This window comes from Vigna unguiculata, chromosome 6 (assembly GCF_037176805.1).
Source record: "Vigna unguiculata cultivar grain cowpea cultivar isolate G323 ecotype 2 chromosome 6, ASM3717680v1, whole genome shotgun sequence".
NCBI lineage: Eukaryota > Viridiplantae > Streptophyta > Magnoliopsida > Fabales > Fabaceae > Vigna > Vigna unguiculata.
In genome coordinates, this window is record NC_140797.1 from 7,104,300 (window position 1) to 7,248,478 (window position 144,179).

Sequence of the window (144,179 nt, forward strand, 5' to 3'; positions counted from 1 at the left end):
AAGCTCCCCTTTGCTTCTACACGAGTTGTCACTCAAATGAGAATTCTCGCGGAAGTGAGAGCAGTCTCGCCTAAGTGAGAACTCGTAGATGTGCACTGTGCCTTCTGTTTGAGTTCTTGCTCAGGCGAGAAGATTTTAGCTTAAGCGAGAGGGTCATGTTGCTTGAGCGAGACCTTCTAGCTTAAGCGAGAATGTGGCAAATTGGTTTTAATCCTCTGATTTGCATCTGTGATTGGTTGAATTACTTTTAAAAGCATGAAGCATGTGACCATGCATGTATTGTGGGATATTATGAACTATATTTAATGTGTTTAACATGAGATGATGACTATTATGAGATAACATGTGAAGTATGTAAGGGTTTCATGGAGAAACCCCTTTTGATGATAAAGTAGTGTGTGTAATGACTTAAGGGTTCAAGTAAGGTTGCATCTTGACACTCTAACGAATAAGTAAAACTCACATAAAGTAGACCAGTTCATGTGGTGAGAGTAGTAGGAGGTTCTTGCAGTGGCGGATCTTCAGCCAAAATTTTGGGGGTGTCAAAATTTTGGTTGAAATACTCTTTTGGTCTATCTTTTCGTTCAATTTGTTTGAGATTTTTTAAAAATTGATGTACTTTGATTTTTTTCGTTAAATCTTTTAAAGCGGAAGGAAAATCTTTCATAAAAAATTGATACTAGGATCATCTCAATTACACCAACAAATCAAATAATCATTCATATTTACAACTTCAATTTTGATGAAAAATCTGATTCAAAAAATTTAACGAAAATGACAAAATTACATCATTTTTTCAAAAATCGGAACTAGATTGAGAAAAAAAAACTGGAGGTCCAACTTGATATTTTTGAACGAAAATAGAAACCAAAAAAATAATCTCAAAAATTTTATATAAATTAGTAAAAACATTGTATTCACTTTTTTCATGATAATAAATAAAAATTATAATTATTGTTATTACTATAATTATAAAATTAAATATAAATCATTTTTATAATTTTATTATCATTAATTTTCATTTATAATGATTAAATTTAAAAAAATAATCAAATAAAAAAAAGTTAAATTACACAAATAACCATTTAAATGATAATATTAATAAAATAATTATTTTTATTTAAAAATATTTAAAATATAAAATTAAAAAATAAATGTGGACAACCCAAAAAAAAACTTTTTCATATATATATATATATATATATATAAATATAGATGTATACAAATTTATTAAAATATCAAATATATAAAATATATTACAAATATTAATTTTTTGAAAAATATATTTATATATATATATATATATATATATATATATATATATATATAAATTGAGGGGGGCCATGGCCCCTCTTAGTACCTACGTAGGTCTGCTACTGGGTTCTAGTCTCTGGTAGGGGGTTCTTATGTGTCATAGGGTGAAACTCATTGACAATGGTTCTGTAGAGCAATAAAAGTTACCATAAGTGTAAGCAACCAATGAATCCGATTTCATTACATGTATCTAAATAATCAAGTTAGAGGATCTTTTATTGTTTGCTATCACATGTTGGTTGTGCTCAGAATCTGTTTATTCATCAAAAATAAAATAAAACTTATCATAATTATCAAATTTATTATTCAATATTGTCATGTATCTAATAAATTTGTAAATTCGCATATTATCCATTTCATACATAATTTATTAGTTAATTTGAAAAATAATTAATATGTTAAAATGTAATTAAATTATATCAAAATATATTATATATTATATAAGGCAGTGATAGTATTTTAAATTCTAACATGTTTATAATCATGAATTTTATATATATATATATATATATATATATATATATATATATATATATAAAATTTGAGGTTAATTATTATATCTAGAAACAAATTATAAGTTTTAACCAAAAATATATATATATAAATATTTTTCTCGCTACTGCCAGCGACGTGGTGGATGTCACGGTGGAGGAGAAGCGGGTATGGCCAGCGACGACGTGGTGGCCAACGTGTTTCGTGGTGCGCGACGTGGGTGGAGGAGAAGCGAGTATGTGTATGGCGCAGAGAAGAGAGTCGAGAAGAAGAGTCGCAGTCTTAGTCGTACAGTGTGTGAGGTGTCTGGGTGTAGAGTGTGTGAGGGAGGGATATGAAAAAAATTGTGCACGTGCTGTTTGTTTTAGTAAATGATACGGGCCACGGGCTGACCCGTTTTGGCCAGCGGGCTTGACGGGTCGGGCTGTCTCGTGTTGGCGGGCTGAATTTCTTGACTTGGCCCAAGCTTTTTCTGTCGGGCTGGCGAGCCGGCCCATCGGGCCCGACCCATTTTGCCATCCCTACATGTGACATTGTCACTACTACATCATATTATCATTGTCACGTGACACGATGTTAGCTTGACACCTGACAAATTTTTTATTTTTCTTAAAAAATTAAAAAAAAAATCAAAAAATTCACGAATTGACACGTGATATCTCTTTAACGTTGTTAGTACAGTACTAACAGAAAGGACCTGGTTGCAAATTTTCCATGCGCAAGGAAAGTAATCAAAAAAGAAAGAAGAACTCATCCTTTTATTTTATCACTTATGAGCCGTGCGAGATGAAAGTCTCATGCACAATTTTGAATGAGATAAAGAAGTGAAGAATCCTCTTTTCGACTCTGACTCTCCCACTTCAGTCGTTGTTTTCCTTTTGTTACTTCGAAAGTAACTGCTTCAACTTCAGCTACTCGAATTTTCGATATCCCTTTTTATTTCTCATCAAACGAATGACATCTTCTTTTGGAAATCCTAGCTATTTTGATGAGTGGAAGCTTGCGGATCTTCATCGGAACTGCGTTTTGAATGGCAGAAGAACACTTGCGCAACCTCTAAAGTTCGACCCAACGAAGAAGATTGAAGAAAAACAACGAAAAGACTTGCAATCTCTCGATAAGAGATAAATTCTCTCTCGTTCCAGTGGGGAACCTCTCAAATTCTCACCTAATCGAGAACCTAGGAGGTAAAAACCTCAACTAGAAGGTGAGCTATGAAAATGGGAAAAAAACCTCTCAATATCATCAAAGTTGTTCATTACAATAATCGACCTGCCTTTTATAAGGAAGAAGACAACCGTGAAATGGAAAATGGAAAGTTATAACCCTAATGGACTAAGCAGCATATACAAGGAAAAACGTGAACAATGTCTTAGACGGGGTTGTCTGATTCCAATGGGAAGATTTAAAGGAGAGCAACCCTCTAAAGAGATCCTAACAACTAAGGGTTAAAACACGTGAAGAACCCTAGCTACGCCGTTGAGAAGGAAGAAAGGCAACTTTTTAAATGACCCACAAAAAGCAAAACACAAAAAATTAACTCAAAATAGCATTATGTAACACTCTCTTTGATTGACAAGTGGCACAGCCTCGCGATGACACGTGTCACTCATCTTCTAAACCCTAATTCCTTCACACTCCACTCTTCTCTCACTCTCTGCCGTCAACACTCTTCTCTCACTGTCTCTCTCTGCCCTAACCCTAACAACTCTTCTCTCACTCTCTGCTGTCAACACTCTTCTCTCACTATCTCTCTGTCGTCACGCTACTTTCCTACTTTCTTTCACTCTCTTCACACTTAACTATTCTCAACCACACCATATTCATCCGCGATCATGTTTTTACATTCTGATTTCCCATTTTTTAGGTTTTTTCCGATCATTTTGTGGTTTTGCCTTCACCTTTTCCTCTTCATGTTTTTTTCTCTCATTTTTGATCATTTTTTCGTTTTGTATTTATGGGTTTTTTTTAGGTTTTATCCGATGAGTTTTTGTTTTTGCCTTCACCGTTTACTCTTTATGTTTTTTCTAACATCTCCGATCATGTTTTCGTTTTGTTTTTATGGTTTTTTTAGGTTTTTCCTGATTAGTTTTTGGTTTTGCCTTCACCGTTTACTATTTATGTTTTTTCTATCATTTACTATTCTCTTCGATCATGTTTTCGTTTTGTTTTTATGGTTTTTTTTATGTTTCTTCTGATTATTTTTTGTTTTTCCTTCACCGTTTACTCTTTTTGTTTTTTCTATTATCGCTGATCCTCTCCGATCATTTTTTTCATTTTTTTAATGGTTTTTTTAGGTTTTTTCGTATCAGTTCTTGGTTTTTCATCATTTTCGACCATTAGGCTGATTTCACATATTTTATGGTTTCTCCGATCATGTTTTGCTTATTTTTTTTAGGGTTTAGTTGTATCTTTTTCTTTTTTTGTTGTTTTATTTTTCGATGATAATTTTTTTGTTTTTACAGGCTGATTTCAGATTTTTTAGGTTTTCTGCGACTAGGTTTTGGTTTTGCCTTCACTGTCTATTCATTTTTACCGGATTATTTAACATTTTTATTGATTACCTATTTTGTAGGTTTTGAAGATTGATATATAGGATGTCTTCAAATGACAGTCATGAGTTTAGTCTGAAGTTGGAAGTCATTGGAACTCACTGAGTTCTGTTAAAGTTGGAACAGTGATTATTATTTTAATTTTGATATGCATTGATATTATTTTCATCTCCATTTATTTTGTTCATGTTTTATTGTCAGTGGTTGTTGATTTCTTGGTTTTTGATTTCTTGGTTGTTGATGTTGTTGTATTGTATCAGATGTAACAGTATTAATACATAATTAGTTTTTAAGTGTATGTTTGATTTTTGTTTTTTGATTTTTTAAAAGGAATTGCTCAGTTTTCTTCATTCAACCCAAGGTGGATCTGTTTTCTCAGTCAGTGTTTGAATTCAATGCAGAGGAAGTAATGTTTCGTATGCAAAAGATATCATTTTAGTTTTGATTTGTAATCTTATCATTTATTTGTAAGCTTATGATGAATTTTTTTATGTAGGTTTAGCCATATTTTATGTTGGAGTCCTCAGTTAATTAACATCAGGTCTTTTCTTTCCTTTATCTTCGATGCAGCTACATGACTGCATCATGTTACTTCTTTCCTTTTTCAGCTTTGTCATCTCTTCATAGTTTTGTTTTTCTTCTTTCCTTTTTCTTCTTTGTTGTCTTCATATTTCCTTTTCTTGAAACCTTCAAACAATATCTTTATTTCCTTTTAAATGTCCTGCAGCTTTTATTTTTCTTTTGCTGTCTGCCATATTTTCCTTTTATTCCACAACATTGAGCCGTGTGAAAAAGAGCTTTTGTTTTTTTCTCTGTTCTTCATATAATTGACCATTTGCTTTTCCCACATTTTACTCTTTTTAGGAAACCAAAACCAGAGTATGCGTATGGTTTTGATTTGAATGAACCATAGTATGCATTTCATAAAAGTTGTTTTTCTTTCTTCTGTCGCCTTCATATGTTTGACAGTTGCTTATCCCGATTTTTACTGAATTTGTGTAACCAAGACCACAACATGCGTACAATTTTACTTTTGATTTATTATCTCTACAAATACATCAGGCTATTCTTATGTTTTTATGTTCTATACAAATACATATATCCACAACATCCTTTCTTCACTATTGTCTAATTTTCCGTTTTCTTGACTGATGAAGGATTATCTTGTTCCTTTTTAAGTTTATTGAATATGGTGTGAGTTGATTAAGAAAGCTAAGTGAAATTCCCACTGGACATTAAGATAGCAAGCTATCTAGATGTGAAGGTTCCTTTCACAAAGCTCAAGAGAAGAAGATGATGGATTGATTCAAAAGAAAAAGGAAATGGAAAGCACATAAACCATAGAAAACCAAGAACAATTAAATGAAGAAGAAAACATAAAATGGAAAGGAAAGAAATGGTAAAAATGTGAGAAGCACGCCACTACAAGGCTAGGCTAGAAGCCATGGCAACCTTAAAGATGAGTGAATGTGTGTCGCCAGTTGCTATGCAAGATAAGGCTTAAAAGTATTCACTCCCAAGTGAGGAAACTCTCACAAATGGTTAAGACATAAGAGTGTTTTTACTTCAAAATGTTCAACCCTTTTACATGTCTAGGAGCACCCCTTATATAGAAGAGTTTAAGGGCCTCTAAGCAAATAAAAGATACCTAAGAATGTCTCTACAAAAACCTAACCCTAGCTTCTAGAAACTAGGTCAAATAAGGTTACAAAAAATGAGAGACAAAAGAGCTAACTATGGTGTGTGCAAGGCTAATTTCGTTCTAGCACAAAAGGAGACAAAGAATGTGTCTCATATGTCTCCAAAAAGTGGCCAAAGTGTGCTAAAAACAAAGGAGACCAAAGGTACATAGGTACATTTGCTTCATGCCTTTTACTTTATGCTTTATGCCTTTGCTTTACTCTCTCCTCCACATCATTTGTGCTCCCCAATCACCATGCGCCACCTAGCATTGCTTTCTTACTCATAATTAACCTACAAAGCAAATAAACATAGATTAGCATGTTGGCTTAAGTCAAGTCAACTATAGTCAACAAGTCAAACCTAGTCAAAGGTCAACAAGTCAACTAAAGTTGATTCAACTAAGTCAACTTTGGGAATCAAAAATAACAAACACAAATGAAAGAGATGAAGGATTAGTGAACTTCCTTTCTAAACATGCTTAGTCTTCTTAAGCATGTGCCTCCATCCTTGGTTGGGGTCAATCCTTCATCATTTGCACCATGTCTGCTTTGCAAAAACAAACTCAGTCATTACAAGAACTGAACCCGGAGAAGGAAAGCTGGAATATTGTTACAAGAGTGGTAAGGTTATGGTTTGTAGAAGATTACACAAAAGGAAAGTCTCCATTTTCCATGGAGATTGTTCTTCAAGACAAAGAGGTACTATACCATACTATAAACGTCCGTCATTTTTTTAGTTTTCTTAATTTTTTTAGTTTCCATGTTATATTATAATGTGATATATGAAACTTTTTTTTGCAGGGTGTCCTAATCCATGCGTCTGTTAGACGCACACTGATATACAAATTTCAATATGAAATCAAAGAGGATAAGGTTTACTCCATTCAGTCTTTTAGTGTTTTATGTAATGGTGGTTCTTATAGAACTACAAATCATGCCTATAAGATCAACTTCCAATTTGGAACCAAGGTCAATTTGGTAGAATCTACCTTAGTTCCCAATATTAGTACTGCATACACCCCTTTTTCAACCATCAAAGCACCTGGTTTTGACATAGATTACTTAGTTAGTAAGTATATTAATTTTTTTTCTTCTTTGCGTTTAAATTTTTATTCATGTTATATTTTTTTATTGTTTTATTTTTTTTAGATGTCATTAGAATTTTTACTGGTGTTGGAATAGAGAGAGAGTTAGAGAAAGGTGGTAAGAAGACCAAGATGAATGTCATCCTTATTGAATCTGATGGGTAAGAGTATTGTTCTTCTTTTATTTTATGTTTAACATTATTCTTATCTAACGAATTTTTACATCATGCAATAGTTATCGACTGGAGTGTACTTTATTTGGTCAATATGTTGATATGTTAAATGCATTTCTTGCCTCTGGAGAGGATCAATATGTTATCATTGCTTTACATTATTGCAAAGTCAAGATCTTCCAAGGTAACTAACTTTTTGACATTTTTTACAAATTTAGTAATTTTTTAAAAATTGTTTGACATCTATATATATTTTATAGATAAAGTTTCTATTCAAAATTGTATGAACTGTACAAGGATAATTTTTAACTGTGATGGTGAAGATGCTACCAAGTTGAAAAAATGTAAGTACATTTTGCATTTTTTTTATTTTCGTTTAATTTGCCTGTTCTTTTTTTTTTTGTAGGATGTGAGATAGTATTGAATCTCCTTCTCAACCTCTTACCCAACTTGGTCAGTCTTCAAAAGTTAGCTTAGAAGAATATTTCATTAAGCTGCATCCTAGATGCTCAATTGAAGGTCTCAAAGATTTTAAACAGGTTAAATTCTTTTCCTCTCTCTTTCATTTAAATTGTTTAGTTTGAATACTATGCTTTATATTGTTGCACTATTTATGTTCCAGGAAAGTACTTTTGTAGTGAAGGCTACTATTAAACATGTTCTAGATCATGATGATTGGTGGTACACAACATGTATCTGCAACAAAGTTGTTTATCCTAACTCCAAAATGTTTTTTTGTGATAAATGTAACAAACATGTCATTAAGGTTACACCTAGGTAATATTATTAATCTTCATAATTCTTATTTCTCTAATTTTACTAATTTTACTAATAGACAAATTTGAATAAATCACTAATGTTCTATTTTTCTTTGCTTAGGTTTAAACTTAGACTTCGTGTAATTGATGCTACTGATTCTACAACTTTTGTTGTATTTGATCGTGATGCAAGTGCAATGTTGAAGAAATCATGCTCTGATATTCTTGACTTACAAGACAAGGCTAAATATCCTATATAGTGAAATAAATCATGATCAAATTATTTTTCATTAAGTTCAATCATTTGCATTTCTACTTCTTTTTATAGAACACTGTTGCTGGTAACTTGCCTAAAGAGTTTGAAGTCCTCATTGATAAGACACATTTGTTCAAAGTTGAGTGCAAGAATGATTATAATAGCAAATTTGAGCAATCATTCAGAGTTAAAAAAGTCTGCACGGATGAAAAAATCATTGAAAGCTTTAGTGATGTTGAAGTTAAGTCTTTGGTAAGATCTGATTTATTTTTGTTTATGTCTTTTCATATATGTATTTTTAATTTTACTATTTTTTGACTTTAATATATTTGTTAGGATGTATACTCTAGAAATGAAGAAGAAAGTAAACTTAAGCAGATTACAAATGAGATGGCACCTGATACCATTGCAGAGGTATGTTAATATTACAACTATACTTCTTTTTCTAAATATTTTTATATGCTAACTTTTTCAAGTTTATTTTTAGGATTTGCTGATCAAATTCACTGAAGAATCAAATGATGTTGAGGCTCTAAGTGATCATTTGAACACTATAGGATCAAGCTCTGTTTCTATAGAGGAAGCTTTGGTCAATCAACCAGTAATTGATGTTGAAAATGATGAGTTAACTGATGAAGGATTATCTTGTTTCCTTTTAGAGTTATGAATATGGTGAAGTTGTTTAAGAAAGCTTTTTGAAAATTCCCACTGGACATTAAAAAAGCATGTTATCTAGATGTGAAGGTTCATTTCTCAAGCTCATGAAAGGAAAAAGAGAGTTGGATTCAAGCTTAAACACACACGGCAATAACAACACTTAAAGAGCAAAATGAAAGAAGAAACAATAAAAATGGAAAGCATAGAAGATGACGAATGGAAGAAGCACGCCACTCATAGGGGGGATCTAAGCCAACCAAGCCCTAGAGATGAGTGATGGTGCCGCCACTTGCAAGCAAGATAAGGCAAAGGTGAGTTCACTTCTAGGAAGGAGAGCTCACGAAAAATGGTGGTTGAATGCACAAAGTTTATAACAAAATGATCAACCCTTTTACAAGACAAGGAGCACCCTTTAAATAGGAGTTCATAGGGGTCCTTTAGAAATACAAAAACATGAAAAAGGATTAACTAGCAAACCCTAAACATAATGTGAGAGTGAGTCTTGGCCAAGTGAAGGGAGATGATTGGCGGAGGCATTCCCATGAGGATTCTAGGCCAAAAGAGGAAGGAGACCAAGTGACCTTCTAAGGCATAAACCACAAAGGCAAAAGGAGACAAGGTATATGTCTACTTTTGCTTTTGCTTTATGCTTTTTGCTTTCCTCTCTCTTCCACTTCATCCAAGTGCTCCAATCACCAAGTGCCACCTAGCCATGCTTTACTTTCTCGTAATTACCTACAAAACAAGACAAACATGGATTAGCATGTTGGTTTAAGTTAATCTAATCTTGGTCAAAGGTCAACTTTGGATCAAAGTCAACAAGTTAACCAAAATAAGTCAACTAGAAACCAACTTAGGGAATTCAAACTAAAGTAATGCAAAACAAAGATAAAGGTGATGAAATAGAAGACTCCCCCTCTAGACATGCTTCTAGTGATCCTTCTTGAGGGAGCTTCTAAGGAGGTGGTCACGCCTTCATCATTAACCTAGAAAGAATAATCTCATCTGGAGAATCTTAGCTTTGATTTGGCTACCAAAGCTCGTGTCCCGGCAATTAAAAGGCATAATCGATTTGTGGTTCAAGAAAACAAGAAGATCCTAGTGAAGATGTTGAAGAAGAACATCAAGATTGAAAAGTGAATGAAAATTGTACTAGACTTATTTGTGTTTTTATCTTGGTTATGTTATTTTTTTGGAAAACATTTGCTGATACTCATGACCAATATGTTTTGTTGTTCTTAAGTTATCATCTTCAAAACATTGACTTGAAGTTTCTGTTTATTTATTTATGAACTATATTACTTATTGCTAAACAGGAATGACTTTTTATTTGTGCATTCACAATTTGCTAGCAGAGTCAAACTGTATTGATATTATTTTCTATTATCAACACCATAATCATGCTAGCTACATCAAAGGAAGTGTATTGTATTTGTATTTTGTTTTAAAATATTTTAGTCTTTCAGCATTTGTTTACATTTCAATGTTATCAATCAATTATTCGTAAACATAATTTTCAGGTTATATACATATAGTATTTATCTTTTGTTTTTTGTTGATTTGTAAACATCGTTATATGTTGCTAGCTGAATCTGAATGCGTTGATATTATTTATTTTGTGAACTACACTATCATGCTAGCTACAATATGTTTTCTTCTTTAATTGTTTTAATTTTTAAAAAATTCATTTCAAATTTCTTTTTATTTATTTCTGAAGTATTTTACTTATTGCTCAAGTTCAATCCATAATTATTTTTTTAGTGAGACTTATTGTATATTGTCAACACTATAATCCGGGTATCTATATGAAAGCAAGTTTACTGTATGTGTACTTTTTTTTAAAAGATTTTTGTCTTTCAGCATTTGTTTACATTTCAATCTTAGCAATCAAAAATTCGTAAAAAATTATTTCATGTTACAGACATGTACTATTATGTTTTATTGTGTGTGTTGATATGTTGCTGGCTGAAATTCAATGTGTTGATATTATTTTTTTGTGTCAACTACACTATCATGCTAGCTACATCAAAGAGATTAAGTTTTGCTCTATAGTGCATGTTTTGACTGCATTTTTTGTTGCACAACATATATAACTTATTTCATGTTTTCAAATGATAATAAAATGATCATTTTTTTATTAACATTGTAATAAAATGATCATTTTTTTAATTTATAAGTTATTCTTTTTATTAACATTGTAATAAAATGATAATTTTTTTAATTTATCTTTTATTATTTAAAAATAATTTCTGAACACAAAATTTTTTTGAATTCTAATTAACCAAAACAAAATCCGACATTCATTGAAAACTTACACCATCAATTAATTTATTTCATTTTTTTGGAAGGAATTTATATGTAATATTTTTTTTTTGTAATCAATAAAGACAAAAACTAGCATTTATCAATTATTTTCATTTATTGATTATTTTCTATTTCTATTGCTATTTGAAATTCTAATTTTTACTTTTGTTTCGAAATTTGAATTTGAATTTTGATTCTTTAATGACTAATTAACCAAGACAAAAGATGAAATTCATTTAGACTTTTTATGCCTTTTATTTGTATAAATATTTTTTATATTTTGTATTAGTCGTTGAATTTCTAATTTTTATTTTAATGATTTGTAATATTTATATTTTTTTAAAAATAGATTTATTTTTACTAATGTGCAATATTTGAAATTTTTAATAAGTATTATTTTTTTATTATTTTATGTGTTTCAATTTTTTGTATTATTCTTTCAATTATTAATTTGAATTTTTATTTCTATAAATTTCTAATATTTTTAATCTTTTCATTTTCTAAAAAATTTACATTATATTCTTTTTAATATTTTATTTTACTCAATTTTTGATATTACTCTTTAAACTTCCAAATTGTATTTTTTTTTAATTTGTAATCTCTTTATTTTTTAAAAAATTTACATTATATTATTTTTAATATTTTATTTTTCTCAATTTTTGATATTACTCTTTAAACTTCCAATTTGTATTTTTTTTATTTTCTAACTTTTAATAAACATTTAATGTTCTATATTTATTCTTAATTTTTAATTCTTAATTTATAATTTTTTTATATATTTAATTTGTAATAAATATATACGAAAGCATTAAAGAAATATATTTTATTGGTAAAGTAATTAGAATTTGAAACAATGTTTTGCTATGTATAAAACTGTTGAGTATCCATCAAGTTTTGTTTATTATCCATCAACAAAACAGAACGGTCACTTCCCTTCACCCTCCATGGATACCTTTGTCCTTGTGCCTGCCAGAATAACCTTAGGAAGGTTCACTACAATGCATTTTGTTCATAATCAGGTATGTTTTCTTTACAAAAGCTTGAAATATATGTTCGTTCTTCATTAATCTATGTCTATTAACTCAAAATTAGCCTTTCAAATGTACTGTAAATGTTTTTTCTTCCTTCAGCCATTCATTTTTGAAAACAGTGTTCGAACCCTTATTTTTTTTTTGACATAAAAATCAAAACTTTATTTTATAATGGTTTAAATCTATGGTTTTTCTTTTTCTTCTTCACATTTCATCTCTGTCTAACTGTTTCTTCTTTCATCAGACATGCATCTCTTTGTCACTTTGTTTTTTAATGTTTAAAATCTTATATTTCTTCAACAATCGTTTAAATATACGACATTTGGATGATTTCAATTTTTTATTCTTCATTTGTTCTTCATTACAAATCCTTTTTGTCTTAAAAAGAATGTTAACTTTCCAATAATTGTTTAAATTTACAAAATTCTGCTTCCGTAAGCAAATTTTTTTTTACTTTGTTGTATATCTGACGTATTAATTGATTTCGCTTCCAATGTCAACTTTCTTCAATAATCCATAAAATCTTATTGTTTACATGACTTATGTTGTATATCTTATTACATTGGATTAAATCTTATTTATTCTTTGTCTTTCTTTCATTATCAGTTTAATATTTACTTACATTCAGTTTATTACAGTCATTTTTTCAAATTTTATTGACCCTGTTTTTTCTTTGTTGACCATTGGAATTTTAGGAGTTCGGTCATGTTGATTGTATGTTTGTTGCTATGTTTGCTAAAGAATTAGGACCTATTTGGCAGTTGGAAGATATTAAAGGAAATCACCATCATTTAACTTATAATATGGATGTCAATAATCCATTGCTGACTGATGGTGGGTCTAACCTAAGAGTTTTTTATAAATTGCAGCATATCCATCAAATCTTATTCAGATATGTTGGAAACTCAACATTCCAAATTATTGTATTCTCTAGCATGACTGCAATATCAACTACCGACAAATTTCTCTCAAACATACATCGATTGCGAACAAAACAGCTTTTTAGAGTGAAATTGACAAAATCTCAAAGCCAAGCTAGCCATTTGGTGAACAATGTGCTTTTATATTATTTTTTATATGCTATCCTCTTCATATAAGTTTTTATTTATTTAACTGTTAATTTTTTTCAGGACCTACCAACTGACTTTGCAACTTATGTTCGCAAACGTGGATTCAAGAGGTTGGAATTGCAGGGATCGACCAACACATGCATTGTTCAGTGTAAGCTTTTGGTGCGTAATTCACCTAAGAAGTCCACTAAGATTGGAAAGGGACGGAAGGACTTTTGCATATTCAATCGGTTGAAAGAAGGGGATGTTATTGTGTTTGCAGCTCACAACCAAATGAGAAAGAAGAAGATAAAAGTTTATGTCAAAAAAGAGTTTAGTTTTTAATATTTTACTTTTCTTTTATTTACTTTAGTTGGTATTTATGTTTTTTGTTTTCACTTTCAAGCAAGTTTGCTTTGTTTTGGTTTGTAAGACTCTATCCATCGTCATTTTGTTGCTTCTGATAAGTAGAAGCTATATCTAAAAGTATTATCTGTGTGTTAATTTTGGTGAACTTTAATATTTTACTTACTTTGATTTTACTTATTTTCATGTTTCAAATTATTTATTATAGTTATGTATTACTTTTGTATATATTTCTTAAAGAAACATCATTAAAACTAAGATTTATTTTAATATTAATGTTATACAAAGAATATTCATTTGTGATAATAAAAATTATTAACAAATTTAATTTTTTTTCAAAAATTTTAACACAAGATTGAAGTTGTAAATATTTCTAACATTATAATTCTGTTATCTTTGTATTGTAATACTATCTCAGAACATTATTTGTTTTATAAAAACAATGCAATAAAATAAATTTAATTTGTTACTCTCAAACACACATGTATTCAAAGTTGTAGTGTATTTATGTTTTAAAAAGTTAAACAACACGAGTATTCATTTTTTATCAAAGGACAATTGAAATTACATTAAGCTGACATTCTTTTTCTTTCATGAATGATTCAAAAATTATTTCCATTATTTTCATTGTAAAGTAAATGTAGAAACAAATTTCTACTTTTATGGTTGACTATTATCAAGCATAATACTTATGTGTTGGTCCAAAAAGGTATTATAGCACAAATGCAAAGTCTGGATAGAAGCATATCAGTGTCTACAAATCATGAATTTGGACATTGCATATCAAAAGGTACGTTGTTCCAGATATTGATCAAAAATTACAGTTTCCATATTAGTGACTTGGTTGTTCTTTTTTATAAAAAGATTGTACTTACATTATCTACCTTAGGAATATTCAGCATGGAAAACTGACTATGTCCCTTTATATTCAACACATCCTCCAACAAAATGTTTATTTTATTGAACTTCTCTTCAATGTGTAAACAAACAAAACAACAAGTGTATGTATAAACTTTTGGAAACATAACACCAAGTGTATGCATAACAACAATTGTATGCATAAACAAACATAAACAAATGGCTGCAAATCTATCAACAAATGCAAGAAGAAAAAGGAAGAGCATTGTGTCAACAAAGATTTCAAATATGATGATGAACTCCTCAGGTAAAATAAACTTTTTGAGGTATTCATTTGTTCTTAAAACTTCTTGCCAATAAATACATTTACTTATCTCCAATAGAATAACATAAACATTCAGATGTACATTTACCAGCACAGTTTCTTATTTTGTTTTCTTCACTGCAGATACCAATCATGACAAATCCATTCATAGTGAAGCATTTTGTTCCGGAAATACTACACCTTTTTCTCATTATACAGATTTTGGTAATGATTTTTTTCATTCAATACAAACTGTTGTAATCACTGTCTATTCATTGACACTGTAGAATTTTGACATTATTACTTAATACATCTCTTATAGATAAGTTGTGTTCTTAATATTTTTTTTAGGTATTCATCAAAAAAAATGCAACAGATGCAATTATTTTTTTACTTGGATTGCATACTTAGACTGCTTTTAGTGTTAAAGTTTAACAGTTTGGATTACATTGTTTAACAATTTTATTTCAAATGAACTTTATCTATTATGCTTTCTTCTTATTTTTGAACCATTTTCGCAATATGGAATGAAAATATTACCCCAAATTCAACTATCAACAACTCATTTACTGTTAATGAAGATAGAAACCTCCATGCTCAAGCAATTCAATCTTCAAATAGAAAGCCATTGTTGGAGTTGACATTTTAAAGTGGATACATTTTTTAATGTAATCTTTGTATTTTAAAGTGGATACATATTTTTTTAATTTTGCAGACATTGACCAACTTAATTATAAGAATGCAAGAGCCAGAAGGAAAGTTATTAGGAATCAAAAGATTGTAGAAAAAAGTAATATCAGGCCTGATAAATCTAATATTATTTTATCTTTATTTCAATTCCTTTAATAGTTTTTGTATTACTAATATTTACTAACATTTCATGTAAAGAAATTCATGGTTCTACCTCCATTGGATCTGGAATTGTTTATAATTCAATTGAAATCACCAATGGTCCAATTTTGCACAAGACCAACATTAACAACAAAGGTAATAATCCAAGTTGTATTCCAAGTTTCTGTTAATTGAATCCAAGTTTCAAACTAATATATCATCATTTTATATTTCATGTCTATACTTGCAGATATGGTTCAAAGTGACTGTCATAATACACAACCCCTGTTGGATAAAATTACTAACAGGTTAGATCAAGAATTTGTTGGTAGCAGCTTCATTCCTGCTTTTGTGGATTCTTCTTCTTATTCTGAAGTTGTTAATCTTTTTGATGTTGAAGAGAACCAAAGTCATGGTAATTTGTACTATTAACAAAATTATTTTGAATACTTTAATTACTTTTATTGTTACAAATTCATGCTGCTAATGTTTAAATCAATATTTAGACATATGTAAGCTGCAATCCTCTACCAGTGCAAGATCAAGTCAATCATTTCAATATTTAGAAGCTGTAAAATTGGGGCAGCCTTCTCTTCAGGATGCTATTACACCTATTTCAAAGATATTGAATTTTGACAATAATTCTGATGAAGATAAGAATCATGCTAATCAATAATGCTTGATTATAAAAAATAAATTAATATTTTTTTATTTACCTTTATTATTAATTATTTATTTATTTTATTTCAGATTATCTTATTGGGCATTTCTCCTCTGATTTGTATTCAAGAGCTGAAGTTCAAGGTTGAACACAACTTTTTAGCCAATTTATATTATTATACTGTACATATAAATATAAAAATCTTTTAATTAATAACATATTGTTTTTTATGTACTTAGCACATGTTGATGTAGGGGACTGTTCCATTGAATGTCCCTATTGTCAAGCTCAATTGTGGTACGAAGAAAGATCTGATAAATGCAAAAGATTAAACCAAGTTGATTTTTCTCTTTGTTGTCAAAAGGGAAAAGTCCAACTTCCATTGTTGAAGAAACCTCCTCAATTGCTTCAAAAGTTGTTGAAAGGTGAAGACACTACAAGGCAACATTTCTTACAGTACATATGAAGCTACAACAACATGTTCTCATTTACATCAATTGGTGTGAAGATTCATTCCTCAATCAATGATGGATGTGGTCCTCCTCAGTTTATTCTTAGTGTTCAAAATTACCATCGCATTTGAAGTTTATTTCCCTATAAAGGATCAAGTCCAAAATTTGCACAACTATATATTATGACACAAAAAATGAAACAACAAACAGAGTTAGTCACTTTGGGTATGCCTACATACTTTATTATTTTTTTTTATGAATCATTCTGTATATTATTTATCCTTTTGTAATTTTATAGGTCTGATATACAACAATCCATATTTGATAAATCATTGATAGAAGAGTTGAAAAGCATGATTGACAAACACAATGTTCTTGCTCAATCATTCAGAAGAGTAAGAAATTTGATACATGATGATGATCAATCAGATTTTGGATTGAGGTTATTTAGACATTGTTGTAAGGATCCTAGAGTATACAATACCCCAATAGCAGATGAAGTCGCAGCATTGATAGTTGGTGATTTGAGCACTTTAGATGTAGGAAGAGACAACATTGTCAAGAAAGTTTTTGGTCAATTGACGAGACTACATGAAACTCATACATGTTTCATTCCTCTGCAATATCCTTTGATTTTTCCATATGGAGAGGATGGTTATTAAGAGGATATTCCTATTAGAGATTGTCAAAGATATGGTCAAAGTAGAAAGAGAGATCGAATTTCTTTACGAGAATTCATTGCTTTCAAAATACAAGATAGAAAGGTTGAATTTGGTAACGTTGTACACTCACGTAGATTGTTTCAACAATTTTTAGTGGATACCTACACGATGATTGAAGCTCAAAGGTTGTCTTTTATAAGAAATAATCAAAAACTCATTCGTTCCGATATTCTAAATGGGTTACAAGAAGTTGTTAACAAAGGTGAAAATGATCCTTCTTCCATTGGAAAGCGTATAGTTTTGCCAGCTTCATTTACAGGTGGCATGAGATACATGTTCAATAATTGCCAAGATGCTATGGCCATTTGTAAGAGGTATGGCTATCCAGATTTGTTTATAACAATCACATGTAATGTCAATTGGCCTGAAATTCTTGATTTTGTAAAATCAAGAGGTTTAACTGCTTTAGATAGGCAAAACATTGTTTGCAGAGTTTTTAAAATGAAATTAGACCAAATGATGACAAATTTCAAGAAGAATAATTTCTTTGGCAAAGTCAATGCAGGTACACAAACTACATTTCCATCATTCTAATTTTTTACTGCCAATTGTTTTGTATAATTATTATCTTCAAATTATAGGTATGTATACAGTTGAATTTCATAAGAGAGGTCTGCCACATGCTCATATATTATTATGGTTGAGTGACTCAAAAAAGTTAGAAAATGCAAAGCACGTAGAGGAAGTAATCTCTGCTGAACTTCCTCATCCAGATCTGTATCCAAAACTTTCAAAGGCTATTAAAACATATAAGATACATGGTCCGTGCGGAGCTGCTAGATTCAACTCACCATGCATGAAAGAAGGTCGGTGTTCTAAATTTTTTCCTAAAAAGTTTAGACATAAAACTACAATTGATGAGGATGGATATCTTGTATATAGGAGCAAAGATGATGGTTTATTTGTGTTGAAAAATGGACATAAATTAGGTAATGGAAATGTTGTGCCTTATAGTCCTCTTCTCTTAATGCGATATCAAGCTCATGTTAATACAGAATATTGCAACAAATCAAACTCAATCAAGTATTTGTTCAAATATGTCAACAAAGGTCCTGATAAAGCCACAATGAAAATTACAGACAAAGAGAATGATTCTACAGAAGTCCGTATTGTTGATGAGATTAAAAGATATTATGATTGTAGATATTTATCTCCATGTGAAGCAATTTGGAGAATTTATGGATTTGATATCCATCACAGATGGCCTGTTGTTCAGCGTTTAACTTTTCACCTACAAGATCAGCAAACAGTTTTAGTTAAAGATGATGATAGAATTGATGATGTATTGGAGAGGAATGGCAACATCAATACCATGTTTCTAGCTTGGTTTGAAGCTAACAAAAAATATGAGGAAGGAAGGAACTTGACCTATGCTGAATTTCCAACAAAGTTTGTTTGGATGTCTCAACAAAGACAATGGATGTAACATCCCATCAGGATATTACTAGTTTAAATAAATAAAACGATTAAATATATAAAGACATCGCATTTATGAATAACCTCATTTCCCAAAAACGCGGGAAATTTAAAATTTATTAAATGTTCGCATAATGATTATAAACATCTAATCCATAAACCGAAATAACATGGTTATAGTTTCACCCATCAGGGTTTACAACAGTTTCCAAAGGTAAATAAAGTAAACATAATAAGTTTCTCCCAGTAGAACCCCCACTCTCGTCTAAGCATCACCGGCTCCACCTGCATCAACATCATCTGCTCCCGTGTACCGCGTACACGATCATCGTCAAACACAAGCAGATAGGGTGAGCTTATGAAAACAACATACATCATCATAGATATCATATAATCAATTTAACATATATAAGCTTCCACAATTAACAAAGTACCATCTCCTAACCAATTTCTCTAACGTCTGGCCACAACCAGACCATTCAGGTTCTACCTCTTCTAGCGATTACCTGAAGGTAATTTACTGCCAAACCTATCGGCCACAACCGACAGAGCACGTGCGGGAACCAATGCCACGGATCACACACCGTAACGCTAGGCGGAGTTCCCATTTACGAACATAGTCCGTAATGTCCCAAGACTACCAAACTCGTCAGTCATCAACTGAGGAGGGCAATCTAACTGGACCCATCCGTACTGGCCACAACCAGCACACTCACACCGGCAACAGTCGCCATCCCGAGCTCAATTCAAGGGTTCCTCGTGTTCATCCGCCATCCCGAGCTCAACTCGAGGGATGCCATTTCGAGCTTAACTCGAGGAATGTACGTGCCTAACCCCTATCCCGAACTCAACTTAAAGGATACGTTCCGAGCTCAACTCAAGGAACCCAACAATCTTACCCTTAAAGCACCACCAAAAGCCATGTAAAACACCCTACAAAGTCCAACAACTAGGACTTACAGCAACCAAATCGCCTAGCGGGGGACACGTACCGCTAGGCGCCACAGCTTCCAGACCGCCTGGTGGGGGACACGTACCGCCAGGCGCTAAGCGCCTTAAGAACCATCGAATTTTTGCCACTACCGCCCGACGGGACTCCTTTTGCCGCCAGGCGGACGCTGGTTCAAATGTCACGTATTTTCTCGCTGTCGCCTGGCGGAAACTCCCTGCCGCCAGGCGCCTCCTGCACCATGATCCCACTGTTTCCTCACTATCGCCTGGCGGGTGAAATCCCACCGCCAGGCGTCGCACCAGTAATATACCTTTACTGGTTTTTCGTGATTTTAGTTCAAGTTCACCAAAAAGGTTTTGCGCAATTACGTTCCCAGACAGATGAAGCCCCCTCACATCATGTACAAGTGTAAACTGGTTTATCGAATTAGACATACGCAAGTCCCACTAATCCAATACTCAATGTGCCCTTGCAACTATTATCTCTATGAACTCTATCATTTACTTCCCTTCAAGTCACGGTTTCCCCTCACCTACAACATTACTTCACAACCTCCTTACTTAGGATTCACACACTTCCTACTATTTGGCAATTCCTGAAATTCATAAAATATAACTTGTCCCTCGTTATCGTACACGTCCACTAACTCTGTACTGGTCTAGAACACAGGTTCCACACTCACGTTAGAATCCTCCCTCAACTACACCCAAAATTCTCTTTCTCTTCTCAACGCTTAATTATCAACACTAACTCTGATTTATTATCGTTCTTTCTTACATCCTATTACCCCTTTCCACTGCTTCAATAGTATGAAGATGACTCCCTTCACCCAGTATAGTCAGCAACAACCTCGACCTGTAAAAAAAACACCAACTTCTTCTGTATTCCAGAATTACATTCACCCTCGAGTACTTAATCGGGACACCCCCCTCTAACTTTAACCCTAATAGTTCACAATGTGGGTACACCAATTCGCTATCAACCCTGATTCATCTAAAAATTCTCAACCATAACCCTAAAATCATATTCACACTGTTTCATCAATCCCATCTACTAATATATTGATTCTCAATAAAATACGATGTTACATCATCCCTAACTCACCAACCCATGATTTCCCTCCGATCAGAATCACGTTATAACACCCAGAACGCCAAAAACCAAAACTCAGCCCTGCGTCGCCTGGCGGAATTTCATCATCGCCAGGTAGTTTATTAGTAAAAACCTAGAAAGCTCACGAACCTTGAGCCGCCTGGCGGTACAGGGATTCACCGCCAGGCGTTGCACCCAGAAACCCCACAATACATGTTCAAATGGATGAGCCGCCTGGCGGCTAAGTATAGCCCGCCAGGCGGATTCTGGAAAAATTCTAGAATTCAGCAAAACCATGATACAGACACAGAACATGCTTAAATTACATAGTATTTTCACACAATTCAGACCAAACAACATTAACGTAGAAAGCTCCCCTAACCTGATTTTTCTGCGCTTAAAACTTGACGACAACATTAACGTAGAAAGCTCCCCTAACCTGGTTTTTCTGCGCTTAAAACTTGACGATTTAGTGTCCTCCCTTCACCAATTGGCTCCTTAGCCTTCTCTCTCAACGCAACCCCAAAGACTTTGTGCTCTCTCTCACTGGTGTATTTTCAGCTTGCCAAACCTTTGCTCTTTACCCACTTTTTACCTTTTAAAGTGTGCTTAAACCTAGGTTATTAACCTAAAACGAGATTACCACTTAATGGTGGTTAACTCCCATTCATTGGTCAGTTTTACAGCCACCTCTATTCTGCCCTTCCACTAGGATGTTCCTCAACTTTTCAAATTCAAACCAAAACCAAAAATATCAAAAATTAAAGTATAATATACGTCCTCCAAGACTCGAACCCACAACTAAGAATTTTCCCCAAACAATATCAAACCACTTAACCAATTCAAATTTCATGCTAACAATCATAATTCAATCCAATATTATTTCACCACATGATCGTGCTATATTAAAATTACAATGAATAAGAATGCAAAATGGCATACATAGGACTCGAACCCAAGTCCTCTCACACAAACCAAAGTACTCTCAACCATTTGAGCTAGCACTTTTCCACATCATTCCACTTATAATTAATGTCATAATTAATTCTCCTACCCGCATTTATTAATTAATTAATTATTTAATTAATTAAATTTCACGGGTCTTACAATGGAAACCAAGAAAGCAGGGTTATAGTATTGGAAGACTAACATATGTTTCTCCAGGATCGGGTGAATGCTATTACATGAGAATCTCACTAACAAAAAAAAAAAGGTTGTATTAAACATGGTAATATAAAAACAATTAATGGTAAAACATTCTCTACATACCAAGAGGCTTGCCAGGAATTGGGATTATTGACAAATGACAAAGAATTCATTGATGCTATTAAAGAGGCTTGCCATCTTGCATCTGGAAATCAACTTAGAAGGTTATTTGTTTCTTTGTTAATCATGAATACAATGTCAAAGCCAAAAGTTGTTTGGGATACAACTTGGAATTTATTGCCAGATGGTATCCAATACCAAAGAAGGAAACACTTGAACATACCAGGTACTAAATATAAATAATCTCCATTCTTTATTCCATATTTTGTTTATTCATGACATGTTTTTTTTTTTGTAGGTTTTCAAATGGAAGAGCATGATTTACACAATCTGTGTCTCCTAGAAGTAGAAGAACTTCTAAATTCCAATCGGCGATCTTTAACAGATTATAGTTCCCTTCCTCAACCTGATTTGTCTCATTACTTCAAATTCAATAATAGGTTCATTATTGATGAACTGAATTATGATAAAGAAGAAATGGAGAAGCTACATCACTCTCTATTGTAGTCAATCACTAATGAGCAAATACATGTTTATAACAGAATTATGACAGTAGTGAATTCAGATGTAGGAAATTTCTTTTTCTTATATGGTTATGGTGGGACTGGAAAAACATATTTGTGGAAACTTTTGTCAGCTGCTATTAGAGCAAAGGGAATGATTGCGCTTAATGTAGCTTCAAGCAGCATTGCATATTTATTGCTTCCTGGAGGTAAAACTGCTCATTCTACTTTTTGCATACCACTAGCAATCAATGATGAATCAACGTGCAACATCAATCAAGGAAGTCTTCGTGCTAAACTATTGATGGAAACAAAAATTATCATATGGGATGAAGCTCCTATGATGAATAAGTTATGTTTCCAAGCTTTTGATAGAACATTGAGAGACATTATGAGAGCTACAAATGAAGATAATGCTGACAAACCATTTGGTGGAAAGGTTGTTGTCTTGGGCGGTGATTTTAGACAAATCTTGCTAGTAGTAAGAAAGGGATACAGGTATGATATTGTGAATTCATCAATTAATTACTCTGATTTGTGGCAATATTGCACAGTTCTTAGGCTATCACAAAACATGAGGTTAAAATGTGCTGTTTCAAATGAAAGTGCAATACATATAAAAGAATTTGTTGATTGGATTCTTAAAATTGGAGATGGAAATATGAATTTCAATGAAAGTGGTGAAGCTAACATTTCAATACCAACAGAAAGTGAAACACCTTTACTTTCTTTATTCAAATTTGTTTATGGTGGTCTAATTGAAAATATCATGAATCCTGGCTTCTTTGATGACGATGCTATACTTTGCCCTACAATTGAGAGTGTTGAACAAGTAAATGACTTCATTTTATCTTTGATTCCTGGTGAAGAACAAATTTATTTAAGTTCAGACACTCCTTGCCAATCTGATGATAATCAAGAAATTCAAGGTGAGTGGTTTACTCAAGAGTTTCTAAATGATATCAAATATTCAGGAATTTCAAATCATAGGATTAAATTGAAAGTTGGCGTACCAATTATGCTTTTAAGAAACATTGATCAAGCAAATGGTCTTTGCAATGGTACAAGGTTGCAAGTTAATGATTTGGGAAAGAATGTTATCTTTGCTACTGTCATAACAGGGAAAAATGTTGGTGACAAAATTTTCATTCCAAGAATGAACTTGACACCTTCTGATTCCAGCATCCCGTTTAAATTTCAAAGGAGGCAATTTCCAATATCCTTATGCTTTGCAATGACAATAAACAAAAGTCAAGGACAAACTCTTTCTAAAGTTGGACTTTATCTTCCTTGCCCAGTTTTTACTCATGGACAATTGTACGTAGCAATTTCTAGAGTCACAACAAAGCAAGGACTCAAAATTTTAATTCTGGATGAAGATGGAAAAGTAAGCAATACAACTACCAATGTGGTTTACAAAGAAATATTTGAAAATCTTTGATAAGAGGTATACATCTTACTTTACAAAATTATTATAATTTGTCAATTATTGTATCTTTAACTGTAATTCCTTTGTTTTGTTGCAGATTATAATTCTGGATGAAGATGAAAAAGTAAGCAATACAACTACAAATGTGGTTTACAAAGAAATATTTGTAAATCTTTGATAAGAGGTATACAACTTACTTAAGAAAATTATTATAATTTGTCAATTATTGTATTTTTAACTGTAATTCCTTTATTTTCTTGCAGATTATAATATGCCATAGTGTATAGTATGCACTTTCAGGATTTTATTCATAGATGCAGCCATATTGAAAAGTACATGGTCATTGATACTTCTTTGAATTGCATTATTGCATTGTCCAGTCATAGATTGATATTTTGAACACCATGTTTGCTGCAGTACAGATACTATAACAGTTATAAAGATTCTCAATTGTTGCTATTTTTATTTTTGTTTGTGGCTTTAATGTATTGTGAAAAAAAAATATCTACCCAGATGTTCTTATTCCTTACTATAGTACAAGTGGCTTTACTATTATAAATGCTTTATGTTTTATGTTTCTGCAGTACAGTTGTAAATTGTTTTTGTTTAAGTTTCTTTATATATTAAAATATCTGCAAAAAACACCTACAACATATATTTCAGTTACTTTACAATTACAGCCACTATTTGCACATGAAACTGAATTTTTGCTGCCACTTTCAGGTAAGATTCCTTTTCGACGTGATAATCTTTGCTATTCCATTCCCAACTTCAACTTTACCATTCATTCACACTCCTTTTCAGTTACCCATATATTTAAACCTTCACTTTTTTCTGCAAATACATGAATGGAGATGGAGCAAACCAGTACAGATGGAGCAAACAACGGAACAATTCTTTGGAACTTCAACACAATCTACATCTGCTCTCAGGTATGCTGTAAATTTAATAACAAAAATAAATGTTTGGAAAGCATTAATATTTGTTGTTGTATGTGTTTTCTTGTGTGAATTGTATCATCCTGATTCATATTGTATCAGCCACATTAAGATTTTCAGATTTTTCCCTCATATAATTGTTTGAGTGTATGTTTTCATTTTGTTGCAGAGATAAATTTGTTTCTTTTTTTACTGTGTTTATTAATTTGTAGCCATTTGGATTTGTCGATCGACATTTTGCTGTTGCTTATGAACACGAATTAGTTCCACAATGGCACTTGGTAGATGTAAATGGTAAGAGCACGACAATTACCTATAACATGGATTCAAATAACCCAAAAATCATAGAAGGTTGGAGTAATATGAGAGATTTGTATGACATCAAAAGTGACTTTCACATGCGGTTTCAGTATTTGGGAAATTCTTTGTTTCACATAATCATAGTTATTATAATATCATATCAAGTATTATCATATCAATTTACATATAATTAAATGAAAATAATTAATGCACTAATAATAAAATTTGAATCATACAGGACTTGCCATCAAAGTTTGCCAACTTCATTTGGGACGAGAATGTAGAAGATGTGTTTCTTATAGGGCCCAAAACTATAGTCAATTGCAAAATCCTATTATCAAATAGGAATAGAAGTTCAACAAAGATAGGTCAAGGTTGGGGGTTATTTTGTTGTGAAAATGAGTTAAAAGAAGGTGATATTATTGTCTTCCAAACAGACAATGATTTTATCGAACCAAATATTGAGGTCTTTGTTAATGGTTATTGTTGTGATTAGATTAAGCATATTTCTATAATGTTGTTGTTCTAAATGATGTATTTCATGACTTATGTTTATTATCATTTCAATAATATCATTATCTAAGTTTAACATTTTATAAATTTATATTTCATTAAATTCTTAAAACAAATTGTTACACATTTATAATTTATTATCAATAATAAAAAAATCAAAAAACTTGTCATAAGACAAATAAAAAGAAGGGGACCAAATCGATATTTTATTATGAAAATGAAAACTAAAGATATAATTTAATTAGAAAAAATGACGAATTAAAATAAAAATGAAAGACCAGATTTTTAAATATTTTAAAAAAGGAATTTTTAAAAATTTTCTTCTGTCTGTGTATACGTATTTAAATTTAATCATAATTATTATAAAATTAAATTAATATTACTTTGAAAGTTGTTACAATCGATCATTCAATCAACCTACATTTTTTCTTGAAGCTCAAAACTTCTCGACCTCCTACCATTGCATTGCAGTTCGTTCCCAACACCACACTGCACAATCCCATTCCAAAGCGCCACCGCTTTCTCCGGGCAACCACCACCAATGAGTTTCCAAAAAGGCTCTCGACCTTCTTCTCCCTATTCTCCCTCGTCCCCTTCCTCTCCTCCTTCCTACATTCCACCCCACCGTACCCAGCTGCACCCTCGCATGATCTCCCTCTACACTTCTTCTCCTTCTTCTTCTTCCACTCACACAAATCCAAATCCCAACAAACCCCACACCGGAAAATGCCTTCTCTTCCTCTTCGCCTTCCTCTTCTTCACCGCTCCCTTCCTCTTCTACCTCTTCTCCACCGCCCTCCAAATCCACTCCTCCCCCAAATTCGCCGATTCTCGCCCCGTCTCTTTCGCCCTCGCTTTCCGGGCCGGCCCCGACGCTCTCCGCCTCTCCGTCTACCACTTTCTTGGCCCCGGCCTCAGCCTCCTCGCCGCCGCTCACTCCGCCGCCGCTGTTCCCGGCTTCGATGCCCCGCCCGACGCCCTCCGTGGCGCCGTCGCCGAGCTTGTCCGGTTCGCCAAGGGCAAGGTGCCTCACCGGGAGTGGGGGAACACCGTCGTGCGCCTCGCGGCGTCCGAGGAGCTCGAGCAGCTCGGCTCCGAGGAAGCAGAGAAGGTTCTGGAATGTTGCAGACGGGCCTTGAAGGCGTCCGGGTTCCTGTTCAAGGATGAATGGGCACGCGTCGTTTCAGGTTAGTTTGCGTTTGGTTCGATGTATTTGAGAAAATATGTGCTTACTGTTTCTCTTTGTTAAGAATTTAGTTAAACCAAGGAGTTGGACAGTTAATGTAGTGAATCCTAGGTCGATTTGTTTGGACATTGTCTGAATTTGGTCCTTGGTGAAAACAATCCTTAACAAACATTTACTTCCTTTTGGCTTTACCATATTAGTATGTTGCATAACCGTGGGACATTGGTGGACATGTCCATGAGCTAAAGAAAGGTGAAAATTTAATTAGAAAGGCATTAAAGATCTAGTTCTAGTGTTACTTAATCATACTGTAATATACACAATGTTTGTTGACTTTTATATATATACATTGATCACAAATTGCTATGTAAGGTCCGCTTGATTGGCTTCTATAATATATAATTTCCATGGACTTAAATATAGGAGAAATATAATCATGTTTAGTGAGCTTTGAATAAACAAATTTTAAATAAGTCAAACCTATTTAATGTTAATATTTCAAAGATACCATTGTGTATGGACACTATCCTCGATAAAGTGTGATTGCGGTGATTTGGAAGATGTTTCTCTTTATTTTATGAGATCAATAACATTAAATGAACTTAACTAACATTCTTAATTAGTGTAAAATTGGGTAATTTTGCTAATATTTGAGTATAGTAATTTAGAAGTAATAAATAAATGGCATCTCTGTGTAAAATTCTTTATATTAACCATGCATTAATATTGAACTCAAGAATATTTGTTTGGTTATGGGCATATATAGTGTTGAAAGTCTCACATCGACTAGAGATAAAATTAATTTAAAGTATATAAGTTGGTGCAAACCTCACTTTACAAGCTAGTTTTTGGAGTTGAGTTAGGCTTAAAATCCATTTCTCAACATGGTATCAAACCCATAGTTTAGAAACTATCCTAGCGAATTTGTTGTTAGTTGGGTCAATTGTTCCACTCACTATCAGACTGTTATTAAACCACCCATTAATGTCAAATCTCATGCTCGAGTTGTATATAACCTCGATGTGCTAGAGATAAATTTCAATTTAGAGCATATAAGTGGGTGCAAACCTCACCTTACAAGCCGGTTTTGTGGAGTTGAATTAGGTTTAAGATCCACTTCTTAATACATAGTTTTAGGTTAGTTTGTTAGTTGGGGATTGATTCAATTTTTATAATATATACTTAGGAGCCATAGGTAAAGATACTTTTTGATTGGTTGGGAGTGTAAATTCCAAATTCTAACAGTGCATTAAGATTGAACACTAAAGCATGTGTTTGGGGTTGAATGTGTAATTTCATGTTAGTCACCAAGGAGGTGTTTGGTCCAATGTATTAGAGAAAACATTGATATCTTTTTGAAAAGGGAGCAACTGTTTCTAAACATTAAGTGAAGAATTTAATTAGAATGCTTTAGAGAGTGTCATGTATGATAGGTATAGTGGTTTGCTGATTTTTATAATATCTATTTTAGAAGTCCTACTTACGATTATCTCTTGTTGGCAGTTGCACTTACTATGCAATTAACTCTAAAGACAAATTTTGTTTATGCTTGTGAAATCCTCTTTCAGAATTGAAAATGCTAAAGCCCAACAAGAAACAACAATTAACACAGAAAACTCATTACAATTATATTTCCTCTCTATTACTGAAAACTCATTACAAACCAAGAACCAAGGTGTACAAATACCCCTCTAAAGGAGAGTACTGCTTTCCATGTGAATCTGCCCATTTCTACATTGATATTTCCCTGAGTTGTCCTCTCTACCCGAGGGAGGTTTACCATTGTGGTTAAATATGGATACTACTTATAAGGAAAACTGAATTAATGAACACTCCTAACCTCCTTTAAATTGCTACCCTTTTACTCCTTTTTCGTCTTACAATACAACTTTAGACCCTTTTCCCTTAAAGGTTGTTGCTCTGACCTGGCCCTAACAGTACCTCCTCATACACAAACTTGTTCTCAAGGTTAAATGGTGGAAATTGCTCTTGGATAATGGAAGATTCTTCCTAAGTAGCTTCCTTTGGAGATTTTCCTTGCCGATGCTATCCAACTGCTTTCTTGAGCTGGGAAACATGAAAAACAAGGTATATTTGGGCTTGTTTTAGAAGCTACAGTTTAAAAGCTACTGCTTCTATTTGTTTTAGAACATAAGTTGAGATAAATAGAAGAGATCGGAGTTGAGGGAACTTGAGAGCTTGATCACTCCACTCATAAGTTCTATTTATATTGATATAATTTTGATACAATGAGTATAGGGAAGAGCACAAATGAACTTGTGTGGATAATTTCTCAAAGAAATGATATTTTGTGAAATTCAACAATCTAGTGATAATCAAGTACCTCTTTACATTGTTTACAACCTCCGTGTTTCACAAGAGGACAAAACATATAAAAATTTGTTGTAATTTCAGAGAAAAGATGTTGTCCAAAGATTTTGCATTGAGTTTTTGGCTTCAATAATCAATTTGCAGAAATTTTGAAAGAAATCTTTGAGAGGATCTCAAATTCAATTTATATGTTTCAAGCTAAGAATATATAATCTATATGTTCCAACTTGAGGGGGAGTATTAGAATAATTTGTATTTTCTTCTGATCAAAAAGTTGTATTATGTTGTTTCTATCATGGTTATCAAATTGAGATTCGTTTTTTGTGAATTTTTTTGAATCGTGAATCGAATCTTATTATGAATTGTAAGATACATGATAAGAAAAGACATTAAAAATATCATATATTATAATTAAGTCAAGATCTCCAATTTAAATGTTACATCTCAATTTTATTCTTTCATTCATCATCTCCAAGATCAATGTCACTTAGATCATCTTCTTCATCTAATGTAACATTCTCTGGCAACTCATCTTCATCTTCTTCATCCTCTTCCTCAACTTCTTCAACCATCCCTTCAATTCCATCACAGAACCTAACAATTCAAACATTTTTTTAGCATCCTTGATCACATTACTGGTATCAATAGATTTTAAGAACACTGTTCCGCTTGGACTATTAACTAAAAAGTTGGTAAGAGACCTCCCTTTTCCATATGTCCAACCATCACACATCAAAGTATATCCCCATTTTTCCCATTCAACCTTATATTTCTCCAAACTAGCTTGAATATTGTCAACCGTTTTTTTCAGATAAGATACTCTAACTTCATGATAAGTAGGAGGCTTTAAACCCTTTCCATATTCCCCAACAGATTTCAACATTTGGGTAAATAAGGAGCTTCTTACCAAATTAAATGGCAAAGCATTCCCATATATGCAGTTGCAAATATCTTGAATCACCAACTCTCTATCTTTAAACATTTCATTTATGGTTTTCTGTTTTGTAACTCCTTGTTTCCCCTTCTTACTACATTGAATATCTATTTCTTCAAAATAGTCTACCCGATTTGCTTCTTTTATTTTTTTTTTATTTTCTAACAACTTCAAAAACATTTCTCTAACATCATCAAGAACAGATGTACAAGCAATGACATTCTCCTTTGTTCCAGCAAGATGATGTTTCATTCTTGCAACACCACCCCAATAAGTATGTGAACAATATTTGCACTTGACTAAAAGTTTATGAGGAGTAACACTCTTACAATGACTCCATGTAATATTTATTTCTTTCTTTCTCTTTGTTTGAGTCATACTCTTTTTAATTCTACAAATAAGAATAAATTCAAACTAATATTTCTTCTTAAAAAAATATAAATTAACATTCAGAATAAAAAAATATAAAAAGAAACGTATATTTTGTTTGAAAATGAAACGTTGCAGATCATAAAGATTAATTCTGTTTTGATAAACTATGAAACTTTATTTTATTTGAAAAAGAAAAGTATATTTTATTTGAAAAAGAAACATAAAGAAAGATCATCACGTGAATATCTTCTGAGCTTTCTGCTCTAAGATGGAATTTAAACAAAAAATAAAAAGGTAAGAAAGATCACGTGTGAAGATTTAAGAAAAAGTGAAATAAAAGGTTGATGTGATGTACATCTACTTTTTCAGTAAATTAAATATTATAAAAATTAAAAATCTAGAAACTTCATCAAAAAGCAATATATCAAAAAGCCATTTTAGAGGCGGGCAGGAAACATTTGAGCAGAAAACACTTCAATAGAAAACACTTTAGCAAACCTGTTCCAGATGCTTTCACGATGCTTTCTTCTTCACGGACAGTCAGGTTTTCTGTGCTTCTTCTTTTCTCTTCCACTTTATGGTTTTTCTCCACCTTTTGTTTTCCCTTCTTAATAACCAAATATCCATCCAACGTGACTTTTCAGTTTGTTGGGTTTTTTCATTTTCGATGTGTATTGTATGCTACGTGAAGCGTATCTGGTGTGAGTAGCATGTAGGCAGTGTGTCGCTTCATGAGATGTGTATTTTGGGGAATATTTTGGGGAAGTGTATGCGTGGGCAGAATCGGGTGAAATGAAACTGAATTAGGAATCATACGATTCCCACACAATTCAGCCGATTTATGTCACGATTCATCTATTGATACGTTTCGTGGGACCAGAAATTTGAACTGTATCGCGATACGAATCATACGATTCTAATTACCATGGTTTCTATCTATAACCTAATATGTAGGGTTTTCATATTTCTATTCCTTAGGCTTTTATTGTAAGCAACTAATGCTTATATGCAGTGTAGTAAGTATTGTATGATTCACAATACGAATCGTATGATACGAAACGATTCAGGTCCCTTGCGATACGAATCATGAGTTGTATCGTTTTTACTCCTGCATCGTACTTGTATCATACGATACGAGTCCGAATCGTGCGAATCATGATTCGATTCATGATATGAATTTACCCCAATTTGAAAACCTAGTTTTTCCCTCTACAACTTTACCCCCAAATTGAAACCCTAATTTTTTCACCCTTTATTTTCGCACATTGAAACTTATTAACGTTAGTGTGCTCGAAAACATGTTCTCCTCCTTGCCTCTCGTGATCACGTCATCTCTGTTTGTTGCGGTGGTCACACAATGGTGCGGTGTTGGTTGCGCAGTGTTGCGGTGGTAGTTGCGTGTCATCTCGTGCATGCCTTTGTTCGTTTGTCCAGTGGGTTTGAGCATATGCGTTTGTAGTACAATTGTCACATGGTGGTAAATCTCAGAGAGGATGAGGATGAACTACGAATGATTAGAATAGAATTTCTTTTTAGGTGGTTTAGGATACAAGGAGCAAACACTTATTTTTTGGATGGCTATAATGCATAATTTGTTTAGTAGCATATAACTATAGTTGAAGGAATCTTATGCAGCAACCACATTGTTTTTTGAAGGCCATGTTGCTGAAATTGTGAAACTCTGTGGTAGATACACATAGATACAACCACTTTATTTGATTATGAGATTGTTTTGTTATTAATTCTCTCTTTACATATTTATCTATCTTATATATTTAACTATAAACTGAATTCTTTTAATGTTTATAAAATGTTTATGAATCGTACGATTCACGATACGATACGATTCACGATTCAAAATTTAAGCTCTCCGATACACGATACGATTCACGATTCAACTACCATGCTTATATGTGTGTGTATATGAATCTGAATCAGTAGTGAGATTTGATCTCTCTAACCCTTTTCCTCATATATTCTCTTCTAAGTGTTATAAATAAAATAATTCTTTATTTTCTTACATAGTTCAAGATGGTACCTAACTCCCTATATTGGGACCCTGGTGTTGGGGTGTGTGTGTGTGCTCAACTTCAAAAAATTTCAGCTCTTGAAGGAGTTATTTAATCTATACAATTTCACAAGTGGCTGTTGCCATAGTTCTATATTCAACTTCTAATTGGATTAAGCAACAACATTTTTGTTTCTTGCTCTTCCTGGGGACAATATTCACTCCAATGAATGCACAATATCCAGTGGAGGATCTTTTGTTAATAGGATAACAAGCTTAATTTGCATCACAATACCATAATTTAAGTATTGTCTTTGTCCTCATACAATATTCCTTGTCCGGGAACCTTTCTGATATATCTAAGAATGCGAATTACAACATTTTAGTGATCTATATGAGGATTCTATATGAATTGCCTAACAACTCCCACAACATAAGAAATGTCTAGTCCTGTAATATTGAGATAAATGAGTTTTCCAATCAGCCTCTTGTATCTTTTTGGATCTGAGAAATTTTCACCTTGGTCAACCATGAGCTTTTGATTTGGATTCATGGGACAATCAGTTGGCTTGCAATTTTCCAACCGTCTCTAGTATATCAAGAGCATATTTTCTTTGTGAAATGACAACACCTTCCTTTGATTGACCCCTTGGATACCCATAAAGTACTTCAGAAAACCAAGATCTTTAGTTTGAATGTAATTGATGTGATTTTATTAATAAAATAATTCTTTATTTTAATGTCCAATTGATAAAGATTCCACTTTTAAAGAGCCACCGGAGAGAAAGTATCACCATAATCCAACCCAAACATTTGGGTGTAACCTTTGGCCATAAGACGTGCTTTGAGACGATCAATAGTACCATCAGGTCCAACTTTAATAGCAAAAATCCACTTGCAACCAACAACAGATTTCACAGACGGTAATGGGACAAGCTCCCAAGTTCCACTATTATGAAGAGCACCCAATTCATCGAGCATGGCTTGACGCCAACCAGAATGGGCTAAGGCATCACGAACAGATTTTGGAATGGTCACAGAAGAAATAGACGAAAGACAGACATAAAAAGGTGAAGACAATCTATGGTAACTTAAAGCAATATAATGAGGAGAAGGATTACCTGTAAAACAGATACCTTTTCTGAGGGCGATTGGAAGGTCACTCGGTGGAAAGGGAGACTCGGTTGTCGGATCCGGAGGAGACACAGTAGTTGGCACTTGAGGTGAGTCACTCACTGGTTTTTGAGGACAATGGCGGCGACTATAAACTTGAAGAGATGGTGGAACGGAAACTGACGGCGTACAAGCCACACTTGGAAGATCACAGATCATAGGAATATTGACAAGACTAGGAAAATCGACGGTATTAGATGGAGACTTAGTGGAATGAGAAGAATTTTGTTAGTAAAATGAAGACTCATTGAAGGTGACATTTGTACAAACAAAATAGCGGTTAAGAGAAGGAGAAAAACACTTGTATCCTTTTGGGGATCGCGTAAACCCTAAAAAAACACATTTGTGTGATCGAGGAGACAATTTATCAAGCCCAGGACTAAAATTGTGCACAAAACATGTAGACCCAAAAACCTTGAGAGGTAAGGGATGAAGAGGTTCATGAGGAAATAAAATGGAATGAGGTATTTTATTATTTAAAACCGAAGAAGGCATGTGATTAATAAGATAACAAGCAGTAAGAACAACATCACGCCAAAAAGAATGAGGAACCTCACCATGAATTAAAAGAGTGCGAGCGGTTTCTATAAGGTGTCTATTTTTCCGTTTAGCCACCCCATTTTGTTGAAGTGTATATGCACAAGAAGTTTGATGCAGAATATCACGGGAAGCCATAAATTGTTTAAAAGAATTGGAAAGATATTCACGACCATTATCACTTCTCAAAATTTTAATAGGAACACCAAATTAAGTTTGAATTTCATGAAAAAAAGATTGAAAGATATAAAATAAATCAGAACGACTCTTCATTAAAAATAACCAAGTACACCGTGAATAATCATCAATAAAAGTAATAAAGTATTGAAAACCTAGACTAGATGCAACACGACTAGGTCCCCAAATGTCAGAGTGAACTAAGGCAAAAGGGTACAAAGCACTGTGTGTGAAAAGAACTACGACTATACTTGCCTAACTGACATGACTCACACACCAACTTGGACAACATGGAAAAGCCAGGAACAAGTTGCTGCAACTTGGCAAGACTAGGATGGCCTAACTGAGCATGAAGAAGAAGAGTTGGAGACTCCATAACTGCGCCAACATGAGAAGAAGGGCAGAGGTGATAAAGACCATGAGACTCACATCCGGTGCCAATCACCTATCTCGAACTCCGGTCCTGTAAACAAACGGACGATTGGGTAAAAGAAATAACACAATCAAGAGATCGAGTTAGACGACTAATGGATAATAAGTTAAAGGAGACCCAGGGACATAAAGAACATTATCAATGGATAAAAAAGGAAAAAGATCGACAGTCCCAACACCATGAGCTTAAACACGAGACCCATTAGCCATTGTAACAGAGGGTAAATTATCTAGAGAAGACAAAGAGGAAAACAAAGATTTGTTACCAATAATGTGATCAGTGGCACCTGAGTCGAACACCCAAGGATCAACAGATGAAGATTGAGTCAGACCAGCAAAAGATGTACCTGTGTGGGCAACAAAAGCCATGGAACTAGAAAGCTTACGATCCTCATTCCATTTGAGAAATTCATTGAAGAGAGCAGATTTGTCGGTGGCGGAAACAAATGAATGAGGATTAGCAAAAGATGGTTGTGACGGAGGATCACTGTGCACAACAACAACAAATCGAGGAGGACGACCATGTATGGCATAACACTGATCAATTTTGTGGCCGAATTTGCCACAATGATCACATTTGTGACGCCCTTTCTTCGACTAGCGTGAGCGGTGACGATCATCACTGTGAGATACCAAAGCAGAGAAATCATTGGCATGGATAGGTGGATCAACAAAAGGTTGACAAGGCTCACGCAAAAGGGTGGAACAAGTAGAGGTAAAATTGGGTATAACCGTAGAACCCAAAATCTGATCACGGACATGGAAATATTTTTCAGGAAGCCCGTGTAACATCATAACCATGAAGAAGTGTGATCGTTGCTCGATTTCCTGAGCAAGAGTAGAGGCAATAGGTAATACATCCTTAAATTCATGAAAAAGCTCAGTCACCTTACCCACATAATATGCAACAGGGTCTTGAGTATGAGAAGCAACTACATTAAGCAGGTCTTGACAGACACCATATAGACATTGAGTGTCATTGCTGTACAATAATTTGACCTGTTCCCAGACTTCATAAGATGTGCCGTAGGCACGAAATTGTTGTTTCAAAGAAGCGTGAATCGTATTCTTGAGAACCATGCATAAATGAGCATCAATTCTCTTCCAACGAGGAAACTCAGTGATATCAACATCAGTCACTTTGAGGGTAAGATGATCAAGATACCCCTGACTCTCAAGCCAAACTTTAACGTCGGGCGCACATGTTGAATAATTCTTGCCATCTAACTTATCAATGGGCAAGTGCACATTAATGTTTGGAGGAAAAATGGATGAATCAGACATGGAGACGACACGACAGAAGGGGACGAAGCAGCAGCGGAAGACGCCATGGAGGAGAGAAATAAACCCTAAAAATTCAAAGTGCTCCAATGGAAACACGAAGCCCAAATCTGGAATGCCAAGGTCGAGACGAGTACAAACGTGTGGTTGTTGGTCAAAACTGAACCTCCAGCGACGGTGACGGCCGGTGGCGGTGGACGGCGGCCGATGGCGGTGAACAGTGGTGGCAGTGGTCATAGACAGAGGTAGGAAAACAAAATCCTTAAGCTCTAGATACCATATTGAATATAGGGAAAATAGGGATTGAGATTAATCTCCCTTGTGTAGAAAATACAGATAGGGGCTGTATTTATAATAATGAACATATGGGCTAAGCTCAAAATACATATGAAGAATAATAACAATAGAAACAGAAAATAAGATATTAAATATATCTTAACATGTTACATAGTTCAAGTTTTATGATTTTGGTGAGGTTGTGAATGTTCAAATGATGCCTTTAGGGAAGTGTTAAATAGTGCAATTTTAATCTTGTAGCTGGTTGTATTTTTTCTTTTCAAGACAAACTAATACATTGTGTAGTGGAGGAGAAGGGATTCTAGTTCTCTACAGTTGTCGTCTTTCTTGTGTGCTTGGGTGGATGTATACACACACAAACACACTCACACACATGTAAAAGTGATAATTTACTGGAGATGGATTCTAGTTCTCTGGAAAGTAAAACTGGAAGGAGTATCAAGTAGAAAACAAATGGCCATTAGCTGATGCTGAACACCAACCTAAATAATGACACTCAATGCCATGTCAGATATTCTATAAAACAGTGTGACTTATTACTACTATTTTTAATGTAGTATTTTGAAAAAATAGTTTTACTGATTTTATATCTCTGTTAGAGATGAAGTTATTCATGTCAATGATGGAGTTTGTAATCTAAATGTAGGGGAGGAACAAGGCATCTCTTCTTGGGTTGCAGTAAATTATGCTCTTGGAAACTTGGGACGCGAGCCTCAGGAAACAACTGGAATAGTTGAACTTGGTGGGGCTTCTTTGCAGGTTTTTTCATTCACTATATATGACCATTTTGTTTATATACAGATAAATCCATATGCATCAAAAAGTTATTTCTTTAGTCTGCAAAGGAAATTGTGGAACTTTCTTTGTAAACATGTTGTAATGTACATTTATGTGATGTGATGCAATGACATTAGTTGTTTTTCTCCTCAATAATCTTGATAATGGGCCGTGAGGAAAAGATTTTATAGGCCCACAAATAAGTGGTGAGGATCAGAATATTTAGCATTCTTAAGAGTTTGTTGATAGTTTTTTTTTTTTTTAATTAAGGTCAGTAGGTCGTGGTGTTTAATTTTGTGTATTGACGGTGTTGGGATGGGATTGGATTATAAATCGCTGTAATAAATTTTGCATTATTATGTTGTTGTTTTGATAGTTTTTTGGCCATCAAAACTCTCTTGTTGCTTTCAGTAGATGGGAGGGAAACTTTAAGTGTAGATAATCTTTTGGTCATAATCATTTAGAGAGGAAATTACTCTTAGAACATCTCCAGTGTTGGTTTCTTAATGAGTTATTTAACTTGAAGAAACCAAATCCTAAAAAAACCTATCATTGGAGAGATCCTATGCAGTACACCTCGTTTCTTCAACTTAACTTTTTTTTTTGTAAAGAAATTATTCATGTAGAATAAAAACTCAAATTTCTAAATAAAGCTTGTGAAGATTAAAAACAGAGATAAGTAGATTCATTTTAGATGCCTTGGATAGGTTTTGAAGAGCTTAAAAGACTCCTCGTTTGGTCTTCTATTGGTATTGATGAAAATGTGATACAATGGGAAGATGAAAGATCAAAGGACTACACTAGACTTCCTAGGAACAAAACTAGGTACTACTCATAGGTTGCACTAGACTCATAGGTACAGCTGAAAATAGTTTCCAACACACTATTCCCTACTTTAGATTTAATAATTACTCTAACATACATAAATTTAATAATTATTCTAACACTCTCCCTCAAGCTGGAGCATACATATTGTATGTACCAAGCTTGAAATAGATAAACTCAATTAGAGATCTCCTTAAGAACTTGGTCAACACATATGTAAGTTGGTCATTTGATACAACAAACTCTAAATAACGACTTTTCTCGAATGAGACAATAGACGTGGGAACGTTGACTTAGAACAAGATGCACATTGACACAACCAACAACTAAAGGAATTGGATGATTGATTATAATGGACTTCAAGAATGTGCTATCAAAATCAAAAGCACAATTAAGTTCAAATAAATCCATTGACAAAGACGATTTGAGCACAAACTGCAAAGTAGACATCTAGCTTTGACAAAATATTTAGAGATGTTTCAGTGACAAAGAATGTTACTGGCATGTGACAATGGCCAGCTGACATCAAAGTTGGCTGGCAGCAGACAAAGGCCGATAAACAACTAACAACAACTATGGAGAATAATATTAGATGGTGGTGCACAACCACATAACTTCAATTAAGATGATTTTGTCAAAGAAGATTGTCATCAACAACATATGGCGCCAACAATGGCAAACATTGATAGACCACGACAAACTAGATTTCCATCAACAACAAATGGCAGCCAACAATGGCGGACAGCGATAAACTGAGGCGGACAAGATTACCATCAACAATGGATGGTGCTAGTAGTGGCCGACAGCGACAAACTGCAGCAGACTAGTTTGCCATTCCCGAACGGCGTGGACAATGGCAAAGAGACGATACTTTTACGTAATAGGACAAGATAGAAACCACGTGCCTAGCAACGGAAGACAAATGACATGCATTAGAAAATTCCAATAAAGAATGTTATGATCGCTAAAGACATGATAAGTGGACAAGAGCAAGGAGACTATTAGAAAAGCAGATGAAATATCAGAACCACATGAATTCTTCAAGGGAGGACTCATAGACCATAATTGCCAATAAAGGCAGTTGGTCTCTATTCATCAAGGCACACTAAAATAATTTGAGACAAATTAACTGTTCCTTGCAGGCTTGATAGATTTCCCAAATCATTGGGAATTGACTCATTGGAGTTATTGAATGAAAGGTATAATTTTTTCAGAGAAAACAAACCAATACACATCTAACAAGGGGCCAGTGAAATTGTTGACAAAGATTTTGGATCTCACCAGAAACAGACTCCCCCTCACGTCATGTGCAACCTTCAACCCATGAATTTGGTTGCGAAATTCCTTGGATAGCTCAGAACCGATCCAGATAGTTGGTAGCAAGATTAGACAAAGCCAAATCCATAGAGTAGGATATCTTTGCAGGTCTGTTTTGAAACATACTATGGAGTAGCTGATAGCACGGTTTGCCTTTTGGAGACTTGTAAATAGATATGTAGGTTTAAGTTTTCTTTTAGGCTCTTCAAAAGACTCTACCACAAGAGCTGCAAGGGTTCAACAAAAATGGAAGGCAAAACGAACCCATATGTAGGGAAGAAGAAGATGATGTTGCTGACAGCAACGCTGTTACCAGTGACACACTTGGTTGCTATCACTAATGACGAGTGACTAATAGAGACTTTGATTTGTGCTTAGATCAGAGACAAGAGCGTGTTGCAAGCAAAGACAAAGATATATTGCAGAAATGCAACAACCAAGAAAACCTAGGGTTTGAAGAGAGAGGAAAACTTAGGTGACCCACCAAATGACTTTGAAATCAGGAAGCAAAGGCATATATGGACTCAATGTGCTCCGATAAGTCGGATGGCGGTGACACGAAGAACATCTGATCACTGGAAGGCAACACGTGAGCCGTATGCGTTCAACAATGGTGAAGAAAACCAATGTGCGTGACAGCGCTTGGAGAAGATTCTGGCCCTGATCTCGACGGAGTTGGTCGTCGCTCGAGGAGGCGACCCTAATACAGTGGTCGTCGGAGAATACTGTGATAGGGTGAGAGAGAGAGAAAGGGAGAGGGAGAGGGAGGGGGAGGGGGAGAATAATTTTTGTCTCTTCACCATATATGTCAACAGTGGGGACTACAAAAGATGGCTTAAGAAACTCTCGTAAGAAATCCCTAATGGGGATACCTTACAATACCTTTTCTTGTCCAGGTGATACTTGTCAGCGATAGTTTCTGGTGTTTGGAAAAGCTTTGGTAACTTTGTAAAATCATATTTGTTTAGGTTTTTAGCCTTGTGTCACAAGCTTTATATATTAATGAAAGGTCACCTTTGTACAATTACGTTGTTGATTTCGTATTTTCTTAATATTCATTCTGGCTTTTATTTTTGGAGATACCTATGTCTCCTTTTAGCTTAACTTTCCCTTGTATATTCTACAATACCAAAACATCCCAATTGTATTCAAAATAAATTGTTCTGTATGGACATATCTGGTCAATTTCTGAATAGATTTTGAACTTTATATTGATATTTGCAGGTTGCATCAACTAAACTTAATGCAGATTTAGCTCACTCTTTGCGAACTATAAGATTGTCTGGGGTTACATACAACCTTTACACTTGGAGTTTGCCACAACTGGGTCAGGTGCCTTTCAACTTTTTCTGATGATTGAAATCAGTTACGTATATTTTAAATTTAAATGTTTTGGATGATGCTTATTAGTATTAAGATATCAAATTTGTATTGCTTATCTGCTAATGCTCTAATGAAATGAAGTGTGGAAATAGGTCAAATACACGAGAGGGTTGAATTGTGTATTAAAACCTTTTGGTAATTTTTGCAAATGCAGCGCATGATGATTTACAATCAGACGCAGATTTTCCTTTGACAGGGTATCAAATCTTTTCGAGAAGTTAGTTTGTAAAAGCAATCCTTTTGTAAGCATGGATTCAATACATGCAATATAAATGAGATTAGGGAAAAGAAAGATTTGCGCTTGGTATTTTTATTTCCTTACATTTTTCAAGTATATGAATATTTTCTAGCATAGTACTAGGAACTCTCACTGAAATTGGAAAGTAAAATGCAAGAATGGATCTATATTACATTGGATAATATAAACCGAACATACAAGGAATCAAGCTCTCTTTCAAGTGGTTCCTCCCTTTTATTATTATTGTTCCCCCTTACGAAACTAAACCTTCCTAACTTTATTTATTTCTTTGGCTTAACTACCAGTTTTTGTAGTCTACCTTTCTAAAGTTATCTTTGATGGGTTTATTTTATTTTAAAAAAATTCTTAAAGGTTTGTTGATTGTATTGATTGTGTTTTCTATTGTTACAACTATTTGTTTCAATCAAATTTAGGTTGCATATGTTTGATTAAGTTATCCTTGTAACCAAATCTAAAATCCTTCTACAGGATGTGGCATGGAAATCATTAGAGGAGAGACTGAAATATAGAGAGTTGAAGCTTTGTAAGTATGAGTTACTGTTCTTATCTGTTGTAGGAGTAATTAATATATCTAGGCAATCATGATGTGTAGGCTAGGAGGTTGAGTGTTGGATAACCTCTAACCTAGCACCTAGCTGCAGCCTTTAGTTTTTCACCTTTTTTGTATCTCCTTCATCATATATATAAATATCAGGAATAGTAGAGGGAATTCTAATCAAGCCCTCAAACATATTTTGTCTGTTTTAATCTCAACTTGGTATCAGAGCGGGTCGATCCCGCTCTGGTTTCTGTCTGGTCTGTCCATTGGCACTTGTTGCCATCGTCCGCGGCTGTCCGCCGCTATTCGTCACTGTTAATCACCGTCTGTAGCTGTTCACTGCCATAAAACACTATCCAAAGCTACCCACTGTCACTGTTCACAAAACCGTCGCTGTCTGCCACTGTTCCGCCGCAGTCCGCCACTGTTCGCCGCCGGCCGCCGTCTCCGACCACCTCAGTTTTCGCCGGCGACCACTGGATCTGGAGCGCCTCTCCGAGCGACAGCCAACCCCACCGGTGCCGGAACCAGCCTCCCGTCGACGCGCCGCCACGCGCCGCTTCTCTCTCCGCTGCGAACAGGCGCGTGCAGCCCACGCGCCGCCTTCTGCTGCTCGGAACCTCACGGCGCCACCTCCGTAGCTCTCGCCGGAGTCTTCTGCTGCTGTTCCAACCCTCAAAACTCCGATTCAGTGAGGTCCAGACGTCACCCTTGCGGACATCTCCCTCGGTCGTTTAAAAATCTCCACTGTTTTTTGCGTTTCTGCGTTTCTGCTCTCTGTTTTTTGTTCCCTTGATCAGAAATGGCCTCTGGAAGTGTTATTTCATTCTCTGGAAGTCCTTCCATTACTTCCGAGAAGCTAGATGGACAAAATTACCTCTCTTGGTCCGCTGCTGTCGAGATGTGGTTCCTTGGTCAAGGACATCATGACCACCTTGAGAAAGACGGAAGCCATGTGCCTCAAGAAAAAGCCGAACAGTGGAAGCAAGCAGATTTTCAATTGTGTGCCTTGTTGTGGCAATCCGTGGAGCCGAGACTGTTAATGTCTCTTAGGGCATTCAAAACATGTCACTCGTTTTGGAAGAGGACTCAGAATATCTATGCCAACGATATCCAACGCCTATATGATTCGGCGGACAAGTTGGCATCTCTGAAAATGACCAATCATGACATGATCTCCTTCATGAATGAAGCACAATCAGCCGTGGAAGACCTGCGGATGTTTCTCGAAGTCGACGCTTCAGATGAAATGAAGAAGCTGGACAAATACTATATGGTGATGATTCTTCGCGCCATTCATCCAGACTTCAATCACATTAGAGATCAACTGTTGACCTCTCATGAGGTCCCTTCCATGGACACCCTGATCCAGCGTATGATTCGTGTCCCAAAAGTCCCAACACTTGAAATTCAAGAATCTCATGCTGGAGTAGATTCATCTGTTATGGCCGCTACTCGAGGAAGAGGAGGACGTGGACCTAGAGGAGGTGGACGTGGAGGCCGTGGACGTCCTCAATGCACGTATTGCAAGAGGATGGGTCACACTCAAGAAAACTGTTACTCCTTACATGGTTTTCCTTCTAAGACTGCTAATGTCTCTCAGGCTGACACTACTGAGTCCAAATTCACTGAGGACGAGTATCAAGAGTACCTACGTCTCAAGTCCAGCAGCCTGACACAATCATCTCAAGCCCCGAGTACTTCAACAGCTTGCATTTCTCAATCCATTGACAGTCACCATTCATGGGTAATTGATTCTGGTGCTTCTGACCACATCTCTGGTAATACCTCTTTGTTCTCAACCATTTCATTTCAAGACAAACCTCATTTTATAACCCTTGCCAATGGCTCTAAAACTTCCTCAAAGGGAGTCGGTCGAGTCATCCTGTCTCCCTCCCTCACTCTAAAATCTGTCCTTTTTGTCCCTAATTGTCCCTTTAATTTAATTTCCTTAAGCCAGTTAACCAAATTGTTCAACTGTTCAGTAACCTTTGATCACAAATCTTTTGTTATACAGGAGCGTGGTTCGGGGAGACAGATTGGAGAAGGATATGAAGCCGGCGGTTTATATCATTTTGGATCTCGTCCACGAGTGTCATGTGTTGCAGCTCCTAGTCCTAAAGTGTTACATGATCGACTTGGTCACCCTCATTTGTCTAAATTAAAAAAAATGTGTCCTGAACTTAGTGGTCTCCACACCTTAGAATGTGAATCATGTCAACTAGGCAAACATGTTAGATCTGCGTTTCCTAAAAAGTCTCTCTCACAATGTAATTCTAGTTTTTCCATCATTCATTCCGATATTTGGGGACCTAGTCGTATTTCGTCTTTTGGTTTTAAGTATTTTGTTACTTTCATTGATGAATTTTCACGATGTACTTGGGTTTATCTTATGAAAGATCGTTCTGAATTGTTATCCATCTTCACATCTTTTTTACACGAAATCAAGAACCAATTTGGTCGAGTAATCAAAATCTTAAGAAGTGACAATGCCAAAGAGTACTTCTCATCTGCTTTGTCTGCAGTTTTAAGTTCACATGGTATCTTGCATCAGTCCACTTGTCCACACACACCACAGCAAAACGGTATAGCAGAAAGAAAAAATCGACACTTGGTTGAAACTGCTCGCACACTTTTGCTTGGTGCTCATATCCCTGTCCATCATTGGGGAGATGCCCTCTTAACTGCATGTTTTCTTATTAATCGGATGCCTTCCTCCTCTCTCAATCATAAAGTCCCTGTCTCCATCTTGTTTCCAGATAACCCTCTTTTTCACATTCCTCCTGGGTTTTTGGTTGTGTATGTTTTGTTCACGATCTGTCTCCAGGTCTAGATAAGCTTTCTGCTCGTGCTCTCAAATGTGTCTTCTTGGGCTATTCTCGTCTTCAAAAAGGGTATCGGTGTTACTCTCCTGAAACCAAGAAATACTACATGTCTGCCAATGTCACATTCTTTGAACAAACCCCTTATTTCTCTTCCTCTGTTCAAGACACTCATGTCATACAACAAGTCCTCCCTCTTCCTGTGGTTGAGTCCCCTATCTCAGATGTCTCTGTCAACCCAAGTCCTACTCCACCTACTCCCGAGCCCCTATCCCCACCTACTGATACCTTCCCGAGTCTCGACCTCCCACACAGGACTCTGACGGATAGCCCAATTATCCAAGAATTTGGTGACTCCTCGACTTCAGATCCTTCTCCTTCGTCTCTTGCTCCCACGCCTCCTGATGAAGGTAATTCTGGTTGGCCCATTGCTCTCCGAAAAGGTATTCGTTCCACTCGGAACCCCCATCCTATTTATAATTTTCTTAGTTATCACAGATTGTCGCCTTTCTATTGTTCTTTTTTATCTTCAGTGTCTTCTGTTCCTATTCCCAAAAATGTGAAGGAAGCCCTTGATCATCCTGGATGGCGACAAGCCATGATTGCAGAAATGCAAGCTCTTGAACACAACCACACTTGGGAGCTCATGCCCCTCCCACCGGGCAAGAAGGCAGTTGGTTGTCGATGGGTATATGCAGTTAAGGTTGGCTCTGACGGTCAGGTTGATAGGCTCAAAGCCCGATTAGTTGCCAAAGGGTACACTCAGATTTATGGCCTTGACTATTGTGACACTTTCTCTCCTGTGGCGAAAATGACTGCTATTCGACTCTTCTTTGCAATGGCCGCCATTCGTCATTGGCCACTTCATCAATTGGATATCAAGAATGCTTTCCTTCATGGTGATCTTGAGGAGGAAGTCTACATGGAGCAACCCCCTGGATTTGTTGCTCAGGGGGAGTCTGGTATGGTGTGCAAATTGCATCGCTCTTTATACGGCCTCAAACAATCACCACGTGCCTGGTTTGGAAAATTCAGCTCCATTATTCAAAGTTTTGGGTTGAGACGCAGTGAGGCAGATCACTCCGTCTTTTACTCGCATACTTCTCCTGGGAAATGTATCTACCTAATAGTATATGTTGATGATATAGTCATTACAGGAAATGATATTGTTGGCATATCTCAATTAAAGGAGCACTTGTGTAGGCATTTTCAAACCAAGGATTTGGGAAGCCTCAAATACTTCTTGGGCATTGAAGTGGCACAGTCTAAACATGGCATTGTAATCTCTCAAAGGAAGTATGCTCTTGATATCCTGCAAGAAACTGGTATGATTGATTGTAAACCAGTAGAGAGTCTTATGGACCCAAATCAAAAGTTAACAACTGAAGAAGGTGAATTATTCTCTGACCCTGAAAGATACAGGAGGCTGGTTGGAAAACTAATTTACCTCACCATTACAAGGCCAGATCTATCCTTTGCAGTTGGAGTGGTTAGTCAGTTTATGCAGTCTCCATGTGTTGGCCATTGGAATTCTATCATCCGCATTCTAAGGTACCTAAAAAAGGCTCCCGGGCAAGGGTTGTTATATGAAGATCGAGGAAGCTTTCATGTCTCTGGATATTGTGATGCGGATTGGGCAGGATCTCCTATGGACAGACGATCTACTACTGGATACTGTGTATTCCTTGGAGGTAATATTATTTCATGGAAAAGTAAGAAGCAGAGTGTAGTAGCTAGATCGACAGCTGAAGCTGAATATAGAGCCATGGCATCACTAACATGTGAACTTATATGGGTGAAGCAATTTCTTCAAGAACTTAAGTTTTGTGACATCAAGACTATGAAGATGTATTGCGATAATCAAGCTGCTCTCCACATTGCTTCAAATCCAGTGTTTCACGAGAGAACAAAACATATAGAAATAGACTGTCATTTTGTTCGTGAAAAGTTATTGGCAAAGGAAATATGTACTGAGTTTGTGGGATCGAATGACCAACTCGCAGACATGTTGACCAAGTCATTAAGAGGACCTCGAATTGAGTTTATTTGTTCCAAGCTGGGTACATACAATTTGTATGCTCCAGCTTGAGGGGGAGTGTAGGAGTAATTAATATATCTAGGCAATCATGATGTGTAGGCTAGGAGGTTGAGTGTTGGATAACCTCTAACCTAGCACCTAGCTGCAGCCTTTAGTTTTTCACCTTTTTTGTATCTCCTTCATCATATATATAAATATCAGGAATAGTAGAGGGAATTCTAATCAAGCCCTCAAACATATTTTGTCTGTTTTAATCTCAACTTCTGTTAACAAACTTTTCTCTTCGGAGTAATCTCTAACAAAAGGAAAGATATTGTTTCCTCTTTAAATTTGAGATTGGAAATAATTGTGTAGTGGGAATGGTCTGAAGTAATAGTGAATGATGTTTTGGTTCACATACTAGTGAAGAGTAATTCAATTGCTTCCATAGTATATTATCTAAACTATAATTGTTGGACTAAATTTTCCTAAACTATTTTGGGGGGTTCAAATTATTGTCAGTTGTATACGAGGATCTGAAGATGATTTTTACTCTTAATTTATTAACACTCCCTTTCTTATTTTATATTAACCTGTTTGACTTAATGTAATTTTCCATTTTCCTTATGATAATATTGATCTTTGAGTTTCGTGGTTTCTTACATAGATGATTCAATTTTCTATTCAGTTGATATGTTCGTTGCTAGCATTTATTTGTGCATATTAGACTTGGTATAAAACTATTATCAATGGATCAATATATTTTTGTACTTAGGATGTGTAAGTTCTAAAGAAAATATGCTACAAAATAATTTGTTTTATATACTTGAATAATTAAAGTTAGTTTTATATATTGTTTTTGCAGCTTCAAAATCTAGCAAAAGAAATATCACCAATGCTTGCATTCCTAGAGGGTATGAGTACCCTCAAATCTCTGATGCAAGTTATGTAAAACACCCAATCTTTCAACCAGCTGGAAATTTCACTACATGCAAATCAGAAGCTTTCTCATTGTTAAAAAGAACAGAAGGTTGCTTTTACTGTTTTAGCATAAATTTGATCATGTGTTCTCCCTCTTTCTATCATAGGACCACCCTTAGGAAATGACGTCTTGACAACTTTTACTATATGGCAGTTTACGCTATTTTTTGCAGCTTCAAAATCTAGCAAAAGAAATATCACCAATGCTTGCATTCCTAGAGGGTATGAGTACCCTCAAATCTCTAATGCAAGTTATGTAAAACACCCAATCTTTCAACCAGCTGGAAATTTCACTACATGCAAATCAGAAGCTTTCTCATTGTTAAAACGAACAGAAGGTTGCTTTTACTGTTTTAGCATAAATTGGATCATGTGTGCTCCCTCTTTCTATCATAGGACCACCCTTAGGAAATGACGTCTTGACAACTTTTACTATATGGCAGTTTACGCTATGACACTTCTGGTTAGAATCCTCCACCATTCAAAACCCTCAATTGGTAGCTCTTTCCAAATCCGCGCTCATACCAACTGAAAAGTGTCCAATAACCTCATAGGATCCTAATTTAGAGGAGCAACAACATAAAAAAGGTTGTGACAAACACCATAAAGACGTCGAGTATCATTGGTGTATAACAATTTGGCCTATTCCTAGACTTCAAAACATGTGCCGTAAACCCGAATCATGTGAGAATCAATTCTCTTCCAACGCAAAAAATCACCAGGAGCAATATCAGTCACTTCTTGAGTAAGATGATCAAGATACCCTTGACTCTCAAGCTAAAGTTTAATGTCTGATGCCCAAGTCGCATAATTTGAGCCATCTAACTTATCAATGGGCAAATTCACATTGACATAGTGCAGATGGACTGGTCAGACACTGGTGGTAGTAGAATAGATTTCAGAATTGGGAGAGACAGTGGAAGACGCCATGGAGGAACAGAGAGAAAAACCCTAAAACACCAAAGAGGTCCGATTGGATCAACAAGACTAGATCCAGAAAGAGCAGGATGAGGTGATTCCAGTGTAGGTGATCATTGCTTGAGAGGAGGGATGATGCACCGCCACGCACAATGGCGTAACGGGAGGAGGCTCAACTTTGGACAGCGCGTGAGCAAGCGTGGCTGCTCTGATGGCTACGGTTCTTGCTGTGTGGAGGTTACCTGATCGAGACGATCAGAACTGTGTGGTCGCTGTTTGGAACTGACACTCTGATGATGGTGACATTGGTGGCGACGACTGACGGTGGCGGCGACAGCTGTTGCACTGGCAAGGGTGACAAACAAATATATTAAAATAACCTGAAGCTTTAGATACCATGTTGAATATTGAGAAAAACTATATAGGGTTATTCTCTCTTGTGTCTAAAATACACATAGGGTGAATATATTTATAATAAAGAGTGATATAAGTATATATGGCAACCAAACATAAATATTGTAAATAGATGATATTGTAATAAACAATATCAACAATATCTACCAATATCAAACAATGTCTATTTTTCCTAATAAACAATAGACAATATGTTTACCTAATTAACATAAAACGCGATATATCTAACACTCCCTCTCAAGCTGGTGCATATAAGTCGTATGTACCAAGCTTGTTAAAAATATAATCAATTTTCTTTATAAATTTTTATTTTAAATATACTCACTTATAATATTTGTTCTTTGTACAGATAGATGCCTTCACCCAGCATGTAAAATCACTTCATCCTTCTCTGAGTTATTAGGCGAACAAGATTCAAAAAGCTTCTTGTATACTTCAGAGGTTTGTAAGCCGTAATGGTTCTTTGGTATTTTATGGTCAATTTTGCAGCTACTACTTGTACTAATTGTTGTTTTTTGTTGTTATTATTATTATTATTACAAACATTATTTTTTTGCTCTTATTATCCTTGATCATAATCACTCCTCAATTCGACAGGTTGAACCAACAATAGAAACCTTAACAAGGACTTTACTACAACTGTAGTATTTGATAAAAAAAGATAATCTACCAGAGTTGTTAAAGCCAATAAGAAATGTAAACTAGAGATTCCTATCCAAAAAGACACTCTCCTACCCATTATCATCTATACTACATCATGCCTACACACTAACCTTAGTAAGTGAGTAACAAAATCCATGTAAATGCTATCCTACTTTCACTAAGCAATATCTGACTGCTGAAACCTCCTAGTTTTTGATGTTCAACTTTGGCTTTGTGACATACACAAAGCACCAATTCAGCCACATTGCTTTTCACACCAGACCACCAAAAAGATTTCTTAACATTCTTGAACATTTTAGTCATTCTGGCATACATGCTAAAACAACTCTCATGTCATTTGACAAGGGTCCATTTTAGCTTGTCTTAATATGGTGTCTAGATTAAGAAAAACCAATTCCCACTAGACATAACTAGGGTTATCTAGAAGTGATGGTGCACTTCTAAGAATTTAAAAGAGTGAAGAGGATTCAATTAAGCAAAAGAACAACATAAATGAACTAGAACATGAAATGGGCATGTAATATAGTTCTTGAAGGCATGTTGAATAGAGTCAGAGATGCAATAATCTTGACACCTAGGGTTTCAAGTGAGAGAAATTGTTATTAAAACTAGAAGACAAACCAAATGCACTCAAAACAAAGAGCAAATGGTGGAAGCGAGTTTAGAAAGCTCTAGCGAAGATGGTGGTTCGAGAAGATTCTGGCCATTGGAAGGCTACATGTGAGACACACACCTAGGGCAGCATGACAGTTGGACTATGTGTGACGACATGTCGGTCATAGTTTGCATGTGAGATCATTGAGCTTGGGTCGCGCTCCTCGAGGCATACCACACCAAGACGTCAAACGACAAAAATTTGGTAACAGTTGCCAGGGGGTGACAGTGGGGACGACAAACAACAACTGATAGACAATTCTTATGACAAACAGAGATAAGACAGAGACCATCAGAGCGGGATCCACTTGTTTTGATACCAACTTGAGAAAGATACACAAAAATATTAGACTGAATTTGAGAGACTTATTTCCCCTCTCTTAGGATTCCATATTTATTATAAGTTGTGATACATCATATACAATGTATGAGAGGGAAAAGAAGAGAATTTGAAAAGATACATCTAAGAACTAGGTCTAGCACAAAATGCACAACACCTCACAATAAATCCTTTTGGAGACTATTTATTCTAACTTCAACGAACTATTGCATCAATGTTGTCGCTCCTGCCCAAGAACTCAAGTAGTGCCAAACATTCTTTGTGTTGATGGCGTATGGGCTTCTTGACGAGTATTTGTTGATTCCTATTCAAATTTTATGTTCTACTTGTGTACCTACATTGAACTCTCATTCGTCCATTTTATCATGTGTTAGGCCAATTACTCACCAACATACCTTTAGTCATCCTCACTAGTCCTAATCCCACATCAACTAGAGATGTGACCAAAGTATAATATATAAGTCAGTACAAACCTCACTTTATAAGTCAATTTTTATAAGGTTGAGTTAAATTTTTAACCCCACTTAATAAGATGGTATCAAAGTCTATTCAAGTGAGGTTTGTTGGGTTTATCGTATCATGGACTATTGGACCACCTACAAATATCCAGTCTCACGTTTGAGATGTTTTTAAGAGTATCAATGAGAAATGGTCCAATGTCTTTGTTAGAATAGTATTAAATCTGGGTAAAAAGTAGTTATATTGGAAACTATTACCTGTTATACCTGTGAGTTGTACCTAGTTCTGTACCTAGGTTTTTAGTTCAGACTTTTGATCTTTTCACTTCTCATTGTATCAAAATTCTATCACTATAAATATGAAATCATGAAAGGTAAATTCAAGCTCCCTAAAATAAGTTTTCTCCATTATTAATCATAAGTGTCTTCATAAATATTTATGTCTCTATAAAATGTATGTTTTTCTCTTACAAATATTTATTAATTTATTGAGGCCATATGATACATTGAACTTTTAAGAATTTACCATACCTCTGTATGTGTTGAATTTAACTCCATCCATGTCATATCTAGTATATAGGGTTTCATAGGTTCTAAACTACAAAAGTAGTTTGCAGAATTGATGTTTTTATATGTGCATATGGAATTTATGTCAAATATTTGAAAATTGAGTGGTGTGTAATGAGTACATCAAACTTCACTTCTTACTTTATCCTTGTTTCCTTTGGCACTAATTTTTTTTTTTTTTAATATTGAATAGGGTGAGGCTGAAACCTTCATCTCATCTCTTACTATGTTTATGCCTTGTTTAATTGCCAGATTCTTAGGATGGCTCCTAGGACTTCTTTGTTTCAATTAGAGGAAGCAGGCCGACATTACTGTGAAGATCATTGGGATGCTCTCAAAGATCAACATAATCAAATTGATTATCTTGATTTATTGCAGTATTGTTTCTCTTCTGCATATATGCTGGCTCTATTGCATGATGTTCTTGGAATTGCTATGGAAGAGAAAAGGTATTGCTACTGTAACAAAAATATATGAAACTTAGAATGAGACCTTGGATAGAGGTAGCGTGACTAGCTTAATAGCGAAAACAAAAATATCTGTTAAGATATAATTAATATCGTATATCTATCTTATTTTATGTTTCTATTGTTATTATTCTTCATATGTATTTTGGGATTGACCCATATTTTCTTTATTATAAATATACCCCTATGTGTATTTTCTACACAAGAGAGATTAATCCCAAACATAGTTTCACTATATTTAATATGGTATTTAGAGCCTAAGGGTTTCAAGGAACTTTTTTGTCGCCTCTGTCACTAAGATCCACTATCAGCGCTGTCGTTTGCCATCTGTCGCCGTCTGTCGTTGTCATCGTCGTCGGAGATCCAATTCTGAGCAGTGACCACATGGTTGTGATCGTCTCGGCTAGGCGATCATCGCGCCATCAACGGTGCCCTCATCGGAGGTGCCACGCACTCCCACATTACTGTTTCCTCTTTGTACTCTTCGGATAATTTACCCTTTGTTAAATGGCTAATAGGTCTCGTGTTTTAGCTCATAGTGTTGGGACTCATTTGTTTCCTTTTTTATCCATTGATAATGTTCTTTATGTCCGTGTGTCTCCTTTTAACTTATTATCCATTAGTTGTCTAATCCGTTCTCTTCATTGTGTTATTTCCTTTACCCAAACTTCTGTTTGTTTAGAGAATCGGAGTTCGAGACAAATGATTGGCACCGAATGTGAGTCCTATGGTCTTTATCATCTCCGCACTTCTTCCCATGTTGGCGCAATTATAAAGTCTCCAACTCTTCTTCTTCATGCTCAGTTAGGTCATCTTAATCTTGCCAAGTTACATCAGGTTGTTTTTGGCTTATCCAAGTTGTCCAAGTTGGTGTTTGAGTCGTGTCAATTAGGCAAGCATAGTCGTAGTTCTTTTCCTTGTAGTGTCGCACACGGGGCTTCGTTCCCTTTTTCCTTAGTTTACTCTGATATTTGGGGACCTAGTCGTGTTACGTCTAGTCTAGGTTTTCAATACTATTACTTTTATTAATGATTATTTATGGTGTACTTGGTTATTTTTAATGAAGAGTCGTTATGAATTATTTTACATCTTCCAATCTTTTTTTAATGAAATTCAAACTCAATTGGTGTTCCTTTTAAATTTTGTGAAGTGATAATGGTCGTGAATATCTTTTTAATTCTTTTAAATTTATGGCTTCACTTGATATTCTACATCAAACTTCTTGTGCATATACACCTAACAAAATGGGGTGGCTGAACACAAAACTAGACATCTTATTAAAACAGCTTGTACTCTTTTAATTCATGGTGAGGTTCCTCAATCTTTTTGAGGTGATGTTGTTCTTATTGCATGTTAACTTATTAATCAAATGCCTTCTTCGGTTTTGGATAATAAAATACCTCATTTCATTTTATTTCCTCTTGAACCTCTTCATCCCTTACCTCTCAAGGTTTTTGGGTCTACATGTTTTGTGCACAATTTTAGTCCTAGTTTTGATAAATTATCTCCTTGATCACAAAAAGAGTACAAGTGTTTTTATCCTTCTTTTAACCACTATTTTGTTTCTGCATATGTCACCTTCAATGAGTCTTCTTTTTCCTTTAAAAGTCCTTCTCATTCCACTGGGTCTCCATCTAATACACGCAATATTCCTAGTACTGTCAATATTCCTATGATTTGTGATCTTCCAGGTGTGCCTTGTACACCGTCAGTTTCTGCTCCACCACCACTTCAAGTTTATATTCGTTGCCATCGTCCATCGAGTGACACAACTCAAGTGCACCAAGTGAGTCTCCCCTTCCACCAAGTGATCTTCCAATTGCGGTTAAAAAAGGTATTCGTTCTACATGTAATCCTCTCCTCATTATATTGATTTAAGTTACCATAGATTGTCTTCACCTTTTATACCTGTCTTTTGTCTATTTCTTCTGTGACCATTTCAAAATTTGTTCATAATGCCTTAGCCCATCCCGGTTGGCGTTAGGCCATGCTCGATGAACTAAGTGCTCTTCATAATAGTGGCTCTTGGGATCTTGTCCCATTATCGTCTGGGAAATCTATTGTTGATTGTAGGTGAGTTTTTTGCTATCAAAGTTGGACCTGATGGTATTATTGATCACCTCAAAGCACGTCCTGTGGCCAAAGGTTACACCTAAATCTTTGGGTTGGATTATGGTGATACTTTTTCTCTCGTGACAAAGATGGTTTCTATTCGTTTATTTATTGCCATGGTGGCCCTTCAACAATGGCTTCTTCATCAATTGGATATTAAAAACGTGTTCCTCAATGGCAATTTGCAAGAAAAGATTTATATGGAGCAACTTCCTGGATTTGTTTCTTAGGGAGAGTCTTCTGGTTGGTATGTCGTCTTCGCAAATCTTAATATGGTCTAAAACAGTCTCTTAGGGTTTGGGTTGGAAAATTTAACAATGTTGTTTAACAATTTGGTATGACTCAGTGCGAGGCAGATCATTCAGTCTTTTATCTTTACTTAAGTGTTGGATGTGTCTACTTGATAGTATATGTTGATGACATCGTTCTTACAGACAGTGATAACCATGACATCTTTCAGATGAAACAACATCTTTGTGATCATTTTCAGACCAAAGATCTTGGAAATCTCAAATATTTCTTGGGAATGAAGGTGGCACAGTTCAACGAAGATGGTATTGTTATTTCTCAAAGGAAGTATACACTAGATATTTTGGAAGCAACTGAGTTGAGGAATTCCAATACTAAACTTCTACCAAATTAGAGGAAATCTATGTCAGATTCCAAACAGTATAAAAGATTAGTTGGGAAACTGAATTATTTTATAGTTACTCATCCTGACATTTCATTTGCAGTTAGTGAATTAAGCCAATTTCTTAATTCTCCATGTGAAGGTCATTGGAATACAGTCATTCGTATATTAAAGTAATTTAAAGGATCTCTTGGAAAAGGGTTGTTATATGGTTCTAATAACCACACAAGAGTTGTTTCTTATTCAGATGCTGATTGGGCAGGATCTCCTTCTGATAGAAGGTCTACATCTGGATATTGTGTCTGCATTCGTGGTAACTTGATCTCTTGGAAAAGCAAGAAACAAAATGTTGTGGCAAGATCTAGTGCAGAAGTAGAATATAGAGCCATAGCTTTAGCCACTTGTGAGCTTGTTTGGCTTAAGCAATTGCTGAAAGAGTTACAATTTGGAGATGTTAATCAAATAACACTTATATGTGACAATCAAGATGCTCTTCATATCAGTTATAAGCTTGTCTTTCATGAGAGGACTGAACACATTGAGATTGATTGTCATTTCATTCGAAAAAAGATTGTATTTAGAGACATCAAAATCGAGTTTGTTAACTCAAGTGATCAGTTAACAAATATTTTTACTAAGTCTTTATGGGAACTGAGAATTGGTTATATTTGTAACAAGCTTGGTACATACGATTTGTATGCACCAGCTTGAGGGGGAGTGTTAAGATATAATTAATATCTTATCTCTATCTTATTTTTTGTTTTTATTGTTATTATTCTTTGTATGTATTTTGGGCTTTAGCCCATATTTTCTTTATTATAAATATAGTCCCTATGTGTATTTTCTACACAAAGGAAATTAATCTCAAACCTAGTTTCACTATATTTAGTAATATGGATGATAAGATATTATATGAAAATTGGAGTTAAGAGTATGTGTTGAATTTATTTAAATTGGGTGAACTGGTCAAAACACTAGTTCAAGGCGGTTTAAGTTTGATCAAGTCAATATTTATAAAATAATAATACTAATTAAATAATACGTAAAGTAATATTAAATAAACATAAAATCACTTATAATAGGTTTAATATGCTTTTTTGGTAACAGTATTTGTAGGAATTAGTCAATATGGTCCTCAATTTTTTTTGTTCTCAAGTCGATGCAGTTCCTTCTGTTAATTTGGCATTGATGCCGTTAAGAAGGTTATGATTTGGTATATTCAGATGGACACATGATTCTTTGAAACAATAGTACAGTGGCGAATGAGAATGAGTCATCTTTGTCCCTTATATGTAGGTTACCTTCTTCCGCTCTTCTCGTACACTTCTTTTCTCTTGTCCTAGGTTTAGGCGTGTCCTTCATTTCCATTAATGTCTCGTTACCGGTCTTCATCTTCATGCAGTTGTAATGCTTGGCTACAAGACCAATGTAATTCCTCTCATGGTCGTAGGAGTAGGAGTTTCAGTGTTGCACCCATTTGTCATTGTTAGGAATGGGAAACAATTTTGGTATTATTGTCCCATAAGGTTAAAGTTATGAAATTTTGTTTTGTGAAGATTAGTTGTTGGATGTGTATACTTGATTATTTGTCTCCAAATCCAAATCTGTCTCTAGGACTACATTGCACAAATTTTGTCTCCAGACCTGGCAAACATTCAACCAACAAAAACTCTTATTTGTCCAAATCTTGCTTCTATCTTCAATCATCGCAACATAATATTTTTTCTACCTCATGAAATGACTACAGAGGCCGTGGAATATTCACCTAAGTTGAAAAGGCCACTATGTCCCGGGTCTCGCTTTGTTTGTTAGTAATATTAACGTGGTTAACAAAAGAGACCACACTCACTTCTTTAACAAAAATTGGGATTACATTGAAAAAAAAAAAAGAAGAAAATTTACAGTTTCTTGATATTTAAAGTACATATAGAAGTTCAAATCAAGTATACTGTGGAGTAGCTCAAACAAACTCATTGCAGACCAACTACCACATTACATTAGATGGTCTGGAAAAGTCAGACAGTCTAGAAACCTTAACAAGACTTTATTGAATCTATGCTCACATATATTATAATACTTAAGTTGAAGTTTCAACATTGTACATCAATATTACTAATAATAACAAGTTTATATTTAGAATAGAAAAGAAAACATATTGTTGGAAGTCTTACATTGATTAGAGATAAGATCAATTCTTAATATATAAGTAGGTGCAAACCTTACTTTATAACACGGTTTTGTGAGGTTGAGTTAAATTTAAAGTTCACTTTGTAATATGGTATTAAAGTCATGGGTTAGAGTCTATCCTAGTGACGTTTGTTGTTTGTTAGACTTATTGTTTCTCTTGTTATTGTGCCATTATCGAATCATTCATTAATATCTAGTCCCACACTCGAGATGTATGTCTCGACATGAGGAGTGTGTGTTGGAAGTCTCAGATTAACTAAAAATAAGGTCAATTCACAATATATAAGTGGATGTAAATCTCATCTTATAAACCGATTTTGTGGTGGTTGAGTTAGGATCAAAGTTCATTTTTTAACACTTATATTTTTATTTTTATCAGTGAAAATGTTAAAATGATAATGTATTAACTACTCTTCCTATGGTTTTCCTTTTGGCCGATTTTATTTACTTGAACTGTTCACCTAATGATTTATTGGTTTTCTGGTCCGACTGTACGGTCCACTTCTCCTAACGCAGGTATAAGCGTTCCTCTGGACTTTGATATGTACAAGTTTTGATCTTTCATTAGATTTTTCTCTTATTGACCAAATTTTTAATTTTAAAAGAAAAAATTAACTCATAATTTAACTAGTAGTAAGGTTTCCCTTTTTCTTTATTTAACTTTCCTTTTTCACAAAGTGCGTGCCAGTTTTATAATATATTAATTTGTAGCAGTGGATGAGATTAAAAGAAATCGTGCTGTCCCCTGTATAATGGAAAAAATATAATGATCTTTTCATGTGCAAGGATCTGTTATCATATATTGCTCTCTGCCTTGTGATTGTTGAGTATATGAAGTCAAAGCTATAATTTGAAGTCATTATTGAATTTTCTTCCACTGCTTTTCACTAATGGTCTTTTGATTGACACTCCTTAACCCTTTCATAGAAGGTAACAAAACAAGTATTGAGATGGTACTTATGTGCAGGGTTGGATTTGGGAACGAGAAGATTAACAGTCATGTAGATTGGACACTTGGATCCTTCATAATTGAAACAATGGGAGAACCTCTTGAATTGGAACATATAGATACAGGGATGATAGTAGGGAATGAATCAGTAACATATTTTTCATTATTTGCATTTCTTTTCTTAATCATACTTGCTGCATTCTTTGTTATGCAATGGAGAAAGCCACAATTGAAGACGGTATATGACCTTGAGAAGGGACACTATATTGTTACAAGAATACGTAGGTGATACTGTATCCTCTGCCTAGAATTTGTTGGGTTCAGCTTTTCTCATTTGTCAAGAGCATGCAAAATTATGTGCGTTTTATGTTCATCCAAATCTCAGAAAGTCTAAGGTCCAGAGCAACAATGAAATTTACTTCGCAGACTACAGCCCCAGCTATGACACAGAAAGGACCATTGTCTGGAATATGTGGAGCTAGCTCATTGACTTTTGCTTGTTTCATAATTGTATTTTTTTTTTTTCTTGTTTTTGTCTTCCAGATGTGGGAGAGGGAAGGTGGAAGAGATGCCTTAAAGTCTGGAACTTTATATTTAGTAATCAACGGGGATGTGCGGTTAGATGGATGGTTACGATCAGATTATAAAAATTAGATAGGTCTTACATTTTATCGAGTATATATTCTAATGTTAATTGCTTGTTATGAACAATTTTGTCAAATTAATCTTTTCTTTAATCATAATTTGTCCTTTAGATGCTTTAGATACTACCATTGTAAATGTGTACCTGGAAAGCTTTTTTTATTTTTCTTTGATAAAATACTAGTAATACTCCACACAAATGCCTAGAAGTAGGTGGCTGAATTGTATGGAGATTTTGAGGAATATCTAAAATCTATTGAGAAGTAAACAAATGTGTTGATTACTATTTTAGGATGAATAATCATGTTAGTTTTTGGTGCGATGAAATTCCACCGTCTATATCCTATGAATTTTTTATGACAAATATATTTGCCCTCCGCTTAGAGTTTCATTATGGGTTTGGTGTAGTTTCTCACTTTTTTTTCTTTCTTGTATCTGGTATTTTAGGTCTGTCTAAAGTGGTAACATAATTACATGTGCATTCAATATAGTGATGGTTTGATAAAACAAACTAAAATACAACTGACTAAAATAACTCGATTTAACTCATTGAATCATCTTGAGAGTGTTGAACATGGTTAAACACAAACATAAAACTGATTAATAACTCGGGAGTTGTCGTACTTCGTTTTCATTCTATCCACATTTGCTCTTATGTCTCCCTTCTCAAAAATTCTTTCTCTATGCTTCTAACAAATTTGAAGAGATAATGGGATTTGATGTGATGATATTTCTTGGTTTTATGTTTTTGTTCTAATTCATCAAATATTCTTCTCTTATTTTCATAAACATTTCAAATTTAATTATTTCAAACAAATAATATTCCCTAAAAGATATTATATTATATTGAAATATAAGGAACTTGAATTAAATTAAGAGACATGTTGTTTAGTGTAATTTAAAATGAATAATAGTAAAAGAAAATTTTAAACATCTCCGACATAAAGTTTTCCATATATACTTTCACAAGGCTTAGATAATCAACGTTTAAATTATGCACTGCAAATAGCAATCTAAGAACTGAAATTACAAATTAAAAACTGAATAATATGCATAACATTTATGCATGTATAAAGAGTTAGAAGTAATCCAATTCGACTTACATAAGTTAGTTCACCGGGTTGAGTTAAAAATAAGTCAGTTCAACTTACTTTGCTTTTTGGTGAATTAGAAATTTTATAATTTGGTCCGATCTACCATGAGTTGGCTGATTAGTGGATTGACTCAGTTAAGGATATTTTGCTCTTCTAATTTATTCTATATATTTATTGTAGTACAATCAAAGTGAATAACCAAATCTTATTTATTTTATAGCAATGCAATAAAAGTCTTCACCAATTCACCAAATTATAAAGACAATAGTTGAAATAATTTTAAATCAAATTGCACTAATTTTGAATTGAATTGCACTATTTTTGAATCATTGTATTGATTTTGAATCAACTGCACTATTTTTGAATCAAATTGCACTAATTTTGAATTGAATTGCACTGTTTTATAATTTGAAAGTGCTTAGGAAATAATATTTGAAATATGCATCATACTTCAATACACTAAAATAAAAAATATTAATACATCATAATACATAGGTTCTCCCGTAGGTTTTCCCATAAACAACATCAAAATACTAAATACTAAATACTAATATATCTTCTATCATCTAAGTTAATAGCATTTGAAGGTCCCATTTCATCATTTTTGAAAACTTAAAATAAACTTAAAAAATCAACTAAAAAGTATATAAAGTTTTCATATAAACTTTAATTTTTTTAGTATTTTATTTTCTAAAAAATTTAATTATAATATTTTCTATAATCGATACCAATATAAAAAAGACAATAACATATCACCACTGTATATTTTTTATAATAAAAAATGTTTGATTTTAAATTGAAAATGATGGGTATATCGTGGAAGATCACAAATCTTGAATTCTTATATCAGTGATACTTCTTTTTTATCATATGATAAACACATTATCGATAAAACATTGGTTCAATCTACTTAAAGATTAATATCACTTTTAAATCAAAACTTTAATAGGTTTATTGGTTTTCTTTTTACATATTGTTCAGGTATCTCGTTTATATTTATTGTACTATACCTAGGCATACTAGGATAACTACACGGCCAAAATTGCCTAGGTATAGCCCTACAAATAGAAATAGTACATGAGTAACCGGTTAAACAGGATCACATAGCGGCCCAAGCCGCCTACTGTAAAGGATAATACATGATAAAGAGTTGCTAACTCCAAACTTAGGATATTACAAACAAGGTCTCTAGTATCGACACGCTAACACAGGACTTGGGCTTGGTCTAGGCCCATCTAGAATCTAAATGTTGGTCCAACACAATTAAGGGGGCCCGACCCATAAGGATGACAAACATAATTAATGACTCTATAAATACGCGTGGACCCCAACAATTAAGAGGTACGCTTTCATTAATTTTCTAAACTTGAGATTTGACTTTGGAGAGTTTTTTTGCTGACTTGATCGACAAAGTCCTTTCTGCAGGTAACCCCCTAAGGGTTCAGACCGTCCACGCTAGAAGATAACATGCCCAAGTTGAGAAGGAGCCAGCTCGAGAGGCCAAAGGTTGAGGTAAAGCATTGTTTGTGTTCCCCAATATCTCTTATGTGTTTCCGGAGGAACATTTATTATAGAACTTAAATTTATACTTGAATTTAAAGAACATACATCATGTTAATCATGTGTTTCTTATTCACCATTTTAACTATGATAATTGTATATTTATACATGAATTTAAAGAACATACATAATGTTAAAAATGTGTTTCTTATTCATCATTTTAACTATGATAATAGTATATTCTAACGCTAATTTATACTAGTTTCATTAAAGATTTATTTTAATTTCATAATTTTAATTAATCTACTTTTAGGTATTGTTTCAGGATTGTGAATTTTGTAGGTAATTTGGGTAGTGAAAGATGGATATGTCAATATCTATAATTGGGCCCTACGAAGATGTTTGTTGATTTTCTTGGAGATGAGTGGCATAGGGTGTAGGGTTGAGGCCAAGTTGCTTCTTTAGGTTTTTTGGTTGTTCTTATCAAGCTTTAAGTGTTGGAGAGATGAACAATGGAAGCTTAGTAAGGACACATAAAGAATGCAAGAAATGGACTGAAAAAAAGACAACAGATGATAGAAAAGATAATAAAAGTAAATGCAATAGGGATAAAATAGGTTGTTGTATACTGTACCGTATGGGCCGATCGGTTGAGGTTACCGACTAGTCATGTGAGATTACTTCGAAAAAGATTTCCAAAAATGCAATCAAACGTTCAACGACTGATTGTGTGAGATTAGTTCGAAGAAGATTTCCAGAAATGTGATTAGGTGCCGCTCGAAGGTGTCAACCGGTCCCTCCCAATGTCGTAAGTTGGATAGCCCACAAGATTCCTTCTTGGTCCTTTATACGGATTATGCGTTAAGTCGTCCAGTCTACTAGATCGAACGACAACTGTGTTAATCCTCTAATCACTTAATTAACATAAACAGGTCAATAATTAGAATTAAAAGCGATTAAGCCATAATTAGGCCATCCATAATCTCAGGCAAAAACTATAAATATAGGTTAAAGGTATGGTTGTTGAAACTTTTGTCTCACATTAATTACAACATTTATTGTATTGATCGATCGATCCTTCACTGACTTTAGCATTTAAGCACCTTTAATAGGTACCACGCGATTGTTTGATAAACAGGCACACTGAACGAATAATATGAGAGAAGACAGGAGAAGCTTGGAAATTGTTTAAGTGGACATTTTACCCTAACAACCGAAATATTTTGGCGCCCACTGTGGGGCCGAGTGATCATTTACTCAAACCTACACGGTGACCACGAGAAACATGACGAGAAATGTACACGTTGAAGACGCTTCAGACGATTAGGTTGATACAAGAGAAATGCTAATGCAACAACACATGGACGAAATGCAAAGAAAATATTAGGAAGAGCTCAGGGCCTTAAGAATTGAGAATGATGCCATAAGGTAGTAGAGGGTTGGTAAAGATCCCGTGCTGTCGACTTTAACCCTCCCAGGGGTCATTTAAGCAACCGTTCTTGGAATTGACCCGAGGGAGGGATGACCCACCCTGACCCTCATGAATGGAATCGAATGAGCGAACTCGAGAGGAACCAACTCACACCATTCAAAAGAGTACGAGAGCCAATAGGGGCTTCAACACGTCTGGTGCGACGATCAACATTAAAAGAATGTTCTCGTTCACATCCCATTTCCTAGAGACCCCTTTGCCTGAATGATGGAAGATGCCGAGCTTCGAGAAATAGGATGGAACGACAAACTCAAACCATCACTTGTGGGTCTTCACAAACCATATGACTTTGTACATAGTGAGTGACCCCATCTGGTGTAGGGTCTTCTCATCCTTCTTGATAAGGGAGGCCAATGGTTCTTCGAGCTCCCACTGAACAACATTGACTGCTTCACAATGCTGAAGAAAAGTTCAGCATAAAGTTCACCATTTGCCATCCGACAACCTCAGCACACTAGCCCTAGTCAACGTTCAACAAGGAAAGGTTGAGTCACTAAGAAGTTCCATGGACTGGTTCAGTGTCCGTAAAAAATAAAAAACCTGAATGAGGAGGTAGCCATGCACCACAGCTCTAAAATCTTGGCCTTTTGCTGAAAAGATTAGTAGACAACCGCCTAAGAGCATGGATGAGCAGAGGGAGAGAGCGACTCAATTCATGCAGGTGGAAGATCTGAGGGACTTATGTAATCAAGTCCAAGTAGACCCTGTAGCTTGGGAGAAGAGTAAAGATACCAAGTCATCCAACAAACCTCTAGCAACTCAAGCACCTAATCGACCTAAGGGACCTCGATGCAACAACTACACCCCCTTTATTTTTCCAAGAGCTAAGATCTTGCAAGAGGTCTTCAGTCCGACCTACTACCACCCTCAAAGAAGAAACTACCCCAGCCAATGCCGATGGACACAAGCACTACCTATTCCATCATAATCTCGGCCACACAATAGAGGAATGCATGACCCTAAGGGATAAGATTGAAGAACTAATCAGGGTTGACCAATTGAAACAATATTTCAAAATGTTCCTATTCCTATCATATTGATTAGACCGATCGTCAAATCGATCGTAAGGGAGGATCTTCCAACAGAAGGAGTCACAACAAAAGTCGAATCTGGTTCTTCCCTCTTAAGGGCTATATAAACATCATATCAAGAGGATTTGTAGGCACCAGATCCACTTCATCAGTTTGGAAAATGCACATCCAAGCGCTCAAATCCGTGCACCTTGTAGAGAAAAGGATAAAGAGCATGCCCCGATCACCATCACAAATGAAGATTACAAAGCTTTTGATCTAGATCAAGATGATCCCACGGTCATCTCAATAGAGTTGGTTGATTACAACATTGACAAAGTCTTGGTTGACTAGGGAAACTCTGTCAACATCCTCTATTGAAAGATGTTCTAGAATATGGATATCTCAAGAGACTTGATCATTTCTTACAACGAACAGATCACGGGCTTCTCTAGTGAGCAAGTGGACACCATAAGGTACTTCGACGGGCGAAATCGAATCAGGTAAGAAAAGAGCAGTTGAGAGGTCAAGGTTTGATACCTGCTAGTGGATGCCAACACTTCATAAAATTTCTTGATAGGTTGGCCATGTCTCAATGTATTCAGAGCTATCGTCTCTAGCCCTCACTTAGCTATGAAATTTCCTTTGGACAAGGGAGGAATATGCACCAAGCATACCGATCAGCAGACCGCTCGAGAGTGCTACATTGCGAGTCTAAAGATGACACGATACCAACCCTATGTAAGGTACATCATTTGATGAAGGATTGAGTTGGTTCATTTTAGAATTTTGAATATGGCGATGAGTTTTTAAGAAAACCTAGAGAAGATCCCCACTGGACATTAAGATAATAAGTGATGTGATCTCAACAAGGCTTATAGCTTGGGTCAACGCCTAGGCCCAAATCATGCTCAAGGCCCAATACATGACCCACATTCACCTTCAAGCCCAAGCCCATCAAGAGGCCCAATAACAAGGAGCATGCTCAAAAAGATCCAATTAGGCTTCATTCAAGATGGCCCAAACCCACATGGGCTTCTCATACTCTTCACATGGGCCAAAGAAGATGTGAAGATTTGAAGAGGTTTCTCAAAGAGCAATAGAATAGCAATAATATTGGCCCATTGTTTAGGCTTTGCTTTCTAGAATAATAAGTCAAACAATGAGTAGTTCAATTGATAAAATTGGGCTTGACTAAGCCCAATAGGAGATTTGGCCATGAGCTATCAAAAAAAGCCAAGGTGGACTAAGTGGAAGTCAACACTTCTTCCTACACCTCATGGATCCAAAGCATCCAAGGGTTAGGAATGCTTCCTCCTTTTCCAAGGCATCATCCAATGGCCAAGATCAAGCCTCCTTCTCCAAGCTTGATCTAAGGGCCAAGATCAAGGCCCACTCCATCCAAAGGCTCTCCTTTCTCATGTGTAAATGGCTTCATATAAAAGCCAAAATTTCACTCCTTTGTAGACACTCTTGAAAGTTTATGCAATAGATGCAACTTGAGTTGAGAGCATTCCTCCCTCTATTGCCTTTGAGAGTCACCACTTTCTAGAGATTTCCTCTCTCTACCTCTAGCCACCTTCCTTAGGCTAGCATAGATTAGGAAATCCTATCACCTCTTTCACCTTCCATTGCTTGCAAGTGCCTTCCAACTTGCCTCCATTCCTTCATCCATTTCCGCTGCCCATGGAGCTCTTCATGCACCTTTGGAGCTCCACCAATAAGCTATCTAGATATAAAGGTTCACTTCTAATAGTTTAAAGAAAGGGATAGTAATGGATTTAGTTGAGAAACAAAACAAAATGGTGAGCTTAAACATGAAACCAAATTGAAACAAGAAAAAACAACTGTAAAATGGAAAATAGATGGTAAGGATGGACATGAAGCATGCCACTCATAGAAGGGCCATATGTCTTACCAACTCTAGAGGTGAGTGAAGGAAGGTCAGCACTTGCTAGGCAAGATAAGACCAAGGTGAAGCACCCACTCCTTAGAGAAAAAAAAAAGCTTATAGAAAAAATGGTTTATAGAATAAGTATTTTTCTTCAAAATGTCCAATCTTTTTTACAAGCTAAAGACCACCCCTTATATAGATAGTTCTAGGGGCCTCTAGGAAATAAAAAATAATTCAAAATGGCTAGCTAACAAAAAGAAAACCTTAATTCTAGAAGCATCTTCTAAATGGAAAGCAAACTAGCATGGTGGTGGGAAACCTAGATGCATTATCGGCCAAGCTTAAAGGAGGCCAAGGAGTGTGTCTCATAATGCTCCAAAAAGTAGCCAAGGTGTGCTAAAAACAAAAGAGACAAAAGGTACAAAGGTAGACTTGCTTTATGGTTTTTTACTTTATGTTTTCCTCTCTCCTCCACCTAAGCTTCACATCATCTTCATCCTCCACTAGGATTGCACCACCTAGTCCATGCTTCCTTAACCTAATTAATCCTACAAAAACACATAAACATAGATTAACATGTTGGCTTAAGTCAAGTCAACTCTAGTCAACAAGTCAAATCTAGTCAAAGGTCATCAAGTCAACTAAGGTTGAGTTAACTAAGTCAACTTATGGAATTCAAATATGATGAGATGCCTCTAGCCAAGGGACCTACAACAAGAACAATACCTAGGAGCAGAGGCGGATGTTTAAAGGGGCAGGGAGGGGCCATGGCCCCCCCTCCAAATTCTGAATTTTTTTTAAATTATATATATATATATATATATATATATAATATTAAAATTTTATTAAATTTTTTAAATCATAGGTAATATATTTTAGGAATTGATGAAAATTAAATGGTGTATTTAATGTTAATAGATAATAAAGAATAAAAATATTTAGGTTTAATTTCTCATTTGGTTTCTATTTTTGTCAAAAAAAAAATTGATATTTAGATTATATTAATCACGTCAACAAACCAAATCATTCATATTAAGAGTTTCAATTTTAATGAAAGAATCATCTACCCGTTTCAAGAAATTTAAGTAAAAGACTAAATTGCATAATTTTTTCAAAAATTTAGGACCAAATTGAGACTAAAAAGATTAGAGGACCAACTTAACATTTTTAAACGAAACATAAATCAATACTTAAACCAAATATTTATTATTATAATTTTTATATTCCTTCTTATTTTCTTTTTAGTTTTTTCACAAATTATAATAATCTCTTATCTCATATATTTTCTTTTTGTATTTTAAGAAAAAAAAAGTTAGACACAAAATTATTTTTGCTTTCATTTCTTATTTATCCTCTTCTTTTCTTGTCTCTTGTCTCACTTAATAATGAAAACATTATTTTCTATTTCATTAGCTTTTTGTTTATTCATTTTTCATGAATATAGAAAAAAAATGTATCATGTATTTTTTTATAATTGATTTTTAATTGTGACTTAACTATAATATATTTTTCTTTTAATAATTATGTGTCTCAATTTTTTATTAAATTATGATAAATTATTTTTTAATATTATGTACAAAAAATATATATTGATAAAGAATAAAAGAATAAATTCATTATTAAAAAGTGATTAAAAAAGGAAACTATTGATGAAAACAAGATAGATTATACTTCTTCACATATTTTGAAACATTATAATCAAATTGTTTAGTAGAGAAGCAATTTTTTAAACCTTTATACTAATGACCAAATATAATGATCTCAGAATTATATTACTTTGGCCCCTTCAACATTTTTAGTCAAGATCCACCACTGCCTAGGAGAATATAAGAGGATGGGCCTTAAATACGTATGCAAGGCCTAAAATGAACTTTACATGAGGCCAAGGAAGATGTGCAAACCTAGCTTAGGACCTTTTTCTTGTAAATACTAGATTAAGATTTTATTTTGAGCTTTGTATTTTGGGTCTAGTAGAATAGGATTTTCTTTGGGCCATGTATTGGGCCTTAGAGAAAATTGGGCTTTAGAAAGTAGTTTGGACCAAAAAGGGAATTGGGCCTTGATTTGGGCTTGAGAGGAGCGCATAATGCTAGAGGGATCTAGAAGCTTCAAGGCTTGCTCTCCAAGGTTCCAAGTTGATGCACCATGGCAAGAAGAGTGAGACTTGCTTAGGTGGCAAGTCACACCTCCCACATGCTCCTTTTTGGCTCCAAAATTCAACTTTCTATACTCCTTTTCCCATCTTTTTGGAGACTCCTTAGTCTACTTTTAGGCTATAAATAAAAGCCTCCTCTCATGTATTTTTCAGCTTGAAATTGAGTAATGAATTATTTCCCAAATTTTTGCACAAACCTCTTTTGAGCTCACCTTAGAGTAAACTCTTCTCTAGTTTACTTTAGTCTTCTTCCTTAGGAGTTTGCACCCCTCTTAAGAATCTTTTCACCTACACCAAACTAAATACCTTAAGCTTATTTCCTTAATGCTTCCGTGACCAACACCATTAACGGAGCTTCCATCTTTTCACCTTAAGTTTCAATGAAGACAAGAAGAAGCCATTAAAACATAATGGAAAACAATGAAAGGGATGAAGAATTAATAAATTTCCTTTCTAAACATGCTTAGTCTTCTTAAGCATATGCTTCCATCCTTGGTTAGGGTTAATCCTTCATCATCGTACGAAGGTAGCGATGCAAACTTTAACCCCTGAACAACCACCAATGATATAGGATGGAGCCTCAGGGAGAAACCAAGGATCGGGAGGTTGGCTGTTCGGAGGGACAAGTCTAGAGCCGTCAAAGTGGGTCAAAACCCCGTGGGCCAACCCGGTTCACCACAAGTTTGGGTCGGGTTGGGTTGAAATTGTTTTTACAAATGTTAGTACGAGTCAATTTTTGACCCGACCCACCAAGAACCCGGTTCACCCAGGTTGAACCCGTGGTGAGCCGGGTTGGCCCACCAACCCGTATGGTCACACATATTATGTTGGGCTTTGCAATGTTGAGCTATTTTTTAAACCAAACACATTAGTGTGTTGGCAAATGGAAACCTAGCTTCAACTCCAATCAGATGAGGATAAAGAAGATGCTTCAAGAGATGAAAACATTGTTGATTTATCCATTCAAGACTCTAATATTATAGTTGGATAAGTGACAAGAATGCTTTGATCTTAGATAGTAATTTGATTTTTTTTTTAATTTTGGTTTGTATTGGAGTTTAACACCATTTTGGATTGTACTTAGATTGTATTGAAGTTTATTTAAATTTTAATTCGAATTATAATTTATGACTTAAGCAAAAAAATTATATTATATTTTAATTAAGTGGGCTAGTGAGCCAACCCGTTTAACCCACCAACCCGTGGTGGGTCGGGTCGAGTTCGAAGTTTTTTGGCTCGCTTATAAGTGAGACGGGTTGGGTTGGCCCACTAAGTGGCCAACCTATAGTGGGTCGGGTCAAGCTGGGTGGCCCATTTTGACAGCTCTAGACAGGTCACTAAGCTGGGCAACGACCTGAACTTGAACGATGAGAAGGAGCTAAAGAAATTGGTATTGAAAAACAAAGACCTCTTTTATTGGACTTTAGTTGACATGCTAGGGATCCACAAGGGCGTATTGTCCCATAAGCTCGCCATATTTAGGGAGGCTTGATCAGTTGCTCAAAAGAAACGCCGACTTGGGGAGGAAAGAAGAAAGGTCGTTGAAACCGAAGTGTAGATACTCTTGGAGGATAGGTTCGTGCGGGAAGTGAAGTAGACTACTTGGCTCACCAATGTGTGTTGGCAAAAGAAAAATACAAGTCAAATGCTGAAGCAAGATTTTGATGATGATAAAATAAGCCTAAAAGCCATCTGGAAGTCAATATGAAGAACATGTGTTTTTATGTTTAAAGCTATCTTGTAAATTGTACTTAGAATAGTTAGAATCAACAAGCAAGATCAAAATTCTGGTATTTCTCGAAAAACCAATGTGATAATCGATTATCATTTAGGTGTCTGCATCATTGTTATTATTTTTATTGACAAATATGATGAAGATGATGACATGAGTCTAGAATTTTAGGTGTTTGCATCATTGTTATTATTTTTATTGCTATTGTAAAGTGTTTGATTTCTTAATAAAAGTGCATTTTATTTACCATTGTCGAATTGAGGGGGAGCTTTTCTCTTAATTTTTTTTTTCAAATGATCAAAATCAAGGGGAGAAAAAGTTTAAAAGTTTAAACAAATAGTGCTACTAACAAATCTACTTGTGAGATTTTTGATTGTAGATATTTTAAACATATTGTTTTGATCATCATAAAAAATAGGGAGATTGTTGGCAAAAGAAAAATACAAGTCAAATGCTAAAGCAAGATTTTGATGATGATAAAATAAGCCTAAAAGCCATCTGGAAGTCAATATGAAGAACATGTGTTTTTATGTTTAAAGCTATCTAGTAAATTGTACTTAGAATAGTTAGAATCAACAAGCAAGATCAAAATTATGGTATTTCTCAAAAAACCAATGTGATGATCGATTATCCTAAGCTGAGTCAAATTTTTCAGAAAAGCACTGGAATAATCGATTATCACCTCTGATAATCGATTATCTGCTCAAAATTTTATTTTCATAAAATACACTGGAATAATCGATTATCACTAGTGATAATCGATTATCTCTGTCAGTTTGAACGTGACTGTTCAGTTTTTGACCTAATTTTTGGAACCCCTATTTAAGGAACATCACAGTTACTTCAAACTAACCTTTTTTAGAAGCTAGAGTGCTAGTGTTGTGACTGCAAAGAGAGTTCTCTAAGTGTTCTCAAAAGAAGCTTTGAAAAACCTAGTGTGGGTAGAGCGATAACTTTTCCTGAGAGGTTTTCTAGGAGATTGAGTGTTACTGCTGTTGCTAGGAAAGCTAAGGTCAAGGTTCTCTGTGTGATTCAGAGAAAGGTGTTCATCTCTTATGTGTTCAAGAGAGGTGTTTTCTTTCCTTAATCTTTTACTATCCGATTGTAATCTAATATTTGTTAGTGCTTGAGTTAATCTCTTTATTTGAAGAGATTAACAACTGGACGTAGGATCTTTCGATCTGAACCAGTATAAATACTTGTGTTCAATCTTCTTCTATATCTCTATATTGAATCTACTGTTGCATATAAAGGAACTAATATCAAATTAATCGGTAAAATTCCAGAAAATTTTTAAAGTGTTAATTTTATTACTTAAAACCAATTCACCCCCTCTTGGTTTTTGTCCAAAAGCTAAACATTCCGCTGTGCGATACCAATAATTGGTATCAGAGCTTGCTTTGATAGTTATTCAAATTTTTCGAAAATGGTTGGACAAAATCAAACTTTTGCTGAGGGTGCGTCTATCAACAGACCTCCTCTTTTTACTGGTGAAAATTATCCTTTTTGGAAAGTTAGGATGCAAATTTTTCTGGAATCAGTTGATAGAGGTATTTGGGATGCTATGTTAAATGGACCATTTGTTCCTGTTAATGTTGTAAATGATGTGGAGAAACCAAAGCCATTCTCACAATGGACAGTAGACGAAAATAGACGAGCTCAGTATGATGTAAAAGCTAGAAATATAATTTCATCTGCTTTAACCCCTGATGAGTTTTACAGGATCTCAATCTACACTAGTGCACGAGATATGTGGGAAATCTTGCGTGTGACTCATGAAGAAACAGATGACGTGAAAAGGACACGCAAGAACTCCTTAATCCAAGAATACGAGATGTTTCGAATGAACAAGGAGAAACTATCTACGATGTGCAAAAACGATTCACACACATCGTCAATCATCTCACAGGTCTAGGTAAAACTTTTGACACTGACGAATTAAATATAAAAATTCTTAAATCCTTGAACAGGACTTGGCAGCCAAAGGTGACTGCCATCACATAGTCACAAAATCTTGCAACGATGATGATGGCAGCCCTATTTGGAAAGCTAATGGAGCATGAGCTTGAATTGGGCAGACTAAATGATGAAGAAGATATTGGAAGAAAGAAGAACATTGCTTTCAAAACTGAAGTGGTTATAGGCAAAAAGAAAAAGGAAGAAGAAGATTCAAATGACAATGAGAATCTTAGTCTCATGATTAAGAAATTTACAAAATTCATGAAGACCAAAGGTAAAAATCAATTCAAGAACAATAAGAAGGAGAATCAAGGATCATCCTCAAATTTCAAGTGCTACGGATGTGGAGAGTCTGGACACGTCAAGGCTGATTGCCCAAATTCAAAGAAAGGTGAAGAAAAGAAGGGCAAAAAATTCTTTAAAAAGAAGGCATACATAGCATGGGAAGATAATGCCTTAAGCACATCAAATTCTAGCGATTCTGGTAATGAAGAAGCAAATCTCTGTTTGATGGCTAATCATGATGATTTTGATAGTGAGGTAAATTCTACTTGCAATGAAAATGACTATGATGATCTTTATGATGCATTTCAACAATTGCTTGTTAAATCTAGTAAACTGGATACTGCTCATAGAAAATTAAAATCTGATTTTAAAGATTTGCAAAGTACATTTGAAAAATATCTTGAAGAAGAAGAAATTTTGAAAAATAAAATTTCAATATTAGAGAATAAAGAAAAAGAAACTATTGAATGTGCTTCCTGTAAAAGCTACATGTTTGATATATGTATTTTGGAGAAACATCTTGAAGATGCTTTGGAAAATATAAACAGTGAAAAATTTGATCTTAAGAAAAATCCAAATAAGATTAAAACAAAACTAAAAGAACTCATATAGTTTGGGTAGAAAAAGGAACTTCTTATACTATGAATACATATGCATGTACTACTACTTGTTTTTATTGCATGAAAAAGGGTCATGCTTCAAATAAATGCAGTATTAAACATTTTGGTGTTCCAAATGGAAAGTATCATCGGGTGTCTGTTCATAGGTAGATATTTTTCTAACCCCAAGGACCTAAACAAGTTTTGGGGGACCTAAATGAATTGTTTCCTTATTTTGCAGATGACTTCAAAATCCAGGAAATCAATGTGGTATCTTGACAGTGGTTATTCAAGGCACATGACTGGAGACAAAAGGAAGTTTAAGAATTTTAAAAGAAAGGAACAAGGATTTGTTACATACGAGGATAACAACAAAGGAAAAATACTTAGAACAGGTGATGTTGGTAGAGGAAATACTTTAGAGATCAAGGATGTACTATTTGTGGAAGGACTAAAGCACAATCTTCTCAGTATAAGCCAATTATGTGATAAAGGACTCAAAGTCATTTTTGAGAGTGACTACTGCACCATTCATCAAAAGGACTCCAAGGATGTAGCCTTGAAAGGTATGAGACATAATAACATTTACTTGATTGATCTTGATAATGCATCATCTAGTGATATAACTTGCTTGGTTGTTAAAGAAGAAAATCCATGGTTGTGGCATAAACGAGCTGCTCATATTCATATGCAACAATTAAACAAACCGATTTCTATAGAATTAGTAATTGGATTACCAAAAATAAATTTTGAGAAAGATAAACTATGTGCTGCATGTCAAAAAGGAAAACAAGTAAAATCATCATTTCATTCAAAAAATGTTATTTCTACATCAAAACCATTAGAACTTTTGCACATGGATTTGTGTGGTCCTTCAAGGATAAAAAGCTTTGGTGGATATTACTATGCTCTTGTTATTGTTGATGATTACTCAAGATATACTTGGACTTTCTTTCTCACCTTAAAAAGTGAGGCTTTTAAGGCTTTTAAGAAATTTGAAAAAGTAGTTCAAAATGAAAAAGACTTGAAAATTAATGTTTTGAGAAGTGATCATGGTGGAGAATTTCAAAATGAATTGTTTGAAATTTTTTTTGAAGAAAATGGAATTATGCATAATTTTTCTGCATGTAACATCCCATTTATTTAATAAAGCTAAATAAAGGATATGTCACATAATATAATATAAGAAGCGAGGATAAAAGAGTATAACGTCACTCCTACAAATATCCCAATTGCTTAGAGGACGAATACAAGAGATACACCACGATGCCAGGTACAAAGTAAAGTAAAAGAGTGAAATGACTTAAACAAATTCCTGGAGAAAACAATACATGGGCCTTAGCCCTAAATGAAGAGCCCAAAGGCAGAAGTCAATCCAAAGGCTAAGCAGCAGAACCATCACCTCCCTGGTTACCACGGATGTTCCTCGCATCTGCTCACATCAACAAGTTGATGATCATCGCAAAAGAGAGTACCACACAACAGGACACACAACAAAAACAAAAGGGTAAGCTAGAGCCAAAAGTGGTTTTGTCATGCAAACAGATATACTTCCACAGTCAATTATACACATGTCATCCAATCATGTTACGACTCCTCAAATGAATACTCTAATACTCGACTCATCCGGATACATATAATCTGGACGGATTCAGCGGATGCTCGCACTTGTGGTGGATACCTTTGCTCACCCCCGAGCTATGTGTTACAAGTGTTACAAATGTTGCAATGAATCAATTCCCTCACACACAAGGTTAGCCCTTAATGAGGTTCAGGCCTTCTGCTACTCCCACCATAGGAGTCAGTCCGCTCTAAGTGAGACTAACTGACGCCTTATAGAGTCAGGATGCAATCCTTACCTTGAATTGTTACCAAATTATATAGATGGGGCACCACCATGGACACACTAACAGGGGCCATGGAATTACGTCCCGACCACTGAAGCACTACTCTAGAGTATCACTTAGAGATCCCAAGGATTTACGTACTGACCACATACTATACATATTCAATCAATCATGAAATATTCACCACACATGTCAATATCATATCAATCTTTGTAATCATCCCTCATTCGTATCTCATATTTAGTTAACCACAACTCATCCTTCCCAAAGCCATGAAAATAGAATCGTACATCATGCCAATACCATGCCAAGGAACATCATTCATTTTTCATGAATCCCTCCATATTTCATGTCCACTCCATAACCAACTCATCATGTTAAATTTTGTGAACCAATCCCATACAAACATCATGCTCACATCATGCCAAAACTCATGAATCATAATTTCCATCTCATTCATACAGGGTCACTCAATTTATACAGTTCATACCGAAGATAAAGCATAACAAGCCAAACATACAATTAAGGCCCCAACAACATAAAAGGTACAGTTGCATAAAGAAATCCCGTGCCACTCTCGCTCAAGCCATAGGGTCTCGCTTAGGCGAGACTGTCATTAGGGAACCCTACGATGCTCGCGGATTCTCGCTTAAGCGAGCCGCTACTCGCCTGGACAAGCATGTCCCTCACCCAAAAGAAAGTCTTCCTCGCCTGAGCTACGCCTACAGCACAAACCTCAAACCTCCACTCGTCCTCGCTTAGGCGAGCCTCTCTCGCCTGAGTGAGATGGTGTCTCGCTCAAACGAAAGCTCTCCGCCTCAGCGAGAGCTCGAGCGTGAGTTTGAGTCTGTCTCTGCAAGTCTCGCCTGGGCGAGGCCTGGTCGCCTGGGCGAGAGTGTTGGGTCTCGCCACTGTTCATCCTGAAACAACCATATTTTCACATCCAAAAAATGATGTCAACCATACCATACATTCATAGCAATATATAAGCTCAAAAATCACGAATCACAAGATAACAACCATCGCACCAAACAAGAGGGTTCTAGCTTCCCTTACCTGGACGAATGCTAGCGGAAGGTACAAGCACACACATTAGAGGATTACTACAGATTCAAGAACTGATTTGCAAGCTGGAATACTGACACTAGAACAGAAAACGAGATTACTAAAAGAGCTCTAGTTGGAACTGCAACAACAGAGTTAGAAAAGAGGAAGTATTAGTTGGGGATTGACTTACATGTAATAAATGGAGTTCTCCTAGCTCAACGAAGAATGAGAGCCAAACCCTAGCAGAGCTTTGTTGGAAGGAGAAGAGAGAGTGAAAGTGTTGTTTTTCTGATAGGTGTAGAGAATGAGAGGAGTAAGGCTGGTTTAGGGGTTTTGGGTACCCTTTGGGCCAGCCCTTAGGCCCAAAAGTTAAGGCCCTGCCCTTTAACATAATACCAGAAAAGTGGGTCTTACACTGCACCTAGAACTCCTAAACAAAATCGTGTTGTAGAAAGGAAAAATAGATCCTTAGAGGAACTAGCTCGCACAATGTTGAACGAATATGAAGTGCCTAAATATTTTTGGGCTAATGCTGTGAGCATGACTTATTATGTACTAAATAGAATGCTTATTAGACCAATCTTGAAAATTACCCCCTATGAATTGTTTAAAGGAAGAAAGCCTAATGTAGCACATTTAAAAATATTTGGATGCAAATATTTTGTCCTAAACAATGGAAAAGAAAATTTGGGTAAATTTGACTCTAAAGCAGATGAAGCTATTTTCTTAGGATATTCATTAACTAGTAAAGCCTATAGAATTTTTAATAGAAGAACCTTGAATGTAGAAGAATCTGTGCATGTTGTTTTTGATGAAATTGTGGACCTTGAGGAGAATCCTCTTGAGTCAAATAAAACAAATACAAGTGATGAAGAATATTTTAAAGAAGCTCTTGATAAGATGTACCTAAACGAGAACCCACTGGCTGAACCTGAAGATCTGGCCAAAAGCTGGAAATCACCTAGAGGATTGTCTCTGGAAAATGTCATTGGAGATATATCAAAGGGAGTAGTAACTAGAAATATGTCAAATTTCTGTATGACTGTTGCTTTTGTTTCACAGATAGAACCCAAAAATGTAGAAGAAGCTCTTCAAGATGATCAATGGTGTATTGCAATGCAAGAAGAGCTGAATCAATTTGAGAAGAATGAAATTTGGAAACTCATTCCTAGGGATGATTCACACCAAGTCATAGGAACAAAGTTGGTGTTCAGAAACAAGCTGGATGAAGATGGAAACATCACTAAAAACAAAGCCAGACTTGTAGCAAAGGGATATAGACAAGAAGAAGGTATAGATTATGATGAGACTTATGCTCCAGTTGCTAGGTTATAAGCTATACGTTTACTTCTTGCTTATGATTCACTCGTGAAATTTAAACTGTATCAAATGGATGTTAAAAGTGCCTTTTTAAATGGATTTATTAAAGAAGTGTGTATGTTGAACAACCACCTGGTTTTGAAGATTATGAGTTTCCAAATCATATCTTTAAATTAAAGAAAGCATTGTATGGATTAAAACAAGCACCTTGATCTTGGTATGAGCGTTTAAGCACATTTTTGTTAGAAAATGATTTTGAAAGAGGAAAAATAGATTTAACTCTGTTTATTGAAAGAGTAGGTGAACATATTTTACTAGTTCAAATTTATGTAGACGATATCATATTTGGATCTACTGATAATTCTTTGTGTAAGGGCTTTGCAAGTATAATGCAGGGAGAATTTGAAATGTCAATGATGGAAGAATTGACATTCTTTTTGGGTCTACAAATTAAGAAAATGGAAAATGGAATCTTCATCTCTCAATCTAAGTACTGTAAAGAAGTACTTAAGAAATTTGGAATGGATACTGCTAAAGAAGCAAGTACTCCTATGGGAACCTCTTGCTATATAGACAAAGATGAATCAGAAATAGAGGTAAATCAGACTATGTTTAGAGGTATGATAGGTTCTTTGTTATATCTTACTGCAAGTAGACATGATATTATGCAATATGTATGTGTGTGTGCTCGTTTTCAAGCCAATCCAAAAGAATCACATCTTACTGCTGTGAAAAGAATCTTAAAATTTTTAAAAGGACCTGCATGCTTTAGACTTTGGTATCCTTCAGGAGCATCTCCCAGTTTGATAGGCTATTCAGACGCTGATTATGGTGGTTGTAAAATAGATAGAAAAAGTACTAGTGGTACTCGAGATCTCTTAGGAAGTTCATTAGTTTCTTGGCACTCTAAGAAACAAGCTTGTGTGGCTTTGTCAACTACAGAGGCTGAATACATAGCAGCTGGAAACTGTTGTGCTCAAATTTTTTGGATGAAACAAAAGTTAGAAGATTATAATATTTTTCTAAATCATATACCTCTGAAATGTGATAATACCAGTGCTATTAACTTAACCAAAAATCCCATAATGCACTCTAGGATAAAACACATTGAAATAAGACATCATTTCTCAGGAGATCACATAAGTAAGGGCAACTGTGAGATAGAATATGTAGATACAAAGCATCAGTTAGCTGATATCTTTACCAAAGCATTAGCTAAAGAAAGATTTTATGAACTAAGAAGAGACTTAGGCATATTAGAGATCTCTTGAAATTGCCAAAACTTGAATTTCTCCAAAATCTGAAAATCAGCACGTCAATAATCGATTATCATTGCCAAAAATCGATTATCAGCCTCCCCTAAAAATTCCAAAACATTATGGAATAATCGATTATTGGATGTAATAATCGATTATCATTAATTCTGAGCCAAAGTATCAAAACAACTCATGAATAATCTATAATCACTTAGGATAATCGATTATCAGTTTGTCAAGATTCATGTTTTACACAACTTTTGAAACAATAATCGAATATCACTTCCAGATAATTGATTATTACATGTCGTTGGACCAAATTACTTCAAAAACTAGCCGTTGTAACTGCTAGATTTGCATTAAACAACGTGCATCTGACCGTTGGAGACTCTTCCCTATAAATATAAATAATTTTGGTTACTATTACACTTTTTTCACCCATCCAGAACTCAAAGAATCCTCCATTTTTTGCAAGACCTTCAAACTTTTTTTCTCTTTCACTTAAACAATGGCTAAAGCATCTCGAAGAAAGATTCCTACCTGCAGAAGAACTGCATCTCGTGCCACTCAACCTTCAACTACATCTCAGACTGCATCCATTGAAGGTTGGATTTCAGATGAAGAAAGGAGATATGAATTCATCACTCTATGGAAAGACAAACCTCTCATCACTCCAAAATTCATCAAATCTTAATGGTTTGTCAATCGCCGTTTTACAATCCTTGTATTGCTTGTTGAACAAGGGGTAAAATTCTTCATAGAAATGCAGGGTACCTATTATCCTGATCTGGTACGAGCCTTCTACTACAAACTACAAATTCAGAGATGGAGTGGGGTTTACAAAAGTGAAAGGAGTAGCCATCATTCTGGATGATGATATTTGGGAACATGTTGCTCAATTTCCCATTCATGATGGCACCTCTCCAATCCTCATTGTTGGCATTGAAGGATTTAACAGAATATTTGCCTATAGATCATTTCTACAAAGATCGGATCAAGAAATAGGCCGACAATTGCTAGCAAGACCTCTCAAAGTTGATGAGCGTCTACTTCAATATCTTATTGTCTGGATTTTATGTCCACGTGGTACAAATCATGCATAGTGTAGTGAAGCTGATCTCATGATTATCTATGCTATGCTCAATCACATTCTTATCCTTTGGCCAAGCATTATTCTTGACACAATGCTTAAAGGCACACGACTGCCTCAATATCCACTCCCGTATTCTCTGTTAATCTTTCGCATTTGTGAGTACAAGGGCGTCAACGTCTGTGATGAACAAACTCATCAAACCACTGATGCAAACAAAATTGCAGAAAATTCCTTGAAACAAATGAAATTTATTCCTTTTGGAAATACTTACATTCACAAGGATGATCTGCCTCCCTCTGAAAGTGAAGAAGAAGAAAATCCTCCCACTACTCATATCCATCCTGTTGACACCAATATTGGCTCATCAAGTGGGGTTGGTGGCTCATCCTCTTCTCTAGAGGATCACATTTTAAACTTAAACCAGAGACTTGAAGAATTCTTTCTCATCTCCACTACCCGACATGAAGATGTCACTAGCTTAACTAGAGGACTAGATTCTAGGATTTCTAATCTAGAACATTAATTTGACAAATATGATGAAGATGATGACATGAGTCTAGAATTTTAGGTGTCTGCATCATTGTTATTATTTTTATTGCTATTGTAAAGTGTTTGATTTCTTAATAAAAGTGCATTTTATTTACCATTGTCGAATTGAGGGGGAGCTTTTCTCTTAATTTTTTTTTTCAAATGATCAAAACAAAGGGAGAAAAAGTTTAAAAGTTTAAACAAATAGTGCTACCAACAAATCTACTTGTGAGATTTCTGATTGTAGATATTTTAAACATATTGTTTTGATCATCATAAAAAATAGGGAGATTGTTGGCAAAAGAAAAATACAAGTCAAATGCTAAAGCAAGATTTTGATGATGATAAAATAAGCCTAAAAGCCATCTGGAAGTCAATATGAAGAACATGTGTTTTTATGTTTAAAGCTATCTAGTAAATTGTACTTAGAATAGTTAGAATCAACAAGCAAGATCAAAATTATGGTATTTCTCAAAAAACCAATGTGATAATCGATTATCCTAAGCTGAGTCAAATTTTTCAGAAAAGCACTGGAATAATCGATTATCACCTCTGATAATCGATTATCTGCTCAAAATTTTATTTTCATAAAATACACTGGAATAATCGATTATCACTAGTGATAATCGATTATCTCTGTCAGTTTGAACGTGACTGTTCAGTTTTTGACCTAATTTTTGGAACCCCTATTTAAGGAACATCACAGTTACTTCAAACTAACCTTTTTTAGAAGCTAGAGTGCTAGTGTTGTGACTGCAAAGAGAGTTCTCTAAGTGTTCTCAAAAGAAGCTTTGAAAAACCTAGTGTGGGTAGAGCGATAACTTTTCCTGAGAGGTTTTCTAGGAGATTGAGTGTTACTGCTGTTGCTAGGAAAGCTAAGGTCAAGGTTCTCTGTGTGATTCAGAGAAAGGTGTTCATCTCTTATGTGTTCAAGAGAGGTGTTTTCTTTCCTTAATCTTTTACTATCCGATTGTAATCTAATATTTGTTAGTGCTTGAGTTAATCTCTTTATTTGAAGAGATTAACAACTGGACGTAGGATCTTTCGATCTGAACCAGTATAAATACTTGTGTTCAATCTTCTTCTATATCTCTATATTGAATCTACTGTTGCATATAAAGGAACTAATATCAAATTAATTGGTAAAATTTTTTAAAATTTTTAAAGTGTTAATTTTATTACTTAAAACCAATTCACCCCCTCTTGGTTTTTGTCCAAACGCTAAACATTCCGCTGCGCGATACCAACAATGTGGTCCTAGTGAAGAAATTGAGCGGTTAGTGGCAGATGCGCACAAACTTCACTGATCTCAACAAGGTGTGCCCAAGGATGCCTACTCCTTCCCCAACATTGATCGACTCATCGACAAGCGTCTAGTCATAACATCTTGACGAAGGATTAGGTTGGTTCCTTTTAAGATTATGAATGTGGTGAGAGTTAATTAAGAAAGTCTAGTGAAGATTTCCATTGCAGATTAAGATATCAAGCTATCTAAATGTGAAGGAGCACTTCAAAAGACTCTACAGAAGAAAAGAAATGGATTGATTAAAAAACATAAACATGATAACGAATAAGCATAAAAATCGAAATGAAAAAGGAAGAAGTAAGCATAAATGGAAAGGCGAGGGAGGGAAATGTGAGTGAAGCACACCACTTCAAGGAGAGGCCAAAGCTAAGGATCCTTGAAGAGGAGTGGATGTGTGTTGCCACTTGAGTCTAGCCCAAGATAAGGTTTAAAAGTCCCACTACCAAAGGAGGATACCCTCACAAAAGGTTGAACACAAGGTGTATATTAAATTCTAAAATGATAAACCCTTTTACATGTAGTAGAGTACCCCTTATATAGAAATTTTTAGGGGTCTCTAAGCAAAAACCATAAGTTCTAAAGGATCATTAAGCAATAAGAAAACCCTACAATCTAGAAGGTAGGTTAAAATGGTGCAACATCATAGCCTCCAAAGATGCTTCTCGGCCTAGGTTATGTGTCCCATGTTCTAGACGTTTCTAGAACCTTGTAAGGTGGATCATTGACCAGGACATGTGGTCCCCTCATTCTAGATGTTTCTAGAATGCTTTGCTCCTTCTCTCTCTTCCACATGGACTCCTTTTCATCAATGCTCTCAACTTGCACCACCTATGCCTCCTTACGATCTTGATTATCCTACAAAGCAATTAAATATGGATTAGCAAGTTAACTTAAGTGAGTCAATCTTGAATCAACAAGTCAACTTTATGTAAATGTTAACAAGTCAACTTAATAAAAATAAAACTAAGGAAATACTAAATAAAGATAGAGATGGGAAAGCCTCCCTTTTTGTCATGCTTCTAGTGATTCTTCTTGAAAGGTTTTCCATGCTGCTTGGAGTGGTCACGCCTTCATCATCCTCCCCTTCTTGGAGAGAATTCATCCACAAATTCTTAAACCCTACATCAAGAGGTGAAAGATCACACACATTAAAAGAGTTACTTATGTTATAGCTTGGAGGTAAGTCTAACTCATAAGTATTGTTGTTGATCTTCCTAATGACTTGGAAGGACCATCCCCTCTTGGAAGAAGTTTGGACTTCCTTTGAGTAGGGAACAACTCCTTCCTCAAGTGAAGCTAAACCCAATCTCCTTCCTTGAAGATGACTTCCTTCCTTCCTGTGTTTCCATCCTCGTGATGTTTCTTCACCCTTTTCTCAATGGTTTCCTTGACTTGCACATGCAAGTCTTAGATCATCTTAGCTTTGGTTTCCCCCTTTTGGCAAGTCCATGCCTCATGAGTGGGAAGGGGAAGAAGATATAGGGGGGGGGGGGGTCAAGGGATTAAACACATACACAACTTCTAAAGGAGAATGGGAAGTAGTATAGTGCACAACCCTATTGTATGCAAACTCTATGTGAGGAAGAAGTTCTTCACACTCTCTAATGTTTTGGACTATCATGCACCTCAACATTTTGTCCCAAAATTCTATTCACCACCTCAGTTTGGCCATCACGTTGGGGGTAGCAAGTTGTATAAAAGAGAAGTTTGGTTCCAAGCTTCCCCTACAAAGTCCCCCACAATATTTCTAGGTATGCCATGTAGTCTTACATTTTTCTTAAAGAAGAGATTTCCAATGTAAGTTGCATCATCAACTTTGTGGCATGAGATGAAATGAACCATTTTTGAAAATCTATCCACAACCATAAAGATGGAATCCCCACCCTTTCTTGTCCTTGGGAGCCCTAGAACAAAATCCATTGAGATGTCAACCCAAGGCATGAAAGGGATGGGTAAATGAGTGTAAAGACTATGATGTTGGACTTTAGACTTTGCTTTCATGCATGCTATGCAACTTTTGCAATGATTATTTATATGCTTCCATATGTGGGGCCAATATAAATGTTCTTTAATGAGTGATTCTCTTAAGGAAACTTGGAGTATGCAAAGCCTCTTAACTTTGAAAAGGTATTGATTGACGAGATAAAAGTCCTTGCTAGCTCCTCGGTGGCACTCACTAAAGATGGAAGAGAAAACAACATCTTTTTCATAAAATTCATTAATATTATCAAAGCTAAGGAATTCTGTTTCAAGCATGGAAAAGAGGGAATGCCTTCTTGAAAGCGCATCTGCCACTATGTTGGCCTTTCCTTGTTTGTGTTTGATGACAAAGGGGAATTGTTCAAGAAACTCTACTCACCTTGCATGCCTCTTGTTTAACTTGTCTTGAATTTTCAAAAACTTGAGGAATTCATGATCGCTATGGACCACAAATTCCTTAGAAAGAAGGTAGTGTTGCCTAGTTTGCAAAGTTCTAGCAAGAGCATAAAGCTCTTTATCATTGATGAATTAGTTGATGTGACTCCCTTTGAGTGTATCACTAAAATAGGCTATGGGGTATCCTTCTTGGAGAAACACGACCCCAATACCTACATTGGATGCATCACACTCAATTTTAAAAGTCTTGGCAAAGTTAGGTAGGGCTAGGAGTGGTGCATTGATCAATTTTTATTTCAATGTTTCAAAAGATTTTTTTTTATCAACTTCCCGCTTGTAGTCCACACCTTTCTTAACCAATTCATTCAAAGCGACGACTATGGTACTAAATTATGCATAAACCTCCTATAAAAGCTAGCCAACCCATGAAAGCTCACTCACATTCTTGCTATAGATAAGGATGTCATCAATGTAGACCACTACAAACTTGACTAAGAACTCTCTAAGGACATGATGCATGAACCTCATGAAGGTACTAGGTGCATTGGTCAAGCCAAAAGGCATGACTAACCATTCATACAATCTAAACTTAGTCTTAAAAGAGGTTTTTCATTCATTACCTTCTTTGATTCTAATTTGATTGTACCCATTCTTCAAGTCTATTTTGAAAATATGGTGGAACCATGTAGCTTATCTAACAAATCATATAATCTATGGATGGGATGCCTATACTTGATCGTGATGTTCTTAATGGCTCTACAATCTATGCATATTATTCTTCATGTTCCATCCTTTTTAGGGATTAGAATCACAGACATGACAACCAAACTCATACTATGTTGCACTACCCTTTTTCCAACAACACTTTCACTTATTTTTAGATCTCTTTGGCCTCTTCGAGACTAGTCCTACAAGCAGGTCTATTAGGCAAAGATGAGCCTTGAATGAAGTCAATTAGGTGCTCTATACCTCTTAAGGTTGGGAGCCCCTTTGGAGGTTCTTGAAAAACATCTCAGAACTCATATGAGACTAAAGACAAGTCTTGAGGACATCTTGATAGTCTCCTCCTCAAGCTAGGTTGGACCAAAGCTTGAAATGGTGACTATGGTGGATGGTGGATTCGCAGAAGCTTGGTGTTGAGAGAAAATGACTCTCAATTTTGGTGATTTGATGGGTAAGACCTGAGGAATTTAATTAATTAAATAATTAATTAATTAATAAATGAAAATAGTGGGAGCCTTTATGGCAATTTATGCTAGCTTTTATGTCGTGGAAAAGTATTAGCTCAAAAGGTTGAGAGTACTTGGTTATTATGAAAGGACTTGGGTTCAAGTCCTGTGTATGCCATTTGTGTGTAATTTAATTGATTATGTTTTTTATTAATAATATGTTTGATCATGATGGGTGATAATATAATCCTAGACTTATAAGAATTATCATGAAACATGAATTGGTTGTACAATTATTTGGTTGTGTGTTTAAACCTTGGTAGACATGAATTAAGCTTCCTTTTTGCTAAAATTATTTTTGGCATAGATGAGAAAGGTCAGAAACCCAAGCCGTCGCAAAGAGCAATTGGAAGGGTTGAGTTAATCAGCTTTGTTAATGGAATTTGATGGCCATTAACGAGTCTCTTAATGCCATTTTCGTTTTTATGAACAATTAAGCATAATTAAGTGAGTTTAAGGTGGAAAAAGGAGAGGAAGTGAAAGAGCAAGTGAGGGATTATTATTGGCAACGTGGAGAGTGTGTTTTGGGCTAAGTAGACAAGGGTTGGAATGATCGTGACTAAGGAGAACTAAAGCAATTTAAAATTCATGGTGCTTTGCATGTATGATAGCTTTTTCCATTCTCGTATGCGCAATAAAATCGGGTTTCTAGGTTATTGCCCAAAAACCGCCTAGTGGTGTTCTTGAGCCACATAATGGGCAAATGTGTCAAAGTATATGTCGATGATATGGTTGTCAAATCCCTAAGTCATTACCAGCACGCTCGAGACTTGTTCGTCGTCTTCTCTGCATTACGACAATACAACTTCCGCCTCAACCCCGAAAAGTGTGTCTACGGTGTCGATCGTGGTAAATTTCTCGGCTTCATGTTGACACAACGCGACATAGAGGCTAACCCCGAGAAATGTAATGCAATCCTTGAGATGTGAAGCCCCAACAGTGTCAAAGAAGTACAACGCCTCATTGGTCGTCTAACCACCATTTCCCGCTTCCTTCCCAAAATGGCCGAGAAAACCCAACCCATCATTCAACTACTCGAGAAATCGGCCAAGTTCTAGTGGAACGACGAATGTGAACAAGTTTTTCAAAAACTCATAAGCACTCTAACTTCGCCACCCGTCCTCCATAAGCCGGACATTCATCAACCGCTCCTTGTCTACATCACTGCCACAGATCACACCATAAGCGTCACGCTAGTTTAGTATGTCGATGGCACTCAACACCCTATATACTTCGTCAGTCGAACCTTGCAGGATCCCAAAACTAGATACCAGAAGGTGAAAAAATTAGCCTTATCCCTAGTACACGCAGCGCGACGCCTACGCCCCTATTTCCAAAACCACAACATCATCGTAAACCGATTACCCCATCCAGAAGATACTTCAAAAGCCAGACCTTGTCGGTCGCATGTCGTCCTGGGCCGTAGAATTATTCTAGTTTAACATCTGTTATGAACCCCACGGCCCCATCAAAGCTCAATGCCTCCTAGACTTCGTCAATGACTTGCAACGAACCCCCGAAGAAGACTAGTGGACACTTTACGTTGATGGTTCTTCAAACCCAAAAGGGAAAGGTGCCGACATCGTCTTGGAAGGCCCCAACGACATCCTCATCGAAAAATCCCTCGATTTCGCCTTCAAGACATCCAACAACCAAGCCGAATACGAAGCCATCCTCGTCGGCCTATCCCTCGCCCACGAAGTCGACGTCAAAACGCTTACGTGCAAAACTGATTCCAAACTCACAGTAAGCCATCTAAATGACGAATTCCAGATCAAAGACCCTACTCTCCTACAATACTATCACCTGGTCTGAAACGTCATCCAATATGCTTTTGAACGAGTATACATCCAACACATCCCTAGATCAAAAAATGTCAAAGCCGACGTATTATCTAAACTGGGTAGCACTAAGCTAAAAAGCTGACACCGATCACTCTTACAACAAACACTATCTGCACTTTCCACTACAAACACTTGCCATAACCTAAACCAACATCCAGTACCTCCGAACCGGCAACCCCGCACCTGATGCCAACAAGAGTTGGCTAGCTAAAGCTGCCAGGTATACAATGATAGGCGATGACTTGTACAAGCGGGGATATGGCCAACCGCTCCTCAAACGTGTCACCCCGAACAAGCCCAGTACATCATTAAATAATTACACGAAGGCATATGCGGATATCACTCCAGAGCACGAACCATGACCACCAGAATCCTCCGCGCTGGCTACTTTTGGCTAACCATGGAGGCGGATTGCCACACTTTTGTTAAAAAATGCATACCCTGCCAGAAGCATGGTAACCTCATTCATCAAAAGCAAGAACAGCTCCACTCTATACTATCCTTGTGGCCCTTCGCAATGTGGGGAATGAACATTCTCGGCCCTTTTTTCCCAGGAAAAGGCCAAGTAAAATTTCTTATAGTAGCCATCGACTACTTCACTAAATGGATAGAGGCCAAACCATTAGCCACCATTACAGCCCAACAAGTCCAACAATTCGTCTGGAAAGATATTATATGTCGATATGGCGTCCCACATACGATCATCACCGATAATGGCCGACAATTCATAAACAAAGAACTAGCTAATTTCTATACCAGCCTAGGCATCAAACACGTAATCAGCTCTGTTGAACACCTACAAACCAATGGGCAGGCCAAAGCAGCCAACAAAGTCATACTAGTATAACTGCGCAAACGGCTGGATAACGCCAAGGGCTGATGGCCAGAAGAATTAGTGGAAGTGTTGTGGGCCTACAGGTGTACCCCTCAATCAGCAACAAATAAATCTCCTTTAAGCCTAGTATACGGCGCAGACGCCATGATACCAGTCGAAATTGGCGAACCATCACTACGCCGAGAATTGTACGACCCAGTTCAAAATCTCCAAAACATGAGCACCCACCTCGACTTCCTATCTGAATTAAAAGACAAGGCCCAAATACGCAACTTAGCAGCCAAACAGATAACGGCTAGAAAGTATAACGCGAACTTTTGCCCAAGGTCATTCGCTAAAGGAGGATGACAAATTCTCCGCCAATTGGGACGGCCTGTACCGAATACGCAAAGGTGCCGGGGGAGGCACGTATAAGCTTGAACAGTTATCAGGCGAAGAGATATCAAATACATGGAACGTGTCCCATCTCAAATTTTACTTCAGTTAAGATACCTATTGTACTGAATACTTGTAACTCTGGGTGTACTTTTTTTCCTCACCTAGTCTTTTTTCCCTAAGGAGGGTTTTGGCCAGGGAGTTTTTAACGAGGCACCCCAAATTTCATGAATAAAATAAAGGGTTCTTAATCTCACGTCCACTCCTTGACATGCTTCTACTCGTTTAAAGAGTGCGTATTTTTGCCCTCATTCAGTGTTTAATTCTGAGTATTTAATTGAATTTATGTGCTTAAAGAGTGATTTAATTGATAATTCTAACAATAAGGCCATTTGAGCTTGTGTGATAAAAATGTGTTAAAAAGTGATATTTAGCAGCACAAATTAATTTTGGATATTTTAACGTTTGTTGATGCAGCTAAAATTAAGATTAAGCTCATTTAAGGTGGGAAATAAATTGATTGAAGTTACAAACCACCTTTAAATTAGGCTGAAATTAGCAAGTTCTAGAAAAATCACTTCTGCACCCCTAGTTTTTACTTATACACTCCCCTCTTTTTAAAGTGGACTATCAAAATCTTGTTCTGCACCCCAGTTTCTACTAAGTTGCACCCCTCCTACCACTTAAACTCCACTCAACCAGATGCTGCCATGTGGCAATCCTCAACTCTTAAAATTGGCCAACCAGTACATGCCACGTGGGCTTAATCTCCACTAAAGAATTTGAGCCAATAACATGTTGCCACGTTATCATCTTCATCTCCACACAACCAGAAACCCTAGCCTCCATCTTCACCATGTTTCTGCCGTCGGGAGCACCAATACCACCGGTGGTCGCCGCCTGCATCAAGTCCGGCCACCACAGTTCAGTCTTCTTATTCCCGTACCAGTAGCCATGGCAGCTCACTTCCATTGCTCCATCCTTCCTCACGCTCGCGAGAAACCAGCAGCGACGCGGCCATCCTTGCCGTTTGCACGACCACCGTCTGCAACTGCAGGGCCTCCATTTTCTCACCGCACCTGCAACGCCAACAGCGCCTGCAACAGCTGTCAGACAACGTGCAGTTCATCCCTGCACCAGCTTCATAGCCACCGTGACCAGCAGCGTTTCTGCAACTGTTCGAGTAGCCAAGTCGCCAGAGAATCGCATCCTCATGAACGCACCTGCAGCAACTGCATCTTCGCGTCACCACACCCTCGCGAGCACACAACAAGCAGCCCTGCCGGAAAACGCCGCTAGAGCGAAGCCTCTGGCCACCATAGTTCCGTCAACACCCCTCGCTGGAAGCAACCGTGCGACGGCAACCGCCATTGCAGCAGCTCAAGCTTCCATTGCATCTGCGAAAGCCTAATTTTTGAGAGGGAGAGGATCTGCCATGTGTCATCCTATCAATGGACAGTCAAATAGTCAACTAGTCAAAAGTTGGTCAAATCTGGTCAAAAAGTCAAAGACTGGTCAAAGGAGAGGGGTTTATTTGCAAATATTGATATTTTTGGATGTCTCTGCAAAATTGGACTACAGGATTGAAAATGGGTTATTTAGAAAATTAATACAAATATTAATTGGTGATAATTTATCAGATATCTTTAAATAATTAATTTATTTAATTATATCATAAATTATTAACCAACTATATTTGTCAAATAGTTTATATCTCTCCAAATATCTTTGAATATTTATCTTTATCTTTATTTTAAAAGATATTTGAGAGATTTTAGCAACTGAAAAGCCCAGCCCAAAGCCTATATAAAAAGACCAAGGGAGAAGCAGAAAAGAACAAGTTCGGGACTTCGGAGTTTTGGAACCCCTAGGGGGCCTAATTTTCATTTCCTTTCTCTCTCTCTCTATTCTTCTTTTTATTTTGTATTCCATGGATTGCTAAACTTCTTGGGTTGATTCCATTGTAATTTCTTAATTGGATTATGAGGTTAGATCAATTAATTTCTTTGTTCTTGTTATTATTGTTGAGGTTTTAATTCATCATTGTCTTTTATCTTTGAATCACGTAAAAAGTAATGATTTAAAATCTATATGATGTTGATCATATGAGTTCAAGGGTTTTTAAATTTAATTGAGACTTTACTTTGATTTTATTTAGAAACTTTCATGTGATTGAATGAGTTTTTACCAATAATTGATACTTCACTTTGATTAAAGGTATTTACTCTAACTAAAATTAATTAAGACTTTACTTTGATTACTTAAGCTTTTTATTTGGTGAGAAGATAAAAGAATAGACATGATTAGGCATAGTAAATTTGATTGAGACTGTACTTTGGTTGAATTTACTATGGATAATCTAAAAGTTCTCACTTTTAATTGAGACTGTACTTTGGTTAAAAGTGAGAACGCCAACAAATTAATTGAGACTTTACATTGATTAATTTGCAAATCTACAACAATAATTAATTGAGCAATAATCTTTAGATAACCGATGATGAATCTATTTTGAAAAAGCAATGGAATCAATTTATTTTCTTTACTATTGTTTTTTTATCTCTTTTTATCTTTCCTATTTCTTTCTTGTTTATCTTAATCTACTTATATTTTTTATTTTATTAGACTAACTCTTTTGTATAGATTTTATAAGAACTAATTTGTTAAAAATCAATTTTGTGTTCGTTGGAAGACGACTTTGGATTACTTTACCCTTTCTATTTTGTTGACTACTATCTTAGCAATACTGACGTTGTTATAGTTTAGCAGTATTAATTTGATCGCGTCAACGACATCGTTATCAAGAGGGTTTTGACCAGGGAGTTTTTAACGAGGCACCCCAAATTTCATGAATAAAACAAAGGGTTCTTAATCTCACGTCCACTCCTTGACATGCTTCTACTCGTTTAAAGTTTCCCCACCCTTACCACAAGTAAACGGCCTGAGTGGAACACTTGTTACTTAATTAAAACCGTTTAAGTTTCCCTACCCTTACCACAAGTAAGCGACCTGGGTCAAACACTTGTTACTTAATTAAAATCATTTAAGTTTTCCCACCCTTACCTCAAGTAAGTGGCCTGGGTCGAACACTTGTTACTTAATTAAACTCGTTTAAAGTTTCCCCACCCTTACCACAAGTAAGCGGCCTGGGTCGAACACCTGTTGCTTAATTAAAATCGTTTAAGTTTCCCCACCCTTACCACAAGTAAGTGGCCTGGGTCGAACACTTCTTACTTAATTAAAATCGTTTTAAGTTTCTCCACCCTTACCACAAGTAAGCGGCCTAGGTCGAACACTTGTTACTTAATTAAACTCGTTTAAAGTTTCCTCACCCTTACCACAAGTAAGCGGCCTAGGTCGAACACATGTTGTTTAATTAAAATCGTTTAGGTTTCCCCACCCTTACCACAAGTAAGCGGCCTGGGTCGAACACCTCTTGCTTAATTAAAATCGTTTAAGATTCCCCACCCTTACCACAAGTAAGCAGCTTGGGTCGAGCACTTGTTACTTAATTAAAATCGTTTAAGTTTTCCCACCCTTACCACAAGTAAGCGGCTTGGGTCGAACACTTGTTAGTTAATTAAAATCGTTCAGTTTTCCCCACCCTTACCACAAGTAAGCGGCCTGGGTCGAACACCTGTTACTTAATTAAAATCGTTTAAGTTTCCCCACCCTTACCACAAGTAAGCGGCCTAGGTCGAGCACTTGTTACTTAATTAAAATCGTTTAAGTTCCCCACCCTTACCACAAGATGGCGGCCTGGGTCGAAAATCCATACATTACAACTATCACAACAATCACACTCCAAAAATTTATACTACTTCCCACATTAAACGGATTATACGCACATACGACCCACTTCAAATCGCATTCACAATAATATACCCATATACCATAACACGCGCCCCTATAACCCATCCTAGCCACATCACACAACAATATACATACCAACAATATTCATCACATTAACAGGAATGTAAATAGTGTACAGCTTAATACAAACTTAGGGTCAAAATCAAATCAAAGTCTTTAAAATAACAATCCTAAGTCCGCTATCATTCCACATCTTTCGCAGCTACAACATCATCAGGATTCCCATCCGATTGCTCTGCATCCGTCGCTTTCCCTGCATCCCCCTCAGGACTAAACTCTGCCTCATCCACGAGCAGGCCGTCAACCACATCCTTATTAACATCAAATCGAGAATCAACAACATCAACATCCTTATAAAAGAAGGCCGGTTGCCGCAACCCCTTCTGGAATCCGTTTATATGCTCCTTGATAACACAACTTTTCAAATCATCTAGCTCCACCTCAAGGCCGTCATGTTTCTCCTTCAACTCATCGTAGTCGGCCTCCAAATCTGTAATTCGGCCTTTCAATTTCTCTTCCGAGTCTAGACAATTCACCCTCCAAGTTGCCAGCCTCTTCTTCTCTTTTTTCCACTCTTCCCTTTCCTTCTCCTCCGCAAACTTGTCAACTTTACCTTGCAATTCATCCAGCTTATCCTAGTTCCCCTCCTTTACCTCCTGTTGATATAACGACCCAACCCGACGCCCCAGTATCAGCACCTTGCTACTGAATTCCACCATAGTCCTCACTAGATAGTTAGGATCCATGCAATCAATTGAGTTTATCAATGTCTCTGACATATTGATCTCAATATCCTTCTGAACAACCGTCTCTGGCAGCTCAATCAGGCCAGCCTCCAGTCCTTTTGTGACAATAGACGACCCTGGTCCTAACAAAGCGGCCTGCACTTTCTTCACATCTTTGCCTCTGCCAGGCCTAGTCGACAACTCGATCTTTCTCTTCGTCCCACCGTGCACGTGTACATCCACCAACGACTGCTGCAAATTAGGAACCTCAATGTTCCCAGCGGCTTTGGCTCTAGCCGCTTTCTCCTTTTGCAATGTCTGGAAAAGTGTTAGATTCTTTCTTCCCATCTGCACCATTTGACCTGTAAACAACAACACACATCCATCAGACCACTCAAACACAATATAACACTCAAAAATACAAAAAGATACCTTCAATATCAATAATCGGATGAACCAAATTATAAACCCTAACTAAGCCCTTAGTGGGCATCTTATCGCTAAAAAGCATCACTGCATCCACCACCTCCCGATCAGCCACCGACAACTCCTCCCTCGCCATCTCCTTATATCTCCAAGGGTTGTTGGTCCAGAAAAAGGGAAATTTAGTACACCCATCGTTGGTGTAAAAATGTGAACGTTCAACTTGCTTTACCACCACTTTAAAGAACTCATCTTTAAAATGTTTGAAAGATTGGGTAAAAGCATCCAATTTGTTAATTCCAGGCCGGCTTATAAGTGACAACCATGTGGTCGGACTTCTCGGCCTCGTATCAAAGAAGTAGAGGAATGCACATGGAGATGGTTGCAAGTACAAAGCCATACATAACAACCAGAATGCTTGCAAGTATGCCCAGCTGTTCGAATGCAATTGAGTGGGAGCAACATTCAACAACCGTAGTACTGCCATGGTGAACTCATCAAACGACAACCGGATGTGCAATTGTGAAAAATGACACATGTACATATAAAAGAACTCCCTGGCAGCTCCGTCTCGGCCGTGGTAGACACATTCTACAGCACTTACCCTCTCTGGCACCTTCAGCAATCACGACCACTGGAATATTGAGTATTGCGTTCGCACATCCACTGCAACCCACTCGTATCCCGCCTTTGCCGGCCAACTGCTCTCTGCCAACTCCTCTAGCGGATCCTCCCTAACTTCAATTGTTCTCTCCATAGGGCTCCTGCCCACATTTCTTGGCTGCTCCCTATCACTACTACCTGACTGACTACTCCCACTCCCCCCTGACTGCTCACTACTCGAACTCGACAAGGAAACCCTATCACTACTACTAGACATACCTGTTCTTTTTTAGGATGACGGTGTAAATAAGGAAGATATTGGACAGCTCTAACGCAAACAAATAACTGATCTCAGATTTCTTACAAATGAAGCAAAGTGAGCACACTTTCAACAGCATCCTCATTTATAAACATGAATCCCAAACCTACAACTTCTTCCCGCCAAATGTCATAAGCCATATGAAGCGTCACAACGCACACCAAGGGTCACCAACCTTAAAAGGACGGCGCAAAACCCCTTTGACTAGACCTTTGACATCTGCCACCCCTTCACCTGCCACAAACCTATTCAGATTCCAAGCCTTAACACTGTTCAACACACTTAAAGGCTCGGGGACTGGTGTACTACACCTAGCCGGCCTAACAAAACACACCAACACTTCTCATCCTTTGTCGCTATAGATACACCAGCAAAGGCTGGGGGACTGGTGTACTACACCTAGGTAGCTTAGCCTGACTATAGCCGTAAAATTCGTCTACACAACCCCCAAGGACGCAAATAATCACCATATATTCTGAGCGAATAAGAGTAATCGGCCTAAGCTGCTAACTTAAGAAAAGTAAGCAAGAACTTGACAGACTCAGAGCATTACCAGCAAAGCCCCTAGGGCCCACAATGGTCAAACCAAAGGGCTTGGCCCAAGCCCAAGCCCACCTACGGCCCAAACAGGGGCCCAACCCATGACGTGGCTAGACATAATTAATAATCTATAAATATGCATGGACCCCAGCAATTAAAGGTGCGCATTCATTAATCCCTTAATCACGAGATTTGACATTCTAAGAGTTCTTTGCTGACTTGAGCATCAGAGTCTTCTCCGTAGGTAACCCCTCTTGGGTCCAAACCAGTCCAAGCCGAGACACCAGCAGATAGCATATGTCAGTCAGAAGGAAGCCTACTGAGGAGATTGCTGATTGAGGTAAGGTAACGTTTGTGTCTGACATCTCTTATTTGTTCTTTGCAAGAACACGTATAATGCACACGTCATACGATCATCACACACACAACACAAACAAATAGGGGTAAGTTAACCATAAACAATGATATATAAATGAAAATTAGAAAAATAAGACATTTCAAATAATACTCAACATCACATCCAAGTAAAACACTCAAGCATAATAATCTAAACCAAGCTCAGGTTTTTCCAGAAATCATACTTTGATTACCCATGCACACATTATTTTTTCTTCCAACAATTAAAAGTTCAATGCCACACCTATGATTATACTCTATTTTATTTTTAATTTTACAAAGACGCATCTCGAAAGGAAAAAAGAAACTACGATATTATTCAACCTCATAAATATACATATTGTTCCTGCAGAGAAAAAATAAGAGGTTAGACACAAGTGTCACCTTACCATGTAGTCCGCTATCTCTTCAGTTGGCCTCTTCCCGGTCGATACATGTCAGCTTGGACCCAGGAGGGGTTACCTGCAGAAAAATCTCCGAAGCTCAAGTAAGTCAAAGCTCTCAGAGAGTCAAATCAGTGATTAATGAGTGCGTACCTTTTAATGATGGGGTCCACGTGTATTTATAGGGCATTAATGACGTTTGACCATTTCATGGGCTGGGTTTTGTCATGGGCTATAGTTTGGGCCATGAATGGGCCTGGGCCCCAAACCAAACCCTTGAGACCTATTGAACGTGGGGCGTCGATGTTAGTTTAAGTTCATTGGAGTAGTCGGTCTCGACCGGCTACTTGCCTATGTGGCTTATGTTGGTGATGTCCGGGTATTTCGATATGCACACTGTTTACTTGGTTAAGTTTGGCTAGGTACGGTACACCAGTCCCCCAACCTTGTCCGATATGGGTTGTCGGTCAAGGATGATATGTGTTGGTAAGCTAGCAGAACCGGCTAGGTGTGATACACCAGTCCCCCAGCCTTTAAGTGTGGTGAACAGTATTAAGGCTTGGAATTTGCAACTGTCAGAAAGTAGGTGAAAAGGGTGTCAGTTGGTCGCGTCGAAAAAGTTTTGGCGCCGTCATTTTGGAGTGGGTTTTTCGTAATGATGGTGTCGATTGGTTTGTGATATGGTTTTGGCGGGAAGAGGTTAGTCGTTTGGGATCGCAGGCTATAAATGTGTGTTTGCAAATAGATAAGAGGTTACCTGTTTCATTTGTGATTTCTGAATTTAAAGACCTTGTGCGCGTAAAAGTGTCCGACTAGTCCTCTATTTCGACCGACATCTTCCCGTAAAAAAGAAATCAGGTATGTCCAGTAGTAGTAGCGTGTCTACGTCTAGTAGTAGTGAAAGTACTGAGTTAGATAGGAGTAAGGATGGACGACTTGGCGGAGAGGGTACAAGTTCTGGAGTTGTTACAAGCGGGATGCCGATGGAGGTGGTGAGGGAAGTTCGAGAGGATCCTCCTGAAGAGTTGGAGGAGAGTAACTGGCCGGCCAAAGGCGGCTATGGATGGGTTGCTGCTGATGTTTGTGACCAATCATCATTGTTTAGGTGGTCTCGTCTGTTAAACTCTTGGCTAAACTGTACACCCGTTATGTCTAGAGGTGTCAGCAGAGATATTGTTTCGCTGGAGAGGGTGAGTGCCATCGACTGGGTATGCCACGGGCAGGAGGGGGCTACCGAGAAATTCTTTTACATGTATATGTGCCACTTTTCTCAGCTTCATGTACGACTACCCTTTGATGACTTCACTATGGGTGTGCTGCGGGCGTTGAATGTGGCGCCTACCCAGCTACATCCTAATAGCTGGGCCTACTTGCAGGCCTTTCGCATTATGTGCGAGTCTTTGTACTTGGAGCCTACTCCCTATGCATTCTTGTATTTTTATGACACCAGACCCCGGAGGCCGTCTACTTGGCTTTCCTTAATCAGTCGTCCCAGCATCAGCAGGTTGGATGCTTTCTCCCAGTCTTTCAAGCACTTCAAAGACGGGTACTTCAAGGTCGTTGTGAAGGAGGGGGTGAACCGCATTTTTTGAATGCGGATGGGAGTACCAAGTTCCCCTTTAGCTGGACCAATAATCCTTCTCGTTATAAAGACATGGGAGTGGAGGAGTTGTCGGCTGGTGACAAGGAGGTGGTGGGGATGTTGTTGAGATTTGTGGATAAGTTGCCCACTAAGGGCCTAGTTAGGGTTTATAATTCGGTGCATCCGATAATAGATATTGAAGGTATCTGTTTATTACTTAAGCTGTGTTAATGATGCTAAGTTGTTTTGATCCGAGTTGTGATATGTTATTGCAGGGCATATGGCGCAGTCTGGTAAGAAGAATTTGGCGCTCTTTCAATCACTGAGGAAGGAGATGGCCGCTAAGGCCAAGGCGGCTGGGAAAGCTGATGTTCCCAACTTGCAGGAATCGGTTATGGAGGTACATGTACACGGCGGAACGAAAAGGAAAGCTGAGCTCCCGCCTCGACCTGGGAAGGGCAAAGACGTGAAGAAAATAAGGGCGGATATTCTTGGGTCGGCTAGCGGGGCGGGATCGGCTAGTGGAGAAAGGTTGCCTGAGGCCGGGTTGATCGAGTTGCCGGAGATATCCGTGAGGAAGGATATCTCGATTAACCTTCCAGACACTGTTGTTAACTCTATTGATAACATGGAAGTTGATCATATAGTGAGAACAATGGTAGAGTTTGGAAGCAAGGCTTTAGTCTTGGGTCGGCGTGTAGGTTCTCTTTACAGAAGGGAAGTAAAGGAGGTGTGGGAGTTGCAGGGTAAAGTGGACAAGCTTGAGGAGGAGAAGGCGGCTCTAGAAAAGGAGAGAGAAGGGTGGGAAGCGGAGAGGAAGAGGTTGGCATCATGGAGAGTGCGTTGTTTGGACTCTGAGGAAAAACTAAACAAACGTATAGGGGAGTTGGAAGAAGACTACGAGGATTTGAAGGACAAGTACGACGGGGCTGTTGGGGAGTTGGATGATTTGAAGAACAGCGTTATCCAAGAGCATATAAATGGTTTCGAGAAGGGGTTGCGGCAGGCGGCCTTCTTCTATCAGGATGTGGATGCCTTGGATTCGAGATTTGATGTGGATAAGGATGTAGTTGGTGGGAAGTTGGTGAGGGAGGATGAGGGGGATGCGGAGGAGGTGGGGGAGAAGGCGGCAGAGGAGGAGAAAGATTCGGGAGCTGTTGTGGTGGGTGAGGAGAACGAGGGGGTGTAGTTAATTCATTTTATCTTGAAGCTTGAACTTTGTTTGTAATAATCCGTACATTATTTTACTTTGCCTTTAATATGATGAATGCCTTGTGTATGCTATGATGGATGTTGTTAATATGTATGATTGTGTTGCGTTAGCGGTATGGATAATTGTGAAGGGGTGTTGGATTTTAACCGTTTTATGGGAACTTAAAACGAATCAACAAAGATAGAGGGTGTTCGACCCAGGCCGCTTACTTGGGGTAAGGGTGGGGAACTTAAAACGAATCAACAAAGATAGAGGGTGTTCGACCCAGGCCGCTTACTTGGGGTAAGGGTGGGGAACTTAAAACGAATCATCAAAGATAGAGGGTGTTCGACCCAAGCCGCTTACTTGGGGTAAGGGTGGGGAACTTAAAACGAATGAACCAAGATAGAGGGTGTTCGACCCAGGCCGCTTACTTGAGGTAAAGGTGGGGAACTTAAAACGAATCATCAAAGCTAGAGGGTGTTCGACCCAGGCCGCTTACTTGGGGTAAGGGTGGGGAACTTAAAACGAATCATCAAAGCTAAAGGGTGTTCGACCCAGGCCGCTTACTTGGGGTAAGGGTGGGGAACTTAAAACGAATCAACCAAGATAGAGGGTGTTCGACCCAGGCCGCTTACTTGGGGTAAGGGTGGGGAACTTAAAATGAATGAACCAAGATAGAGGGTGTTCGACCCAGGCTGCTTACTTGGGGTAAGGGTGGGGAACTTAAAACGAATCATCAAAGCTAGAGGGTGTTCGACCCAGGCCGCTTACTTGGGGTAAGGGTGGGGAACTTAAAACGAATCATCAAAGATAGAGGGTGTTCGACCCAGGCCGCTTACTTGGGGTAAGGGTGGGGAACTTAAAACGAATCATCAAAGCTAGAGAGATAGTCATAAAGTAGGGAACCATTCTTTTTATTTATTCAAATAGGGGTGCCTCGTTAAAACCTCCTTGGCCAAAACCCTCGTTAGGGAAAAAAGACCAAGTGAGGAAAAAGAGTACACCCATGGTTACAAGTATTGATTTGCCTATGATACATGTTCAGCTGAAGTAGAACTTGAGGTGGGATACATTCCATGTGTTGGGAATCTCTTCCCCAGATAATTGTTCTAGGCGATAAGCTCCACCTCCTGTGTCTTCTCGTATGCGGTATGGGTCGTCCCAATTGGCGGAGAACTTGCCATCCTTCTTTCTAGCACTGCTGGCCATTCTCCATACTAGGTCTCCGACGACAAACGATCGTGGGTGTAGGTTTGCGTTATATTTCCTTGCAGCTCGTTGTTTGGCGGCTAGATTGCGTATTTGGGCTTTTTCTCTGAGTTCGGGAAGGAGGTCGAGATGTAAGGCCATGTTTTGGTGGTTATGAGTTGGGTCGTATAGTTCTCGGCGCAGGGATGGTTCGCCAATTTCTACTGGTATCATGGCGTCTGCGCCGTAGACTAGGCTGAATGGGGATTCGTTTGTTGATGATTGAGGGGTGCATCTGTAGGCCCATAGTACTTCGATTAACTCTTTGGGCCATCGGCCTCTAGCGGTATCCAACCTTTTACGTAGCTCTACGAGAATAACTTTGTTTGCCGCTTCTGCTTGCCCATTGGTCTGTGGATGTTCTACAAAACTTGTGATGTGTTTGATGCCTAAGCCGGTGTAGAATTTTGCTAACTCCTTGTCGATAAACTGTCGGCCATTGTCTGTTATGATGGTATGTGGTACACCATATCTGCATATAACGTCCTTCCACACAAACTGCTGGACTTGCTGGGCCATGATGGTGGTCAATGGCTTGGCTTCGATCCATTTGGTAAAGTAGTCAACGGCTACGATTAGGAACTTGACCTGTCCCTTGCCGGGTGTGAAGGGTCCTAGGATGTCCATTCCCCACTTAGCGAATGGCCAGGGGGACAGTATGTGGTGTAGTTGTTCTTGTTTCTGATGTATAAGGTTGTCGTGCTTCTGGCATGGTTTGCATTTCCTGACGTGATCCTGGCAGTCCGCCTCTATCGTGGGCCAGAAGTATCCGGCTCTGAGAACTCTTGTGGCCATGGTGCGTGCGCCTGAATGATAACCACAAATTCCTTCGTGTAGCTCCTTAATGATATATTGGGCTTGCTCTGGCGTGACACACTTAAGTAGGGGTTGGCCGTATCCGCGTTTGTAGAGGTCCTCGCCTACCATAGTGTACCTGGCGGCCTTGGCCAGCCACGTTTTGTCCGCGTTGGGGGGGGGGGTTGCCGGTTTTGAGGTATTGAATGTAAGGGGTGGTCCAGTTTGGGTTTTGAGTAGGGGTGATGCTGTTTGATGGGGTGTGGGTTAACGTTTGGCAAGTGTGTGTGACGGAAGGTGTGGATAGTGTTTGCTGTAGCAGGGATCGGTTACGGTTTTTGAGTTTGGTACTGGCTAATTTGGAAAGGATGTCGGCTTTGACATTGTCGGTTCTGGGGATATGTTCGACGCGGACCTGTTCAAAGGCGGATTGAATAATTGCGCGGACTAGATAGTAATATTGTTGAAGGATGGGGTCTTTGATTTGGAACTCGTCGTTCAGATGACCTACGGTGAGTTTGGAGTCGGTTTTGCATGTTAACTTTTTGACGCCGACTTCACGGGCTAGGCAGAGGCCGGCGAGGATAGCTTCGTATTCGGCTTGGTTATTCCACGTTTTGAAAGCGAAGTGAAGAGACTTCTCAATGAGGATGTCGTTGGGGCCTTCCAACACGATGCCGGCGCCGGCACCCCTTGGGTTCGAGGAGCCATCTACATGAAGCGTCCATTGGTCCTCAACAGGTGTTTGTTGTAGGTCATTGACGAAGTCTAAGAGACACTGGGCTTTGATGGGGCCGTGGGGTTCATAGCGAATGTTGAATTCGGAGAGCTCCACGGCCCATGATGACATGCGTCCGGCTAAATCCGGCTTTTGTAGTATTTTTTGGATTGGGTAATCGGTCTTGACGGTTATGGTGTGGTTTTGAAAATACGGGCGTAAGCGGCGTGCGGCGTGGACCAAGGATAGGGCTAGTTTTTCTACCATTTGGTATCTGGTTTCGGGTCTTGTAGTGTCCTGCTTACGAAATAAATAGGATGTTGCGTGCCTTCTGCTTCTTGGACAAGGGCAGCGCTGACGGTGTGATCGGTGGCCGTGATGTATACTAGCAGGGGTTGGCTGATGTCTGGTTTACGGAGGATGGGGGGTGAGGTTAGGGATGTTTTGAGTTTCAGGAAGATTTGTTCACAATCATCAGTCCACGTGAACCGGGCGGATTTCTTTAGGAGCTGGATTATGGGTTGAGTTTGTTCTGCTAGTTTTGGTAGGAAGCGAGAGATGGCCGTGAGGCGGCCAATTAGCCGTTGGACTTCCTTGACAGTGGTGGGGCTGCGCATTTCGATGATGGCCCTGCATTTTTCGGGGTTAACGCCGGTCGACGCCGAATACATATTTATCGGGATTTAGGCGGAGATTGTACTGGCTTGGGGACTTGACGACCATGTCATCGACGTAGACTTCGACACAGTGTCCTGTCAGATGGCTGAAGACTTTGTCCATTAGTCGCTGGTAAGTTGCCCCAGCGTTTTTGAGGCCAAAGGGCATGACTCTATAGAAGTAGTTGGCGTCGTCGGTGATGAAGGCGGTCCTGTGCATATCTGCTGTGGCCATGGGTATTTGGTTATAACCTGAATATGCATCTAAAAAGCTGAGCACTTTGTTTCCTGTCGCGCCGTCTACGAGTCGATCGATGTTGGGTAAGGGGTAGGCGTCGCGAGGGCATGCCTTGTTCAGGTCTGTGTAGTCCACGCACATCCGCCATTTGCCATTGGCTTTCTTTACCAAGACAACGTTAGAAAGCCAGGTGGTGTATTGTGCTTCTTCTATAGACCCTGCGTTCAGTAACTTCTCGGCCTCTACCTTGGCTGCTTGTCTGCGTTCTTCCCCAAGTTTGCGCTTTTTCTGGGATACGTAGCAGGCTTCTTTGTATATCGAGAGCTTGTGGGATGCCACCTTGGGGTCTACTCCAGGGAGGTCGGCGGCTGACCAGGCGAAAAGATCTATGTTATTGGTGAGGATGGGTGTGATTGTGGCACGCTCATCAGAGTTCAAACCGGTGCCCAAGTTGATGGAATGGCCATTGGGGAGTTCCAGGGGAGTAGTGTCCTCGACTGGTTCGAGGCGGGCATCCCGGCCTATTCTGGGGTCAAGGTCCTCGCCGGATAGGGCTATGCGGGAATTAGGTGGTCGTTCGATGTGGTTTGTTTGTTGGATTGGGAGTTGCGGTCTTAAGCTTGCCATGTAGCACTCGCGTGCCAGGCGTTGGTCACAGTGGATGGTCAGGATATCGCCGGATGGTGCTGGGAACTGCATGGCCAAGTGAGGGGTAGAGACGACTGCACCAAGGGTATTGAGGGAAGGACGGCCCAGGAGTATGTTGTAGGATGTGGGCGCATCGACTATAAGGAAGCGGATTGGGATGGTTTTGGTTTGGGTTCCTTCCCGAAAGACGGTATGGAGGTCTATGTAGCCCCGGGTGGATACTTGTTCGCCGGAAAAGTCGTATATGGGCTCATCATATGGTATCATGGCGGTGTCAGGAAGTTGTAACTTTTGGTAGGTGGCCTAGTAGAGGATGTCAACTGAGCTGCCTTGATCCACAAGGACTTTCTTAACGGCATAATTTTCGATTTCAACGGTGATGACCATGGGGTCGTCCTGCTGGTGGTCGAGGCCGTGGAAGTCGTCGTCTGTGAATACGATGGGGGGCATACGTCGTCTGTGATGGGATTGAGTGATATGGTTGATGGATTGTATATGGCGAAGGTGTTTCTTTCTGGCGGACGAGGTGGAGCCTCCACTTGCGAAGCCACCAGAGATGGTGTTAATGGTGCCTCGTAAGGGGGGGTCGGCAGGGGTAATGTTGGTGTGGGCGGGCTCTGGTTGTTGGTTGTTAGGTTGGGTGGGGTGGCTATTTTGGTGGGCGTTGCTTGGTTGCCGTCTGTGGTCATGCCGTGGAGGGTGGCGGGATCGGGAGGAGGAGGAGTGGTCATCCCTACGGATGAAGCGGCGAAAGTGGCCGGCGCATACCAGTTCTTCGATTTTATTCTGGAGCGCTTTGCATTCTTCTATAGTATGACCGTGGTTGCGATGGTATCGACAATACTTGGTCATGTCGGCGTTAGGAGGGGTGGTTGTCTTTCGTGGTGGGGGGAGGAGGTCAGCTTGGAGGGCCTCGTCTAGGATGCGGGAGCGGGCTACCGTGAGTGGAGCATATCTGGTGAAGCGAGGTTGGCGGGGTTCGCGTGGGCGGGTGTCAGGGCGCGGGTGAGGTTGTGGGGTGGGATTGGAGGTGGTGTTGGATGTGTTGGCGGCGTAGTCGTTACAGAATTTGGTGTGAAGAGTTTGCATTTCTTCCATGCGAACGTAGTCAGCTGCGCGCAGCTTAAGTTCGTGCATGGAGGTGGGTGGGTGGAGGTAGACGTTGTTGGCGAAGGGGCCGGGTTGTAGGGTGAGGGTCATACATTGAAGTATCATTTCCTGGTTGAGGTGTGGTGTACGAAGTGCGACTTTACTGAAGCGATCGATGAATGTTCTGAGTGGTTCATTGGGTTCCTGTCTGATACCCAATAGGGATATGGTGGTGGTTTGATGTGGGCGGCTTCCAGCGAAATGTGTGGAAAACATGTGTAAAACGGTGTTGAAGCTATCAATTGAGTAGGGTGGGAGGGTGGTAAACCATTCTAGGGCAGGGCCTTTGAGGGTGGTGGGAAAAGCTTTACAAAAGACTGCGTCTTGGATGTGTATAGGGCAACGTGGGTGATGTAGACTTTCAGGTGTTCGTCGGGGTCGGTTTCGCCAGTGTAGCGATCGAGGTTGAAGGGTTCCCACTGGGCCGGGAGAGGGGTGTTAGCGATAAAATCTGTGAATGGGTGGCGGCGTCTGGGCTGGTGAGGGGGGGGAATGTGGGGTGGGGGTGGGTGGTTGATCATAGCAGGAAAGGTGGAGGTGATGTTATGAGAAGGGATGTGGGTTGTGGGAAGATACTGTGGGTTGTAGGGTGGAATGTATGTGGTGTAGAGAGCGGGGGGTATGTTGTGGGGAGCGTGGGTGGTTGAGGGTGCTGTGAGCCCTGGGTGACCGGATGGAAAGTGATGAGGATGGGTGGAGGTAAGGGGTGTTTGTTGGGTGGTGGTGAAGGTGTGGGGGGTGGGATTGTATTCACTTTCTTCCTCTGTAGGCTGGAAGGCCGGAGACTTCACAGCTTCAGAGGTTTCTTTGGCTTTTCCCTTCAGGTTGGCGTCTGCCTCGATCCTTCTCCTGAGGCGGGAGTTCTCTTGTTTTAGCGCTTCCATTTTCTCAGTGTTGCGCTTCTTCAGGTCTGCGAGCTCTTGTTGCATCTTTATCTGGCCGTCTAGGATGGCGGCCAAGTCAGGGGCGATGCCGGAAGGTCCAGAGGGACCAACGTCCGCTTGCTTGTTAGCTCCAGCTTTGCTACGGGTAGAAACCATCTTCGGAGAAAAACGGGTACTAAAGGTGCTCGTCTCGTGCCCCACGGTGGGCGCCAATTGTTCCTGCAGAGAACAAATAAGAGGTTAGACACAAGCGTCACCTTACCATGTAGTCCGCTATCTCTTCAGTTGGCCTCTTCCCGGTCGATACATGTCAGCTTGGACCCAGGAGGGGTTACCTGCAGAAGAATCTCCGAAGCTCAAGTAAGTCAAAGCTCTCAGAGAGTCAAATCAGTGATTAATGAATGCGTACCTTTTAATGATGGGGTCCACGTGTATTTATAGGGCATTAATGACGTTTGACCATTTCATGGGCTGGGTTTTGTCATGGGCTATTGTTTGGGCCATGAATGGGCCTGGGCCCCAAACCAGGTCCTTGAGACCTATTGAACGCGGGGCGTCGATGTTAATTTAAGTTCATTGGAGTAGTCGGTCTCGACCGGCTACTTGCCTAGGTGGCTTATGTTGGTGATGTCCGGGTACTAAATAGTTTCGATATGCACACTATTTACTTGGTTAAGTTTGACTAGGTACGGTACACATATAAAGACTTACAATTCAACCATATAAAAGAAAAAAAAAACATCTTTCATTTGTAATTATGACCATGAAAACATGTCCAAAAGCAATTTAATATTATAATTGCTTCCATCCAGTACACTTTACATAAATATCTTTACTTGAATATATTATATAAAACCTATATCTTATCCTAATGTATAAAATGAAAACCGCACACACAACTTTATACCATTATATTAATACTTTAATATATCTTTACATGAAATCAATTTCAACTCTACCATTTTCATTTAAAAAGCATTTGTTCCAAACTCCCACGTTTGGTTACTTAAAGCATTAAAGCCACTGGACTTCATCTAAAATCATGCAAGTCACGTAACTAAATCAACAATTACCTATCACCCCAGGCCCACTAGGAAGATGTTATTGGTTTAACTTTATGACTTTTCCTTCAAGAAGGAAAACTTAATGCTGTAGAAGAAAAGAGAAAAGAAAGTTGCCACACGTCCGTAATCTAATGCTAAACTATCTTGGACTACACATCTAGTGTGGTATGCACCAAAACATAAATAAGGAAAACAAATGTATTCAGGCCTGTGTCAAAGCACTTTAAACACGTTATGGAAACAATTATGCATATAGCCCATGGTCTATTGTCAATAAACAAAAATGGCTTTGCTTTGAATTAGAAAGCTTTGCTCCCAACTTAAAATATGTGATACAAAACTAGAAAAAACCAAAGTATGAGAGAGGAAAACTAAGCTTTTAAGTATAGTTTGCACCAAAGCAACATAAAGAATAAAAGAAATGCATATGGACCCACAAGAAAAGGTTGGTTTCTTCGTGAACGAAGACCAAAGGGAAGAGTGGTTGCACCAAATTTTAAAGAATAGAAACCCATTTCATGTGCTCATTATCAAACACCTAACACGTAAAGTGGGAAAGAGAAGGAACTAAAATCAATCATAAAGTGGCTTACTAATGAATGAATGGGTATTTTTTATTTTAAAAAACATAAAATAAACTGAACACTACAACCTTCCTACAATGCAACCTTCCTCCAATGGTACCAAAAACCATTATCCATCAACAAGAGTTTGAAACGTTACTATATATGGCCAAAATTGGAAGCACCCACTACTCCATAAAACAGCCACAAATACTTTAACATGAAAAACACTTCTATATATCTAACATGGTGATGAGTGCGTATTTTTGCCCTCATTTAATGTTTAATTTTGGGTATTTAATTGAATTTGTGTGCTTAAAGATTGATTTAATTGAGATTTTCTATGTTTGGGTTTATTGAGCATGAGATACAAAAACATGTTAAAAATAGCTTTTTAGTTGCATAAATGTTCATTGGATATTTTGAGGTGTGTTAGTGTAGTTGTAGCTAAGTTGAGCTCATGGAGGTGTGGAAATAAATTGATTAAAGCTTCATGACATCTTAAAGATAAATCCAAAGAATAAGAAATTATCAAAAGCACAAAAATTCAAGCCAAGCATTGCATGAAGACGGCAAGAAAAGCTTGAAAAAGTGAAGTTTGGCTAAACCAAGAAGAGAGGAACAAAAACATTAGACCTTGCGGTTTTCTTTATCTTTATGATAGAAGATAATTTGGGAAAAATATATCTTTAGATATTTTATTTGATATTTTTAAATAATTATCTTATTTAATTATATCATAAAATATTAAAAGATAATAACTACCAAATCTTTTCAAATATGACAAAATCTTCTTGAATCTTTTTAGTTCCACAACAAACAAATATATCTTGAAGATATTGGATTATTTAGAAGATGATTTAAGGAGATTGCAAAGGGTTGATTTGGAAAATTAATACAAATACTAATTGGTGATAATTTATCATATATCTTTAATTAATTAATTAATTTAATTATATTAGATATTGATATTATCAACCAATTATATTTGTCAAATAGTCTATATCTCTCCGATTATTTTTAAATATTTATCTTTATCTTTATTTTAAAAGATATTTGAGAGATTTTAGCAACAGAAAAGCCCAGTCCAATTCCTATATAAAGAGACCAAGGGAGAAGCAGAAAAAAAAAAGCTCGGGACTTCGGAGTTTAGGAACCTTTTAGGGGGGGCCTAATTTCGTTTCCTTTCTCTCTCTATTCTTCTATTTTTATTTTGCATTCATGGAGTTATAAACATTCTTGGGTTGATTCCATTATAATTTCTTAATTGGATTATGAGGTTAGATCAATTAATTTCTTTGTTCTTGTTATTATTGTTGAGGTTTTAATTCATCTATGTCTTTTATCTTTGAATCACGTAAAAGTAATGATTTTAAATCTATATGCATGTTGATCATATGAGTTCAAGGGTTTTTAAATCTAATTGAGAGTTCACTTTGATTTTATTTAGAAACTTTCATGTGATTAAATCAGTTTTTATCAATAATTGAGACTTTACTTTGGTTAAAGGTATTTACTCTAACGAAAATTAATTGAGACTTTACTTTGATTAATTAAGTTTTTTATTTGGTGAGGAGATAAAAGAATAAACATGATTAGGCATAGTAAAATTCGATTGAGACTGTACTTTGGTTGAATTTACTGTGGATAATCTAAAAGTTCTCACTTTTAATTGAGACTGTACTTTGGTTAAAAGTGAGAACGCCAACAAATTAATTGAGACTTTACATTGATTAATTTGTAAATCTACAACAATAATTAATTGAGCAATAATCTTTAGATAACCGATGATGAATCTATTTTGAAAAATCAATGGAATCAATCTATTTTTATCTTAATCCTCCCATATTTTTATTATTTTATTTGATTAACTCATTTGTATAATTTTATAAGAACTAATTTGATAAAAATTAATTCTGTGTTCGTTGGGAGACGACTTTGTGTTACTTTACCCTATCTATTTTGTTGACTACTTTCTTAACAATACTTGAGTTTTTAAAGATAAGTAGTATTAATTTGAACGCGTCAACGACAGCGTTATCAAATTTGGCGTCGTTGCCGGGGAACACGGTTAGAATTTTTATCATTTTAGTTCTTATTTTAATTTTTATTCTTTTGTTTTTTTTTTTCTTTTTCACTAACATATTATTTTCTCAATTTTTGTTCTAACATTTTTTTTATTTTCTTTAGTTATTTTATTTTATTTTATTTAGTAATTTTTTTTAAGCATAATTTTTGTTTGAGGATTTTTGTTGGGAACTAGTTGGGAAACACTTTGGCTAAGGAAAGATAAGGTACTTAAGTTGTCCATTGAGACGCACCTCTCTTTCCTAGAAGTCTACTCAACAAGCTTTCAATTTATTTCTTTTCAGAAAACCTCTTTCAAAAATGCAAAATAATTTTTCATACGAAAGTAATCAACATTGTAGTTTTCAAATGGATTACAATTGTTATCCACAGCAACGTGATTTTCAGCAACAAATTGTCACACCTACTTCTGCACCTGATATAAGTGGGTTAATTGTACGACAATTTAATGATTTATATCCTAGATCATCTTTTTTGGGATATGAGCAACAACCATATTACAAGTGTCCACCTCAGCAACCATATGTTCCAAATAGTTTTCAGCAACAATATGTACCACCACAGCAAGTTGAAGCAACCAATGGACCATCCTACAGGGAAGTTATGATATTAATGGGTGAAGTTATAGAGAAATTATAGTCCATGGATGAAAGGTTGCGAGTTGATCAACGATGCAGAAATATTGAGCAAGAGTGGTATGAAAATAAGCAAATACTGTATGATATGTTGAAGGATACAAGTAAAAACAACTTCATAGAATTACTTGTAACTGTTAATACCACCCCTCAACCCCATCAAAGATTTCCTGAAAATCTAGATTTTAACGAACTTCGTCATGAAATCAAAGATGTGCTTCTGAAGTTGGCCATCAGAGCTGAACAAATGTCTGAAGATTTGAGTCAGCTAATGAATGATGCAGTGAGAAAGGTCACTTTGGAAGATATGATGAATATGATGATTGAAATGATGAAGAAGAATCAGACAGATCAGAAAGAGATGATGAATGCCGCCACACAAAGCTTGCAGAGTCAACCTGAAAAATCAATAGCGGAATCACATCACATTGATATATCTATTGATGGATATAATGATTGTCATAGTAATATGTCTACTGATGGACAATTTAAGGATGTTGTTGAAGTTGATGAAGAAATTAAAGATTCTCACACAAACATATCTATTGATGGATATGTTGACGATGCTCAATGTGAATATAAAGTTGTACCCGTTGATGAGGATATTAGTACAAATGATCATTTTCAAAAGCAAAGTTGTGAGAACAATACAATGGAGGAACCAAGTGCAGTTGAAGAGCCAACAATATTCGAAGATGCAGCTGAAGCATCTACTATTGCAACTGACTTTGTTAATGATAAAGCAGTAGAGTCAACAACACCAGGTGAAAATTTTTGCTCAGAAGATGAAATTATGTGGATTACTGATGATCCGCTTAACCATCCTAATGCACTTGATGATGTCAAAATTGAGTTGAAGCCACACACTCCACACATCAAGTTTATTGATGTGAATGATGCAAATAAGTTTTCAGTGGTGATTTTTGTTGACTTGGTTGCGGAGAAAGAAGAAAGGTTGCTACAACAGGAAAAAAGGTTAGATTCAAATACTTTTGAAAACATTGTTGGTACAAAAGTTAAATTGCATGCATGTTTATTTTTTGTGTATGTTTTTAATTTTATTAATATTAAAAAAATTTCAAATGTTTTCTTTAATAAAATTGTACAAGCTGACTTGTACTTTATAAAATTAAAGAAAATAAATTTTGACACATGGCCAGATTGAGCCAGAAGTCATAATTTTTCGTTTCCTCCCCAAAATAAGTCCATCAAGGACATTTTTTTGAAATAAGTGTGGGGGAGACAAACTGTAGGTAGGATTTTTCTTTTTTATTTTTCAATTTTTGTTTTGCTTTCATAAAAAAAAGTAGTGATTTCTTTTTGAGAAAATTGTTAAAGTATTAACTTTTTACTAAGTGAAACTTTTAAACAATATGTCTCATAAGAAGTCCACCAAAAATATTTCCCTATTTTCAATAAAACATATTAACATTGGATTTTTAGGATTTGATTCAGTAATTGGGATGATCATAATTCTGGAAAAATAAAAGTCATGTTGATATGAGTGGATTGTTTCTATGATTTGCTAAATGAGTTGATTTGAGAATTTCTTGATTAAATCTTTTGTGAAAGAATTTGACCTTGTGAGTCTTGAGCCTTAATGCAAAGGATGGACCGCCATGTGCCATTCCTATTTTTTCTTGAGTGACTTGCTCATGTTTGTTTATACTCAAATATTTAGCTTGATTCTTTTGTTTTGCATCTTAGGTGAATATGCATGATTTGATATGATTGAGGCATTTATTGTTTTTAGCTACTTGGCCAAATAAGCCCACCTTGATATTAATCCATTGGTAGCCCCTTTGAGCTTTTAAACCTCTTTTTCTTGTTTTAAGCCTATTGCATAACCTTGAAAAGAAAAAGACCATATTCTACCTTAGGAAGAAAGAAGGAGCTAATGGATTGTGTTCAAGAATGGTTGAGGAATAAAGTGTGTGGGTGAGTACCTCACCCACAAATTAATAAAAGTGGCAAAAGGAAAAATTGTTGATGAAAAAGTGTTGAAATAATTGCTTTCTAAAAAAAAAAAGAGCAAAAGCAATAAACGAAAAAAGAGTTGTTCTTGAAATTATGCTCAATTATTCTTTCTATATTTTAATTTCAAAAACCCAAAAATCCTAAAATTTTTCCTACCTTTGCCTTGGCCCCATTATAATCTGTGAAAAGTCCTCCTGATCTTTGAATGCATGTTTTCTGAAAGTTTGTAAATATTAGAGTCTTGTTAAGTATTACAAGTATTTACTTGCATGAGTATTTTGAGTGAAAACACAAGCCAAAACACTTGAGCGAATTTTGGTGAGAAAATACACATCTAACTTGAGTGTTTTCTTTCATAATTGATTGTCTTGTGAATTCAAAAGATTAACTCATGTGTGAAAAATAGAAACTTTCCATTTGTTTATGCATGGTAACTTAATTTCTAGAATATTGATTTGTCTCAAGTAAGGTTCATTCCTTTGATCTAGTGTTGATATGAAGTAAAATACCTCAGAATAATGTTTTGAAATTGCTCAATTTTGCCCAGGAGTGCAAAAGGATAAGTGTGTGGTTATGATGAGTGCGTATTTTTGCCCTCATTTAATGTTTAATTTTGGATATTTAATTGAATTTGTGTGCTTAAAGATTGATTTAATTGGGATTTCCAATATTTGGGTTTATTGAGCATGAGATACAAAAACATGTTAAAAATAGCTTTTTAGTTGCATAAATGTTCTTTGGATATTTTGAGGTGTGTTAATGCAGCTGTAGCTAAGTTGAGCTCATGGAGGTGTGGAAATAAATTGATTAAAGCTTCATGACACCTTAAAGATAAATCCAAAGAATAAGAAATTATCAAAAGCACAAAAATTCAAGCCAAGCATTGCATGAAGACGGCAAGAAAAGCATGAAAAAGTGAAGTTTGGCTAAACCAAGAAGAGAGGAACAAAAAAATTAGACCTTGCGGTTTTCTTTATCTTTATGATAGAAGATAATTTGGGAAAAATATATCTTTAGATATTTTATTTGATATTTTTAAATAATTATCTTATTTAATTATATCATAAAATATTAAAAGATAATAACTGCCAAATCTTTTCAAATATGACAAGATCTTCTTGAATCTTTTTAGTTCCACAACAAACAAATATATCTTGAAGATATTGGATTATTTAGAAGATGATTTAAGGAGATTGCAAAGGGTTGATTTGGAAAATTAATACAAATACTAATTGGTGATAATTTATCATATATCTTTAATTAATTAATTAATTTAATTATATTAGATATTGATATTATCAACCAATTATATTTGTCAAATAGTCTATATCTCTCCTATTATTTTTAAATATTTATCTTTATCTTTATTTTAAAAGATATTTGAGAGATTTTAGCAACAGAAAAGTCCAGTCCAATTCCTATATAAAGAGACCAAGGGAGAAGCAGAAAAAAAAAAGTTCGGGATTTCTGAGTTTAGGAACCCTTTAGGGGGGACCTAATTTCGTTTCCTTTCTCTCTCTATTCTTCTATTTTTATTTTGCATTCATGGAGTTCTAAACATTCTTGGGTTGGTTCCATTGTAATTTCTTAATTGGATTCTGAGGTTAGATCAATTAATTTCTTTGTTCTTTTTATTATTGTTGATATTTTAATTCATCTATGTCTTTTATCTTTGAATCACGTAAAAAGTAATGATTTTAAATCTATATGCATGTTGATCATATGACTTCAAGGGTTTTTAAATCTAATTGAGACTTTATTTTGATTTTATTTAGAAACTTTCATGTGATTAAATGAGTTTTTACCAATAATTGAGACTTTACTTTGGTTAATGGTATTTACTCTAACGAAAATTAATTGAGACTTTACTTTGATTAATTTTGCTTTTTATTTGGTGAGGAGATAAAAGAATAGACATGATTAGGCATAGTAAAATTCGATTGAGATTGTACTTTGGTTGAATTTACTGTGGATAATCTAAAAGTTCTCACTTTTAATTGAGATTGTACTTTGGTTAAAAGTGAGAACGCTAACAAATTAATTGAGACTTTACATTGATTAATTTGTAAATCTACAACAATAATTAATTGAGCAATAATCTTTAAATAACCGATGATGTATCTATTTTGAAAAAGCAATGGAATCAATCTATTTTCTTTACTATTGTTTCTATATTATTTTATCTTTTTATCTTAATCCTCCCATATTTTTATTATTTTATTTGATTAACTCATTTGTATAATTTTATAAGAACTAATTTGATAAAAATCAATTTCGTGTTTGTTGGGAGACGCCTTTGGGTTACTTTACCCTATCTATTTTGTTGACTACTTTCTTAACAATACTTAAGTTTTTAAGGATAAGTAGTATTAATTTGAACGCGTCAACGACAACGTTATCACATGGTATAAAATAATATGTTACTAAAGCAAGGATCTGCACCACCATTGAGAATCAACAAAACAAATAGAAAAATGAATGCAAATTATGGTTCTCCTATAAGGCATCTAATCATGGTCGACGTATATATAAAAAATATCAAGGAAACAAAATGTTGCACCATAACCTAAAGAAACCAGAAAACCAAGCAAACCAAGGGTTTTCTAAAATGCAACGAAAAAAAGCGTAAATGGAAAAATCTTTGAAAGCACACAACTGCCACACTAACCAACCACAAACATGACCTCCAATAGCAAGGTTCGCGGTGAATTCGAAACTAGCTAAAGCCTAGCACAAAAATGCACACAGCTACAGAATATCAGTAAGGTTCTAAAGAGAACTAGCCACACCACACGAAAACTTTCACAACATACCAAAAGCCATGAGAACAAGAATAAAATATCAATAGAATAAAAACATGTATACTTTTTAAAGCCTCACTCAACAACCATCACAAGATAAAAAGAAGAAAACAAGGTCAAGCTTCCCCTACATGGAATAGTTTCTCCGATAAGTGTTCCTTTTGCAGAGTTCTCTGGTTCCCTCCTTCTCTTGCCGTTTTCACTCCTTTCTCTCCCTTAAGGAAACTAAGTGTTCCTCTTGCAGCGTTCTCTGGTTCCTTCATTCATGTATCTTCATCAAATTTTCAAGCACTAATTCATCAAGGCCATTTGTGCTATAAGACATTCATATTATATAATATAAGTTATTTGAGACCAAACGTAACAAAACAATACTAACTCACCATTGCCTTCTACTGCAGCCTATAGGAAATAAAACGTTTCCATGTCCACCAATGTTACCTATTCGTAAAATAAAGAGAGATAAGACCAATTTCCAAACCAATCGAGCTTTTATATATTTTTACACATTATAATTTCCACCCATTACTAACGTGCAATTCCTTTTTAATCCCAAAATATAATACAATAATTTAAAGAAAGAAATTGTACCTAGTCATGCAAAACTGAACTCGTATAGCTTTTATATTTATTATATTATGTTCATGCCTAGCCATGATTACCTTTATAATTACAATCAAAATTTTAACTAGTTAAAACACAAACATAAACAAATATAAGTTATTTATGCTTAGCAATCCCACCAATTTTCTTTTACTATAAGCAATATACAATTGAAAAAGAAAACCAAAACTCATTCACACAATTTGGAACTCGTCTTCACATAATCCTCCACACAACCAAATCATTACCCAAATAACACATATGTTGGCATAAGCAAGCTTGAAGTGAAGAATTGATAAAGCCATGTACATGAAAATCATAGGTGTTTGATGAAGATTGATGAAGATCCACTTGGAGATTAAGTTAAAGTGTGTTAAATCTGAAAATATCATGTTAAATGTAATGTTTTAGTATTATATCATGTTGGTAGGCTATATGACATAGGTTAGATGTCTTGTGTGCCTTAGTGTGTCTCTTTTAATCTGTTAAAATGGGTTTTAACAGGTTAAAAGGCTTGTTGTATATAGTTTCTGGTATGAATGCATTCAGTCAGTTGAATTATTTTTCAATCGACTGATTTCACTTAAGTCAAGTGAAATCAGTTGACTGTACGGAAAATTCAATTGACTGTTTTCATTTAAACCAGACTATATAAGTTGTGTTTTCGCGAGCAGAGGTGCGAATCTGAGTTTTTGAGCACGAAACTTTGTCATTCTTCTCTAGAAAACTCTCTCTCTCTCTCTGCAATACACAGCTGTAACTCGTGGTTTGAATATCTTGGTTGATCTTGGAGGAATTTTGGCTTGTGAGTAGCTTGAAGAACACATGTATGGTTGGCTAGGGACAGCCACCATCAGGTTTGGATGTTCTTGTGCCTCTGGTTGGTTTGCCTGATGTGATTTCAAGTCTGTAAGTGTGATTCTTGTAGGGTGTGTGTCTAGATTTTTGTGTGAGTCAAAAATCTTGTGAGTTTCTTTGTTCAAAAGTGTAACCTTGGTGTGTGATTTGTAAAACTTTTGAATATAGTGGAAACCAGGCTCAGGTTGTCTTGGTAAACTGGATGTAGCTTTGTGATTGAGTGAACCAGTATAAAACAACTGTGTAATTCTCTCTCCCTCATCTCACTCACTTTGAATCTCTTTAAAAACTTAAGAAAACCAAGCAATTCGATCTTTGGTGTGATTTAATGCGTTCTTGTGTAATCTGAGGCTTTATACTTGTTATAAATATTGTTTGGAACAAGTCTTGTAAGTAAAAGATTGTTGTCTGAGTTGAATTTATAAATTTTGCATTCTGCATAAATCTCCAGTATTTTAGCCGATTGATTAGTCTTTTTAATCGACTGTTTCATAGCTCCAACAACAAATTAGTCTGTTGTTTTATATTTTAATCGATTGAAAGTGTACTGGTCTCCTGCATTTACATCCAAACTTTCCAGTCTATTTGATTCAATTGAAAAGAGGTTTAAGCTTTCGAAAAAGTTTTATATAGCCAATTCAACCCCCCCCCCCCCCTTCTTGGCTAAAATCACCATTTCAAAACTAACAACATCAAATCCATCATGAAACACAACACCTTGAACCTCAAATTTCAAGACTACATGAAAAATTGATTCCACCTAATTCTTTTTCAATTCCAACGAACAAAAATTAAACAAAATCATAATATAGGATTAGCTCCCCTTACCTGGAATTTCAAGCCATGAATCCTGATGGCTCTTTTTGGCTCTACAATTTTGCTTCATTAAACCTATTAAACACACTTAACCAATTATTGTCCTTGTCTGCATCTAGGTTCAATGCACCTACCTTCAGCTTTCCAAATTCCCAACAAACCACCAAAACTAAAATAAAAAAATAAAGTTTCACTCTAGCTAAGTTCAAATCCTCCACATCCCAAATACCAAAAACATGATCCTCACCAAATAGCTTATTACAATTATCTCGTAACAGATACACACCACAAACAAGATAAATTAGTACATCAGGCACACATAAAATTAATTAAAATAATTAAAATAAACACAACAATGTCACATCACAAGAATTGAACATAGGGCATCCTAAACCCAATAAAGAGTCGTTAACCACTAAGTTACACGTCATTCCTTCTTTATTAAACAACTTATTAATTTCTTATAATTAATTTTCTACTCCAAATTCCATTCTTTAATTTAATTAAATAATTAATTTTTTTTGTCTTACAGATGGTCCCTTTCAAGTGGTAAAAAGAGTCAAAAATAATGCATATAGACTAGACATGCCCAATGAGTATGAAGTCCATGCTACTTTCAATGTGAGTGACTTGATTCCATTTACAGGTAGCATAGATGATGAGAAAAACCCTCCAGATTTGAGAACAAATCACTTTCAAGAAGCAGGAAACCCCTAGCCAAGGGACCCACCACAAGAGTCATGGCAAGAAGGATCCAAGAAGATTGGGCTTCAACTGAGCTACATAGGCCCAAATTGATATTTACATGGGCTAAGGAAGTTATGACTACCTAGTCTAGGATTTGTTGTAAGCATTTAAATAATATTATGCCTTGTATTTTGGGCCAAGTAGTATAGGAAATTTCATTTTAGGCTTTGAGAAATGAAATTCTCTAAAATTTGGTGCACATCTCTTGTTTTTGTAAGTATTGAAATGGTTGAGATGAGAAGAAGGGGGATTGAATTTGCTAGTTAAAAAATAAGGTTACTTTTAAAAGCCTAAAACAATTTTCAATTGCTTCAAAAAACCACAAAGTATGGATGCAAACACTCCTAGACTAGACACTTTCAATCGATCAAAAGTAGAGTTAGCCGATCGATTTCATTAAACAAATACAATACTGATAGAATCAACAGATTAAATCACAAAAACAATTGCCTGAAAAACTGGGAAAAATGCAAAAATGCAAATTTGTTATTTAAGTCAGGAACAGTGTGAAAGATCAATCAAGATAGGTTCAAATGAGTTAGACAAACATGAGCAATGTTATAGATAATGCCAGATCACACAAGAATGTCAAAATAATGATTCAAATCAAAATTCTTTAAACTTTAAAGTGTAATACGAGAGAGAAAGGTTAGAGAAAAAAGCAATGTACAAGATTTTTATATTGGTTCACTCAAACCTAAGCTACATCCAGTTAGTGAAGGCAACCCGAGCCTGACTTTGCACTATTTCAAAAGATTTACAAAGTTCACAACATTACACTTTCAAAATATGCAAGAACACCACACAGTGACTCTTGAATCACACAAGAATCAAACCAGCACAACAAGACACATCTTACAAACCTGGAAAGCCACCAAGTACAATCTAAAAGCTTGAGAAAGACCAAACTTCAGTGGTAGCACAACATTGCCTACCAAAACCACCTTCTCCAAGCTTGAAACACCAAGAAAAATGCTCCAAGAATGATCCAAGATCAATCTTCACCAATCGCACTCTGTATGATCACGAAAGAGAGAGAATTCCACTATTTCCAAAAAGTTTTTGCGCTCAAAAATGGTCTTCACAGCTCTCTTTCGAAAAATACCTCTTTTATAGTCAAACTGTTAAGAAATTGAATAGGTTGATTTTCAAATCAATCGGTTGATTTCACTTAAGTTAAGTGAAATCAGTCGATTATAAAATAAATCAACTAATTGAATATGCACTAGTTAAAACTACTGCAGCAAACCTTTTAATCTATTAAAAATCCATTCAACAGATTAAAAGACACCATTTAACCTGTTGAAAAACATTTAAACATATTAAAAGATACAACAAAGACCCTATACATCTAACTAATGCAAAATGGTCTACAACATGAAATACAATCTTCAAGCTTGTTTTTCCCATGAATGATCTAGATAGAGAGCATGCATACAAGGCTTGATCAACACGTGAAACATCAAGTCTCCATATCTTCATCAATGAAAACATGGTTCCAAAATGTTCCAAGGCAATGGCTTTTAGTACCTTCATCAAATCTTCAAGCACCAAATCATCCAAGCTATTTGTCCCAACAGCTTAGAGTGGAATTCTCTTTAGAATCACTCTAGTTTTCTTCCTTAGAGTTGGCCTCACCTCTCTTAGGAAAAACCTTCACTTAACACCACACCAAACCATCAAACCGAGACACTTTCTCTTTCATCCCTTAGCTTTTGCACAACCTCACGTCATCCATGGAGCTTCCACCTTGTGTTTTCATCGAGACACTTGGAGCAAGGCCATCACGTAAGCACATGAACCCAAATGGATGGAAGATTTTATTTAAAATTGGGTTGTTAGTTTAGCAATCATGTATTGCTATTTTTCTATTTTTCTTGGGCTTTTTAGGTCCAATAACTTTCCCTACTTGGGGTAATCAATAAATGGAAAAGAAGACATGGAATATTTACTTCACCCAAGTGTCTTTTCTTCTTCCACTAAAATCTTAGTAGAGTTGAGGCAAAGGCCTAACACTCCCTCCCTATTTTCCTTTCTCCTTTTTTTTATCATAAGCACCTTTTCTATAAACTTTTTAACTTTTCTTATAAATCTCTTTCCCATGCTATAAATTTTCTTACTAACTCTATTTTTTCTTTAATATTATATTTTTCATGTAAGGGAGAAAGATTTATTTTAGGCTCTTTATAATGAGTATAAGTTTTAGGCTCATGATGATACCTATAGGTGATTAACATAGGGATGACTAGTGTATCCCTTTACTTTTAGAAGTAAGAGATCCCATAATGTTCTTTCCTATTAATTTTACCTAGAGGTGGAAATGTGGGCTTGTTCCGACAGGTTGAGATATTGAGCCCGCTGGCCCCAAAAAACATGGCCTGCAAAACCCACAACTTGCGAGAGTTGGCTTACACCCCATATAAAAAAAACTTGCACTTGTGTATATTGATTACTTTCCATCTGTATTTCTGCATGAACATTCCAAATTCTTGTATGAGTAACAAATACAAGATTTATGAATTTTTTGAATATGCTCAAATTTGAAAACTACATCGTGTATTTCAAAATACGAATATGAATATGATGAAAATTTTAAATTATCAATTTATCATCCAACTCTTCAAAATATTTGCTTAATTTTGTGAACTTGTTAAAGTTTCCCAATTTGTTGAACACTGAAAGCTTTATCATAAGAATTTTTTTTAAAAAAAAGTGGGCCAGTCCATGGGCCTCCAGTCGGCCTGTCGGCTTGCGAGCCCGCGATCCCGCACTTATGTGAGATAGGTCAGATTTTTCAGCTCACATTTTACAAACCAAGTACAGGGCATGCCCAAATGGGTTGGGCCGACCCACATTACCACCCTTAATTTTACCTAACTTTCTATAATTTTTTTTATCAGCTTGTCACAATATATTGATGAATAAAAACCAAAATAAATTTATCAACTTTCCAATAATAAATTACATAGGTTAGATTAAATTTAAAAATTGAATTGATCCAACCATATTTCAGATTGTTATTTAAGCTTACGATAGATTCAATTTTATATAATATTTATGATTTATAGAAAGTTTAAATAGTGTATTATTCTATTAAAATTATAATGTATTATAATTTATACATCAAATCAATATCTAAAGTTAAATTTACCTACAAAATCAAAATTCTAAAAACAAAATATTTATTTTATTTTAAAATTTATATCAGGATTTTATCTTCATGGTGCTGAGTAATTGATGCTTCGAAAGAGGAAAGTGAAGATAGAAACAGTATCAAGGAAGAGAGAAAAGCAACGAAAAAAGATTTCATTATTTTGTGTTACTGTATTATAAAGATAAAAAAAGAGTATTTATATATGTCTAAACCATTTTAAACCGACAATAATAAAAGCGCAATATAACTATTAAAGCTAAGAGCCCCCCTCAAGTTAGGAGTACAAGTTTAACATTCCCAGCTTGAAACATATACTCTTGAAATCTATAGGAGGTAAAGGCTTAGTAAGAATGTCAGCAAGTTGTGATTTGCTTGACACAGGCAGAAGCTTCAGCAAACCATTGTTGATCTTTTCCCTCACAATATGGCAATCTATCTCTATGTGCTTAGTTCTCTCATGCATTACTTGATTAGATGCAATTTGGATAGCCGATTGATTATCACAATAAAGGACAGTTGGACTCCTATGATTGATTCCAATATCATCAAGAAGGTATTTTAACCATTGAATCTCACAAGTTGTGGCAGCAAGGGCCTTATATTTAGCCTCAGATGAACTTCTAGAAACAGTAGGTTGTTTCTTTGAACGCCATGAAGTTGGAGAATTCCCAAAGTATATAATATATCCTGTCACAGACTTTCTTGTCTCTGCACATCCAGCCCAATCTGAGTCACTATACCTCTTCAATTGAGCTTCACTGTTAGCAGCAAGGAAGATACCATTTCCTGGAGTCTTCTTCAAATACCTTAGGATCCTCATGGCAGCTTGTTGATGTATACTAGTTGGTGCATAAACAAATTGGCTTAGATGTTGAACAGCATGGGTGATATCGGGTCGTGTATTGGTCAAGTATATAAGCTTCCCTATCAGTCTTCTATAAGAAGAAGGATCAGGAAGGATGCCCCCTATATTAGCAGCAAGCTTGTGATTCATAGGAGTGATGGCTGGAGCGCAGTTCATCATTCTTGCACCTTCAAGAAGATCCAAAACATATTTTCTTTGACACAAATGAATTCCTGTTTTATTTCTAGCAACCTCTAATCTAAGAAAGTATGTTAAATCGCCAAGGTTTTTTATTTTGAAAGTTTCATTAAGGAGGTGTGTTAACTTTTCTATCTCAACTACATCATTTCCAGCCAAAGTTATGTCATCCACATAAACCAATGCAATAGTCATGCTATTTTCAGTGCGTCTTAGAAACAATGAGTGATCAACATTAGATCTAGCATAACCTTGCAAGATAAGGAAAGAAGATAGTTTTTCATACCATTGTTTGTTGGCTTGTCTTAGCCCATAAAGAGACTTATTTAGTTTGCAAACCTGTCCAGCACTACTGTCCATACCTGGTGGAACCTGCATATAAATTTCCTCATGCAATTCTCCATGCAAGAATGCATTATTCACATCTAACTGCTTAAGGTGCCAATCATTCATAGCAGCAATAGAAAGTAAAAGTCTAACAGTGGTAAGTTTGGCTACTAGTGAAAAGGTGTCAAGAAAGTCTAGACCCTCTAACTGGGTATAACCCTTAGCAACAAGCCTAGCCTTGTATCTATCTATGCTCCCATCAGCCCTCCTTTTGATTTTGTAAACCCACCTACACCCTATAGCAGTCTTATTTTCTGGCAGACAAGTGACAGTTCAGGTATTGTTACTTTCTAAAGCACTAATCTCATTATGCATGGCTTCTATCCAAGATGAATGTTTATAAGCTTCATTATAGCTTCCTGGTTCATGTTCAGCATCAATGGAATCAACAACATGTTTAAAACTCAAAGACAGTCTGTCATAATGCATGAAAGAGGAGATAGGATACTTGCTACTTAAAATGTTTTTATTGCTAGTAGAGTTAATAGTTACCTCATAATCCTTAAGATAGGAAGGAGGATTTCTGACTCGTGTGATGTGAGTGTCTCTCTGAATGAAATCTGAACTGGTGCTTGGATCTTTATTATCGGCTGATTGGTCTCCATCTAACAGAGGAGCTTCACTATCACCAAAGTAATCAAAGTTGTTGTGCATAGGTAAGGGAATTTGTTGTCTGTCCTTATCGTCATCAGCACATTTCCTATAGGGAAAAATAGTTTCATAGAAAAGTACATTTCGAGATATAGTTACGTTAAGATTTTTCAAATTAAAAACTAAATATCCCTTTGTGTTAGGCTTATATCCCAAAAACAATCCAAGACTGGCTCTATGATCAAGTTTCTTCCTTTGTGTAGTAAAAGTACTGGTATAGCATAAACAACCAAACACTTTAAGATCAGATATGTCACTCAACTTATCATACAATTTTTCATAAGGTGAAACATTATCAAGATATGGAGTGGGAATTCTATTTATCAGATAAACAACATGTTTCACAGCAAAACACCAAAATTGTTCACATAAGTTTGCTTGAAAAAGTAAAGATCTAGCCACATTAAGAATATGTTGATGCTTCCTTTCAGCTATGGCATTTTGCTCGGGTGTTTCAACACAAGTGGTTTGATGAATGATGCCACGAGAAGCATAAAAATTATCCATTTTAAATTCCACACCGTTATCAGATCTAATGCATTTAACTACTTTCTCAAATTGAGTCATCACAAGTTCAATTAAATTAATCAAGCAATTCCTAGCTTCAGATTTATTTTTCAAGAGAATTACCCAAGTATAACGTGTGTAGTCATCAACAATGGTCAAAAAGTACTTATTTCCATTCATTGAAATGCTTGGAAAAGGTCCCCATATATCCACATGAATCAAGTCAAACTGGCACTCAGCCTTAGATTTGCTATTAACAAAAGGAAGTTTTCTCTGCTTTGCCAAATGACAAACATTACAAACAAAATCATTTCTACTATTAATAAAACGATACTGCCTCTTCATTATTTCAAGTCTCCCAGCAGACAAATGTCCCATCCTTACATGCCATATATCAGTATCATCATGAAGAGCAGTAACATTCAGGCAGCAAGAATCAGTACTTTGCAAACAAACAGCATACAATCCAGCTTCAACATCAACTATACCAATCCTCTCTTTGGTCTTTATGTCCTGAATTATACAGTATTTTGAAAAGAAAATTAGTTCAAGGTTGTGGTTGGAAACCAACCGAGATACAGAAATAAGGTTGTAGTCAAAATCTGGAATGTATAAAACATCTTGAAGAAAAAGTTTCTCACTAATTTTAACAACTCCTTTGTGAGTAGCTTTAACATTCTTTCCATTAGGCAGTTTAACCGTGACAGGAGTAACAGGATAGTAAGACAAAAAATTATCTATGCAACATGATACATGATCTGTTGCACCAAAGTCAAGGATCCAACAACTTTTATCTCTATTAAAGCTGTTAACCGAAAAAATTTTACCTCCAAGCTTACCGTTCACACAGGTGTTGATGGAGCTAACTTGATTATTTGTTGATTCAATGTTACCATCAGTCTCAGACTTTTGTATCATCTTCAAAAGGGTTCGATATTGCTGCTGCGAAAGTTTCAGATCACTAAAACTGTCAGAATTATGTGGCCCTCCAAAACCATTTCCTGTGTTCTCATTGACATTTTCTCGTACAGCTTCAATGTTGTTTGCACTACTTCCTGCAACAACTCTGGAATTGTTGGATTTGAACCCAGGAGGAAACCCGTGTTTCCTGTAACAATTATCCACAGTATAACCTGTTTTTCCACAGTGCACACACATCTTTTTGCCCTTATTCTTGTTTTCTTGGCCATGAAACCCATGTTTTCTATAGCACACAGCCTCTGTGTGTCCTGGACGCCCACAAAAATGACAAGCATTAGATCTCTTTCGTTGACAAATTATGGAAAGAACCCCACATGGACACTTCTCCTTGCAAGAGCACACAGGGTCGAGACGAAAATTATCCAACTTGTCCCACATGATACGCAACTTGGTAAAATACTCAGTGATAGAGAGATCGCCCTGTCTAAGGGCAGCAGCGCTAGCCTTTAATTCAGATATGCGAAACAAATTTCCCTGAAAGTACCTGGACCTTAAATCATTCCAGATATCCTCCGCATTTTCCATCCACAATACACTTTGACGAATTTGATCAGAAACCGAGTGAATAATCCAAGAAACCACCATCTTGTTACATCTTCTCCAAGAAGCGTAATCTTTATCTTCCCTTTTTGGTTCAGACAATGTCCCGTCCACAAATTCCAGCTTATTCTTCGCGCTCAACGCAGTCTCCATCGCTCTGCTCCAAGAGTGGTAATTGTTACCATCAAGAACTGGTGATACGAGGCAAGTGGCAGGATTTTTGCTAGGGTGAATGTACAAGCAACTATCCACAGATGTGGCCTGAATCTTTTCTTCTGCCATCGATGAAAGAACACAAGGGAGAAGCAAGACTCTACGGCAAGAATCGGAAAGATCTAGGGCAAGAATAAAAAAAGAAAAGGAAAAGAAAAAAATACAAAAAAATCAAGAAAGGAAAGAGTCAATCAGAGATGGCGCAGTAGAGCTCTTCCTGGGAAGAGCTCTGATACCATATCAGGATTTTATCTTCATGGTGTTGAGTAATTGATGCTTCGAAAGAGGAAAGTGAAGATAGAAACAGTATCAAGGAAGAGAGAAAAGCAACGAAAAAAGATTTCATTATTTTGTGTTACTGTATTACAAAGATAAAAAAAGAGTATTTATATATGTCTAAACCATTTTTAACCGACAATAATAAAAGCGCAATATAACTATTAAAGCTAAGAATTTAAAATTATATATACTCTTAAAGTTTTTGTTTCCTTTTAAATCTTTCAAAATATAATATAAGACACCAATCATGATAGGGGACTCTACAATCAATTTTCATCTCTGTTTATACTGAGAATTCGTATTGTACCGTGTGAATTTTACTATCCATATCCATATCCAGATTAGTTAATAGAGTTAGATTTGTTTCTAGCCACAATAAATAGACTTAATTTTGTGTACATTAATTAATAAAGCTAGATTTATCCCTAGCCACAATAAATATATTAATCATTTATATGACATATTTTTTGTGTACATAAATTAATAGAGTTAGAGTTACTTTTTAGCCATGTATGTTTATTTTATTTTCATTATCTTTTCAATAAAATGTGTCAAGTCAAAATGCACTCAATCAATTATACTTTTGATTTCAAAAAAAATAATAACTATTTTTGTTTTTTCTTTCTATATTTCTATTTCATGTTTTGATTTACAAGTTCCAAGCCACACTAATTATTTGTGAGATGTAAAATCTTAGAAAATCACATTTTATAAGTGATATTAGTCTAAAAATAGTGAGACTCAATTATTTTAATATTAAAAGGTTTTAATATGAATAGTTTTCTATAAATGAGTTTCATTACTTTAAAACACATCATTTCGCTATAAATCACTTTTCTAGAGTTCTCCAACTTCTCTCTAGGAATCGTCGTCCTTTTTCATATGATTGAAGATATGAAACCATAGAAGTGATCGTCACGTCGAGCTCTTCAATTTGGACCGATCAGTTTCTCCTTTTGCGTAAGTTGAGTTTCAGCTTTTTTCTTGGTCTCTCCTATTTTATATTGCATGTAAGCCTTTTTCTGCTTGCATGTATCTTTTTAATCTTCTATATGAGTCTCTGCTAATTAGTGATCATGATGGTATGTCCTGATCGTTTGTGTGATGTTTCTATGTGTAGATAGAGCATCCTGTGAAATTAAAAGCGTTTTGGTGTTTTTAAAATCGTTTGGGTTGTCTTTAACATGTGAGAGAAACAAATTTTAGTTTTTGACTGTTGAGATTTTTTAATTAGTGTTATGAATAGTGAATGTGGTGTTTTAAGTTGTGAATTTTTATTTCCTGGCTCTGCGATGATGAACTGCATGTGTAACTGTAAAGTGGAAAATTAAATTGCATGTATGGCTGCTTGATTTGATTTTGAATCTATGCAGTATGCAAAATTCTTTATGACTTGTTTTTGGATTGGTGAAATATTGTGAAATTAATGAATATGTTGTTGAGAATACCCCCTTTGAGAGTGAATTGAGTAATTTGACATTGGTTGAGCCATGAAATATGAGTTTTGTGTTAATTGAAGTGTTTGAACATTGGGACTTAGCTCAAGGAGTGTTAAATTACTCAAATCAAACTCAAAAGGAGAAGTAGAAATTTTCAAATAGAGTCGGGTGCCACTAGCAAGGCAGGTGTAAAACCCAAGAAAAAATAATAATACTTCAAGAGTGGTTATTTGGTGTGAGTAGTATTATTTAAATTTTATAAATAAATGGTGTTGTAGAAGTGAAGTGTAGCATAGTTGGTAAGAGCCTTGTCATGGATTGGTGGTCAAGGGTTCGATTTTTTATGTGTGCATTCGAAGTGTTTATATTTAAATATCATTTTTTTTCTAATTAATTTGGAGGTGATTATGTGTGTCTTTGGTGAGGCTTATGTTTATTAATTATTTATAATTTATTTTGGTATTTTTTGTTGTGTGAAACACTATTATAATATTGTTGTGCGTGTTGTTGCAAAGGAAAATGGGATAGTTAATATGGTTTGGAGGGTTGGTTTGGAAATTAGTGGTGGTGTGTTTGAACCTTGGATAGAGCAAAAGGTTTAAATATTGGTTTTCTTTTGGTATTTATGTGGTGCTTTTAGGAAGATGAAAAGTTGAAGGCAAATTCATTGTATATGGTCGCAGGCAATGGAAGATTCATTGTATATGGTTGTAGGCATAGAAATTAAATTGCTGTTAATTGGAAATTAAGTGGGATAATGTGGGCAGTAAAAAGTTAACATTGGAAAAAGGGTGGATCATATTTTTTTTATTGTTTTTTTTATGTGCAACCCAAAATAATTGTTTGGTTTTAACGTTGTCTTGTTAAGGGAAAACATAGGGTTTTGGGGTTAAGTTAAATTTTTTGTTTATGAAGAAAGGTGAGGAATGTAAGTTTGGTTAGGGAGGGAGAGGGCAGAAGTTTTGGTAAGGACGTGAAGAGCAAAGGAAGCTTAGAGCAAAGACAAGGTGGTCTTATTGTAGGAATTTCCAAGTAAGGGGAGTTAACCTTGATCTTATTATGTGATTACGTGTGGATACATGTTGAAGTTGATTATGAAATGCTAAAAAGTGATTTTATTGGAGAATTTAAATTTTAGTAGATGAATATGTGGTGGTATTGTGAAGAACATTTTGAGATTCTTAAAGTAAGGGGAATTAAACTTTCTTCCATATTTTTGTGGTCATGGAAAGATGATTGTGTGGCTTTGCAACATTTTAATGGAAGCAAGGGTTATATATTTCTTATGGATGGAAAAATTCATTGTTTGACGGCGGGTTAAGAGGTTAATTTATTTTAGTGGATGAATCTGTGATGGAAATGGGTGATAATTGATCTTCGTCTTGTTATTGTGCGCTTTGTGGTTAGAGTAATTGAGTGTAAATGATTTTTTGGAATGTTAATGATTGTTGAAGAAGAGTATGATTTGATAACATGTTCTTAGATGCATCTATGGAAAGGTTTAGACGTGTAGGAAATTGAGGTAAGTTGATGGAATTTATTTTTTATTGTTGTGAATTGTAATTGTGTCAAACAATATTTTTCTAGAACTTTGACGTGTGAGAATTCTTAGGAATTTTGAATATTTAGTGATATGGTGCCATTGGGGTTGTTTCCTTGCTAGGATGATCTTTATGGTTTCTTAGCATGATGGGTTTAATTTTGATCAATTGAATGGGTAGGTCTTACTTGTGAAGAGGTAAGTTATTTAATTATTATCCATGTTGTTGTGGCATTGTTTTTGGTGTGTGGAGGTTGTAGTTGCATTGTTGTTTTTAAGACTGAAAGTGTATGCTATTAACAAGAAGTTAGAGGTGAAAACTTGTGTTTGTATGTGTCGAAGTGGTAAGTGCAGAATGTGCATGTTGGAGCATAAAGAAATTGGTAAAGAAAGCTTAGTAATGGGTGTATTTTGATTCCTTGAGTTAATAAAAATGATAGTAGATGTTTAGTAAGCTTTGTGCATGTTTTGGTTAATGGAATGTGGATAACAGGTGCCTTGTGTTTTTTGCAAAATGGGGCATTGAGCATTGGCTCACTACCGCTAGGTGGTGAGTCTCGAGTTGTTGGGCACTGGGTGCCAAATTCAAGGCGTCGGGTACCACTAATATTTTATGGTTTGCGCAGTTTTCGTAAAATTGAGTTTCCCGGTTCGTTAACTGTTGCATTGAGTTGAAATTGTGACATTTTAATGGTAACATTTTATTCTTTTGTTTGAATAGTGTGATCTTCATTTGAGGGTCTATAGTCGGATATATATGTCACACATGATTGTTATTTTTCTGGTTGTATTGTGTTGATATTCTTGTTGTGATAAATTGTAATAAGTCCCTATTTGTAGTATATTGGATGTTTAAACATGATGACTGAGGTGTCGTTAATGTAACGATGATGATTGTTGATGTCAATGTGTTGCAATACATGTGATTATGAGGCCTTGATGTGCTTGTGTGACTATTGATCATGAATGTGGATAATCCTGTGATTATTGATTAATGTATGATCATGAGGAGACAATGTTATACTTGGATGCAAATGTAATGAAAGGTAACTTTGTGTAATTGTACTAGAGATGCACTTCATTGGGGCTCTCGGTAAAAGTAATGAGAAATTACGTATCTCGTCGGTGCTCTTGATATGAGTAATGGGAAGTTATGCACTTCATTAGGGCTCGATATGAGTAATAGGAGATTGCTTATCTCGCCGGGGCTTTTGAATGAGTAATGAAAAGTCGTATACTTCGTCAGGGATCACTATAAGAGTAATGGGAAGAGACATATTCAGTAATTTGCGTAGGAGAATAGATTGCGTGGTTGGTTATGAGAGAATGTCATATGATTGATATTACTTGGTGGTAATATGTTGAGGATTACATGTTTGGTTCTGAGAACATGTCGTGGGTTGTTAACTTGGTTAAGTATATGCATATGTTGTGATAATGTAAGGTGAGTTATATATTTCATATGGTTAGCTCACCCTTGCATGTTTGTGGTTCTGGTTTTCACCTACGATGATCGTATAATTTATGTTATACGGGAGTAAATGGTAATGCAAATGTTAGCGAAGATGTATAACTGTGAGGAACTTGTAGGCAAGACTTAGGAGTTTTATATGAAAGAATTTGGAAACTGTTTTGAACTATGATGTACTTAGCTACTTTGAAATTTATTTTCATTTTGAAGGTTTTGTAATAAGTTTATTTAATAACTTATGCCAAAATGGTTATATGCCGGAATAAGTTTTGTAATATATGGAACTCGTTGGGCACCTAGGCTTACAAGGGCATAAAGGGAATTGATGAGTCGTTATTTTTCCCTATTCCATTGCTTTTTGTGCTCATCTGTATGGATGTTTAGTGCTTAATTGTCTATCTTTAGTACATTTTCATCAATTGGGTTTCATTTGGCCATTATTTCGAATTTTGATTAATTTAACATTAATTGGTCTAATTGTCGTTTCTAATTATTTTGTAAGTATTTTTGTGAAGCAATTTTGGAGCTTGGACATTAATTCTAAGATGGAGAGTTGTCACATCATTGTCATGTCTGTCCATGTCATTTCCACGTAACTTTAGTGTTTGGGCTATCATTTTCAGGCCATAGTGGCATTTTTGTAATTATACACTTTATAATGGTATTTTTGTAAATTTGTGTATCTGTGGTGATGTGACCACGTTAGGGGTTTAGGGTTTTAGTGGCAGAACCCTCATTTTCGTTTGATCATCTCCTTTTTTTGCATTTTTGGAGAGCTTGGAAGAGTCATTGATGGCAGCCACTTTATTTTGATGTTTTGGTGCATTTTAGACAACACCTATGTTAGGGTTTCACATTCTAGTTTGATAATTTACATTGCAATTCAATTTCCCCTTGTTTATGATGTGTTTTCATTCTGGTTTATGCTATAACTCGAGTCCCATGGAGAACTAATTTGGAGTATTGATTCTTTGATGAGAATGTAATAAAATCTTGAGATTTTGTGCATATTTTTCATTGTTTATGTTGCTCTTCACATTTTAATCGGTGGTTTGTTTGCTTAATGTTTGGGCTTTCATTATTGCATTGAAATAGACTTGAATCCGTGCTTAATGTCTTTGGGTGTTGTTTCTGGATGTTCTCATAGATGTTTAATTAGTGGGCACGATTAAATGATGTGATGAAATCATGTTAATCCTCGCTTAATAATTTAATTACAATTTCACAAGAATTTCTAGATTGCGTGCTTAATTTGGTGATCTATGATAGGTGGAATTACATTCAAATCAGAGAATCAATGCGTTTTGATGAAATTTGCAATTACGTTTAAATTTTTGTGTTGAAATTGTGAATCTGCCAACCCCCCCCCCCCCCCTTTTGTTGAATTTGGAAAGCTTTTATTGAAAACAATGGTCACTGGAGATGACCTTGGGTTAACTTCTGAGTACTACATTTATCTGTTTAATTTGGTTAGGTACGACCTCGATCAGGAATCTATGTAAGAACCAATGAAACTAAATATTGAGGGAGTAAAAATAACTTTTATTAATTAAAAAAGTATTGAATAAGTAATATAATGATTAAAAGAAGGTTGTAGGGATGGGTTTCCATAAGACAAACTTGAATCTATTTATTTTTTGTCAGTCCACACTTCAAAAACAAAAATATATTAATTTAAATTTTATTTTATCTTTTATGTTAAACCCATGATATTAATTAAAATATAAAATAAGAAATGAAAACAAAAAAATTTAATCAAATTGTGGTATAACACCTCTTATCACTTAGCCATAAGCACATGCCCTTCCACGCACTCTTTGGTCGTTCTCTTGTAACCACCTTGGTCATGATTGGGTCTAAGTTTGCCTCCAACCATACCGAAAATAATTGGTGAATCGCGGTCTTTGTCCCGAGCTAGCCCCATGCTACTTTGGTCCTTATCAAGTTCTTCGCATCATATGTAGTGTGGCCTAACTTCAGCTACCACCTGCCTCAAGAATCCACTGAGTCTTCCATGTCTCCCTCTTACGACCTTTTAGAGGAAAACTCCCCTCACATTCTCAACTCAGTTTTCAACTTCAGAAATCAATGAACTAAACTCACCCTTTAACTCAAACCCCACTTCCCCACCAAACACATTAACTCCATTGACTCCAAGGACCAACCACAACTTGCCATATCCACACAGCCTTTTTCAAAGTCACTCTTCCACCTCACCTCCTTGAACCCAACAATTTCATAACTCCTCATAACACCCAAACCCTAAATGTTTCACCTTAATCAACCTAAGTTTCTTGAGCCCAACAAGCAAATAACTCCTCATAAAACCCAAACACTAAATGAGTCTCACTTTACCCAACTATCGCTACATGACCTAGTTTCCCCTAATCCAAGCACACCACCCACACATTTGGCCCAACAACAACACGTACCCACTTTTAGGAAAAAGTGATTTCTCCAACAGAAGGCAGTGACACAACAAGGCCTAGCACCTCCTAGAGGCCCACATGTTAACATAGGAAGGCCAAATGGATGGAAGATTTTATTTGAAATTGGATTGTTACTTAGTAATTATGGATTACTCTTTTTCTGTTTTTCCTAGGCTTTTAAGCTAAAATAACTTTTTCTATTAGGGTAATCAATGAATGAAAGAGAGGACAAAGAATGTTTACTTCACCCTAGTGTCTTTTCTTCTTCCTCAAGAATTTTAGTGCAGTTGTAGCAGAGGCCTAATTCTCCTTCTCTATTTTTCTCTCTTTTATTTTTTATGTTAAGCACTTTTTCTTTAAACTCTTAAACTTTTCTTGTAACTCTTTTTCTCTTGATATAAATTTTCTTCCTTTTTGTTTACTAACTCTTTTTTTTTCTTTAATATTATATTTTTCATGTAAGGGGCAAGATTTATTTTAGGCTCTTTAGGATTAGTATGAGTTCTATTATGATACCTAGAGGTGATTAATACATAGGATGACTAGTGTACCCCTTTACCTTAAGAAGGAAGAGATCCCATAATGTTCTTTCCTTCTATATTAATTTTACCTAACCATCAAACTTGTAACTTTCTAGAATTTTTTTTTTTTTTATAGCTTAGGTTAGCTAATTTATCAAGTAAGTTCATCCTCAAATATAAACAACTATTAAATCTTTGTTAAAAAAATAAATAAAAATAAGTATATAACAATTTTTTGAACGATATTGACTATTTAAAAGAATCGGAGATATTACCCAAAGGCAATAACATAAATGTATAAATTGGGAAAAAAAAAAGATATAACGTTGGATGATATGTGAGGAGCTTATATAACCGATGAAGAAACATGGTTGCAACGTAAAGAACATAGAAAAATAGGTACAATAAATCTGCATTATAATTAAAAGAAATGACAATTAAAATTAAGACATTAAGCAATAAATTAACGTTACAACATACTTTGCAATGAAATAAAATTTAAGTAGTTCACTTATTCATAAGCAGGTATTGCTGCAAAGCCAAACTTAGTAGAGAGTAGATGATAAAAGCAGACTCAAGCAGCATTGCCAGAAAGAGCCTCCTTAATTAACTTATGGATGTGATTGTAAGATGTTCCTCCAACATCAGTAGCTTTGATTGCTTTCTTCTTCCATTCCAATGATTTTTGTCTGATTGCGTTTCCTTTCTCTCCCTTTATCATTTCTGTGACAAGATCAGATATCTCATCTCTCTTCACATCCTGATTAATCTCCATTCCCACCCCCCAATTTGCACACACATACCTGCAGTTTGTGTGTTGATCAGAAAAGAAAGGCCAACAAACCATAGGCACACCAGCATATATCCCTTCAAGTGTAGAATTCCAGCCACAATGGGTTAGAAAAACCCCAACAGAGGGATGAGAAAGCACTTGCTCTTGCATGCACCAACTTGTTATATACCCTCTATCCTTGATCTCATCGAAGAACTCTTGTGGCAATGGATCAGAATCATCAGTTACTATGTCTGCCCTTTTGATCCATAAGAAAGGTAACTTGCTGTTTGCAAGTCCCCATGCAAATTCTTTCAGATGATGTGCTGTCATCACTGCAATGCTTCCAAAATTAACATACACCACTGAGTTAGGTTCCCATTTGTTTAACCATGTTAAGCAGTTTGAGTCATTCTTCCACAAACTTGATCCAACTGACATGAAACCCTTTTCTTTCTCAGGAAAATGCCTTCCGAGCAAGTCCAGTGGACCAATGGTGTATATGTTTGGGTTGTATGACCTAAGAATCTCGAGCCCTTCTTCGTCTAAGTCTTCGAACGTGTTAATGATCACTGCAGAAGATTTCAGACAGTTTCGTGACTCAGAATTCAAGAAATCAAACAAAATATCATCCAGAGAAGTGACCCTGCAGAAGGTTGGAAGGTCTCTCAGTCTCATGTTACTCATTCCTTTGATCCAATCTAGACTTATATCCAAAGCATCATCGATCTCCTTCTGATCTGAAAATTTTTACAACAATAAATTGTGTAAGATAAATTTTGCTTTTACTGATTTAGATCATCAGATATGATTCGCTTTCAGAAGAAATTACATAACAACATAATCATCAATCAAAACTTTTTACAATATGTTTTCTTCTCTGTTTAGAGTCAGAATTCATATTGTACCGTATGAATACAGCTAGATTTATCCCCAGCAAAAATAAATAGATTAATCATTTATATGACATATTTTGTGTGTACATTAATTAATAGAGTTAGAGTTACCTTTTAGCCATCTATGTTTATTTTATATTCATTATCTTTTCAATAAAATGTGTCAACATACTGCCAAAATAATTCATTATCAATTAAAAATAAATAATAACTATTTTTGTTTTTCCTTTATTTCTATTTCTTGTTTTTAACTTTAATAAAACAATTATATCTCACTAATAATCAAAGGATGAAAATGATTCTGGAGCAACAGCCTTGCAAGCCCCACAAATGCTTCAATCATTTATGGGACCCACTGACAAGGGCAGGCAGAGAGGGAATTTTATGTAAAAACAAATGAAACTAAATATTGAAAATTTCATTAACTAAAGAACTATTGAGAGAGTAATATAATGATTAAAAAAAGATGTAGGGATGGGATGGGTTTCTATAAGACAAACTTGCAATCTATTTATTTTCTGTAAACTTCAAAAACAAAAATATATTAATTTAAATTTTATTTTATCTTTTATGTTGAACCCATGAAATTAATTAAAATATAAAATAAGAAATGAAAATACACAAATCTAATCAAATTTATGAGTATTCTGAAATCTGTAAAAGAATTACGAGAAAAATAAAAGAAAAAAAAACTCATATATTAAAAAGTAAATGTGTCTAAAATTATAATTTATGAAACATTAAATCCTTTATGCATCTTCCTTCCCTATATATTTATTCGAGAAAATAAATAATATATTTTTATAATAAGCATTTAGGTTTTTTCATTGTTAAAAGTGTTTAGATGAACAAAAATAAAAAAGGTATTCTATTTTTTGTTTAATTCCCATAATTTCTTTTGAATAAACATTTTTCTATTTATGGTCAGTGAGTGTCTCCCAACCAATCAACCCAAAAAAAGCTCCTCACAAAACGTGGTTGATTTTGACAGTTCATTTATAACTATATCCTTTTATTATCATTCATTATTACGAGCATTGACTCGATATTTTAATAAATGTTTTAACTTTTAAATTTATCGGCTCATCTTTCTTGACATTAAATCAATAAACTTTTTCAATTTTATATTTTTAATTTCTTTAAATTCACTTCGAACGACAAATTATGATAAATATAGAATTTAGTGAAAAAGATTCACATGACATGATTAATAAAAAAATTGAGACTCGATTGGGTGACTTCTTTTGGGCAGGAATGTTGGACTGTCCACATTTTCATATTTGTTCTAAAAATATTTTTAAATTAGTTAATAGTGTTGTATTTTTATATTTTAAATCCATAAAAATATTATTGAATATATAGATTAATAAAATGTAAACTTTCTTATAAATTAAAAACGTCTTTTAAAGCAAAAAAAAAAAAAAAAAAAATAAGAACCCTCAAAGTAATCTAATAATCTAAAACTCACTCAGTCGAAAAGGGACCACTTCAAAAGCTAGAAATGATTATCATCTTTCTTCAGGTTGAGTTATTGTTCGTACTAGTAACCCACTACAATTCAATACCAATATATATAACACCCTTCCCTCCCCTAATTATACTATTATTATAATAAACATTGAGTTTATTTATTATCCAACTCAAGTTCTGGTTAGGGAAAAATGTTATTTTTATTATCATTATTTCATCAAAGTGTGCTTATAGACACCGTTAAAATTATATAAATTAATTTGATATTTTTTATATAGAGTTTAATCTATAATTATACCAATTTAATTAAAATATTATACGGATTTAAACAAAACATTGTGGTTTTTGAAAAAAAAAATTATATGTCTCTAAAATAATTAATTAAGTAATAATTGATTTTTTTCACTTGTGAAAGTTTCAAAACGTCATGAAATGTAATTTATATATGAAATTAACTAATAATTATACTAATTTAATAAAAAAAAAAATATTAACTGAATGAAGACGTAAAAGTATACGGTTATAAGGTGGAAGTTTATCATCATTTTTTTTATACTGATATTTTGACAATATATTTTTTTATTATTATTGGACATTATTTTTCATTGTTATTTACTTTCTTTTTTAAAAAAAATATAAAAGTTAATTTTTAGTAAAACTATTCTATATTGTAAGAGTTCTCAAGCAATCGTCAAATTATTTTAACAATCACTTTTTCTTTGTGAAACGAGTTTGCAAACTAAGTTTTAAACATAAGAGAAAGTAAAAGAGGGAAAAAGAAAAAATTGTACCTTTGAATGGAACCATGCCTTGTGCAACGAGTTCATCAAACTGCAAATATCCGACATAACCACAAACAGAGGCTGTCCAAAGTTGAACTTCGGGTATGCCCATGTCCTTGGCAACTTTTCCGGCGAAGCCCATAATCCCATCAGCGATCACGCCAGTGATCGGAGGCACACCCTCTGTGGCCTTCAGCTTCAACACCAACTCTTTGAAAGGGCCATAACAGGTTTTTCTGGTTGAATCACACAGCATCGGAATGTCCTGAGTTGCATCCTTATCAGAAGGTGGCAACCCATCGGGTATGGTCTCGTACACGAAATCAGGGAGACCCTTAACAAATTCTGGTCCATGAGACTTAACAAAACGCCTGTGGTTGTACTCGCTGTTCACAAAGGTTATGTAGAAACCCTTGCAACGAAGGATCTTTGCCAGCTGCATCATGGGGTTTATGTGCCCCTGTGCAGGGTATGGCACGCAAACAATGTGGGGCTTTGGAGTTTCAACTGAGGCCATTTTTTCAGTCGCAAACCTCAACACAACAACACTGTGTGTGAAGTGCAAGGCCTACAAAGGTTGCTATGCAGTGTGCTTTAGCTTCCCTCCCTCCATCTTATATACAGAAACAGAAACCAGCTTCGTGATGGGTTGGTCTACATTAAGTTCACAACTTGGAATGATGTGTGCAATACAAAAAGTTATGTTTGTCACTGTTAAAGTAGAACCAGTAAAATCAATAGTCTTGTTCTGCTTCTTCTTCTCGTTGCTACTACACGGTAAATGAATCACGTGGACACAATATTTCCATTTCAATTATTTTAACTAGAATGAATTGTCGATGTCAAAATTAATTATACATCACCACTTGACAAAAAAGTAATATTAGAGAAAAAAATGGAATAGTTGTTTCGTTAAAAGAAATAACGTAAAAAATTATTTGATTGAATAAAAATAAATATAATAAAATTTTATTATATTTTATTATCAGAAAATTTTGTGAAAAGAAAAGTTATTTTGTTTATTTATTTTCAGGACAACATAATAAAAGGATAGAGAAATGAAATTAGAAATTATGTGATTAAGTTGAATATATTATTGATTATGTTTTTTATTATTATTTTCATTTTGTTGTATTTATTACAATGCTTTTTGCTTGCGTAGCACGGTAGAAAAAAAATGGTGGTACCACTCAATAATTTTACAATATTTTCATCCATTTTTTTATCTACCAAACCAGTTGTTTTCTCTATCATTAAGACATTTTATGAATACACGCATACATGAGTTAATAGAGGAGAAAATTGGAAAGAGCAAAGAAAAGTCTAACTAGTTTACGTAAAGAACTTTATTGTTTGTTCAGTAAAAGGTTGAATGCGTGTAATTACTAAATGAATAACTATATGAAATTATGTACAGCTTTTTCATTCATATTTTCTTTGCGAGAAAACACAGGCGAAATAAAATGTGTTCGTATATTTTTTTTATCAAAGAGTTAAAATCAATAAAAAAATGTATAATTAATTTTAAAATAATTATTAATTATAAAATTATAAAAAATAAAATATGTATACAATTTTTTTAAAATAATTATTAAATATAAAAGAAATTTTTAAATATTGATTAAAAATTAAATTATTTATAAAATAATTCATTTTTAAAAAATTAATAAAAGTAAAACTGAAATAATGAAACGTAAATAAAAATAAATATCTCTTTATATATTAATATAAATACAAAAAAAAATGTTATTTTATTTTAACTTTATTCATTTTATTCACTCTTTTACTTTTCTGTTATTTTAGAATTATTTTTCTCCTTGATAGGACATATTTACGAGATTATTCTTAATGTATAAAATGATTTTTGAATTATTTTTGATAAAATTTATAGTATTATCCCACTTTTAATATATCAAAATATTTTAAAAATTTTGTATGATTTAAAGTCTTAAATTTTATATCATATATACATATAATAATTAAAATATTTTATTATTCTTAAATTTCAAACTTATTCCATTGAATATAACTCTCTCCTTAAAACTGTTTAAAAGACTATGTCCCAGCTGGGACTAATATAATAATACAACAAAACATTTTTTTCTAGAAAAACAAAATTACTTTCAGAAGTAGATGTTTAAAGTTGTTTCCTCTTTCACTTACACATCAATCTGAAATTTCAAATTTGTTTTACTCACAGTCCACTTTATAAAAGATAATAAGATTGTGGCTAGTGTGAAAGTCTCTCACGGTGGAAGATTAATGACCGTTGAATTTTTTTTTTTATTTCCAATCGTACGGGTTTTTCTTTCTTTCTTTTTTTCTTTATTTAGTTTATATTTCACTCTTTCTTTTCATTTCTTTTCTCCTCGATCAAAACTTCCAAACGCCATGTGCGTCATTTCTGACAAGGGTATTTCCTTTTTTATTCTGTTTTCCTCCTAGCTACTCCTACGGTAGTCCATTTTTGTTCATGAACAGTCGAACATTTTCGATTAATATATTAAAGGATTAATTATTTTTTTTCGATTTTTAGTAAAAAGTAAAATTTATTTCTTTTTTGAAAATTATTGTGCTTCAACTTTTAACTTATAATTTTCATGTAAAATTAAAAAATAGTAAAAGTGTTTATGAACCAACTTTTCTTTTCAATCACACCCTTGTGGCAAACACGCACACCCATTACTGACACCCCCAAGTTGAATTACTTCTTTAAAATATAATAAATTTAAGTAGCATTTAAGAGAGACAGGTTTACAGTACCATGATAAAAAGTTTTGAAATAAACGTGACAATTTTTTGGGATACAATATTTGCAATATATCTTCTAAAAAAATATAATAATAATATAAAAACTGATGGAGTGATTGAAGTGAATTAGAATATTAAAAATTCTAAATATCAAGATTCTTTCTATTAAAAATTCATTAAAAAGAGATGTGCCGAATTTAACTTTTAAGAATATAAATAAAGTTAGTAAAAATGAAAAATTTAACCATATACAAAAGAAAGTCAGAAATTCAGTATGTTAAAGTCATAGCTAACACAGAATAGACCCAATATTACCTATACCTAGTTAGTTATCTACACCTCTTCGCGAAATACCAATAGAAAGTTCAGACATGCCAAGTGTCCCACGCTATTGTCAAATAATAATGGTCCTTGTAAAATCCTTTTTAATAGGGAAAAAGCTAACTTACATTAATAAAATTTTATGATTTTTTTTTTCTAAACTCAAATACCAAAAAGAAAACAAACTCACACAAGTTAGACGTACAAAACTTGTAACATCTCATTTAATATTATTTGCACTACTAAATAAAATATTATATCATGATAACCCAAAACAGATAGTAAGAAGGGGACTGATCTATATATATAATACCAATACAGTCATCTAAATAATTATAAATGAACTAGTTATATTTACAGTCGATACTAGAAAAGGGTTAACAAAAACACCCAAGGTTTAAACGAAACATAGAATAGAAACTACTACTAGATATCCACTACCACAGTTCAACTCCTATCGAGAAGGGGAGTATCTTCGCCTACACTTGTATATGCTCACACCAAAATAGGCGATCATTGCAAAAAGAGAAAAACACACAAAGTAAAAAAAACATAGGCAAGAAGTGTAAGCTAACTTAACTAAGAGAAATCATACAATTCGATAATAAGTATAAATCATAACTTATCACATCCGTCATAATTAATCAAGCTCTCATAACACAGTATAATACACATGACTCTAGACTTAATATCCGGATTATGTAAGGAACATTAAAGCTCTTGGTGGCTTGCACCTGTGACGGCTCCCAAACTCTGCAGAGTATGCACCCGACCGCTCACAGGGTAAGCCCTTTCGCGTCTAAGACTTGATCAAGTCCAAAGACTAGGACCTTCTGCTTCTCCTCACGACATAATCCCTTCTGCTCTACCTGAGCGTGAATGATTATTGGAGTTTCAGGATACCAACCAATTTAGGAGTCCTCATATTCTTACATATACATTAACTTATTCTCTAGAATTCCCCTTGAAATTCTAGTACAACCACACCTTTTGATGATCTGATTTCACACAATTTCTACCACATGTACTACCTGTCACAATAATCCAAGCATAGTATGAATAAACATCACATTATATCATTCATTATAGCTTCCAATAATTAAAACTGAGGAAAAATCAACAATTCTGCATAGGAACTCGCTCAAGCTAGAAGGTCTCGCCTGGGCAAGAGGGTCATCCTCGCTTAGGCGGGTCACTCTCGCTTGAGCAAGACTCAAACAGTAGGCAACTCTAAAACTGAACGAATTATCGCTCAGGCTAAGTTGTTTCTCTTAGACGAGAGCGTCTCTCGCTCAAGTGAAACCAGCTCGCCTAGGCGAGACCTCGCGCAGTTTCAAGGGTGAGTTCCTGGTGTTTTCGCTCAGGTGAAAGCTGCTCGCCTAGGGGAAATCATCAGAATTCCAATCTGTTTTCACATGTAGAGCCACGCAATTCATACCAGAAACCCAAATTTCACACAAAAATTAATCCAAACATCAGTCAAGCACAGGATCATGCAATTCTAAGTTCTCATAGAAGATTTCTATATGAATTTGAGCAAAAGGCTAGCTTCCCTTACCTATATATCGATTAAAGCTTTGGAGAAATTAACTTCAGCTAACAAAGGCTGAAATCCTTAATTCAACCTAGAGGAATTCATCACCAAGATACAGAGAAAGGAGAAACCCATGATTAGACCCAGATCAAAGACAAAATTTCGAAACTTAAGCTGGAATTTGCACCTAAATGGAGTGAAGACTTACCTAGAGGAGGAGGAGCTGGGAGAGGGAGCAACAAAGGGTTTTATTGGAATTGCTCTTCCAGAGTCTGAGCACAAACCACAGAAAATGATGAGACTTAGAAAGAGAGACTGGGGAAGGAATGAGGATTAGAGAATGAGAAGTGTAGGGGAAGGTTGGTTTTGGTTTTCAAACAGGGAGTAAAAGAGAAAGAGGGAAATGGGGCTTTACAAAACTCACCTAAAAAGACATTTTTGAAAATATTCATGAAACGAACATGAGAAAAACCTCTTGAGTCAAAAATATATTCTCTCAATTTGATGATGCAAAAGATAATTCTGAAAAAAATTGGAGAAGAAAAACAAGATGAAGAAAGAAGCGAAACTGCAAGTGGAGAACACCAAGAAATATTTTCATAAACAATGTCATTGGTGACTTATCTAGAGGAGTTACAACAAGAGATAAAGTAAAAACAAAAATTAAGTACAAGCAACTTTATATCTCTCAAGTACCCAAGAACATAAATGAAACTCTCAAAGACAAGGAGTGGTTCTCAACCATGCATGAAGAACTGCCATCAATTTGAAAAAAAAAATTTAAGTTTGAGTTCCTAGATCTAGCACACAACAAATCATTGGAATAAACTCAATGAAGACGGTTTTATTATAGAAAACAAAGTAAGACCTTTTATTGCAAAAGAATATAGTCAAAAAGAAGAAAAAGAAGGTATTTATTGATCATCACACAAATAACAAGGTCTAAGGTAAATTATTAAAATAAATTTTGATCATAACTCAAATGTTAGTATTATGGAGTTTGATTTAGTCTACATCGTTTATCATTATGAGATGTAGTTCTCTATTTTACTATATAAGCAACCTTATGTAAAACTTCATATCCACAAAGAAATAAGATATTCCCTAGTGTAGTCGTGGATGTAGACATACACATTAAATGTTGAACCACATTAAATTCCTATGTCGTTTATTTTTATCTCTTTCATTCTTTCATTTATTCCTTTATTGTCTTATTCCTAACAAATGTTTATAAAGAAAACATTATACTTAGCAACCCACAAACCAATTGATGCTATGGAAGCTCTCCCAACAAGGATCACAAGGAGCATGACTAAAGGGAGACTTCTAATCCTTCATCATTATCTTTGTTTTGCCTTTCATTATTATGATTTTCCTAAGTTGACTTAACCTTAGTTGACTTTTTGATATTTGACTAGGTTTGACTTGTTGAATAGAGTTGACTTGACTTAAGCTAACATGATAATGTTTATTTGTTTTTGCAAGTTAATTAGGATTAAGAAGCATGAGACAGGTGGCGCAACACTATTGGAGAATGGAGATGATGTAGAGCATGTGTGGAGGAAAGAGGAAAGGCAAAAACATATAGTAAGAGCATAAAGCAAAAACAAGATACCATGGTGGTACACTTGGACAAAATGGAGGCTCCCTTTGGCGGAGAATCCTCATGAAAATGCACATAACATTCCTTTTGTTGCACCATTTTGACCTACCTTCTAGAATGTAGGGTTTTTTATTTGCTAAGTCGTCATTTTAAACTCATGTTTATTTTCTAGAGGCCCTTAGAACTCTTTTTATAAGGGGTGCTCTTTAGCTTGTAAAAGGGTTAATAATTTTGAGTTTATACACTTGGTTTTCAACCATAAAAACCGTGAGTTTTCTTCTCCAAGGAGTGAAAAGTCTCCACCTTAGCCTCATCTTGCATTGCAAGTGGCGACATTCTTCACTCATCTCTAGAGTTGGTTAGCCTTATGGCCCCCTCTTTGAGTGGCATGCTTCAATTTCATCCTTACCATCTTCTATGTTTTCCATTTTATACTTGTTTCTTCTTGTTTTAATTTAGTTATGCTATGTTTATGTCCATTTTGTTTCATTTCTTGAATCAATCCATTACTCTCCTTCTCTTGAACCTTTTAGAAGTGAACCTTCACATCTAGATAACTTGCTCCCTTAATGTCAAGTGGGGATCTTCTCTAAGTTTTCTTAAAGAACTCATCACCATATTAAAAAATATAAAATGAACCAACTCAATCCTTCATCACCAATTCAACACATAATCATCTCATATATACAAACATATCAACCAATATTTAAATCAAAATTGAGTTTATATCTCAAAAGATATTCAACAAATGAAAAATCAACTAATGTCCGACTCATATTAAGTATGTCCTATAAGAGTCTAACATATGACCTAAACTAAGACTTGGATTAATGGGTAAGCCTAAAAGTGATTAAGGTAAGTTTATTACAAACCAAATTGCACATTTACACATACAATATGTAAGAACTTCTCCCTTAATTTATCTCCAAGTGATATGTTAGTATATGTGACTTAGATTATTAGTTAAATAAGGTGACCTAAGTTATACCATATATGTCTTTGTTTAATATACAACTCAGACAATGGTTCACATATCCCAAATTTGTGACCTCATATTTAGACATTCTATATCATTATCGACATCTTTTTATCTATACAACATAAATTAGTTGGAAAAAACATCAAACCAATTAAATATAAATTTCAATATCCTAGTTACATTTATATATGTAACAATCATACTCGAATAACTCATAAACACAAGTCTTAATAAAACACTTTCATTTGAGTGAATATTTCTTCACTTGAGCGAAAATCTTTCCAAGAGCAAGGTTGAACTTATGCTCTATTTTCACTTGAGAAAAAAATAGTCGCCTAGGCGACCTAGAGCAAAGATTGACTTTCTACTTCATTTTCAATTGAGAAAAAGAGGAGCTGAGAGCAAATGTTGATTTTCTAATAATTTTTTTCTTGAGTTAAAATCCACCGCTTAAGTGAAAATACTAAAAAATCAATTTCATGCATCCAAATCAAACTTGTTTCGAAACTCCAAAATCTTTTTAATAATTTTAATTTCTAAATAAATTTAATATGATCAACTTGGATACAATTTGCTTACATACACTACTCACTTCAATTTAATCCTTAAATAACTATAAGAAAATAACTATACTCAACTTCAACCATTTACATATTTTCAAATAAAACATAAACCTTGCATAGAAATCAAGATATTATGACTAAGACACATTCATATCATCTTTCTTAAAGTATTATCAAAATATAAAAATTTCCCTTATTTGTTAAAGCTTGTTTACTTAGAGTCAAGCTTCCAACTTCTCTTATTATCACATAGAAAAGTTAAACATGTACATAGAAAACTCTTATAAATGATATGCACATATCCTTATGATCATTTTGATTAATAGATATTCATCTTTGACTAGAAGGAACACATGCAAGACCCATAATCCCTATGCAAGCAAAACTTCTCAAAATTACCTCATGAAAAAGGGCAAAATGAAATTTACTCTAAAACAATTTCTAATAGAATTGCTCTAATATCCACGGGGATCCCTAAGATGAATTTTGATATATGAAAAGATGAATAGATCTTTCAAAAATTTATAAAGAAGGTAATATTTTGCACTTAAATAATAAAATATTAATAATTCATCTCAATTATACCCTTTTTACTCTTAAACAATTAATTAGGTTCTAACATAAAAAAAAAAACTCACTAAGAAATATTAATAACACTCCTCCAAATAATTATTGATAAATACAAACAATAAAGACAATTTATAATGATTTCTCATAAATGCATAACTTCATACTTGAAAAAAAAACAAATTTGAAACAATATTGTAAAAGTTTAAAATAATAGCAAGTTAACATCATCAAACTCGTTTGTCTTTAAAATGAAGAACTAATTGTTCATTTGCTTATTTAAAATAACTATTAATTAGAATTTGAGCTTAAAAGAACTCACCTTCGAAATACTTGAATTAACGCATATCAACCATTAAGAATGATAAATATGAACATGGTTGTTTGCCACTCAATAATTCGAACAATTGAATACTAATATAAGAACCTATAGTAGTATTTAATAACTATTTACAGCCAAATATAATTTATAATTCAATTTTATTATCAAATATTTATGAGTTTACAAATATATCAATATCAAACTAAATACTTACTTAATATTCAAATTTTCAATATCATTATTATTACTTTAAATATTTAGTGACATAAGTGTTAATAGAATTTTCTATATCTAGACTTCTTTTCTATCTTCTACAACTAAAGTTTATTCCCAAAAGAAACTCACGAATTCAAACAAAAGAAAACTTTATTTACTTACCTCCTCATTTAAAGCGATATTTCTCCTTTCAGTAATAATAGCTCATGGTGTTTATCTAATTTTACAATTTATGTTTATAGTATTGATTTTTGTGGGATTGGAGAAAAGATAAAATTAAACTAATAAAAATATTTATACTTCTTTCAATGAACTGAGATGTAAACTAACCTAAAAATACATCG

At 35.6% G+C, this 144,179-nt stretch overlaps 2 protein-coding genes and 1 pseudogene across 5 annotated transcripts; 2 read left to right on the plus strand and 1 right to left on the minus strand.

Moving 5' to 3' along the window:
* The first annotated feature begins 17,178 nt into the window (after window positions 1-17,178).
* LOC114188325 (uncharacterized) lies at window positions 17,179-24,217 on the plus strand (annotated as a pseudogene).
* A 2,146-nt stretch (window positions 24,218-26,363) lies between these two features.
* LOC114188020 (putative apyrase 6) lies at window positions 26,364-58,706 on the plus strand. Of its 4 annotated transcripts, XM_028076497.2 has the most exons (9): window positions 26,364-27,143; window positions 37,331-37,443; window positions 40,828-40,935; window positions 41,714-41,768; window positions 47,488-47,652; window positions 47,777-47,941; window positions 49,285-49,376; window positions 51,870-52,066; window positions 57,982-58,706. In XM_028076497.2, exons 1-9 carry the CDS (start codon window positions 26,498-26,500, stop codon window positions 58,250-58,252), a joined length of 1,812 nt encoding a protein of 603 aa, XP_027932298.1. In that variant the 5' UTR covers window positions 26,364-26,497; the 3' UTR covers window positions 58,253-58,706. The 4 variants fall into 4 exon arrangements, with proteins under 4 accessions (XP_027932298.1, XP_027932299.1, XP_027932301.1 ...); XM_028076498.2 differs by lacking the exon at window positions 41,714-41,768 and having other exon boundaries at window positions 40,828-40,930; XM_028076500.2 differs by lacking the exon at window positions 47,777-47,941 and having other exon boundaries at window positions 26,365-27,143.
* A 72,749-nt stretch (window positions 58,707-131,455) lies between these two features.
* Window positions 131,456-135,576, minus strand: LOC114188038 (linamarin synthase 2-like). Its single transcript, XM_028076524.2, has 2 exons — window positions 134,989-135,576; window positions 131,456-132,571 (listed from the first exon to the last, which is right to left on the minus strand). The coding sequence occupies exons 1-2, from the start codon at window positions 135,494-135,496 to the stop codon at window positions 131,634-131,636; spliced, it is 1,446 nt and encodes a 481-aa protein (XP_027932325.1). The 5' UTR covers window positions 135,497-135,576; the 3' UTR covers window positions 131,456-131,633.
* Window positions 135,577-144,179: the final 8,603 nt, after the last annotated feature.

Excerpts from the sequence above, each read along its gene's own strand:
- LOC114188020 (XM_028076497.2), top strand. The coding sequence starts at position 26,498 with ATGAGTTTCCAAAAAGGCTCTCGACCTTCTTCTCCCTATTCTCCCTCG. Across the intron at positions 49,377-51,869 it reads GCTTCTTGTATACTTCAGAG|ATTCTTAGGATGGCTCCTAG; the intron begins GTTTGTAAGCCG and ends TTTAATTGCCAG. Across the intron at positions 52,067-57,981 it reads ATTGCTATGGAAGAGAAAAG|GGTTGGATTTGGGAACGAGA; the intron begins GTATTGCTACTG and ends ACTTATGTGCAG.
- LOC114188038 (XM_028076524.2), bottom strand. The coding sequence starts at position 135,496 with ATGGCCTCAGTTGAAACTCCAAAGCCCCACATTGTTTGCGTGCCATAC. Across the intron at positions 132,572-134,988 it reads AGGCATGGTTCCATTCAAAG|ATCAGAAGGAGATCGATGAT; the intron begins GTACAATTTTTT and ends AAAAATTTTCAG.